The following is a 144,179-nucleotide window of genomic DNA, read 5'->3' on the forward strand; positions in this document are numbered from 1 at the left end:
ACCAATTGCCCTAAAGACACATCCTTGGCGGCTTAAGAAAATTTCATGCAATATACAAGATGTTACATAATTGATAAATACTTGTAAACTGCACTTAAACTTTTTTGGGGGAGGGGAGGGGGAAACCCTGAAAGGAATTTAAACTAAGTAAATTTTATCGAAAAATAGAAAGGGAAATTTTCCAATGGGTTTGGAGAAGGGTACGTTCTCAAAGCCTCTCCTTCTATCGTTCACATTTCTGGTAACGTGTATACAGAGAATCCCTGATTTTGGTCAAACGATAAGGAATAGCTTTAAATTCTGTCGCCAGACAATAGACAAGTCTCAGCACGTCTTTGTGTGGGCTCTAACTTGCTGGTTTCCATCATCTTCAGCCATAATTTATATCATCTTCTATATTTTAGTGGGTCAAAAACAGTAAAAAAAATACAGATAATAAAATAATTCAAACTGTTGTATCATACGGGGCGAGGCGTTAGAACCTGACTGAAGCGATTACTCTGAGACTTGCCTGTTTATTTTTATTTGTTTGGTAGTTTAATTTGTTGTGCTTTTGAAATATCTTATCAGAGGCACTTGTATACTTTGGATATTCTAAACAATTCTACTGATGCAAATGAGGTTGAACAATCAATAGAGAATAAATTTCAAAGTATTTTAAAGCAAAATACGCCCCAGAGCCTTGGGTGTATTTTGAGATGTCCCTTGTTCCAAATTCAGAAACTTTAATTTATTGGTCCTCGTGTGATTAATCTTTTTCTTGTTGATGACATTTTTCTTTCTACTGTGTCTAATTATTTAATGTTTCATCCAGCATATTAGGAATTCTAAAGCTATTTATATGGAATTATAAAGTGTAGTTTATACTTTTTTTTATCTGAAGTTGTCAGTTGGCTTATTTTGGAAGAGGGTTTATTCACTCTGACGCCCACCTAACATTGGTGTGTATACCCTGCTAATATAGATGTGAAATGTAAAAATACGATGGTTAACGCTAAAACGAGACAGCTTAAAAGAGAACATTTGATGTTTGAGAATTATTTATAAGCACACAATTGGAAAGACAGGTACCTTGAATGAGAAACACTGAATAGAAGAGTTGTAAAATTAGATAACTGAAAAGTCGGAAAACTTCAAACTGAAGTCCATGAGCTTATTCGCAATTCCGAAGAAGAGCTAAATTCTGTCAACAAAATTTTTGAAGGAAAACTTAAGGAGCTCATTAATGAAAAGGTTACAGCCTCTGCCAAAGAGTTTGGGCTTCAAACGGATGCTTCAAACACGGGGATTGGAGCAGTCCTGACGCAACGCAACGGTGAGGAGCACCCCATTGCATATAAAAGTAGGAAAATATCGCCAGCGGAATAGCGCTATTTGACAGTCGAGCGAGAGGCTTTGGCGCTAATGTGGGGGTGAAAAGTTTTCGGTGTTACCTCGAAGGTCGGAAGTTCATTGTCAAAACTGATTATAACCCGCTTCGCTGGTTGAATGTGGCTCGGAGTAACAATGATCGCTTGACCAGATGGTTCCTGCCGCTCCAAGAGTACCACTTCGATATTCATATTCGGAGAGGGCTAGAAAACGGGAATGCGTATGTATTGTTCCGTCTTTTGTAAATAAAAAAAAAGGTTTGCTTTCCATCTCTATAGATGAGTACCAAGTCTTTGTCCGTATTCCTGAAGAAGGTCCTCGAAGGAAAAATATAGACCAATCCGCTCCAAGACTTTAAGGAAAGTCAGCAGAAGGATATTGGACTCATCCGTTTTTTCAACTTGCAAGTCACTAGCCAGGCAAATGGAAAGCGAACCCATTTTGAGAAATTCGGAACGGTCTTTTATGTCGGCCTACCAAAAGATAGGATGGTTCAACTTATTTACAACTGATGGTACCAGAGGACTACCGTAGTCGGTTAACCCTGCAATCTCATTGTTCGCCTCGAACCTCCTCAAAAATGGTTCATCGAGATCGTAACGCAACAGCGAAGATTTTGCTAACTATTTTCTTCTGGTCCAACATCTACTATCAAATCAAGAGTGAGCTGGATTTGTGTTCATGACAAGGAAGCGAAGCCTTTGCAGGATATTTGGTGACACTAAAATAGAGTGCTACCTAACCTGTTTGTCTAAGGGGGGAGGAATGTAGTGGTTCGATCTAAACTAACTTGTCAACTTATTATATATTCTGTAAGTTTAATGAATAACCTTGAACTCTGAAACCAGATGTAAACCTGGGTGGTGAATTGGGCTCCATTGAATGAACTAGTGCTACCGGCGTTAAAGGTGAATCAATGTGAATTTTTATATTTTGTACCGAAGAGAGTTAATAAAGCTTGTATTTCTTTATACGGATTACGACAGAAATGATTCAATATCATACCTATAGGGAGAATTCAGAAATATTTTTCCAGAGCAAAATTTTGGCTCGAAATTTGTTCCTGAAGTTATTTTTCTTCTAGTTATAGTCCCTTTTGACGAATCATTAGAGTCTGAATATAAATTAACGCCTGTTCTTTACTAAAAGCAGCTACTATGAGATAGAATTCGTTTTTTATTATTATACATTTTTACAAAGGTAATGAAAAACCGGAAAAAGCGTTTTGCTTTTTCTTAGCTGGTATAGTAAGAGACAAACCTTAGAGAATAAGGCAGCTAAGTAAGTTAAATATGGAATAACCACTTTTCTAAAGATACTTTTCTAAAGATACTTTTCTAAAGATACAACAGAAAAGCCACTTTTCTAAAGATACTTGTATTATCTTAACTTCTAGTTACTATACGCCTTGGTTTGGTCTTTACTTAGTTCCCGCTATTCATGCATCCATGTTACTAATAAAACAGTCATAGTACCTATTTATAAGGAACTATATCTATCCTTTATGTAACAACTGTTTAAAGTTGTTTATTTTAAATTTAATTAAATTAACTTTTAGTTACTATATGTCGTTTTTTTGTTTGTTTTTTTTACTAGGTTTCAGATATATCTACAACCTTGATACTGATGTCTACATTTATACTGAACTATACCGATACTTTACATATACTATGAATTGTGTTGCATCATAATGTAATGGAAGATTTATAATAATTATTCATTCACTATGGGCTAGATTTCGTTCTTTGTTATATTATAACAATATCTAAGTGTCTTTTATAATAATACTAAAAATGAAAACCAATTTTGATGTTCGTATATAAAATGACTTTTGTAACATTCGTTACTCCAGTGTTATATGAAAATGAAGTTTAAGAAAATAATTTTATTTACAAATTATGTTTGTTAATTACAGAAAGCTTCTAAATACAGCATTTTCCAGTAAATGAGCCATTAAACACCTTTTTCTTGTTTTCCAGTGTCACACCAACTGCGGAGGAAAAAAAAGATGCAGTCGATCCAGAATATCATGGTTGTAATCGCCCCCCTCCCCCTTGGGTTGGGCAAAAGGTTCTATCATTAGATTTTCTGTGACTGTATTGTGATATCAACGCTTGAATCAAAGCATCTTTGAAACAGATTTGAAGACACTTTGTTTGTCTGCCTGAAGTCCTTAGGGAATTGTTTAGAGTTTTTGGGGTCAAAGCATTTTGTAGCTTGTCATCTCGTAAATAATTGAAGCTTCAAAAAGTGTGCGTGTCAAAACCTGTTTCTTATTCAATAACTAAGTCAAATTCTTGAAATCACTAAGATAACACATACACCTTAGTGTTAGTCGCGATTCTAGAAGGGTTTGAAAATTGTTGGATAATATTAACCAGTTATGATGTTGAAGCGAAAGAATGTAGCCCCAAGCCTAACACAAATATCAAAAAAATAAGTACTTTCTGCGAAAATGATATCAGAAGCTATATCAATAGAATTGAAAAACTGAATGATCGTACGTAGTATGAATTGCTTAAGAACCCGTGAATTCAGCCGTCTAGCTACAGCTTCCCCTACTCAGTTCACAACAGGCAGGGTAGGGACGAAAAGAGATTTTTCAATCGTAAATGTTGTGTTTTGTTTAAGGTTCGAGGGGTTGGAGCTTGGAGGTTCCAATCAATTGCAAAAGTTGGTAATGAAGCCCCTCGTGACTTTTGCTAAGCTAACTGGAAAAGACGGTGGTTTGGTGCCACATGAAAATAATCAGCATCACCGCGATTCAGTTGACATAGGCAAACATTTCCTTCTAAAATATAATAACCCTGAAACTAACATTTTAAGGCTTGTGAACGAACAACGTAGCCAGCAAATGCAGGAAAACAGAGCGAGATTGAAACCAATTGTAGAATTAGTTGTTTTCTTGGGTCGACAGAACATTGCTCTTCGTGGCCATAGAAATCATGAAGAATTCATTGGAAAAAAAGACTCATTGACAAACGAAGGGAACTTTCGAGAACTTTTAAGGTACCGTGTAACATTTTAGTGGCGATATCACTTTAAAACAACATTTGAAAATCTCAGGTGCAAATGCTACTTAAACAAGCAAAACAATATAGAATGAATTAATTGAATGTTGTGCCAAAGATATTCTTAAAGAAATTCTTGCACGAGTTCATTCTGTCAAGTTCTACAATGTGGTTTTGATGAAACAACGGACGTATCACACAAGTCACAAATGAGTATTACCCTTTGCTACAATTACAACTGCACAAGACGAGAATATTTAGTTGGATTTTTAGACCTACACGAAACATGATACTCGGACAGTATTGGAAACTTTGAACTGACCATTAAAGGGGAAATGCTTGGAAATGTTGCGTTGGAATTTCTTCAATCTCTTGAGCTAGACTTCAAAAATTGTGTGGGAATTGGCACTGATGGATGTGCTATGATGATTTCAGAACATTGTGTTTCTGTAAAAGATGTTCAAAACGTAGCAAAGAATACCCTGCGTTGCCCATTTTTCAACCATACTCAAAATCTTTCCATGTCAAAAACTTCTTCTGTTCAGAGCGTTAGAAATGCAAAGCACAATTATGTTTTAACCAGAGTAATGGAAGAACAGCTAACTGGCATGTGTGAAACGGACTGGATCGAAAGGCACGATTCCTTAATGCAGTTTGTGGTAGAACTCCCTAAGATAGTGGAAGCTCTTGAGATCATCACCTGCTGGGCAGAATGCACAACTGGAGCAAAAGCACAGTCCTTACTGACTTCTGTCACATCCTCCAACCTGATAGTAACCATTTACTCTCTTAGTAACATATCTGGACTAATTTTACCGCTCATTCGGCTATTTCAGAAGAAGAGCTTAGACCCCGCGTCTGTAGCAAGCCATGTTAAGGACCTTCTTACCTAGGTGCACGTTAATCGCTGTGAGAGTGACAGCGAGTTTAAAAACACATTTGACAAGGTAACTAAAGTGGCAACCGAGCTAGGTTTAGATATAACAGTCCCATGGATAGCGAAAAAGCAAACGAATCGGATTAAATTACCATTCAGTTGACACGAGGAATATTATAGAACGGTCAGTTTTTATTCCCCTGTTGGACAATTATTAAGTTCAGTATTTTACGGCACTTTTAAGCTAACGAACAAACAACAATTCGCTAACACGATTCATGACTTGTTAGAGCGATACTGGTCATAAATGGGTTTCCATTCCGAATCGGTTTGTAAATCTGTCCTGGCCGGAGAAGCGACAATATAGAAAACTCGGTGGCTTTGTCAGAGAGAAAGCAATGCAGGCACAGGTAGAATACATGAAACACTATAGGAAACTTTACAGAAACAGAACTGCGATGCTGATATTTTCCCGAATATTTCAGCGCTCTTGTAGATCCTCATGACCCCACCTGTCAGTGTGGCATCTGTTGAACAAAGTTTTTCTATCTTGAGAAGACTGAAACTTGGCTAATAAATAAAATGACGGAGGAAAGACTTACCGGTTTTGCCTTTCTTCATGTTCACCGTGATAATGTCATAAGTGTAGAAAGTGTTGTTGATCCATTTGCTAACAGTGGAAATAGGGGGTGAGAATTTGTTATATAATATTGATAGTAATTCTGTAAATGTAATTTTATTATTTTGTGCCTATTGAGGATATTATTTACAACATAATCAATAGCCATGAGAGATTCGAAGAAATAAGAATTGGTTAGGCGGCTGAAGGAAAGACAATGGCAAGTAAAGTGTCTGGTTCGGATAAAAGTAAGTTGCAGATTCTAGCGGCAGGTGGTAGAACAATGCGCTTTGATTCAGAAGTTAAGTTCTCTGGCAACGAAATTACGGAAGAACAATTAATCATACTGACACGCCAAATGAAAGTTAAAACAAAACAGTGGACTGACAAAATCGAAAAGGACTTGGACTTAAAAATCAGCCAAGAAGTTGAAACAGCTGTCAGCAAACTGGGTGCTGTAATTCAGAGAACAGAACCGAGTGAGTCCACCATCGAAAACATAAAAACGGAGATTTAAAATAGTCTATCGCTCGATCTTCAGAAAATAGTGAAAGACAAGTTCTGTGAACTTGACCGGCGTTTAAAATCCCTTGAGAAGTCCGTTTCTGATATCGATCTAGCTACTAATGCTGTGAAAGTATCAGTCAGTGAAATTAAAGGGATAATTGACAATCACAATGAGACCTTTGCACAAGCGTCGCTAGGTAACCAACTGATATTTTTCGGCCTCGAAGAAGATGTCACCACGAACACTGTTATCAAGGAGAACGTAGAAAATAAACTTATGGAACTATGTGCGGAGAAATTTCCAGGCATTCCTTTAGATGCCTCTGATATTGTCTCCGCCCGAAGAATAGGACGCAAAGTGTTAAATCTGCCAAGACCGACTGTAGTGACACTTCCAAACCTTAGAGTTCGGTCCCAGATTTTGAAAAAATAGGAAACAACTCAAGGGGTCTAGAATGTCTGTCACTGAATGCCTAACAAAAGCTAAACGTGAGTTATTCGCATACACAAAAACTGAATTTTGACTGAAAAATGTCTGGACCACTGATGGAAACCTTATGGTTAAAACCGGACCTACAAGCCCGTAAAGTGTCAAATAAGGACGAGATTATTATTTTGAAAAGATATCTTGACACTTCGATCAGGGGTATTCAAAACTAAGAAAGCGTATTGGTAATAATATTCATGGATGTAATTAATTTGTAACATTGCTGCTTTTCTACCTTGGTGCTATCATTTCTTTTTCTCTTTCTACTTCTTTTCTCATTTCTTTTTCTACTTCTTATCCTGCTTATGCTTTTCCTACTTTATTTCCTGCTTATGTCTCTCTTCTTGTTGTGATCGACGTTCGGATTTCTCAGACTCAAAAAGAAAAAAAGGGGGGGGAAGGAACAGGGATTTTTTCATATAAGGGCTGCCCGTTTTCGGTGGTACAAGTCGTCATTAGCACACATCATCACGAAACACCGGAACACTCCTGTTATTATTATTTTCCTCCAATATCATTATTTAGTCTAATTGATGAAAATAAAAAACACCGGTGATCTCGACGATGAATGATTTTTCATTCTTAACTGAACAGTCCCTGCTGAAAACCTCATTTCCCCATCTGCCAGGATGCGAAGACGAGTCAGCTACTGATCCTTGATAGACAGGGTGAATTCCTCGTCCTGCTCATATGCAACAGTCCAAGAATATCTTAATGAAAGACTTCCAGGAATTTCTACTAATGATAAGTTTAATATTGTCTGCCATAATGTTCAGGGAATTAAACACATAAGGGATAAAATTATTATATTTACTCCTGAAAAGAAAAATCCTTTTCGTTTAGTTGGTTTAAATGAAACTTGGCTGTCTTCTCAAGATGACATGTCACCATACTATTTGCCTGGTTTTGAAGCCATACATCTTCCATGGCACGTAACAAAGTGCTCCGGTGGCATTACATTATTTGTAAATAAATCCATCTCTTACTAGCACCGTGATGACTTTGAATCAATTTTTAATAGTGTGGTCAAACGTCGTCGATCTGTCTACTGGAAAGTCATTTTGAAATCCTTTGAAATCCATTAAAATCCTTGGAAAGTCATCTCCAGTAGATTTTGTATGCCTTTTTTATAAGCCACCGTCACTTCCAAGTGACATTTTCTGTTCGCAAGTTGAGCAGCTTATGTCGGAGATATAATGAATGTGGTCGAGGTAAAAATACTTGTCTTATGGGTGACTTTAACATCAACTTGTCAGTCGTCATGTTCAGGTTAAAGTATTTTCCCGCTGCAGGAGAATGATTATGAATTAGTAGGGGAAGTGACAAGAGAGGAGGTTAGAGAAGTAGTTAGTAAGATGAAAGGAGGTTCAGCACCAGGTTTGGATGGGATACCAGCCTGGGTAGTTAAGAAATTTGTGTCGGTGTTTTTGTCGATATTAGTTACAGCATTTAATAGTATTGTATCTACAGGTAAGTGGCCAGAATAATGGAAAACTTCAGTTGTTATACCGCTTTTTAAGAAGGGGGACCCTAGCTGGAATGATAACTATAGGCCCATAGCTCTAGCACCAGGTTTTAGTAAAGTGTTAGAAAAATTTTTAGATAGGAGGCTAGATAGGTGGTTAGATAAAAATAATATTATAAATGAAGAGCAAGGAGGATTTAGGAAAGATTTTAGTACAGCAGATAGGGCATTTGTGCTTAGAGCTTTTAGTCGATAAGTATGGAAGAGGGAATAGCCATCTATATGCAGCTTTTTTAGACCTAAGAAAAGCTTTTGATATTGTTGAGAGGGTGCTTTTGGTAGATATTCTGAGAAGTATAGGTTTACCTAGTATTTTTGTGAGGTTAGTTACTAGCATGTATTGCGGAACTAAGGCGGTAGTAAAGGTGATAGATCAGGGTTTTTCTAGAGTATATAGAAACCGTAAAGGGTTAAAACAAGGTAGTGCTCTTTCCCCCCGTTTGTTTTCTATTTTTATAAATGATTTAGTTCAGTTTTTGGAAAGAAGGTGGGCTCCGACAGTGGGTCTTGGTTCAAAATTATTTTCAGTTTTGCTTTTCGCTGATTGCGTACTTGTAGCTAAGTCTGCCCATGAATTACAGATTTTGTTAGATCTTGTTGCAGATTACTTAGATCTGAAGAAGCTCCAACTTAATGTTAAGAAGACAGAAATAGTTATTTTTGATAAAAAATAAAGGATGAAGAATGTAACGGTAAGTTTATGTATATGGAGACGAAATAAAGATAATTGAAAATTCAGAATCTTTAGGTTTTGTATTTCAAAATAACGGTAGTTGGTGTGCCCACATTAAAGAGTCAGTAAAAAGGGGGAAAGCGGCTATATCGACGGTTTTTAGGAATGGTACAGTCATGGGTATTAAAAGTCTAGGAATGCAGCAGAGAATAATTTTATCGAAGATTATGCCAGTTATTCATTATGGTGGGGAATTATGGGGGATGTAAGCGGCAGAACAGCTGGAGACCCTTCAGGTAACTTATTACAAAAGGCTTTTCGGCCTCCATAGGACTACGCATACCCAGTTTTTGAGAGGGGAGCTAGGGCTTTTTTCGCTCCGTAAACATAGGCTGGTTCAGGTAGTTAAATTTCGGATGAAGATAGTGAAGGTACCACGAGGTAAACTTATTAGAGAGGCCTATGAAGAGCTACTTGCTTCAGGGCGTAAGATGTTGTGGCCATTTAGGGTTAAATCATTATTAGACATATTAGGATTGTCATATATATAGAATGAGGGTAGAGGTCCCGCCATTAGTAAGATTGATGTAATAGGAATAGTTAAACAAAGATTATAAGATCAGGAGATACACACATGGGGGAATGCAACTGAGAGATCCGAGACGTTAAGCGTTTATAAATATGTTAAAAAGGTGTTTGGCCAGGATATTTACTTTAAATTTAATTTGTCAAGTAAATGTGTGTCAACTTGTTTTTAGCTACGGGCCAACTTTTTGCCTTTTAAGATGGAGAAGTAAAGCATTTGAGAGAGGTAAAGGGTTCCAAGCGTCGAGGTCCACGTGTCTTCCTTGTATTATCGGAGAGGAAATTCTGAATCATTTTCTGTGTCGGTGCCAGGGGCTTACTGATTTGAGGGAGGGTATTTTGGGGAAAAGTAATTTTTCACTTCGGGGCATGTTGTCTCAGACGGTACCTAGCCTCATGTGTAGATTATGTAGATTTGTTGATCAGGCACTAAAGATAAGAAAGGAACTATTGTGAAGAAGATTTGTTATGGTTTGGAATAAAAATGCTGAAGGGAGTTTTACTTTTGTTTTCCTGTTATATTTGATGTATAGTGTATATGGCCCTGTAGAAAGGCTTTTGAATACACGATTATTTATTATTATTATTATTATATATATATTATTATTATTATTATTATTATGTTTGTGACATTGTGTGTAATTATGTGAGTTAGTTTTATAGCATTATGTGTGCTTTTGTGCTACAATTGTTATGCTATTTTAATTTTATTCGGTATGGGATATGTTTAGTTATTGTTATATATGTTATTATCATGTGATTTGACTTTGTAAGCAACTGTGTTTGTTTTTGTCATGGCCAAAAGAGGCTTTTGTTTTGCGATAAATATCTGTCTACCTATCTTGCTGACGACTGATGGTGACGCCAAATCGCGTTCGTTCCTTGAAACAACCGTATCATCTGGTCTTCTCCCTACTGTATTCTTTCCCACACGGTATTGTACAGCTAGAAATACTGCAACACTGATTGACAATATATTCCTTTCCTTTAACCGTCACACATTTTTTACCTCGCATATTATAACATCTGATGTTTCCAATCCCTATCCAGTCATCACAATGGTCCCAACAAGAGCAGGCCGGTCCACTAAGTCAGCGTCTACTCGTGTTTTCACGTATCGAAGTTTTTCCCAAAAAATCATTGACTACTTCACTGAAACCCTGAAATCGAATGACTGGTCTGCTGTAACTCATGCGTCTTCGGCAGATATGGCTGAAAATGCACTCACAAGCCAGCTTACACAGTTAGCAGAACTGTGTCTTCCTCTACGAACAAGTCGGATCAAAAGTGTTCCCAAAACTCCTTGGATGACAAAAGGTTTCGTTCAGTCTACCGAACACAGAAATAGACTGTACCTGAAAGCTTGTAATTCTACAACTCCTGAAGCGAGAGAGACATACAAAAAGTACATAAATACATTAAACGGATTAGTAGGTAATGCAAAAAGGCGGTATTATGCGGAGAAAATAAATGAATGTAAGAGTAACTTGAGAAGAGCATGGGAGGTTTTTAATGAGATAATATGTCAAAAACGGAAGAAGGTGCTTATACCTAAATAAATACTAAATATGACTGATCAGACAGTAGCAAGCAAATCTTGTGCTGATGCTTTTAATCAATTTTTCGTTAATCAGACATCTCTACATGCTTCTAGCCCTTTTCTTGAACAAACCCACAGCAGAACAATATCAGGTCTTTTTCTAGCACCATGTAGGAAAGAGGAATTACTAGTTCTTATCAGTAAGCTGCTTAATGGCAAAACCCAAGACACCTTTGGGCTGTGCAACTATGTCTTGAAGAAGACCTCTGCAGGTCTTGTAGCTCCATTTACACACTTGGTCAACCTCTCACTAGCAACCGGAGTTTATCCTAACAGAGTATATGGATTCCTCAATGGCAGGCAGCTACTCTCTCCCCATCAATATGGGTTTCGGCATTATCACTCAACTTTGCATGACTTAGTTGATTCAGTTTAATACATATTAAACAGCCAGGTTGCTGGAGCAAAGGTACTAGGGATTTTTTTGGATTTCACTTAAGCTTTCGACACGGTATGCCATTCAATCCTTCCTCACAAAATTATATTCATTTCGAATATATGGTGTTGCTTACGAGTGTTTTTCATCGTACCTGACTGATCGTAAGCAGTTTGTAATTTTGGAGGGTAGTGTGTCGGCAGAATTGCCGGTAAAATCCGGCGTACTTCAAGGGTCGGTACTTGGACCGCTTTTGTATATTCTGTATATCGATGACCAAACAACATGTCTTACTACAAATGCACACCCAGTACTATTCGCAGATGACTCAAATTTCTTCATTGTTGCTGAATAATCCGAGTCTGCTGCAAAAAAAGGCCCAAAAACCTATTGGCGAAATATCTGACTGGTGTTTTCGTAACAAATTGCAGGTAAATGCTACAAAAAGCCGCATCATAGTCTTCACTTTTGCTCCTTCAAACTCCTCATTGTCTCACACTGTCAATCAAATGGAAATCCCATTCCTCAGACCAGAGTCACAAAGTTCCTCGGCGTATTTGTAGATCCCTCTCTTTCGTTCAAACATCACATATCCCAGCTGTCTTCAACAGTCTCACGGCAAACATCAACGTTACAGAGAGCTAGCCTGCTTCTAAGTGCTGAAATGATGGAAATGTTTTATATTGCTTTGTCTTCCCCTATTTAAACTACTGCTGTTTTGTCTAGGGCAATACATTCAAATCTCATCTAAAATCATTAAAGAGATCACAAAACCGTGCAGTCAAGGCCACATATTGCCTCCCCAGACTATACCCCTCAGCAGACGTATATAGAGACACTGGAACAATAGATATAACAGAGATAATAAACGTTTGTGATCTGCGTTTAGCACACTCGGCAATATCGAATAGAATTCCTCAAGGTTTTTCCAGGTACTTCGAACTTTGTATCACAATCCATCGAGGAAGAGCTCTCCACTGCAACCAGTACAATTTTGTGCTACCGAGAAGAAGGCTTACAAGGTCTTAACACTCTCCAGCTTATAGGAGTATTTCTGTATGGAACTCAATTAATGAATCTATTAAATCCATAAAATCATTTGGCACACTGCAAAAACGATAACTCTCTTGCACAGTATTTGATACCGCATGAGTTAATGTCTTATTTTTTCTTTTGTATCTTATCATCTCACTCTCCTTCTTTGACTCCACTCTTCTCAATTCTTTCCTTTATAATTTTTTATCCCTCTCTTATGTTATCAGCTTTCCTCTTTTCATTTCATAGTGTGATATAAATTTGTTTACCAACATCAGATGTGACTCGCACAAGCATTGCTTTGAGTCGAAATAATCATGTTAATTGTTTCCTTTGTTCATTTATTTAAAAATAAAAGGTTGATTGATTGATTGATTGATGGATAGCTTTACACAAACGACAGCTAATTGACGGATAGAAGCAGAGGCATGCAACTTTTAATATCCGTAAGGTACGTTTGGCTTAATTTAGAATGGTCAGAAAAGGGTTTCCCCTCCAAATCGGTTTGTAAATCTGTCCTGGCCAGAGAAGCGACATTATGGAAAACTCGGTGGCTTTGTCTGAGTGAAAGCAATGCAGGCACAGGTAGAATACCTGAAACACTATGGGAAACTTTACAGAAACAGAACTGCGATGCTGATATTTTCCCGAATATTTCAGCGCTCTTGTAGATTCTCATGACCCTACCTGTCAGTGTGGCATCTGTTGAACGAAGTTTTTCTATCTTGAGAAGACTGAAAACGTGGCTAAGATATAAAATGACGGAGGAAAGACTCACCGGACTTGCTCTTCTTCATGTTCACCGTGATATTGTCATGAGTGTAGAAAGTGTTATTGATAGATATTCTAACAGTGGGAATAAGAGGCGAGAATTTGTTATGTAATATTGATAGTGTTTCTATAAATGTAGTTTTGTAGATAGCTTTACGGAACCGACAGCTAAATGACGGATAGAGGCAGAGGCATGCAACTTGCAATATCAGTAAGATATGCCAGGCTTAATTTAGAATGGGAATTATTCGCAACGAGTTCCCCCCCCCCCTTCCTAAAATCCTGTATCCGCTACTGAAGCCATGGGACTGTAAGTCTTCCATATGGGGGCTTTGGACCAGGCATTTCTAATAGTGTACTTTGTGTTTTAATCTGACGCTAATTTTAGGAGTTATGGGCTGTTGTATCTCTTAGTAGGGGACGTGATCGCCTCTTAATAGGTTGTTAGCTACCCCTGCAACCTGGATTTCATTATAATGAGCTCGTAATAATGTTAAAAAAGAAATCCTAGTTTGATCTTCTTATGCAAGATGATGTTAATAGCATTTGGTACTCCAGTATTGTACGAAAATGAAGTTCTTTGAATATATAGATATTATAAAAAAATATTTTTGTTAATTAAAAAGGTTTCTAAATACAACAATGTCTTTTAAAATGAGCCATTAAATTAGTCTTTAGGATATTCCAGTGCCCCACTAGCTGAGGAGGAAAAAAAGAAAAAAAAGATGTTGTCGATGCTGAATATCGTGATTGCACCCATTTTTCTTGTTTCTTCAAGTAAATAGATTTTCCTTGTTGTTGAAACCAAGGGATTGTAAGTTTCCTATACAGGGGTTTCGGACAAGACGGTTCAAATAGTGTATATCGTGTTTTGATCTGAAGCATTTTTAGGAGTTAAGGGATATTGTATGCCTTAGTATAGGACGTGATTGTCTCTTACTAGGTTATTAGATACCGCTACAACCCTGATAATCTTTTAAAACATAAAAAAATCTGAAAGACATGCTTTTTAAGCCACGGCCAACGATTGACCTTCTGAACTTCCACTTCAAACAGTTAGTAAAGCCTGGAACTTACCTGGGTGCTGACGAATCCATAATTTTCTTTAGAATACGTTCCACACTCTAAGCAATATAACCCAATGAAGCCATAATTTCCTAAAGGCTATAGGGGTTTCGGACAAGACGGTTCAAATAGTGCATATCGTGTTTTGATCTGAAACTTTTTTTTAGAAGTTATGGGCTATTGTATGCCTTAGTATAGAACGTGATTGTCTCTTACTAGGTTATTAGCTACCGCTGCAACCCTGATAATCTTAAAAAAAAAAAAAATCTGAAAGATATGCTTTTTAAGCCACGGCCAATGATTGACCTGCTGAACTTCCACTTCAAGCAGTTAGTAAAGCTTAGAACCTACCTGGGTGGGGTGTTGACAAATCCATAATTATCTTAAGTATACGTTCCACACTTTAGGCTATACAACCAAATGAAGCCAATAAAGATGAGTATACAAGCTTTGGTGCTTGGCCTGAACTGGTAATTACGTCTTTAATTTTGACGTTTGTCAAAGAAAATTACAAGTTTTGAAAGTTTATTTAGGATCTGGACTTGGCGGTAGAGCTGTTTGATAATTGACTAAAGGTCTCAGTAGAAAAGAATGTAACTTTATCTTTTATAATTTTTTTTTCTTTTGTCTTCTGCTTGAGGAGCCTAGGGAAGATGGTATTTTGGCATCTTTACTATTGACTGAAATCGGAAGGGGCTTCCTATTCTTTTATCTTTTATAAATTTTTTTCTTCTGTCTTCTGCTTGAGCAGCCTAGGGAAGAGGGTATTTTGGCAACTGTACTATTGACTGAAATCAGAAGGGGCTTCCTATTCTTGCTTCCGACAGAACTTTGTATAGAGGGAGCAATTGGTGTCTAGAAATGGATGGATTCCAATACTGTTCTGTTTGCCTCCAACTACCAAAGTACAGAGGTAGCCTCTGTAAGGAGAAAGAATTATGATGGGTCTACCTCCGTTATAACAGCTCGTCAAGAAGCAAAAGATTATAATGACCATAAGGGGGTCTAAAACTTTCAGACCAGAAAAGGGTAGCATACGAAAGAGGTAGATAGTCATTGAAATAGTGGCACCAGTTTTTCTGTTATTTTGTTGATTTGACACTCTTCAATCCCAATGTTTTGCATATTCTTCTGTTTCCTGAAGAAAAAATGACGCTTCTCGAGTTTCAGCAAAGGGTTGTGAGGAGAAGAATCGTGTCTGTGCACCAGTCAAAAAGAAAAATTGAAAGCACTTTCTAGCAGGCCGTTGCAGTTAACAAAATAAGAAGAGGAAGTTGTGGTGCCTCGGTTTCAGACAATATATGTTTTAGTGGCCTAAGTGACCACTGGCCTTGCTTTTTTAAATACTTAAGATTTGAAATGTGTTATCTTAAAGCAAGTTGAGTCAAGACCGTTCTCGATTTGCTCCAAATGCGGTGTGACGTTGTACATCAATGAATGGAAGAATTGTTTCGGTGATCAATGACGGAGTTGTAATTAACCTATTTGATCGACGTTTTCTATTCTGATTAAACTATTTTTTCTTTTAGAAAAAAGTAACTTGCTCAGAGGAACCTCTTGGTCTTTTTAACTAGCATTTGATAAGGCTGATTTGTCCAGCAAGACCAAAGAGTTCCGCTTCGAACAGATATTATCTTACAATTTTATGAGTTATTTTAGCATATTCAAAATAAGCGTGTCTTTCTGGTCAGGAACCACATATTTTACGCCAAATTTGATCGAAAAATAAGGCCTTGGTCGTGAAACGGTGATTATAAAGACGAACAAAAAAAATTGATGAACGCCTCTAAAGCATATTAGAACGTATGCATATATTTATGAAAATGGAAATTCTGTAATCTCTTCATGGTTCAAAATGTGACTGAAATATAATTAATCACTACATGGATTATACGGAGACCAAATATTTCGCCAAAATTCTGTGTCATACCCTGTCTTACAAAAAATAGAACAATAATTGTCGGCAACACTGCCCAAAATAAAAATTTGAAGAAGCAGATTTACCCACTGCACCTACCAAGTCAAAAATAATCCAATTTCACCGAAAGCGAAATCATGTTAATGCAAAACTAACTCTAAATGGAACAACTATTCCAGAAGATAATCATATTAATTACCTAGGTCTCATGCTTGACCAAAAACTTAATTTCCACCTCCACCTTTCAAACACAATAAAAAAATGCTATAGAAAAACAATTATACTAAAAAGACTTCTTTCTACACGCTGGGGCTGTAAGGAGAAAACCTTACTCCAGTTTTATAAATCAGATATAAGACCCCATATTGACTATGGACTCATCGTCTATGGTGCATGTGCAAAGACCCAGATGCAAAAATTGAAACAATACAAAACGATATAATACGTCTCATATTTGGTCTTAGGAAGCCCACAAGCACCAAGTTTCGGCTTATGGAGAGTGGATAAAAACAATAAGGGAGAGACACAGCTTTCTTTTGATAAAATATCTTACAAAAATTGAATCAAATAGCTCACACACCCTACATAATTGGTTGAGAAATCCAGCCATGTATAGAGGCATTGCAGATGAGTATGCCAATATTCAGAAGAAGTTTCGTGTACTCGCAAAGTCTATTGCACCTATTTTCCCCCAATCCCCTCCATGGAATTGGTCAATCCACATAATAAATACTGATTTCTAAAAGTGGACTAAACATTTAACCCCCATTGCTTTTGTCCAGAAAAAATTTGCTGAACTTAATACAATTACTTATAAAAACCATTTCTAAATATTTGTTGATGGGTCCAAAATTAATGAGAAGGTAGCAAGTGGTGCCTTCCTTCCTCGCCTGAAAATTGCAATGAGTGAGAGATTGTATAATAATGTATCTATAATGTCTGCAGAGTTAAATGCCATAATCATGGCATTAGAACACCTTATGGAAAATAAACCCTTGATTGCTAATTCAAATAATATTATAGTTTATTCTGACTCTTTATCAAGCCTTGAGTTGCTGTCTTCAGCTCCTCAGTATAAGCTGGATATTGACGCTTATCATTGTCTTAGTATTATAGATAATCTTGCTTCAAGTGGCATAAGATCTTATCTTCAGTATATCCCTAGCCACTCTGGTATAATTGGGGATCATCAGGTTGATGAAATACCAAAAGATACTATAAACAATGTCCACCCAAGTGGGAGACCAAACCCCATCAAAGATTATAAATCAATGGAGACTATCTGATATTATGTTTAATTAGAATAACTCTATTCTTTCCTCCTTTCCCAATATGTATTTTTCTAAAATTTATCATAGAATTCGTTCTGGAACAAATGGACTAAACCTTCTTGCATTCTCGTATCAGTTTCCTAATTCAAGTGGTTCAGTTCCCCTGTCCCCTCTTTGCAGGTATTGTATTATGAAATAATGAAACAATTGACCACTGCCTATTTGAATGTAATATGCTAACGTCTGCACAGCATACCTTGCATTGTAAACTGTTAAAGTGCTTCAAACACCACAAAATCTCACTATCAGCCAAGAGCCTAGCCGACTATTCCTGCACACAGAGCACAGAAATCGATATCTATCATCTTATATTCGAACTCCTTGAGTCGAAAGATCTACTGAAAGATATTTGAGAATATCTAATAAATAAGAGACAACCAAGCCAGTAGCTCTGTAGCCCACAGAGTGAAGCAAAAGGAAAAGGGCTAAATAGTATCAACTGAAAAGCCCGCCTGCTATGAAATAGAAGAAGAAGCAGAAGTAATAAGGAGAAAATCCACTTTTATGTAAATCTAAGATGAATTATATTACGCCATTTAATGACTTTTTTTGGTATGTGTAAGGCGTATTTCGGGTATGTGTATGTGTAGAGCATAGCCTCTTCATACCTGAATATCAGTCTATAATAGGCTTCTAAAAAAATAGTTGGCCAGGGATAGGCTATTCAATTTCCCATTTGGGGGAATTATATATGCTTTATTTTCTAGGTAAAACTCTAGTTTAACTACTTTCCACTATCTTGGAAAGGGTTTAGGTTTGGAAAATGAAACCCAGTAGTGAATTCAGGACCAAAAGCATACTCTGGAAAGGTAGGCTATTGCCAAGCTTCTCTATCAGTCCTCTTTTTATTTCTAAGTCTTAGAAATTTGCCAGTAAAATTCTACTTCAGCTACTTTTGGCTATCTTGGATAGGCCTAGGAGTTAGGTTAGGAAAATGAAACTTTCAGGGATAGGTCTACAAACTAAAGTATGGGTTAAATATTTACCAAATCATATTATTGAGTAACAACTAAAGTGAATATGCCATTTGATGCCTTTTTTATGCTGATTATGAATATAATAATCATTTCTAGCCTATTGGAAATGAATTTTAGCCCCCCTCCATATAGCCTATAGCCTATGCCAATTCAGGGTATATATTTCTACATTAGGGGGGGGGTAAAGTTTAAACTTACCACCCATTTAAAACAGAAATAAAATCCCCCCCCCCCTAATGTAGAAATATATACCTTGAATTGGCATATATGGGGGGGGGTCTAAAATTCATTTCTGATAGAAATGATTATTATATTTGTAATCAGCATAAAAAAGGCATCAAATTTGAAGTACCTACCTCCACTCCTTCTCTCCTTAGAGGGTCCTGACCTTTAAAAATCCATGTGTCATAAAAGTGAAACCTTGCAAAATAGATTTTCTGCTTAAATTAAGTACAACAAAATTGTTTTCAGCTTCACAACTTTGCTCAATCACAATTTAGGCTATCAGGTTTTAAAGATATGCTAGTGTATGCAAATACATTTCCTAAATATTAAAAAATACAAAAAACATTGCTGTGGCTTAAAAATATACTCAACTATCAGGAATTGCATTTTCAGAACTAAAGCAAGAGAAGAAAAAATTGATAACTGAAAATTAAGGTAAAATGCTGTTTTGTCAAAATTTCAACAGGTAGGTTATAAACCTATCACGTAGGCAAATTTCAGGACCTTCTAGAGGTAAAAAGAGTGGAGCTAGGTACTTCAAAATACCTTCCTAGGACATACTTTAGCTTGGGGACCCATCCCTGAAAGTTTCATTTTCCTAACCTAAACCCTTTCCAAGATGGCCAAAAGTAACAAAAGTAGAATTTTACCAATTTGCCTACTTGACAGATTTGATAGAATTTTACCTATTTGCCTACTAAAATTTTGGTACTCCTCTGAAATTCAGGACACACAAAAGAAAGACCACATTGAAATCTCAAAGCCAGTATTGATAAACTTTCCACTGCATAGTGATATATTGCTCAGTCCATGACAAAGATTTAAACTTTAGATTTTTGGGGTTTAGGGGCACTAAAAGGTAGCTAGGTTAGGTTAGGTTACATATTTAATATATGTTATTTCTCTCCCCCCCCCTAATGTGCAAATATATAGCCCAAATTTTTTCATAAACTAATATATTTTCATCCTATTTTGTTTATGTCATTACCATTAACCAAACATTACTTCTTGTGTGTGTCCTGTATTTCAGAAGAATACTGAAATTTTGTATAGCCTACGCTTTTACAACTCAAAGATTTTTAAAGGTCACTGCTCTCTAGAGGGAGAAGGAGTGGAGGTAAGTACTTCAAAATACCATCCCAAGGCATAGCCTACTTTAGTCAGTGGGCATTTGGAATTTTTTTTTTTTAGTTTGTTAATGTATACCCATTGATATGATGAGGTTTCATGTGATAAACATTCCTGAAAAGTTTTCAAACAGTTTTTGGTATTGAACTGTAAGTAAGGAGCACCCCAGCTCAATGGTAACTAAAACTCTAGAAAATGGGTTTTTGATACCAATAGATACATCAAAAGAATCAGATTTCAATGCTGATTTCAAATATATAACTTTCATCAAGTTTAGTCCTACCCATCAAAAGTTATGCACCTGAGAAACTTTGGCTGATTTTCAAAAAAAAGGGGGAAAGACCCCCTATAAGCTATAGAACATTGATGAAAATCACACCATCATATTCAGCATATCAGAGAACCCTACTGTAGAGGTTCAAGCTCCTATCTACAAAAAGGTGGAATTTTGTATTTTTTGCCAGAAGAAAGATCACAGATGCATGTTTATTTGTCTTTTTTTTCAGGGGTGATTGTATCAACCCAGTGGTCCTAGAATATTGTGGGAGGACTCATTGGATCATAAAAATTAAAAGTTCTAGTGCCCTTTTTTGTGACCAGAAAAAATGGAGGGTAACTAGGCCCCCTCCCATGCTCATTTTTTCCCAAAGTCACTTGATCAAAATTTTGAGATAGCCATTTTGTTCAGCATGGTTGAAAATATGATAAATATGTCCTTCAGGATGACTTAATCCCCCAAAGTCCCCAGGGGGAGGACTAAGTTATGAACTTTGCCCAGTGTTAATATATAGTATTGGTTATTAGGAAGTATACAGACGTTTTTAGGGGGGATTTTTTCTGGTAGTAGGGGGGGGGGGGGGTTAGGGGTTATGTGGGAGAATCTTTCTGTGAAGGAAGTTTTCATAGGGGAAGGGACATTGCTATGAAGGGGGCGCTGGATTTCCCAGCATTATTTAAAAAAAGATCAGAAATTAAATATAAGAAAAACAAGTTTGACTTTCTCACAACTCTTATTTTTTTTTAAACAATAAAAAACTCTTGCATAAAGAGCAAGGCATTGAGGAGGGGATAGCCCCTTTCATATACAGAATAATTTCTGTTCGTTTTAAGTTTTAACGTTGTTCCTTACTTTCAGTTAAAAAAACCTGTTTTTTTTATTTAATTACACTAAAAAACCTAGTGCAAGTGACTGCTCAAAGCACAAGAAGTTTGAAAATATCTTGTTTTTTGTTCTATTTTGTTAAAACTCAGTTAAATTGCAGAATTAAAACAGTTGGAACATTGTACTTAGTCAGAACAATTAGGTTAGCAATACTAACATAAGTTAAAGATAACTGGGTCACATCAATTGGCCTGTGTACTACTTTCCAAGCAGTATTTATGTCAAATATAGAACACCACATCCCACAAAGCACAAGTCTTGAATTCCACAGTTTGTATACACTTTACACTACAGTAATGTTTGTAACAGTTATTATTGTCTATGTCTACAGTGCAGAGTTGCTGGTCACCTACAAGAGAATAATGCTTCTTCAGTGATTCAGCAACTGTCTGATGATGGTATTCAACAATCTGGAATATAAGCTGGTGCTGTGTTTCATCATGTGTTAAAGACTGATTGAAGTTGCTTGCTAACTTCACTGCCCTTTCTGCACAATCATTCACTTCTTGTAATGCATAAACCTTCAGTTTTGCTGTTGTATTCCTAGCACATTCATGCCATATTCCTGGATCAGTTTCAGTAAATGATGCATTGATACTGAGTGCTGTTAAAAGATTGTTAGACCTTTCAGTAGCAAAATCTGCCAGTGACAGACTTTGAAATGAGCTAATTGTTTTTGGATCAACTCAGCTCAAATCATGTTTGTTCATTGGTTTTGCCAATGCCATAGTAAGTTGTTTCTTTTCTGCATTGTTCAAATGACCTGAAAGCAATGCCATGGAGACTAAATCTTTGCTGAGGTACCAAAGGTGACCCTTCATCTTCTTTAGTGCAATTTGTGCCACCTAATAGTCAACTGCAGAGTAAGACTCCAATATCTGATGCAGACACTGATCATTAAGTGGGGCATCACAACTGATAGGAGCAGAGAACCATGATTTGGCATAAATTGTGACAATGAACAGGACAATACATTGCATAGAATCAAGTTCTTTTGGTGTTAACTTAAACTGTTTTTGAAATCAGTGTATCTTTAGCCAATGAATATCCTTAGCCATCCATCTGGCCCAATGGTAAGCACCTGGCAATGATAAGCAGGTTCTTGTTCAGGATTCTTCTCATCAAGAACCACCAAGCATAGCTTCAAGAACTCCAGGTAATCATACTGTGGAAGACTATCTATACATAACTGATGGTGCAGGAAGGTGACAATTTCTTGCTTCTTCAGATACAGCCAGTCTTTTTCAGGTTCTGTTAGACTACCTGTGTCTCTGTCAAGAGCAGCAATACTGCTTTGGTCAATGAATTTCCACTGCTCTTTAAATCTACTGAAGATACCAATCTGAGAACCAGAGGATAGAAAGAACATATTGAAAACAGCAGCAGATACTATTTCAAGGATGTGGTGCCTGAGCCAAGAAAAGGAGATGCTTGTTGAAAGCTTGTTGGATGACTGTGATGGCTCCTGAAGGGACACCAGTATTTGAACTAGTTGTGTCAAAGCAAAACCCAGCAAGCCATTCTGGGACTCCTTTCCATTCTTGCAAAGCCTCAATTACTGCTTTACAAATCAGTTCACCTGAACCTGCTGGTAGTTTAGGAATACTGAGAAGCTTCTCAATGTTTATGCCTGAAACCACTATTGGCATGCAATCAACAAAACTACCATCATTGTCTGGTAGCTATTTGCTGTCAAAGTGTGCCACTAATGTTGTTGCTGGCAGAAAGAATGCTTTCTGCTATTGTGCAGTTGACTGACAAACTTTTTTTGTTGCTCTATAGATTGAGCTAGTGCACATAACAATATTCTCAATGTCAATGCCAGAGGCTTTCAGAGCTGGAGCAACTATATGCATAGCTTCTTGTGGTGTTGTATTGGTACAATCTAAGCTTGCAGCAAACATTGAGTCATCAACCAGGCAATGCCTATTTATTACAATAGAAGGGATTTGTGGTGGAACAATTTCATTCATAACAGTTTCTTAGTTCAGCTGTGCAGATAAGCCAGATAACTGCAATAGCCCTGGTCTATAATCTTGCCCATCATTTGATGATTCATTCTTGGAGTTACAAAGCTGGCTGTATTCTTCTACTGATGTTGAACATAACATCACTAATGTATACCAATCCACTTTTGCCTTTTCTCTGCGTCTTTCTTTATCCTGGAGCCTCTTCTGTCTTTTCCTGTGATGAATTTTTTTTATCTAAATCCTGTTCACCCATAAACAGCTTTCTGTCACTTATCTGGTCTTGCAAGAAACACAAGTCTTCTGGAATTTTTATAAGTTGATTACAATCAGCATGTCCAGATATCAAATAGCTTTTCCAACTGGGCACAAAATTCTTGTTCCACTTCTGCTTGTCTGTTACTTCAGCGTGGCTTGTTCTTTGCAATCCCTGAATGTTTTCATACAGTACTTTCAATTTTGCCACAGCACTTGGCTTTTATGTTGTTGGAAGGCTGGTGTTGGCCCACAGTTCCAAAACTTCATTAATAAGTATGTGAACAGCTATCAAATAGGGTGCATTTGCTAGTTCTCAGGTCAAAAAATAATTGGCGTAACACCAGACCATTTGTTGGTAGCTGGTACATGCAAGTTGTGGCATCAAGTAGCCTACTGACAGCAACTGGCCTACCAGCCATACTTCTGTACTAGACCTCGTTGTAACCTTCTTGTTCTCATTCAGTTCAGAAACTACCAAACACTTTTCAAGTCAGTTGACAGTGCTATAAAGAAATAACAAACCAAGAAATACTAATAGACAGTGTAGTCTGAATTAAAGATGGCAGATATCATCAACATAGAGTTAAATATAAACATCATAGAGAACATGTAAACATCAAGTAAGTAATAAGACTGCATATAAGGTTGATTATGCTACAAGGATTGTCCATTAATATCATGCAAACCAGTATAGAAATGCAATAATTACTAACATTGCATATAGCAAAATAAGTTGAAAATTTGGATGCTTTAAGGGGTCACTTAATGATTTCCTATCTACTACTACTACTAACAACTCATCGCAGCACCAAGCCGCCTGTGGCCAACACAGCTACGCACGCTCCTCCTCCACCCCAATCTATTCAAAGCCTCCCTTTTTACACCCGCCCACGAAGTCCCCATTTACTTTAAATCTTTCTTTATGACTTCCTCCCACCTCAACCGCGGACAACCTGCTTTTCGTTTAGCCCTAAACGGTTGGCCGAAAAGGACAATCTTCGGCAATCTGTCATCCTTCATCCACTCAATATTCCTAAACCACCTCAACCTTTCTTTCATTATAGACCTAGAAAGCGGTATTGAACCACATTTTTCGTATAGCCTATTGTTTGAAATACGGTCAGTCAGCCGGGTACCCAGAACAATCCTTAAGCAATTTCTCTGGATAACATCTAGCAAATCTTCATCCGCTTTTCGGAGCGTCCATGCTTCAGAGCCATATTTGACCACTGTCATCACTGTAGCTTCTAATATTCCAATCTTGGTTTGTAGACTTATCTTCCTATTGTTCCAAACTTTTTTTAATTATGAAAAAACACCCTGAGCCTTGGCGATTCTATTTTTAACATCTTCACTGCTCCCACCATCTTTACTAATAATACTACCAAGGTAAGTGAAGCTGCCCACATGATCAATATTTTCATTACCCAACGTCACCTTTTCATCTTAACTTATTCCTAGCCTTAGTGACTTAGTCTTCTTAACCTTAATTTTCAAACCAATACTAGCACCCTGAACTCGCAAAACCTCTAAAACCTCATTCCTTTGCTCACACTTTCATCTAGGATGCTTAAATCATCAGCATAATCCAAGTCCAGGATTTTCCTCCCCATTTGATTCCGTGGTTTCCCATTGCCTTTCCTGTGCTCCTTAAAACAAAGTCCATCAAAATAATCCATATAAAGGGGGATAGAACACAACCCTGCTTAACTCCTGATTTAATACAAAACCAGCTGCTAACCTCATTTCCTACCTTAACCGCAGCAGTGTTTTTCTCGTACATAGCACTAATCACTTTAATGTGTTTTTCTGGTATACCAGACAAGGAAAAAACCTTTACTAAAGCTCCTATATAAACAGAATCTAACGATTGCTCATAATCTATAAAACTGAGTACCAAAGGTGTTTTAAAACTTAGGCACTTCTCAATTATTATCCTAAGAGTGAAAATTTGGTCAACACATCCTCTACCTTTTCTAAAACCGCACTGCTCTTCTCTTAAAACTTTGTCTACGGCATCTCTCAGTATAAAAAGTATCATATTACTAAGCAATTTGCTACCTACCGAAACCAGACTAATGCCTCGATAAATACCACATTCACTTTTATCACCTTTCTTATAAAGTGGCTTAATTAAGGTTTTCCTAAAATCGTTAGGCACTTCCCATTTTTCAAAAATAATATTCATAATCTTCAATAGCTTATTTCTAACCTTAGAGGAAAATTCTATCAATATGAAAATTTACACACTGCCTAAAAACACCAAACCTCACATTTTAAACACCTATGCCAGGTGATTTGTAGACAAAACTCTTTTTGAAACACCCTAATAACAGTGTTAGACATAACACTGTTAAAAACTAATGATGTTAAATAGCCTAAACTGATAGTCAATAGTAGGATCTCATGAATACACTTTAAAGCTTTAACTTAAGAGTGCTGCCAAATCATGGACATGGAATAAAAGTTAGAATAAAGCTATAGGCGGTTATCGTTTGGTATGAATAGTCACATTAAACTTCAAAATAACAGGTACTGCTAATGATAAATAGATGAAACCTAATGGAAATTAAGTCAATAATCAAGTTGAACTTAGGACAACCATAAATAAGCCTTAAACCCCAAGGGCCAGACCATACAATTTTGAGTTTGAACTAAAAAAACTTGAGAGTAGGCTTCTAAAAAAACATCTATTTTTTCATTTCTTAAACTAGTCATGACTGCTTTGTTGGTTTATGAATTTTGTCTTTATTTTTGATAATTTTTGAAAGTGTGAACACATCTTTGCCTCCTGCACACATATAAAGAAGAGAAGTAGACTTCATAGAAAACAAAACTGTTGCCAGAAAAGGAACATTTTTGTCTGTTTCCAACCCCCACCAACCAAAGAAAAATTCCTCTGTCAATTGGACCACCAATCCTTTAGTGTAACAGGTAATAAAAATAAGTCCAAGTAATCATTTTGGTTGTTTCAGAAGGATGAGCTGACAGTGCATAAAACATGGGCACTACTCTACTTCCTAGCAACCGCAGTTCCAAATATTCAGGCACTATTGCAGGCCTCTATGATTTAGAGGAGACAATTGGCAGAGGGCACTATGCAGTGGTAAAACTAGCCAGGCATGTGTTTACTGGGGAAAAAGTTGCTGTCAAGGTCATTGACAAAACCAAATTAGATGAAATCTCACGGGACCATTTATTTCAAGAGGTAAGGTGATGTTTAGCAATTGTTGTGTCTATTCTTAACTAATCTTATCAGAATAGATTTATTTGGTAGACAAAAATGTGTAAAAGAAGGCATTGGTTTGGTATTTGCTTTGATCCCCTGCATGTCTTCTTAGGGATCCAACCTTCTTTTCCTAGTAATGATTAACTAACTGGCTAATAATAGTCCTCTAATATGGGAATATATTGACAAAATGATCTAATTAGAGGATTGCAAACAAACTACTAATAGAACAGAAGGATGCATTGAATGACCTTTCCAATGATGCTGTATAGGAAAATTGACATCAATATAATGATATAATAGCATGTAAAAGTTGACATCAATATGAGATAATCTATATTAATTTTCTAAATAGTTTTTTTTTCAACATTGTTCCCCTTGCAAATGCCATCATTGATGTTCAAATATTTTGTGTAACCAAAGAGGCTTTCCTTTAACTCTCCTTTCCCTTTACTCTTTCTTTTAACTCTTTTTATTTTAGTTTCCTTAAACTCTGCTGTGAAAAAAGTGTTCCCAATTTTTTGGTTTATGTGTGTGATTTATTTTTGTTAGTTGTTTGATTTATTCCTCAAATTTATGTTGTAAAGAGTCTAATCCAGAGAGACAAATTATGTCTTTTAAAGCTTATTGGATCCTTTGTGGGGAATTTCAATCCAGTAAAAATAAAACTTACCTGATTTAGATTTGCCTAATTTGTTCTCCTGTTTGAAATTTTACTCTAAAAGCTGAAAAGTTTATAAGCACAGGATTTTTGTGCTGGTGGGTCCTCTGTTTTTCTGTGATGTAACTATTTCATATAATCTTAAATGGGATGAACACACTTTTTGTATTGCAGAGAGTTGGAACTTTTTTAAAGAAAACGCAGACTCAACTCATCCATGGGCTCAGTATTTAAATGGGAGTATTTATGTTTATTTGTTTTCAGAAACTCCTCCTTAATTCATCCAGTTTTTTTCCACTGCAAGATTTGGGGCACCTCAATAAGGATATGCCATTCTTCATTCTAATGACCCTTTGTTTCCTTGAAACCCCTCAAAAACTCTCTTGAAAGAGGATTTCAAAAGTTTCCACCTGACCGCTGAGGGTGGTAATTGAAATAAGTCAAGCTGTAATGGGTCTCTCTTAAGGTCTAAACCTTGTCCTCGCCTCAGAGTGGGTAATAGTATATCCTTGCAAAATATTGTGGCGAGGTCTAGGCTGGTTATAGTGGGGTACAAGGTATAGCATGTCTTTTGAGAGAACTAAGGGGGTTTTGAGGGACTATAAAAAATTGAGGAAGGTTTCAGAGTGTGTGCTTAGGATAACCAGTGGGTTTGGCAAGACTATGTATACCTGGGAGGATTGTAAATATATAATATTCCAGATGCACAGAGAAAATTCCTCTGGAAGAGTCTGAGTTCCCGTTTATTAGGATACCATATATTATGGATTCTTAGACTGGTACCTTTGAAGACTGGTGACCTTTCTTAGACAGGTACCTTTGATTCTTAGACTTGTTTTATCTGTTGTTGCTTGTATGATGAACAGACAGTGTGATGTTTGTCAGTACTTAGGTTTTTGTATTTTGTCTTTGACTTGTGAAAATGTCAGATAAGACCATTAGACATGGCAGTGGTAATATTGATTTCCATTCTGTCCTCAAATAAAACACAAATTGTCCCAAAAATCATACCCATTTTTATACAGCACAAAAAAAGTTTTTCTTCTGGGCATAATCTTAGGACATAGTTTCATGCTATTTTTTATCTTTATAGCTTTCTACTATCTTCATTTTATAATTCTGTGTGTTGCTATATTTAGTATTATATACTGTATTGTGTTTCAGTATGTACAGGGTTTGTCTGGAAAGTAATAGGACTAATTTTCTTTCACCACGACTGTACTTGGGAGCGTGCGCACTCCAACTGGATTTAGTAGAGGGCTTTCCTAGCTAGCAAACGAGCTGCTGTTCAGTTGTCTCCAAGCAACTGGAGAGTCAGGACAGGCATTTTTGTGTGACGTGTTTTCTGTGAGTGGTGCAAGCCGAAAATGCAGCGTTCGTTAAAACAGAGGTACGCGATTAAATTCTGCATGAAACTCGGTAAATCTGCGACAGAGACGTTTGATATGATCAAGCAGGCTTACCCAGATATTGCTTTAGCAAGAAGTGGTGTTTCGGTGGCACCAGGCCTTTTTGGAGTGCCGAGAAGAGGTTGCCCACGAAGACCGTGCTGGAAGATCTTTGAATTCGATAAAAACCAACAATGTGACTCGTGCACGCTAAGTTTTCAGCTCAGACTGTAAAGTAAGTATTCGTTCAATAGCCCAAATGTTAAATTTACCAAAACCTGTTGTTCATGACATAGTGACGGTACATTTGAACATGTGCAAGGTGTGCGCGAAGATGGTCCCGAAAATTCTTAATGACGACCTGAAATTGCGGCAAGTGGAAGTGTGCCAATAAAATTTGAACATGTGTGAAAGTAACCCCCAATTTTCACATAGTGTAATCACAGGAGACGAGTGCTGGATCTTTGAGTATGATCCCGAGACAAAGAGGGTCGACGTCTCCTCGCCTAATAAAGGCAAGAATGAGCAAATCCGCTCATTGTCTTTTTCAGAGGCAACGCTGTAGCGTTGCCTATAGTAAAGGCCATACGGCTCCGGTGTTTTATTATTTTTTTTTCCAGAGGCACTTCATATGGAAGGGGTCTTCGTAAAAAATTCAAAGGGGGCTCATTCGACTGAAAAATGAGAGGTATACTGCCCTTTTTAATAGTCGAAAGTAATTGGAGGCCAACTAGCCCCCCACAAGCCCATCGTTCCCCCAAACACATCCAATCAAAATTTTCAGATAGCCATTTTATTCAGCACAGTTGATTTCAAGATAGAAAATATGTTTTTGAAGAGTATACTCCCCGATAGCCTTTGAGGCACGTGTTGTTAGTTGCGCTTTGGGGGCACATAAAATTTTAAAAGGCGTTCCCGTAAAAACTTCATAAACTACTCATTCAATTGGAAATTCAAAGAGATATTGCCCTTTCCAATGTTTAAAGGTGACTTTTGTGCGAATCGCCCCCCCCACGCCCATCATTCCCCCGAAAACATCCAATAAAAATTTTTAGATATCCATTTTGTTCTGCGTATGTGATTTCCAGATAGAAAACATGTTTTTGAGAAAAAAACTCCCCCACAGCCTTCAGGGCAAGGATTGTAATTTATAGCCTGGGGGCATATAAGGTTTTCATAGAAGGTGGTGTTGTAGAATATTCAAAAAAGGCTCATTCGATTGGAAATTCCGAGGGCTATTGCCCTTTGTAATAGCCGAAAGTGATTTGAAGGCAACTAACCCCCCTCTCACGCCCACCTTTTCCCCAAACATCCAATCAAAATTTTAAGACGGCCATTTTATTAAACGTAGTTTTAAGTTCTGGAAATTAGGTCTTTGAGGATTACAACTCCCCCAAAACCCTCAGGGCAAGGGTTGTAATTTAAGGATTCTCCAAATCCTTCATATAATTGCTTATGGAAGGGATTCTCATATAAACTTTAGAGAGGGCTCATTTGATTGAAAATTGAAACTTCTTGTTCACTTTTTAAGAGTCAAAAGAGATTGAAGGGCAACTAGCCCCTCTCCCTCCTCCACGCCCTAAATGCATCAGATAAATATTTTGAGATAGACATTTTGTTAAAATAGTTCAAAGTTCTGATAAGAAAAAACTCCGGTGACACAGCCCACCAGGGCCCAGGGGTAGGCGTTGTAAATGGGAAGGGGTTTTGTATGGGAAGAACACATAGAAAATCTATTATAATTATCCAATTATAAGGTTAAAATACATACTCTGTGATAGATGCAAAATTGCTTTGGCACACAAATTCCTATTAAGGTCAATTCAAAACGACCGTGATCCCTTTGTGTCAGCAAGTGAAATGGTCTAAACCCCCTTATTGGAGCTATTTTTTCAATCCATTCATTGTTGTCAATCGCTGTCCACAAGTTATGCAAGCTGTCGATTGTTCATATATAAGGTTTTTATCAAAGAGGTAATCGTATAGACTTTGAAAAAAAAGCCTCATTCGATTTAAATTGAAAGTTCTGGATCCGTTTTTTAAAGTCAAGAATAATCGGACAGTAAGCAACCCCCCCCCATGCCATAAAAACTTGAAACTTTTTACAATCAAAAAAGAATAAAAATTAAATGAAAAAAAAACTTTACGAACAAAAAGTTTTTCAAAGAAAAGTAAAGGCCATTTTAAACTTAAGCTCAGCAGATACAAATACCTGTTAGAATTCAAACTCAAAACGACCAGAAATTACTATTAAAGAATAAATTAAACCCAAAATGAACAAAAATTAAATAAACAATCATAGCAAAAAACATACAACAAGTAATAATATAAATGAATAAATATATCTTAAAGCAAGTAATTATTGGATTGAAGATGAAAATAAATCTTTAAATTAAAAAAAATGTTGTGCTGTTGAATTATAAATGAAACTTATAACGAACAGAAATTAAATAAACAATCACTGCAAAAAAACGTACAATACATATTATTGTAAATGAATAAATAAATCTTAAAACGAGTGAAACTTAAATTGGATATGCAAATCAAGTTTGAATCGAATAAAAATAACTACAAACAAGAGTTTGGGTATCGTCTCACTGCAGAAGCCTAAAACCTGCTGCGTCATTGGCGCTTTACTGAAAACGAATTATATTACATATATTTTCTTTTGTACTTAATACTGAAAATAAATATTAAAATTCCAGTAAAATTTTGAACTGATGAGCTTTTAGCAATTAATATCATTATGCATCAAATATTTAGTTTAATTTATTAGTTCTTTTCAAGATTGGTCAAGACAAATATTGTTTTACTGCAAACAAAATTTGGATACTGTCCCCTTCTTTAACTGTACAAACCTAAAGCCTTCTGCGTTATTGGCACTTCACTGAAAACGAATTACTCGTATATTACAAATTTATTATTTTCTAGTTCTTACAGCATTGAAAATGAAAATAAAAATTACAGTGAAAAAAAAAATCTTGAACTGATGGATCTTTCAACAATTAATATCGTTATATATCTAATATTCAATTTGATTTTGTTTACACTTTCCAAGACTGTTCAAGACTCATAGTTTTGCCATTTTTTTAACTCTGCCATTTTTTGTAACTAATCGTGTTATTTTGTTATGAAAACATTCTTTAGCTTCTAGACATTTTTATTTGAGCAGAATATTGCACCTCAAAGTTTGCTGAACATGTATTTTGATGAATAAAACACAAAAATATAAAAAAGTGTTAAGTTTCGGAGTGTTCCACCACTTGCAAGCAAGTGCCAGTGATATTTTTGAATCTGCAAGGTCAATTTAGGGGTGGATGGTAGGCTAATTCTCGTAGCAGCCCCATTCCGTCGTGGTATGGTTCACATTTTCAACACCTGGCGTCCTGACTATCATATAATCTACCAAGCATACAACTACCCCAAATCAGTATCAATAAATAAATGAAATCCAAAACGAACAAAAATTAAAATAAATATTGGAGTCAAACTCAAAACGAGCATAAATTAATGTGAGTAGGGTTCAAAACCCCTATGCTTTCTAAAAGCCAGAATATAGTTTGTTCTTTACTGAAAAAAAATTCAAACGAGTTTACTGAAACAAATTATGCATTGTCAATTTAATATACATATGCTGATATTTATTCCCTAAAATCTTAATTAATTTTTGATTTCTTAAAGTTACAAAAGTGAAAATATTTCAAAGAATTGTTTTCAATAAAGCACCAATGACGCAGTAGCTTTTAGGCTTCTGCAGTGAGACGATACCCAAACTCTTGTTTGTAGTTATTTTTATTCGATTCAAACTTGATTTGCGTATTCAATTTAAGTTTCAATCGTTTTAAGATTTATTTATTCATTTATATTAATATCTATTGTATTTTTGTTCGCATTGATTGTTTGTTTAATTTCTGTTCGTTTTAAGTTTCGTTTATACTTTAATAACAAAATGTTTTTTTTCGTTTTAAGCTTGATTTTCATATTCAATCTAAGCATTACTCGCTTTAAGATCTATTTATTCATTTATAATATTACTTGTTGTATGCTTTTTGCTATGATTGTTTATTTAATTTCTGTTCGTTTTGGGTTTCATTTATTCTTTAATAGTAATTTCTGGTCGTTTTTATTTTTAAATTTAAAAGGTATTTTTATATCAATAGGATAATTTTAAAATTGCATTTAAATTTATTTTTAAAAAATATTTTTATGATATTTTTTTTAATTATTTGACATCAAAGGTGTCGTCCACCACGAATTTGTTCCTCCTTGACAAACCGTCAATGCCAAGTTTTATGTGGAAGTGCTCAAGAGACTCAAACGAAGGCCCAATCGGGTCCGACAAGACATTACAGCTAACTGGAAGTTGCACCACGACAACGCCCCGGCTCACACAGCTTTTCTCGCGAACAGCTACCTGACCAAGGCCAGCATCCCAACGCTTCCGCAGCCCCCTTCAGCCTAGATGTGGCCCCCGGACTTTTTTTGCTTCCTTGTCTGAAAAGACTCATGAAAGGCAAGTATTTTGAGGCGACAGATCCAAGCAGCATGCACCGCGGTTCTCAAGACTATTCCGGAGAATGCATACCGTGACGCCTTCAATGCTTGGATATCGCACTGGCAGTGCCGTATTGACGCAGAAGGAGCCTATTTTGAAAGTTTTGAAAGAATTGTAACGATTGACTAAATAAATGTTTTTAAATCGATTCAGTCCTATTACTTTCCGGACAAACTCTGTATCTTGTGTTCAGGTTGTGTATTTAGCTTTACGACTAAGAATTGTGTGTCGATCTTCCTTATTTTAATGTTATAAATTTATTTTCATGATTTATGCCGTAATTTTGTTTATACTATTACTACTACTGACAACTCACAGCAGCATCAAGCCACATGAGATTAACTGAGCTGTTGACTGTTTACATTGTTTGATATGTATGACAGCATATACAATTTTTAATACATTTATTAATTTAGATAATTTTGGAGACCACACTGCCTTTCTATGACGATAAATAAAATTTAAATAGGGATAAAATCCTTTTAATCGATAGTGTTTCACAAACAGTGATAGAAATTCACAAAAATACCAGATATTTCGGTCACATATGCAATTTTACTACTAATGACGGTCGCTGCATGTGTGACCAAAATATATGGTATTTTTGTGAATTTCTATCTCTGTTTGTGAAACACTGTCGATTAAAAGGATTTTATCCCTATTTGAATTTTTATTTATAAATAAATTTTTTTATATTACTTAATAAAATGAATAAAGAATATATTATTTTTTATAAAAAAAGTCAAAACTGCTGATTTCATTTCAATATTTTAAAAGCTGCTGTTTGTAATATATATAGTTGGATCTAATATTAAGCCTATATATAATGATGGAATAGAGGCTATTGAAATAGGATTTCTGATTTATAACAACTTCCCTTTTAAAGGCTTTAAAAAACATTTTATGTCACAGGTAGGGCCGTATCCAGGATTTTTTTTTAGGGGGGGATTATAAAACGATTTTTTTTTACAAAAAGTACTTAAAAAACGCATCAAAATTTTGTTTACGTTCATTTTAGTTACATTTTTATGAGTCAGACAAACACTTCGGGGGGGGGGGGGGGGTCAAACCCCCTGGATACGGCCTTGGCCCCAGGGAATATGATTTTTTTAAAATACAAGTCTCTTTGGCAGGTAAGATGCATGAAACTGGTTCAGCATCCTCACGTAGTCAGACTCTATGAAGTAATTGATACTCACACAAAATTATACTTGATACTTGAGCTGGCTGACGGGGGTGACCTCTATGACGTCATCATGAAGCATGAAAATGGTTTACAGGAACCAATTGCACGCAGGTATTTTAGCCAGGTAGGCAATAAAATATATTTGTTTTGTCAATTGTCAGGTACCTAATTATTGTGAAACGTATACTGCTTTCTTGGTCTAGAAGGCGTATATTTCTTTTTTAACCTTTCTCTTTATTTTAGAAATGTTAACTTAATTTATGAATTGTAAGTGTTATATCTTAATTTCAAGTAATCAAAACTAAGACTTAATCGAGGAAATATATATATATATATATATATATATATATATATATATATATATATATATATATATATATATATATATATATATATATATATATATATATATATATATATATATATATATATATATATATATATATATATATATATATATATATATATATATATATATATATATATATATATATATATATATATATATGTGTGCATTGTCACTTTAATATAATTATGCTGATATTTATTCCTTAAAATCTTAATTAAGCTTTGATTTCTTTAAGTCATAAAAATGAAAACATTTAAAAGAATTTTTTCAGTAAAGTACACATTATATTGTAGTTTTTAGAAAGCATAGGGTTTCAGAACCTGGCTCATATCAATTTCAACCCGCTTTCAAATTGACTCTTTTAGTTATTTAAACTTCTGCTTGTTTTGGGTTACACTTATTTATTGTCACTGATTTGTGGTAGGTGAGTTCGAGGTAGATCGCTTAATTCAATCTCTATTCATTTTTGGTTTAATGAAGTTCTTTAGTTTTTTTTGAAAACTTTATTTTGTGGAAAAGTTTTTTTTAATTAATTTCTGTTCTCTTTATATTGACATAGTCTTTTTCAGGGGAAAAAAACTGAGCCTCTTCTAAAGTTAAACAACCACTCCTTCCATAAAAACTTTAAATACCTCCTGGGCATAACTTATAACCCTTGACCCTAATCTCTGGGGTTTGTTTCAATCCCAAAATCCTTGTTATATGATATTTAGACCATTTTGAATAGAATGGATATCTCAAAACTTCTATTAGATGTATTTTGGGACAACATGACGCGTGTGTGTGTGGAGGGGGGGGGGTGGGGTTAACTGCCCTCCGATCACTTTAACTTTTAAGAATAGCACTAGAGCGTCTGATTACTAATCCAATGAGCCCCCTCCGAAGTTAATATGACCACGCTTTCTATAAAAACCTTATATGCCCCCAGGTCATAACTTACAACCCTTGCCCTGAGGGCTTGGGGGATTTTTCATACTCTAAGACATAATTTCCAGCCCTTTCAAATACATTGAACAAAATGGCTATCTCAAAATTGTGATTGGAATTGTTTGCGGAAATGATGGGCGTGGGGGGACATTTGCCCTCCGATACTTTCGACTAATCAAAAATTCTCTAGTCCTCTCAATTTACAATCGAATGAGCCCTTTTTGGAGTTTCTACAACAAAACTTTCTATAAAAACCTTATACGCCCCAAGGGCATAACTTCGACCCTTGTCCCGAGGCCTATGGGGGGAGGGTTGTCATCCTCAAAGACATAATTTCCAGGCCTTTCAACTACATTGAACAAAATGGCCATATCGGAATGTTGATTGGAAATGATGGGCGTGGGCGGGGGGTGATTCTCCTTCCGATTACTTTCGAAAATTAAAAAGAGCAATAGTCCTCTCAATTTCCAATCAAATTAGTCCTTTTTGAAGTTTTTACGACAACGCTTTCTATTAAAAACCTTATATGTCCTCAGGGCATAAATTACAAACTTAGCCCTTAAGGCTATGGGGGGGGGGGGCGGGTTATCATACTCAAAAACATAATGTACAGACCCTTCAACTATGTTCAACAACCTGGATATATCAGCATGTTATGTGGGGAAATGATGGGCGTGGGAGGGGGGCATTTGCCCTCCAATCGCTTTTGACTGTGGATAAGGGCACTAGCCCTCTCAATTCCCAATTGAATGAGCCCTTTTTGAAGCTTCTACGATAACGCTTTCTATAAAAAAACCTCATATATCCCCAGGTTATAACTTACAACCTTTGTCATGGGGGCTGTGGGGGGTTTGTCATCCTCAAAGACATAATTTCCGGACTTTTCAACTACGTTGAACAAAATGGCTGTCTGCAAATTTTGATTGAATGGGCTATTGGAGATGGTGGGCGTGAGGGGGGGAGGGAGGGTTAGTTGCCCTCCAGTCTTTTTCGACTATTAAAAAGGGCACTGGGTTTTCCAATTTCCAATCGAATGAGCCTTATTTGAAGTTTCTACGACAACACTCTATAAAAACTTTATATCCCCCGAGGGCATAGCTTGCAACCCTTGCCCTGTGGGTTGTGATGGGGGGGCCGTGTCATTCTCAAAGACCTAATTTCTAGAACTTTAAACTACGTTGAAAAAAATGGCTATCTCAATATTTTGATTGGATGTGTTTGGGGAAATCAGGGGAGGGGTTGCCCTTCAATCACTTTCAACTATTAATAAGGGCACTAGCTCTTTCAATTTCCAATCGAATAAGCCCTTTTTGAAGTTTCTACAACAACGCTTTCTATAAAAAAACCTTTTATGCCCCCAGGGCCTAACTTACAACCCTTAGCCTTAGGTCTATGGGGGGAGGGGGGTTATAATTCTCAAAGACATAATATCCAGAACTTTCAACTACGTTAAAAATATATGGCTATCTCAAAATTTTGATTGGATGTGCTTGGGGAAATAGTGGGCGTAAGTGGGGGTTAGTTGCCCTCCAATCACTTTCTAATATTACAAAGGGCAGTAGCCCTTTCAATTTTCAATCGAATAAGGCCTTTTTGAAGTTTCTACGACACTTCTTTCTAAAAAAAAAACTTATATGCGCCCAGTGCATAACTTACAATCCTTACCCTGAGGGCTGATGGGTTTTCATTCTCAAAGACCTAATTTCCAGAACGTTCAACTACGTTGAACAAAATGGCTGTCTAAAAATTTTGATCGGATGTGTCTGAGGAAATAATGGGCGTGAGAAGGGAGTTAGTTACTCTTCAATCACTTTCGACTATTAAAAAGGGCACTAGCCCTTTCAATTTGCAATTGAATGAGCCCTTTTTGAAGTTTCTACGTCAACGCTATCTATAAAAACTTTATACCCCCAGGGCATAACTTACAACCCTTACAAAAACATGCTGAACAAAATGGCTATCTCAAAATTTTGATTGGGTGTGTTTGGCGAAATGATGGGCGTGAGAGGGGGGTTATTTGCTCGCCAATCACTTTCGACTATTGAAAAGGGCACTAGCCCTTTCAATTTCCAATCAAATGAACCCTTTCTGAAGTTTTTTTACGACAACACTTTCTATAAAAACCTTATATGCTCCCAGGGCCAAACTTACAACCCTTGCCCTGAGGGCCGTGGGGGGAGTGTCCTCCTCAAACACATAATTTCCTGATCTTTAAACAAAATGATGTTGAACAAAATGGCTATCTCAAAATTTTGATTGGGTGTGTTTGGGAAAATGGTGGGCTTGGAAGGGGTGTTCATTGCCTTGCAATCACTTTCGGCTATAAAAGGACACAAACCCTTCCGATTTCCAATCGAATGAGCCATTTTCGAAGTTTCTAAGATAACTCCTTCGATACGAATTGCCCTGGTCTAAAACTAAAAAAAAAATAAATAATAATAATACATATTGCCAACATCGTTCTTTGCTTAGGGCAGCGCTATTGTGCTGCCTATGATAAGAGCTTGACGTTTCTAAAGCAGGGTTCTCTGATCTGCTGAATCTGATTCTGTGGTTTTCATTAAGATCGCATGACTTTTGGGAGTGTTTTCTCTCTTTTTCGTAAGTCAGGGAAATTTTTTCAGGCTCCTAGCTTTTGATGGGTAATATTAAACTTAATTAAGTTGGTATCTTTAGAATCATCATAAAAAGCGATTTGTTTGATGTATGTTTTGCTATGTAAATAGCACAACTCGGATCCCCTAAAATGAGTTAAAAAATAAATATTGATGAGGTGTTTTCCTTGGTCACCTAATCTGATATACATTTCGTAGATCATAGAGTTACGCTTAGACAAAATAGGAAAATGACCCCCTTCCCCTTCCTGTAAAAACAGCTGTTTGACATAGAGCAACGTACATTTGTTCATTTTTTGTAGTTGAAAATAAGCCTGATTAAATTTTTCAATCCTGTTTTTAAAATCACGAAGAGCTGTTATTTTGTTGAATAAAACGTCAATCTATTTTAAACCATTTATTGCTATTAGAAGAACTTATGCTTGCAGTGAAAAATTCAATGCTTCCATCGGATTTCAGATGCACTGTTGACATTCCATCAGACGTTCCATGCAGTGCCAACTCGTCATTGTTTTCCCGTGACTGTTTTGCTATAGACAAATAATAAATCTTGAAACTCAGATAATTTCTACTTGAAAAAACATCATAGTCATCTAAAATATTGTGTGAAAACGAGCTCCGAGACCGTTCATGAGCTTACGAAACTATAGTAATTCATGAGAGACTGCAATAATTTGGCTGCGATTTTTAGTGCATAGAATTCAGTGTAACAAGTGACATAGTAATTTTCAGAATCCAACTGACGGCAGTATTTTTCCCATATTTATTGTTCCAAGTAACTCCAGGAGACCCTCAAGCTAGCTATATGCCTGTTAACCTCACGAGATAAGAATTTTTCCAGTATTGAGATTAGAAGAATCTGCGTTGTCATTTTGAATCTCATTAGACAGTTCATGGTGACGAACTACAATAAAGGATCAACTCGGCTCAATAGTAACCGAACCAATAGTAACCGAATACAGAATTTATTGATAATATATATATTGATATCAATATATTTTGATAACGATATATCATATGAATAGAATCATAAGATTCTAATTATGTAAGATTCATTAAGTTTGTTGTTACCCATTAGAACATACAAGCCTGAGAAAAACACCCCCAAAAGTCAAGCGATATTAATGAAAATTACACCGTCAAATTCGGCATTTCAGAGAACTCTACTATAGAAATTTTAAGTTCTTACCTACTATCCCCATTTTTATGCAAAATAGGAATAGTCTGACTTTTGTCATAATTCTTCCAGAACAACTCTTGAAACACAAGGGCTGTTGAATTTGAATGAGATGTATTGTTAAAGAAGCTTGAGACTTTAGCATTAAGGGTGAGGGTTGAGAAAGGTGCATCCCCCCTCATATACGGAATAATATCTGTTCGTTTTAATGTTGCTTCTTACTTTCAGTTGAAAACTTTTTATATTCAATTTTAAATAGAGACGAGAGACCGTTCACGAGTTTACTGGGCCATAGTAATTCACAGCAAAACTAGCTAGTAATGTTCAGCTGCATTATTTAGTACATAATGGAAGTTTGAGTCCCATATTTACTATTCCCAGCAACTATAAGTGCCGCTCCAGCCAACTATATGAAAGTTAATATTACGAGATAAGATAAGGATTCTCCAGAGCCCTTGTGGATGCATAGGGTGTCGAATTTGCGTTTTAGTTGCTGGGTCGTTTTTGTAGGGACAAGTAGCAAGTCTATCGCCCAGCCTTGCTGTAGCTGGTATTGATCCATGGGCTTCGTATAGACGAGATAGGAGTTTTTCGGTATTGAAATTAAAAGAATTTACATTGCCATGTAAAATCTCATATGAAAACGAGACAAACCTCCATGAGCTTACGAAGCCATAGTAACTCATGAGAGGCTACAATAATTGATGGAAAAAAAGTGGTAATGTTAAACTGCATTATTTATTCCTTCAGATTTAATATTTCCTTAAATGATTTGGAAAGACACCCACTTTTTGATTGACGAGATTCTATGAAATTCGAAACTTTATATATTCTTTCGAAGTTTACAAAATAATACAATTTTTTTTGCAGCCAAATAAAATTTTCCTATGGCCCAGTGCCGAGTCATGACTCAAATATAAGCAAAAAAAAAAAAGCCAGATCAAAGTGAAAAATTTGAGAAAATTGGACAACCCTTAAGTTGTTTATAATTTTTTCAGTACGAAAAGTGTCTTCAGCCCTTAGTAAATACCTGAGACAGATTGTCTGCTTTCATATTTACGTTTTTATAATGCTCAGTAGCTGCAATAGGAACTAAAGTCGATTTTATTTTCAATAAAGCATTACAATTTAGGAATATTCTTTCCCACTTTCTGTTACTTTAATGAAAGGCAGGTCAAGGTGGGGTGGAAAGTGGTCGTTAGAAACGATTTAAAGGAAATTGGAACTTTATGGAAGAGTTTTAAGAGTGAAGCTTTAAATAGATTGGAATGGAGGAGGAGCACGGGCAATTGTGTTGACCTTAAACTGCTTGGTACTGCTATGAGTTGTTAGTACACCTAATCGTAGTCGAACTTGTCACTTTTTCCGTATTTATAATTTTCGACAGCTGCAAAAGTTGCTGTGTCTGCTATTTTCGTTTGAACATTACGAAATAAGTAGTTTCCGATATTTATATCTGCGCTTAGTCGAAGTGGCCGCTTTATATTTTTCCTTATTTAGTACTCCCAGGAACTACCAGATATAGATATACCCAATATAGACATATATCATATAGATGAATATTAAGATAAATATAGATTTACCTTATACCCGATGGTATATTTATACTGACGATGTGTAGTGGCTATCACGTCCTCGACAAAGTTTAGTGGCAATAACGTCATCGACAAAGTTTCCCAAGGCCTTGCGCTTGCGGCAAAATGAGCCAGTTGATCTCCCGTTGCGTTACGTTACGTCGATAGCGAACCCGGCCTTAATTCAGTTATTTTAATCAAAATTGTAGAGGGAGGGGGAATGTTACACTTTCTCCTTTTGGCACTGCCGCCCTCCAAATTAAGGTTCTGGATCCGTGCTTGTAAAGACTACTTCCCTATTTTGTTGATGGATTTAAACGCCAATTATTGTGCATGTTATTTACAAAATAATTCTGTATGGGACTAGTTTTTTTTTTTCAAATTTTAGAAAATTTTATAATTTTATTTGAAATAAGCACAATCAAATAACGACAAGTAATCTTATATGGTCGTCAATTACAGGATATTCATTGGGATTTAAAACCAGAAAATGTTGTCTTCTTTGAGGGAAACAAGTTCAATTTGTTTTGATGTGAAAAATGATGGTTTCTAATTCAAAATGAATTTGAGTGAATTTTCTTCACTTTCTGAAACTTAATTTTCTTTTTTAAAAATGAAATGCGAATGTTATTGGAAAATTATTATGGGATTCATAGGTAAAACCATACAAATCCTGATTTTTTCATTTTTCAAGGGTGGGGGAAGGGGGGGGGTATGGGCCCATTACCCCCTTTTTGTTCGTGCCTGTCTTCAATTACCTAACTTTTGTAGTTTTTTTTACGTGTTATTGGACCTCACTCGTCTTTAATATTTATTCTATTTGTGTTATATTCTTTTTAAGAGGAAGAAGGGTAATCCCCATTTTACTACTCAATAATAAAGGATATAATTAAGCTTGTTTTTTTGTAGGTAGTACAAGCAATCTCATACTGTCATCAATTGCATGTCGTTCATCGGGACCTGAAACCCGAGAATGTTGTCTTCTTTGAAAAGCTGGGTGTGGTCAAAGTAACTGACTTTGGATTCTCAAATAAGTATCATCCTGGCGAGAAATTGGAGACTTCATGTGGCTCTCTAGCTTACTCTGCTCCAGAAATTTTACTGGGAGACTCCTATGATGCACAAGCTATAGGTATTTCGGGAGTTTTTTTATTAGTTTTATTTAAGAATCTAAGTTAAAAAATAAGATAAAAAACTTATTTTCAAAAAAATTCTTATCGAAGGGTAGATTTCGTTTTTCAGAGCCATAAAAAGAAAATATAAGCAAAAGAGTCATAAAAAAGTACAACGACTAAAAAACTGGTAAACGATACTAAGACAATAATATCAGAATGACAAATCATTCCTGGTCAAAATTAACAAACTCCAAAATGTCAGCAAGTTAAAAAGATAAAACTGATAAAAATAAAAAAGAATGGAATAAAACATATTAAAAAAGCTTAAAAAAGAACATATAAAAAGGGGGAGGGAACAAAACAGGGGAACAAACATGAAACTTCTGTATGTGCTCTAGACGCAGTTAAATAAGTTAAGAGCAAAGAAGTTAAGAGCAACTTTTTTCTATTGATAAAAAAGTGTTTAAAGAAGTTAAATAAGAAGAAAGAAAAAGAGAAAGAAGAAAGAAGTTTTAAGAGAAAGAAGTTAAATAAGAAGAGCGACTTTTTTATTGAGATAAAAAGTGTTTAAAGAAGTTAAATAAGAAGATAGAAAAAGAGAAAGAAGAAAGAAGTTTTAAGAGAAAGAAGTTAAATAAGAAGAGCGAATTTTTTTATTTAGAAAAAAATTGTTTAAAGAATTTAAATAAGAAGAAAGAAAAAGAGAAAGAAGTTAAATAAGAAGAGCGATTTTTTTTATTGAGGAAAAAATTGTTTAAATAAGTTAAATAAGAAGAAAGAGAAAGAAGAAAGAAGTTAAATAAGAAGAGTGGTATTTTTTTTTTATTTAGGAAAAACGTGTTTAAAGAAGTTAAATAAAAAGAAAGAAAAATAGAAAGAAGAAAGAAGTTTTAAGAGAAAGAAGTTAAATAAGAAGAGCGACTTTTTTTTATTGAGAAAAAAAGTGTTTAAAGAAGTTAAATAATAAGAAAGAAAAAGAGAAATAAGAAAGAATTTTTAATATAAAGAAGTCAAATAAGACGAGCGGCTTTTTTTTATTGAGGAAAAAAGTGTTTAAAGAAGCAAAATAATAAGAAAGAAGAAACAGAAAGAAGAAAGAAGTTTTAAGAGAAAGAAGTTAAATAAGAAGAGCTACTTTTTTTAATGAGGAAAAAAGTGTTTAAAGAAGTTAAATAAGAAGAAAGAAAAAGAGAAAGAACAAAGAAGTTTTAAGAGAAAGAAGTTAAATAAGAAGTGCGCATTTTTTTATTGAGGAAAAAAGTGTTTAAAGAAGTTAAATAAGAATAAAGAAAAAAATGAAGAAAGAAGTTAAGTAAGAAGAGCGAATTTTTTTATTGAGGAAAAAAGTGTTTAAAGAAGTTAAATAAGAAGAAAGAAAAAGAGAAAGAAGAAAGAAGTTAAATAAGAAGAGCGACTTTTTTTAATGAGGAAAAAAGTGTTTAAAGAAGTTAAATAAGAAGAAAGAAAAACAGAAAGAAGAAAGAAGTTTTAAGAGAAAGAAGTTAAATAAGAAGAGCGACTTTTTTTTTATTTAGGAAAAAAGTTTTTAAATAATTTAAATATTAAAAAAAAGATTAAAGAAGTTTTAATAGAAAGAATTTAAATAAGAAGAGCGACTTTTTTTTATTGAGTAAAAAAGTGTTTAAAGAATTTAAATAAGAAGAAAGAAAAAAGAAGAAGAAAGAATTTTTAAGAGAAACAAGTTAAATAACAAGAGCTAATTTTTTTATTGAGGAAAAAAGTTTTTAATTAATTTAAATAATTATAAAGAAAAAGAGAAAGAAGCTAAATAAGAAGAGCGACTTTTTTTATTGATCAAAAAAGTGTTTAAAGAAGTTAAATAAGAAGAAAGAAAAAGAGAAAGAAGAAAGAAGTTTTAAGAGAAAGAAGTTAAGAGAAAGAAGTTAAATAAGAAGAGCGACTTTTTTTTATTGAGGAAAAAAGTTTTTAAAGAAGTTAAATAAGAAGAAAGAAAAATAGAAAGAAGAAAGAAGTTTTAAGAGAAAGAAGTTAAAAAATAAGAGCGACTTTCTTTTATTGAGGAAAAAATTTTTTAAAGAATTTAAATAAGAATAAATAAGTTTTAAGAGAAATTATTTAAATAAGAAGAAATAAAAAGATAAATAAGAAAGAAGTTGAATAAGATGAGCGACTTTTTTTATTGAGGAAAAAAGTGTTTAAAGAAGTCAAATAAGAAGAAAGAAAAAAAAGAAAGAAGAAAGAAGTTTTAAGAAAAAGAAGTCAAATAAGAATAGCGACTTTTTTTATTGAGGAAAAAGTTTTTAAAGAATTTAAATAAGAAGAAAGAAAAAGAGAAAGAAGAAAGAAGTTTTAAGATAAAGAAGTCAAATAAGAAGAGCGACTTTTTTTACTTAGGAAAAAAGTGTTTAAATAAGTTAAATATGAAAAAAAAGATGAAAGAAGTTCTAATAGAAATAATTTAAATAATAAGATATACTTTTTTTATTGAGGATAAAATTGTTTAAAGAATTTAAATATGAAGAAAGAAAAAGAGAAAGAAGAAAGAAGTTTTAAGAGAAACAAGTCAAATAAGAATAGCTATTTTTTTTATTGAGAAAAAAAGTTTTTAATTAATTTAAGTAAGAATAAAGCAAAGAGAAAGAAGCTAAATAAGAAGAGCGACTTTTTTTATTGATAAAAAAAGTGTTTAAATAAGTTAAATATGAAGAAAGAAAAAGAGAAAGAAGAAAGAAGTTTTAAGAGAAAGAATTTAAATAAGAAAAGCGACTTTTTTTTATTTAGGAAAAAAGTGTTTAAAGAATTTAAGTAAGAATAAAGAAAAATAGAAAGAAGAAAGAAGTTTTAAGAGAAAGAATTTAAAAAATAAGAGCGACTTTCTTTTATTGAGGAAAAAATTTTTTAAAGAATTTAAATAAGAAGAAATAAGTTTTAAGAGAAATTATTTAAATAAGAAGAAAGAAAAAGAGAAAGAAGAAAGAAGTTGAATAAGATGAGCGACTTTTTTTATTGAGGAAAAAAGTGTTTAAAGAAGTCAAATAAGAAGAAAGAAAAAAAAGAAAGAAGAAAGAAGTTTTAAGAAAAAGAAGTTAAATAAGAAGAGGGACTTTTTTTTATTGAGAAAAAAAGTGTTTAAAGAAGTTAAATAAGAAGAAAGAAAAAGAGAAAGAAGTTAAATAAGAAGAGCGACTTTTTTTTTATTAGGAAAAAAGTGTTTAAATAAGTTAAATAATAATAAATATAAAGAATAAATAAGTTTTAAGAGAAAGAATTTAAATAAGAAAACAGACTTTTTTTTATTGAGGAAAAAAGTGTTTAAAGAAGTTAAATATGAAGAAAGAAAAAAATAGAAAGAAGAAAGAAGTTATAAGAGAAAGAAGTTAGATAAGAAGAGCTAATTTTTTTATTGAGAATAAAAGTTTTTAAAGAATTTAAATAAGAAGAAACAGAAAGAAGAAAGAAGTTTTAAGATAAACAAGTTAAATAAGAACAGCGACTCTTTTTTATTTAGAAACAAAGTGTTTAAAGAAGTTAAATATTAAGAAAGAAAAATAGAAAGAAGAAAGAAGTTCTAAGAGAAAGAAGTTAGATAAGAAGAGCGACTTTTTTTACTGAGAAAAAAAGTGTTTAAAGAAGTTAAATAAGAAGAAAGAAAAAGAGAAAGAAGAAAGAAGTTTTAAGAGAAAGAAGTAAAATAATAAGAGCGACTTTTTTTTATTGAGAAAAAAACTGTTTAAAGAAGTTAAATAAGAAGAAAGAAATTTTAAGAGAAAGAAGTTAAATAAGAAGAGCGACTTTTTTTTTATTGAGGAAAAAGTGTTTAAAGAAGTTAAATAAGAAGAAAGAAAAAGAGAAAGGAGTTTTAAGAGAAAGAAGTTAAATAAGAAGAGTGAATTTTTTTATTTAGGAAGAAAGTGTTTAAATAAGTTAAATAAGAATAAATAAAAACAGAAAGAAGAAAGAAGTTTTAAGAGAAAGAAGTTAAATAAGAAGAGCGACTTTTTTATTGAGGAAAAAAGTGTTTAAAGAAGTTAAATAAGAAGAAAGAAAAAGAAGAAAGAAGTTTTAAGAGAAAGAAGTTAAATAAGAAGAGCGACTTTTTTTTATTGAGAAAAAAGTGTTTAAAGAAGTTAAATAAGAAGAAAGAGAAAGATGAAAGAAGTTTTAAGAGAAAGAAGTTAAATAAGAAGAGCGTATTTTTTTTATTTAGTAAAAAAGTGTTTAAATAAGTTAAGTAAGAAGAAAGAGAAAGAAAAAAGTAGTTTTAAGAGAAAGAAGTTAAATAAGAACAGCTACTTTTTTTATTGAGGAAAAGTGTTTAAAGAAGTTAAATAAGAAGAAAGAGAAAGAAGAAAGAAGTTTTAAGAGAAAGAAGTTAAATAAGAAGAGTGACTTTTTTTATTGAGGAAAAAAGTGTTTAAAGAAGTTAAATATAAAGAAAGAAAAAAACAGAAAGAAGAAAGAAGTTTTAAGAGAAAGAAGTTAAATAAGAAGAGCTAATTTTTTTAATGAGTAAAAAAGTGTTTAAATAAGTTAAATAATAATAAAGAAAAAGAGAAAGAAGAAAGAAGTTTTAAGAGAAAGAAGTTAAATAAGAAGAGCGACTTTTTTTTTATTTAGGAAAAAAGTGTTTAAAGAAGTTAAATAAGAAGAAAGAAAAAGAGAAAGAAGAAAGAAGTTTTAAGAGAAAGAAGTTAAATAAGAAGAGCTACTTTTTTTACTGAGGAAAAAAGTGTTTAAAGAAGTTAAATAAGAAGAAAGCAAAAAAAAGAAAGAAGAAAGAAGTTTTAAGAGAAAGAAGTTAAATAAGAAGAGCGACTTTTTTTTATTGAGGAAAAAAGTGTTTAAAGAAGTTAAATAAGAAGAAAGAAGTTTTAAGATAAAGAAGTTAAATAAGAAGAGCAACTTTTTTTATTGAGGAAAAAAGTGTTTAAAGAAGTTAAATATGAAGAAAGAAGAAACAGAAAGAAGAAAGAAGTTTTAAGAGAAAGAAGTTAAATAAGAAGAGCGACTTTTTTTAATGAGGAAAAAAGTGTTTAAAGAAGTTAAATAAGAAGAAAGAAAAAGAGAAAGAAGAAAGAAGTTTTAAGAGAAAGAAGTCAAATAAGAAGAGCGACTGTTTTTGTATTTAGGAAAAGTGTTTAAAGAAGTTAAATAAGAATAAAGAAAAATAGAAAGAAGAAAGAAGTTTTAAGAGAAATAAGTTAAATAAGAAGAGCGACTTTTTTTATTGAGGAAAAAAGTGTTTAAAGAAGTTAAATAAGAAGAAAGCAAAAAAAAAAGAAAGAAGAAAGAAGTTAAATAAGAAGAGCGACTTTTTTTTATTGAGGAAAAAAGTGTTTAAAGAAGTTAATTAAGAAGAAAGAAAAAGAGAAAGAAGTTTTAAGAGAAAGAAGTTAAGTAAGAAGAGCGACTTTTTTTATTAGGAAAAAAGTTTTTAAATAAGTTAAATAAGAATAAATAAAAAGAGAAAGAAGTTAAATAAGAAGAGCGACTTTTTTTTATTGAGAAAAAAAGTGTTTAAAGAAGTTAAATAAGAAGAAAGAAAAAGAGAAAGAAGTTAAATAAGAAGAGCGACTTTTTTTTATTAGTAAAAAAGTGTTTAAAGAAGTTAAATAATAAGAAAGAGAAACATGAAAGAAGTTTTAAGAGAAAGAAGTTAAATACTAAAAGCGACTTTTTTTTAATGAGGAAAAAAGTGTTTAAATAAGTTAAATAAGAAGAAAGAAAAATAGAAAGAAGAAAGAAGTTTTAAGAGAAAGAAGTCAAATAAGAAGAGCGACTGTTTTTGTATTTAGGAAAAGTGTTTAAAGAAGTTAAATAAGAAGAAATAAAAAAAAGAAAGAAGTTAAATAAGAAGAGCGGCTTTTTTTTATTGAGGAAAAAGTGTTTAAAGAAGTTAAATAAGAAGAAAGAAAAATAGAAAGAAGTTTTAAGAGAAACAAGTTAAATAAGAGGAGTGACTTTTTTTTTTATTGAGGAAAAAAGTGTTTAAATAAGTTAAATAAGAAGAAAGAAAAAGAAGTAAGAAGTTTTAAGAGAAAGAAGTTAAATAAGAAGATCAACTTATGAGGAAAAGAGAGAAAGAAAAAAAAGAGAAAGAAGAAAGAAGTTTTAAGAGAAAGAAGTTAAATAAGAAGAGCGACTTTTTTTATTGAGGAAAAAAGTGTTTAAAGAAGTTAAATAAGAAGAAAGAAAAAGAGAAAGAATAAAGAAGTTAAATAAGAAGAGCGACTTTTTTTATTGAGGAAAAAAGTGTTTAAAGAAGTTAAAAAAGAAGAAAGAGAAAGAAGAAAGAAGTTTTAAGAGAAAGAAGTTAAACAGCGACTTTTTTTATTGAGGAAAAATTTGTTTAAAGAAGTTAAATAATAAGAAAGAGAAAGAAGAAAGAAGTTTTAAGAGAAAGAAGTTAAATAAGAAGAGCAACTTTTTTGTATTGAGGAAAAAAGTGTTTAAAGAAGTTAAATATAAAGAAAGAAAAAAAAAAGAAAGAAGAAAGAAGTTTTAAGAGAAAGAAGTTAAATAAGAGGAGTGACTTTTTTTTATTGAGGAAAAAATAGTTTAAAGAAGTTAAATAACAAGAAAGAAAAAGAAGTAAGAAGTTTTAAGAGAAAGAAGTTAAATAAGAAGATCAACTTATGAGGAAAAGAGAGAAAGAAAAAAAGAGAAAGAAGAAAGAAGTTTTAAGATAAAGAAGTTAAATAAGAAAAGTGACTTTTTTTTATTGAGAAAAAAAGTGTTTAAATAAGTTAAGAAAGAAGAAAGAAAAAGAAGAAAGAAGTTTTAAGATACAGAAGTTAAATAGCGACTTTTTTTATTGAGGAAAAAATTGTTTCAAGAAGAAGAAAGAAAAAGAGAAAGAAGACAGAAGTTTTAAGAGAAAGAAGTTAAATAAGAAGAGCAAATTTTTTTTTATTGAGGAAAAAAGTGTTTAAAGAAGTTATATATGAAGAAAGAAAAAAAAAGAACGAATAAATAAGTTTTAAGAGATAGAAATTAAATAAGAAGAGCGACTTTTTTTTATTTAGGAAAAAGGTGTTTAAAGAAGTCGAAAATTTTGATACATTTTCATTCATCTTTCTGGTTGCCTAGCCAACCATTGGCTGAAAGACTAGACATATATCTCTTAAAGGAGATGCAGGCTGTCTCCCTGGTTGTGTTGTAAAATTGTCGCAAAACAAAGACTCGGTGAGTAAATTTAGTAAAATAAGTAAAAACAGAATTTGAATGTTCAAAATTTGTCTAAAAGTAAAAATGAATTCGGATCCCACTTTCCGCTGTTTATTATTATTATTTTTTTTATTCTCTTTTTGAGAATCTACCTAGAAACACTTGCATGCATATCTTCTTATTTTTTTTGTTTTTTTTTACATATGTGTCGCGATTCTAGACCATTGCACTTGTACACTGTCAAACGCAGGCGCTTATACGAGAAGCAGAGGTAGGCGTTGACTTAGAATTATATTTTACAACAAGAATAGTTAGTAAAAAATTAATAATAGTATATAGGTAATACTAAAAACAAAAAATCATCTGAAAAAGATTTAGGGCAAATTGAAATATTGTCATCGTACGTATGCGTATATTTAAATTACTGGAGATGGAAATGTGGGGAAAGTAGTGAAAGGATTTATTGGAAGAAAAATAGATTCAGAAATGGCAGCGTGGGGTCACAGCCTTGATTTCCCTTGGATTTTACCGGCAATGAAAGGAGATCTAGAGATGTGATTGAAGTAGATTTAAATAGCGAAGAAATGAAGTAGGATATGCCAGGGAGGGGTAATTTTCTAACACTTGGAGAAAGAAAGAAATATTTAATGAAGGGAAGGGTGATGGAGTGCCCTTACTCTTGCCCGATGTGCGGAAACAGTGGCAAGGATCTGCTTCACTTAATGGTCCTTTGTCCTGAGTTACAGGATTTAAATAAATAATTATGTTATAGTAGTATTTGGCCAAATGAGTGGTTCGTATAGTAATAGGATCAAAAGATTGTGGAATGGTAGAAATATATCATATTGTTAATGACACACAGAGACAGGTTTTCATAGGATAGGGGGTGTTGTTAATGACACATAGAGACAGGTTTTTATAGGGGTGGGGGTGTTTTTATAGGGGAGGGGGTGTTGTTAATGACACATAGAGACAGGTTTTCATAGGGTAGGGGGTGTTTTTAATGACAGATAGAGACAGGTTTTCATAGGGGAGGGGGTGAGTGCTGGAAATAATATTGAAGGAGTTTGTTTTTTTTTCTTTTTGTAGTGTTGACCTTTGTATATTCAAAGCGTTAAACATATATCTATCTGTATTTGCTTATGAAATGAACTCTTATTAAGTTTTAATGTTTTCAGATATCTGGTCATTGGGTGTAGTATTATATATGCTCGTGTGTGGTAGACCCCCTTTTCAAGAAGCAAATGATAGTGAAACACTGACCAAAATAATGGATGCCAAATACACTGTGCCAAATCACGTTTCACCTGAATGTAAAGGGTAATCGTTTTCTCTGATCCTTTTTCTTTATCCGTTACTTTACTTAATCCGTTTACTTTAATCCTTTAAACCAAATGAATAAGGTTAAATATTCTCCAGAGTCTTAACATAAGGTAGTCTTAACAACTTTTGAAATCTAATTCACGATGTTCAAATACCAGCTTGAAATTCAAAATAACAGATGGTGAAAACAATTTATATCTACCCTCAATGACGTAGTTGACATCTGATAACCGCTTTTTACCCTTAAGGAGTTCTCTCATTGAGAGCCAAAGAGAAGTTTTAAATTGTTTAATGTAACAAACCGGATTTTATTATGGCTTTGTCTTGGTAGGATGAACAGGTGGATGCAATTTTAAAAAAATTATTTTTGACTAAAAACGGACAAAGGTTAATTTAAAAACATAGTTTTCATCAAGGAAGTAAAGAGTGAACTTGTAACTTACAAAGAACAGAAATTATTGATTCAAAGCCTTCAGAAGTTTCAGTTACTGGGTCTTTTTTTTTGCAGGGACAAGTAACAACCTTGTCGCCCAATATTGTTGCAATGGAGATCGATTCCTTGGCCCCGTATTAGATGGATAAATAAATTTATTGCCCATTCGAAAAACGGTACAAGACCACAAATGGAGTAAATAAATAAACAAAATTGAGCAAAATCTTAGGTACTATATAAATACACACAGACACTTAAGGACGAATCACGATGGCAAGGCTACTAGACTCAACTGACTTTAAGAATTCTGTCTGACGCCTAATGAGAGCTGCAGTGAAGTCGGCAACGCCGAACTGACCCGACACCGACGCATTCCTTGTCCATGGTCGTAAATTAAGCGAAAACTTTGCTTATTTATAATAATCTGAGCGCAGCTGTCTTTTGTCACTTTCGGAAAAGATATTCCAAAATGGAGACATAGCTAGAAAATCGGATATAACCAAAGCTTTGTATAGCCGAGCTCCAATCTGCCGGTTATATTTTTTTTCCTTTGTGATAGAACGCTATACGCTTACTTTGCCTTATCTCCAATATAATTTATCTGTAGAGCACGTGTAAAAACCATACTCGACCCAATAGGGATTCCTAAATAAACAATAGAATTGGATAAAATAACATCATCATCACCAAACTTGACAACACGGTCGCATGAATTCGCTCCTCTTCTGCAAAGCCCAACAATTTTACTTTTGTAAATGTGAGTATCAAATGTGAGACCGATCTTTTTATACGCCGTGCTAAGTATATCGAAGTTTCTGATATACTTAGCATGACAACAACTCGTGTTTAAAAACAAGTCTACAAAGTCTTTAAATGATTCTAGAACGGCAACGGCTCGTGTTTTAAAATTAGTCTATAAAGTCTTTAAATGATTGTAGAAAGTCAACGGCTCGTGTTTAAAAATGAATCTCTAAAGTCTTTAAATGAATCTAGAAAGACAACGGCTCGTGTTTATAAATGACTCTAAAAAGTCTTTGAATGAGTCTAGAAAGGTAACGGCTCGAGTTAAAAAAGGAGTCTAAAAAGTCTTTAAATGAGTCTAGAAAGGCAACAGCTCGTGTTTAAAAAGGAGTCTAGAAAGTCTTTAAAGAAGTCTAGAAAGGCAACGGCTCGTGTTTAAAAATGAGTCTAGAAAGTCTTTAAATGAATCTAGAAAGGCACCCGCTCGTGTTTATAAATTAGTCTCGAAAGTCTTTAAATGAATCTAGAAAGGCAACGGCTCTTGTTTAAAAATGAGTCTAAAAAGTCTTTTAATGATTATAGAAAGGCAACGGCTCGATTTAAAAAAGGAGTCTAAAAAGTCTTTAAATGAGTCTAGAAAGGCAACCGCTCGTGTTTAAAAAGGAGTCTAGAAAGTCTTTAAAGAAGTCTAGAAAGGCAACGGCTCGTGTTTAAAATAAAGTCTAGAAAGTCTTTAAAGGAGTCTAGAAAGGCAACGGCTCGTGTTTAAAAATGAGTCTAGAAAGTCTTTAAATGAGTCTAGAAAGGCAACGGCTCGTGTTTAAAAATGAGTCTAGAAAGTCTTTAAATGAGTCTAGAAAGGCAACAGCTCGTGTTTAAAAAGGAGTCTAGAAAGTCTTTAAATGAGTCTAGAAAGGCAACAGCTCGTGTTTAAAAACAAGTCTAGAAAGTCTTTAAATGAGTCTAGAAAGGCAACAGCTCGTGTTTAAAAGGAGTCTAAAAAGTCTTTAAAGGAATCTAGAAAGGCAACGGCTCGTGTTATTAAATGAGTCTAGAAAGTCTTTAAATGAGTGTAGAAAGGCAACGGCTCGTGTTTAAAAAGGAGTCTCCAAAGTCTTTAAATGAATGTAGAAAGGCAACCGCTCGTGTTTAAAAATGAATCTATAAAGTCTTTAAATGAATCTATAAAGGCAACGGCTCGTGTTTAAAAATGACTCTATAAAGTCTTTGAATGATTCTAGAAAGGCAACGGCTCGATTTAAAAAAGGAGTCTAAAAAGTCTTTAAATGAGTCTAGAAAGGCAACAGCTCGTGTTTTAAAAGGAGTCTATAAAGTCTTTAAAGGATTCTATAAAGGCAACGGCTCGTGTTTAAAAATGAGTCTAGAAAGTCTTTAAATGAATCTATAAAGGCAACGGATCGTGTTTAAAAATTAATATAGAAATTCTTTAAATTAATCTAGAAAGTCAACGGCTCGTGTTTATAAATGACTCTAAAAAGTCTTTTAATGAGTCTAGAAAGGCAACGGCTCGAGTTAAAATAGGAGTCTAAAAAGTCTTTAAATGAGTCTAGAAAGGCAACGGCTCGTGTTTAAAAATTAGACTAAAAAGTCTTTGAATGAGTCTAGAAAGGCAACGGCTCGTGTTTTAAAATGACTCTAAAAAGTCTTTGAATGAGTCTAGAAAGGCAACGGCTCGATTTAAAAAAGGAGTCTAAAAAGTCTTTAAATGAGTCTAGAAAGGCAACAGCTCGTGTTTAAAAATGAGTCTAGAAAGTCTTTAAATGAATCTAGAAAGGCAACGGCTCGTGTTTAAAAATTACTTAAAAGTCTTTGAATGAGTCTAGAAAGGCAACGGCTCGTGTTTTAAAATGACTCTAAGAAGTCTTTGAATGAGTCTAGAAAGGCAACGGCTCGATTTAAAAAAGGAGTCTAAAAAGTCTTTAAATGAGTCTAGAAAGGCAACGGCTCGTGTTTAAAAAAGAGTCTAGAAAGTCTTTAAATGAATGTAGAAAGTCAACGGCTCGTGATTAAAAATGAGTCTAGAAAGTCTTTTAATTAATCTAGAAAGGCAACTGCTCGTGTTTAAAAATGTGTCTATAAAGTCTTTTATTGAGTCTAGAAAGGCAACGGCTCGATTTAAAAAAGGAGTCTAAAAAGTCTTTAAATGAGTCTAGAAAGGCAACAGCTCGTGTTATAAAAGGAGTCTATAAAGACTTTAAATGAGTGTAGAAAGGCAACAGCTCGTGTTTATAAATTAGTCTCTAAATTATTTAAATGAGTCTAGAAAGACAACGGCTCGTGTTTTTAAATGACTCAATAAATTCTTTGAATGAGTCTAGAAAGGCAACGGCTCGATTTAAAAAAGGAGTCTAAAAAGTCTTTAAATGAGTCTAGAAAGGCAACGGCTCGTGTTTAAAAATGAGTCTAGAAAGTCTTTAAATGAATGTAGAAAGGCAACGGCTCGTGTTTAAAAATGAGTCTATAAATTCTTTAAATGAATCTAGAAAGGCAACGGCTCGTGTTTAAAAATGACTCTAAAAAGTCTTTGAATGAGTCTAGAAAGGCAACGGCTCGATTTTAAAAAGGAGTCTATAAAGTCTTTAAATGATTCTAGAAAGGCAAAAGCTCGTGTTTTAAAAGGAGTATAGAAAGTCTTTAAATAATTCTAGAAAGGCAACGGCTCGTGTTTAAAAATGAGTCTAGAAAGTCTTTAAATGAATCTAGAAAGGCAACGGCTCGTGTTTAAAAATGAGTCTATAAAGTCTTTAAATGAATCTAGAAAGGCAACGGCTCGTGTTTATAAATGAGTCTAGAAAGTCTTTTAATGAATATAGAAAGGCAACGGCTCGTGTTTTAAAATGACTCTAAACAGTCTTTGAATGAGTCTAGAAAGGCAACCGCTCGTTTTAAAAAAGGAGTCTAAAAAGTCTTTAAATGAGTCTAGAAAGGAAACGGCTCGTGTTTAAAAAGGAGTCTAGAAAGTCTTTAAATGAATGTAGAAAGGCAACGGCTCGTGTTTAAAAATGACTTAAAAGTCTTTGAATTAGTCTAGAAAGGCAACGGCTCGTGTTTAAAAATGACTCTAGAAAGTCTTTAAATGACTCTAGAAAGGCAACGGCTCGTGTTTAAAAATGAGTCTCTAAAGTATTTAAATGAATGTAGAAAGGCAACGGCTCGTGTTTAAAAATGACTCTAAAAAGTCTTTGAATGATTCTAGAAAGGTAACGGCTCGATTTTAAAAAGGAGTCTAAAAAGTCTTTAAATGAGTCTAGAAAGGCAACAGCTCGTGTTTAAAAATGAGTCTAGAAAGTCTTTAAATGAGTCTAGAAAGGCAACGGCTCGTGTTTAAAAATGAGTCTATAAAGTCTTTAAATGATTCTAGAAAGGCAACGGCTCGTGTTTATAAATGAGTCTAGAAAGTCTTTAAATGAATCTAGAAAGGCAACGGCTCGTGTTTATAAATGACTCTAAAAAGTCTTTGAATGAGTCTAGAAAGGCAACGGCTCGATTTAAAAAAGGAGTCTAAAAAGTCTTTAAATGAGTCTAGAAAGGCAACAGCTCGTGTTTAAAAAGGAGTCTAGAAAGTCTTTAAATGAGTCTAGAAAGGCAGGCTCGTGTTTAAAATAGCATCCGCATAATTCAACAATAAGAGATCCACTCCCCGGAAAATAAAACTCATTTATGAATTAAAAGGCTCATTATGGAAATAAAACTTATTAGTATTACCAAGCACAGCATCAATCCAATTGCTGGCATAAAATTTTTTGAATTAACTCTCTGTTTTTAATACCAAAAATTGTTCTTAATAAGGTGGAGTCCTAGAGAAGTGCAGAGTTTACCCCACTCTGTATAAATATAACACAGTATGATCATTCCCTATCTCAACCATTATAAAAACCTGGATCGAGATGCAAGTGCTCCGGAGAACATTTAACAAAGAATAAACATAAGCGACATTCGATTTTTTCACGGGTAGACAAGTCAGACTTATCTTGAACGTGGAACTTTGATTCACCTTTGTAACACTAAATTTTAAAGAATCTAATTTTAAATTAGTTTATTTCAATACATATATGAAAATCGGTAATTAGTTGTGCAATGTTATTATTAGATGTTTTTAGGAATTAAAAGTAGGTTTCGAAGTCTCAAGTTGGTTTCAAAGGCATTTTGAGAAAGTTTCTGCCAAAATACACGTTCCTGGGTAATATACACTGGACCGCTGAAGGCAGATTAAATGGGAAGAGCTGTTTTACGCGCTGAGGCTTGAAATTTTACATAGGAACCAATCATTCTTAAAGAAAAACCGGCTTATTGGCTTCTCCTTTTCGTATACGCTTGGAGAATAATTTAATTGGATTAGTAAATTAGTCACAAACATGCATTAATGAAATTAGTGCATACAATTTTAACCACGGAATCATAGGAAACTATTTTCTCTTTTTCTCTTTGGGGAGAGAGTGTCACTGATATTAAAGCCACATTAACTTTCGGTATATCCAGTGACGACTGATTAATGTATCGTTATTGTTATTATTTATTTGTTTGTTAATATTTTATTATTTTATTATTATATTATATGGATGCTTATATTATTACTTAAATTTATTAATATTTTATGTTTTATATTATTATTATTATTTGTTTACGTTTTTAGTTGCAATGTCGTTATTATTATTTATTTTAGAACTCGTAAAAAATGGCGTAGCAGAGAAAGAATAAATAACGTACACAACTCAATTGCGGCCTCAGACGGTACCTAGAAAAGAATGCATACAAAGACGCTAGTAAGAACCGAGAATTTTCGTCCAAGACAATTAAAAAATTTGAAACTTACAGTAATAGTTAGTCCAAACAGTAATAACTGTCAATAAGCTGCAATAACTAATTGAGCTTAACCTAATTATGGTCAATTAACGAAAATTTAGGGGGGAAACTGTATTTTCCAAAATCTATGGGGGTACAAGTTTGGGGAACAACCACTTCAATAGAAAAGAGAAAGAAAGAAAAAGCCACTGGATCAATATTGCAGCCCATGGATTATTGCCCATGGAATATTGCTTAGCTGCAATAACCGAGCGTTTTTTACAGACACTTGTTTTACATAAAAATGGGATTAGCAATGATAAGCTTACTCATAATACGAATTGCGAATTCGTAACAAGAAACGTAGAAGATATTATTAATCCTTCGAGCTGGTTCTGACACCGATGGGTCTGAAAACTGAGCCTGCTCTTTGGCTGGTGTTTCATCCTACTTTTCTAAGAAGGGTCCATCTGGTTTTCCAGACTTGACAGAGTTGATGACAGTCCTTCTCGAGCCGAAACAGGGAAACGTAGTTCAATAAGAACTAATGTAAGAATATCATTCCAGACTTTTTTGTACTCACAATTCTGTTTCAGGCTTGCTAATGCAATAAGCAAGATAGGATTGTTAAAATTTGATATTCGAAACTTGTTTTATAACTGCATGAAATCTAAGCGTAACGGTAGTTGGGGGGGGGGGGATTTCTTGCAGATTTTAAGGCCCAGAAATTCTCAAGGAGTCCGTTTATATTTCTGGGGTGGTTTGTTACCCCCTCTCTTGTTTGTAGGTATCAGTTTAACTAAATAATTTTAAAGTGTAAAAAACTAGTTGTAATAACGACTAATCAGAGCCATCATTTAACAAAAATATTGCTTTCAGACTAATAGATAGAATGTTACAACGGGACCCTGATAAGAGATGTACTCTGGAAGAGGTAGCTACCAACCCTTGGCTTTGCATAGATTCTAATATATCAATATTTGAGAATCTCCCTTTGATATCAAGAGAACAACTTAACGAAGAAGAGCAGGCAATAATTATCAATAGAATGGTGAACGGTGGGATTTCGTCAAAAGAAGAAATTATCGAGTAAGTCACTATAAATGAAGTTCAGTTTGTCAGATGTTTGATGTTGTTTCATGCCTTTGCTAGTGTCAATTGGACTATCAGAGGACAATTTGACCAAGTTCATTAAAAAAAAGTATCGAAAATGCAAAGAGAAGGTTTGTTACTGGTTTGGCTTTAACGCACCAACAATCCAGCTTGTGTTAACTTACCCGCTACTAGCTTGTTTTAATTTATAATTTATAAAATAATTTATAAATTTATAATTTATCCGCTTAAATTGGGGAACTTTTTAAGCATATTCTAGATTAGTTTAAATCAAATTGGCGTCTAAAGCATCATGGATTGTTCTATGGTAAAAAGTTGTTTCTCGTCTTTAGTGAATTTTCAATCCGTTTATTTCGTTTTTGTGTTTTATATTTTTGTTTATTATTATATTTTACCAGATTATTTGCACAATAAATGTAAGATAAATCTTCAAATCTAAACTAGTACTTATAAGAAACAAAAATAACAGCAGTTGGTATGACCCGAAATTTTTCGTGAGCTGGTCTAAGTGAGAGACAAGAATTTCCGCCATTTGAAATACAAATAGACATATACTACATAGCTAATCATGGTTTATTAACATCAAGATCCCCCCCCTTTTATTGTGGGTGTTTCCATCCTTTTTCTAAGTGTATGCGATAATTCATAACTTCTGATAGGTAACTTATCTTAATGAATTTTAAATGTTCCGAATAAGTTACTGATCCTTTTTCTGTAGGCTACATATTGTTATCAAACTTATGATATTTTTTTATTGTTATGGTTTCTTTGCTTATCTTTTCCTTTCCAAATTCTATAATTTCCTTCTATTACTTCCAATTTTAATTCCAATAATTTACCATATTGATTAAGTGTATTTTTAGAAAAAAGAACGGAATGAGGGCGCCAGAAAAATCTTGGGGAGACGGGGTCGCCTCCCCCGGCCCCCCGGTTCTGTAAAAAGAATATGAAAAATAGACACGCGTGATGGAATCCTACATCTTTGCCTTGCCCCCTCCCCCGCCCCTCAGTAGGTTAACCTTATATCCCATAATTTATTATGCATCCAAACGGGAGGAATGCATAATTAATGTTTGGGTGAGGACGGGGTGGCAACATTGAAACTTGGGCATCCACGTCAGTACTTTTAGCCCCTCCCCCGGTATAATTAGTGCAACTTTTGACCTTCAGGGGGGGGGGGGCAGGGGGTAGTGTGCCCTAAATCTGCCCCCTTAATCCGCCCCTGTATATCCGCTAATTCACTTCTCTTTACGCTTTTCGAATTTGAAGGTCAACCAAAAACCATATGCTGCTAGACACCAAATTCCACTACTTAAGGCGATCTCCTTGCGTTTTTTCTTCGTGAAGTTTTTCTATATTTTCTTTATTCGACTTGCCATCCACCCTTAATCTAATCTACTAATGTAACGATAATAATGATAAACAATTTTATTGTCAAACGCCTTACACGGTCATGCCGATCAGCGGCAGTTCTTGTCATAATAAAAAATAAGGCACTAAACATATAAAAATCACACCCATAGCCATCGTCATATAAATTTATACTTTGATTCGAAATACCACAGAGTCAAATTAAAACCTAAGACATCGAATTATCCAACTATCTGTAAAAAAAAAAGAAAAAAGAAAAGAAAAACAACTCCAAGCTCAAATTAAAGAAAAAAACTTTAAAAAACAAAACGAATAAAAAGAATAAAGAATTAAAGCAAATGAATATGTACAATTATTGACGAGTGAGTGAAGTATTAAAAATCTTGACGAACGATGGAACAAAACTACGTGCGTAACGCATATGCCGTGCTTGTGCCGGTTGAGTTACTTGTCGTGGTAGACGTCGGTGCGAAGGGAGATGCTCAGAGCGGAGGATTTCACTAAGCCGTGGTTTTGCCAAAGTACCGACACCAAATTTAAAACACAATGCATCCGGCGTGTCGAAAGAGTTGTAAGGGAAAATTGTTTTAAAAGAGAGCAATAAGGGACTTTGGGAGATTTAGACACTACCAGAAGACTAGGTATTGGATCCTTTCCAGGCGTTCCTTCTGGTCTGAAGTCAGACCGTCATGCCCAATGGGACTAACACATTCTTCCAGCGGTCGGATAAATGGAAGGAAATAGACAATAGGTAGGGATTGGGACACCATAACGAGCAAGGAGTTTTAAAGAAATGATACCCAGGTTTGTCTTCTTGATCATCTCCTGTGTCTGTTTTTCCTACTTCAGGTCAGGTGTGACATATATTCCTAAGAGTTTGATATCCATGATCCTGCAACCTGAAACGATCTGTAAAAGGGATGAATTGTCCCTCAGAAAAAGTTAATACGAGCGATTTTTCACTATTGACGATCATTTTGCCCTCCTCAGCTTGGCGTGATAAACTCGCCATTATTCTATCCGCCTTGCTTGAAACACTCTTTTCATCCAGCTCCAGTATGGATAAATCATCAGCGAACTTTAAGCGATCATACCTTTAATATAGAATTTTCAAACATTATTTTATTTACCTTAGTTTATTTATAAACATTAGTTGAATTTTATTTACCTTTTGAAAATCTAGTAATGAATTATCGATTGCCCAACTCAAATGAAATGCATTAACAGTCAAGGAAGCCGAGACTGTGTCCAGTCCTTGAAAACAGCCGAAAGGTACTGTAACGGGGTTAACTGTTAGTAAAATGCTTGATACGACTTTCTCCTCTTTGTTCTGACTTACAGACCAAGTTAATTAAAATCTTTTAAAAACGTTTTTAATTTTATAAACAAACAATAAACTGGTTTGCAGTTTGAGTAGCAACGTTTTCGTCAGACCCGTATGAAGGGAGATAATTGACTTTGGTCAGCCCTTCATTCACCTCAAAACCAAAATATTTTCCTTGATAATTTCATATTTTCTATATAATTTGCCTGTTTTCTGTTGAATTTCCTACACCCCCTCCACCTCCAAAATGGATATTAGGAATTGTATCTGACCAGTGTGGTGGTTGAGCTTCTGTTGATACTCAACTAATATTCCATGATTCCTGATAGCATTGAGGAGTGTATTTGAAAAGAGTTAATGTGTCCCAGAACTGCCAACTATTTGACCTACTGAGGCCCATGGGGCCTTTTATGAGAAGACATATTATAATGATGGATTTAAAAACTTTGCACTTTTATTTCTATTAAGATTACAAATAAATAGTAACACACACGCACAAAAAAAATCAGATACCTACGTCGTTCAGTTAGAAATAGGTGAAGAGATTATGTAAAAAAAATCTCTCTGAAAAAAATCGTCTAAATTTAGCTGTTTATTATAATTTTTTTTTTAATTTTAAGAATTGCAAAGATTTTTCTTACTATTCATTAAATATAACATAGTTTAGCTCTGAACAAAAATTTGAAACAAGAATAAGTGAAAAAAATATCCACAGAGAAAATGTTTTAATCAGTGGGGGAAAAAAACCATAAAAAAGACTGAAAAAAGAAAAATAGATAAAAAAAAGCTTGTATAGTAAATTTCTACTAGTGTGGATGATAAAAAGTTTGACCGAATGTGGAAATGCTAATAAGCGGCTTAAAAGATTCCTCAAGATATATACGAAAATTGTATAGCTTTAGAGTTTCTAGTTTCGTTGTAAAGGTTGTAGGATTTGCAGAGTAAATGTTTGCAGTTTTATCTAAATATAATTTGTTATCAAGATGCTCATATTTTTATTTTTAATTTAATAATATAAGTTTCATTTGTTCTATTTCTTGTCACGGCCTGATGATCTTATTCCTAGGCATACAGAATTCAAAATATTTGTTTTATTCAGATTAAATTAGTAAAAGAAGCCTATTTTATTTTTCAGTGCTTTAAGCAAAGATGAGTACAGCCATATAACAGCAACTTATTACTTATTGGCAGAGCGAAAGCTTCGTTCCCAAATGAGTGAATATCAACCCCCAATTCCTTCTTACAGGTAAATATATTTTAACTTATTTATTGAAATAAAAATTAATTTGATTTAAATGGGAAATACTTGATATATTCAGTTCAGTAATTTAGGGAGTAGGTCTTATACATGCATACTTTATATAGTTTTCTAAGCCTAGTGGACTAGGGATGGGCTAACAAATAAAGTTATGTATAAAAAACTATTAAAAAGAGAAAAAAACTCAATGAAAAACGACAAATGAGACTGCAGCCAGTAGAGAGAAAAGATGAAAAACTAATACAACGCGGATATTTCGTGACCGACATTCTCGTAAGGCATTGGCTAAACTCTATTCTACGTATTGTGACCATTCCATTCTTTTTCTATCAGGTTTGCGCCCATTTTTTAATAATAATGATATGCAGGATATTAGAGTTTTGTATTTCCGCTATTGTAAATATCTTTTGTATTTGCCTCGTTGGTATAGAAACCGTAAGATTATTCGAATGTTTAATGCAACTGATATATTGACGTCATATAACAAGTTGGACTCCAAGTTAAAAGATGAGGCCTGCAAGCGGTTGGGTCCTTTTCATCCTCTTGTGCGATTGTTTTGATTTGTATTTTTTATATTGATATTGTTTTGCATGTGTTTTGTTTTTGTATGTCTTTACTTTTTATTTTCTTTTGTTACTCCACTTTTTTATAATTGTTAGTGGGTCAAAAATAAATAATAATAAAATAATAATTTCGCCTGTATCAAAACTAGGCGTCTTCGGCACAAGAGAAACAAAGGTAAAAAACCAAACTAAACTAACACTAAGTAAAACCACCACTAATAAAATACAATTGGCAATACTGATCCACGTACGGAAAAGGAGCTACTAAAGAAAGATCTGGTTCTTTCCCAGAACATTTTTTCTTTCAACCGGATCATTTTATACAATTTGATGAGGCCATAGCTCTTTCTAATAATAGGGGTTTTTCTCAATGGGCGAGGGAGGTTATAGAAATTAAAAACATGTTTGCTAATCTGTCAATAAATAGGGACGCGGGAAATTTGAATATTGACTCAATTTATGATAATCTTTTGAAAAGTGAAATAACAGCCAATAAGGGAATTAAGATTTAAATAATCACTAGGGGACTATATTACCTACCAGACCAAAACGAGTTGCTCCAGTAATAGCCAATAAGAGGATTATTTTGCAACAGAACAAATAACTTAATTTCAATTTTTTATATTTTTGCCTCAGTTGCATTGGTTTTCTAATCGAAGTGACTCTAATAGCTTCTTTTTCCTACGTGGATTAGTTGTGACAAATGTATTTTATTGGTGGTGGTTTTATTTGTTTTTAGTTCAGTTTGTTATTTTTATCTTTCTTTCTCTTGTGCTGAAGACGCCTAGTTTGGATACAGGCAAAATATCCGCGTTGTTTTAGTTTTTCATCTTTTCTCTCTACTGGCTGCAGTCTCGTTTATCATTTTTCATTGATTTTTTTCTCTCTTTGTTAGTTTTTTGTCATGGCTGGCCAGTTCGGGTAAGGATCTTTCAAAGTTGTGTATGCCAAATATTAAAATTGTAAAAAATTGATTCGAAGCTATTTTGTTTTAAAATTGGTTTTCATTATAATTTAAATTCATTTGTGTGATTGTATTTTTATTGTTACAAAATTAAATTCCATATTAATATTTAAGTATATTTATATTCTAATATTCACGCTTTAAATGACTCTAAAATTATTGCCCTTCAAGATATAGACATACATAGTTATTTTTCACTCTATTCTGACCTAGTTATTTTATCTATTTATTAAGTTATTTTTTACCGTAACTCTGACCTAGAGCTGCTTAAGTTAGCATAACTCAGGGTGTTTCTTTACAGTTAAAAAATTGTTCGCAAGAATGGGAGGATATTACTGCAAACCATATATACATACCATATATATATATATATATATATATATATATATATATATATATATATATATATATATATATATATATATATATATATATATATATATATATATATATATATATATATATATATATATATATATATATATATATATATATATATATATATATATATATATATATATATATATATATATATATATATATATATATATATATATATATATATATATATATATATATATATATATATATATATATATATATATATATATATATATATATATATATATATATATAGTATATGAAATATATATATGTTAGGAAGACTAAGTCACTAAGGCTAGGAACAAGTGAAGATGAAAAGGTGATGTTGGGTAATGAAAAGATTGATCAGTTGGACAGTTTCACTTACCTTGGTAGTATCAAACAGTTCGTGGTAACAAACTGTAAGTAAGGAGCGACCCGGCTCAATGGTAACCGAAACTCTAGAAAACGGTTTATTGATACCAATAGATACATCAAAAGAATCAGATTTCTATTCTGATTTTAGATATATAACTTTCATCAAGTTTAGTGATACCAATCAAAAGTTACGCACCTGAGAAAATTTGACTGATTTTGGAAAAAAGGGGGAAAGACCCCCTAAAAGTTATAAAACCTGAATGAAAATCACAACATCATATTCAGCGTATCAGAGAACCCTACTGTAGAGGTTTCAAGCTCCTATCTACAAAAATGTGGAATTTTCCATTTTGGCCAGAAGAAAGATCACGGATGCGTGTTTATTTGTTTGTTTGTTTTTTTGTTTTTTTGTTTTTTTTTTTCCCAGGGGTGATCGTATCGACCCAGTGGTCCTAGAATATCGTGTGAGGGCTCATTGGAACGGAAATTAAAAGTTCTAGTGCCCTTTTTAAGTGACCAAAAAAAATGGAGGGCAACTAGGCCCCCTCCCACTCTCATTTTTTTCCCAAAGTCACCCGATCAAAATTTTGAGATAGCCATTTTGTTCAGCATGGTCGAAAATATGAAAAAAATGTCTTTTAGGATGACTTGATCCCCCAGAGTCCCCAGGGGAGGGCTGAAAGTTATGAACTTTACTCAATGTTAACATATAGTATTGGTTATTGGGAAGTATACAGACTTTTTCAGAGGAGATTTTTTCAGGTAGGTGGGGGAAGGAGAGGGGCGGGGGCTATATGGAAGGATCTTTCCATGAAGGAAGTTTTCATGGGGGAAGGGAAATTGCCATGAAGGGGGCACCGGACTTGCCAGCATTATTTATTGGTTATTGGGAAGTATACAACCATTTTCAGGAAGGATTTTTTCTGGAGGGGGGGGCTAGAGTAGGGGATTACTCTGGAGAATATTTCCGTGGAAGATGTTTCTTTGGGGTAAGGGACATTTCTATGAAGGGGGCGCCGGATTTCCAAGCATTATTTAAGAAACGATCAGAAGTTAATTAAAAAAAAACAAGTTTTTTCAACTGAAATGTAAGAAGGAATATTAGAACTTAAAACCAACAGAAATTATAACGTATGTGAGGGGGTTCTCCCCCAAGTCAATACCTCGCTCTTTACGCTACAGTTTTTTTTAGTGCTTTCAAAAGAGCTATCTATTCTAATTAAACGGCCTTTGTGATTCAGGGGTTTGTTAATCAAAATTTTTTTAACTTTTAACGTAAAGAGCGTGGTATTGACTGAGGGGATAATCCCTTAATATACGTAATAAAATATACGTAATAAAAAAAAAAAAATAAAAAAACAAGCGATACGACTCAATAGTAATCGAAACTTTTAAAAACGAAATTTTGATGTCAATAAATGTATCAAAAGAATGTTTTTATAATGCTGATTCTAAATATTTAAATTTTATTAAGTTTAGTATTACTCATCAAAGGCTACGAGCCTGAGAAAATTTACTCTATTTTTTAAAGAGGGGGGAAACATCCCCTCCAAGTAAAAGAATTTTAATGAAAATCACACCGTCAGATTCAGCGTATCAGAAAACCCTATTACATAGGTTTCAAGCTCATATCTGCAAAAATCTGCAACTTTGTATTTTTTGCCAGAAGAAAAATATACGAATATAGGAGTTAGTTACGTAAGTTAATTTGTAAAGACATCCATTTAGCAAAAGAAAAATAAAATTTTTATGCAAATAAAAGCTGCGTTAACTAAAAAAAATCAGAAATTAAATAAAAAAAAGTTTTTTAAACTGAAAGTATGGACCGACATTAAAACTTAAAACGAACAGAATTATTCCGTATATGAAAGGGGCTGTCCCCTCCTCAACGCCTCGCTCTTTACGCTAAAGTTTGACTCTGTCTCACAACTTTATTTTTTAAAACAATAAAAAACTTTAGCGTAAAGAGCGAGGCGTTGAGGAGGGGACAGTCCCTGTCATATTCGGAATAATTCCTGTTCGTTTCAAGTTTTAATGTCGCTCCTTACTTTCAGTTTAAAAAACTTGTTTTTTTTTATTTAATTTTTAGTAAAGATGGTGGGAGCAGTGAAGATGTTAAAAGTAGAATAGCCAAGGCTCAGGGTTTTTTTTCACAGTTAAAAAAAAGTTTAGAAGAATAGGAAGATAAGTCTGCAAACCAAGATTAGAATATTGGAAGCTACAGTGATGACAGTGGTCAAATATGGCTCTGAAGCATGGTAGTGAAGGAAAGATACGGGAAAAAATGGTCAAACCTTGCGGAAACTGTCACAGACTTTTTTTAAAAAAAAAAAAAGAGAGAAAAATCTCAATGAAAAAAAAAACCAACAACAAACGAGACTGCGGCCAGTGGAAAAAAAAGACGAGAAAAGTAAAACAACGTGGATATTTCGCCTGTATCAAAACAAGGCGTCTTCAGCACAAGAGAAACACAAGAAGACGAAGATAAAAAACCAAACTAAAACTGAAAACAAATAAAACCACCTAAAAAAAATATACAATTCACACAAAGTAATCCACGTAGGGAGAAGCAGCTATTAGAGTTACTTCAGTGAGAATACTAAAGCAACTGAGATAAAAATAAAAATAAAATGAAATATCCGCGTTGTTTTACTTTTTTCGTCTTTTCTTTTCACTGGCCGCAGTCTCGTTTGTTGTTGTTTTTTTTTCATTGAGATTTTTCTCTCTGTTTGTTTTTTGTCATGGCTGGCCATATCGGCTCAAGATCTTACAGATTTTTTTACACCAACATTTCTAGAAAAATCAGCATAATTGCACACAAAAAATCCACACGAATCCACCTTGCATAAGTGTCCCAAATTTGGTTTTGAAGGGGGAAAATGAGTGGGAAAATCGATTTTTGGGTTTATAAATATTTTGGAGTTTAAATAGTCGTTTTCTATCAAATCAAGCATGTTGACTCCAAATCTGGATTCAGGTTTCCATTTTTCTGTTTCTTTATGCCCATTTCCACCCTAAAAGGACGGGGAGGGGGTTAAAACTCATAATTAAGAGGTTGTCATATTTTTTGATCGTTCCCTATGAATTGAATGGTGCCGAATTCAAAAATGAAATTAAAAACTTAATTTCACATAATCAAGTATCTCATCTTACATAAAAGAGTTGTGAAAATTGACTTTTATGAACTAGTTATTTTAATCATTTTTGGTCGATTCACAATTTCCTATCAAGCTAGAAATGGTGCCTTAGAATATGAGTCTCGAACAGTTTAATTTCAAACCAGTATTCTAGAGTTCCCTCCCCCCTCCAGTTTTCGGTTTTCATTCCTTAGTGCCATTCCTTAGATTATCTAATCAGTGGGGCCATCTACCATAGTATTTGCTACATGACTGGATTCAAGGCTATATAAAACGTTTGTGCCGTTTTATTTACTTTCGAAAAAAAAAAGGACAAAAAATTTAGCCAACGAGTGCGCTAGTCAATATTGGAAAAACTCTAGTTATTACCTTTGACCAACCGCTTTACTGGAAGGCAAAGTGTATCGTCGATGCAGAGCGTGCCACAAGTGCTTTAAGAAATGCTATTGTTTTCCTAGGTGGATTTCGCACTCGCTTGAGTTTCCTAGGAGCCATTACCTTCCTTATGGCTGACTCAGGTCTTCTGGAAATCATAAGTCAAGTATATGCGCTTAACACTGCGCGAAGCATGTTACAATGAAAAGCTGTCTCGTGCTCTGCGTTGTTGTGCTCTGGTCTGTTCTAGGTAGCCCTTTATGTGAACCTTTTATCAGAACTGAATAGCAGTGTTTGATGGTAATACCATGCTACCAGAACCCCTTGAAAAGGCAAAACAGGCGGACGAGTTGCTTCTTGAAGGAGATACATTGATGAAGCGCAGGTGTCGGAAGCAGCAGAGCTTATCCATGAAATCGTTTGTAGTGTAAAAGAACGATTATCCGAGTCAAGAACTGGCTGTGTTTGGTTTCAGTATCTGGACCTTCTTGGAATCTTGAGAAAGAACCTGAGATTTGAACGAAGTAGCAATTTTGAGCTTTATCTACGGTATTTGTTAAAAATGCTTCCTTACTTTGCTGCTTCCGGCCATAATCTTTATACGAAGTCTACTTGGCTGTTCGGGCAGTTGACTTTTCAGTTAAGGAAAGACAGCCAAGAGCAGTACAGAATATCACAGGAATAGGCTACCTATTCATCCGGAGAGCAGACAACTACTGGGTTGCACTCTCTCCTAAGTTAGTGATCAAACAAACGGTAATGAGAAGTATGAAAACGAGTGGTGGTCTGAAGAGAGGTAGAAGCATGACTGAATTCTAGCAGACAATTTGGACATCTGCTATGCCTACTTTGGTTCTTGCTAACGAACGTATGGAAAACCTGACTGGTCTTGCAGAGTTGATTATTTTAAATCACGCAGAAGCGATATCTTTGAGGAGAGCTAGAGATCTGGTGGACATAGAAAAGATAGTTCGATACATTGAACCCCTAGAACTCTTTAGGCAGGTTTCACAGCTGTTGAACGTGGCTACTGGTGTCAGCGCTTTATCATCTGCAAACGTAGACGATGTCAAATCTGTGGGAGAAAAGATTCTGAAGGACATGGAAAGGAAAGAAACCCACAAATACATTTTTGGAAGAAAGGATAAAGCTGTAACTATGGCTGAGAAGTCATCCGTGGTGATAGATAGCGAGAGAGAAATGATCAAACCTGCTCTAATCCTCCAACGTCTAGCCACAGTGGCTAGCACCAGTGGTTTTGACTTGAACGAGGATCTGTCGTTCGAGCTCTGTAATTTTCCACCATCGCTCTTTAATTCGTTCAAGTTGATGAGGATAGCTGACATAGCCTCTTTAAAAAATGCACTGATGAAAATTTAGGGGCTCGATGGTCCAGTGACATTGCCAACATCCCAGAGAGTTTTTGAAGGTGGCCGGCTAGTAAACAAAAAACCGTGAACTGCCAGGTTCACGTAATGTAAGGTGACAGAATCTTACGTGGATTATGTGAAAAGACGTTTCGGTCAAGCAGTGGTGTTTTTTACTCTCACTGATACACCAACAACGAAAAATTTCACACAGCTGAAGAGAACCAAAGGTTTGTCGTGTCCAATGATTGAATTCTCTCCTAATATAAGGATCGTCAAAAGTAAGGAGGAATTTTTGAGAAGTCCCAAAAATAAACAACACTTCATTGACCTACTTACTGAACGGCTATGAACTCAGGATGTAACGTTCTACGTGTTCATGACGGTGCCGATGTCTTAGTTGTACAAACTGCAGTCAGTTGTGTTGAAACTTTTTCAACCACTTTGATTTGGTATGATACCAACCTATTAGTCCTTCTGCTGTAGGCCATGCCAAGCTTGATGCTTGTGATATCTTTATGCAGACAGACACGCATGGAAATAACCGACGAGTGTATGACATAAAAAGGATTAAGAACGAACTAGGGACCGAAGCAGCAGAAAATCTACTCGTTTGCCACTGCAATGTGTGGCTGTGATTCAACATCTAGACTTTACGTTGTAGGGAAACCAGTGGTGGTTTCCTTGTCACTTAAAGATGGTATTTTTAAGGATGCTTGCAAGATCTTCATGACACCAGGATCCAACCACCAGGAGATCACCGAAGCTGGAGAGAAAGCTCTACTCCGCATATACAAATCAAAAAGTAATGAGAAGACCTAGAAGATTGTCCAAGTGTGGGCATTTACTATGCGGGTTGCAAGTTTAAATACTTTCGTTCAGGCAGAGCGTTTTCCGCCAACTTTGGCTGCCGCAATGTACCACTTTTACAGGTGCTATTTGCAAATAATTAAGTGGCAAGACATGTCCAATTCGCTTCAGCTCGAAGAATGGGGTTGGTGCCTTTCTTCGTCACGGAAGATGTATCTTACCATTATGACAGATGGTTCACCAGCACCAGAAAATCTGCTGAAGATGGCGCAGTGCCAGTGCACCAGTCACTCAGATGGAGCTGCCGTCGGAACGGTTTACCCGGCAGCTTTGCCTGTGGGGAGTGTAAAGGGGCGTTGTGTGCTAACGGTGCGGCAAGACAGGATGAGGACGATAACGAAGACGAGTAAGAAGGAGAATTAGCTTTAGGTTGTGCTTTAAAATCAAAATATTTTCGTGATTAATTTGCCTGAGCTCTAAACGTTCCTTTTTTATAACTGATTGATGCGATTAAAGTAGTGGTTTTCAAGAAGTTATGCTTAGCTACCCCTCATATTAAAGGCCCCTTAAAGGTGGAAATAAGGTAAATAATAAAAAAAAACTGCTTTTGACCTCATGTTTGGGAATACACTACTTTATTTGATATAAAATGATCCCTTAGCCGTAGGAGTTCGTCAAATAATAATCTGCGTACTTTGCCCACTCCTCCATGAAGGTGGAAATTGATACTGGGTATGGAAAAAAAGTTTTCTCACGTCGTATTCGGATTTGTTATGCTGGGTTTTATGGACACGACCATTTAAATTCCTAAATATTTATAAACTCAAATTATGATTACCACCCTTTCATTTTTCCCCTTCAAGGGCAAATTTGGGGCACTTTTGCACGGGGGATCCAGGTCGATTTTTTTTTGTAATTAAGCTGCTTTTTCTGAACATTTTGGTGTAGAAACAAATTCTTTTGCAATTTCTCCGAGGCCAAACCGTATTTTTACTCCACTTTGGGTGCTCTGAAAAACGGATAAACATTTGCTAGATGTTTTCCTGAGTAATTGCCTACGAATTGTTCTGGGTACCCGGCTGACTGCTTCAAACAGTAGGCTGTACGAAAAGTGTAGTTCAATCTCGCTTTCTAGGGCTATAATGAGAGAACGGTTGAGATGGCTAGGACACGCTCTGCGATTGAAGGATGACAGATTGTCGAAGATTGTCGTTTTCGGCCAATCGTCTAGGGCTAAACGGAAAGCAGGATGTCCGTGGCTGGAGTGGGAAGAAGTCATAAAGAAAGAATTAGGGGAAATGGGAGCTTCCTGGGAGGGTATAAAGAGGGAGGCTTTGAGTAGATTGTGATGGAGGAGGAGCGTGCGTAGCTGTATTGGTCTCAGGCCGCTTGGCGCTGTAGTGTGTTGTTTGTAGTAGTAGTAGTTGTCTTGAAATGGTCGAAACAAATTTTGATGCAAACAAGCGCATTTAAACTGTGGAAAAAAAGTACTTTGAGTTGCAAACAAAGAGAAGCGAGTTAAAACTAAATAAGCGGAGGACGTTCAACTTACAGCTATTTACTTCAAGTCGCTGACTACGCAAAACCATCTGTCACCTCACATATCGAATTCATCTATCGATATTATTGGGTGTGTAAGGTACAAGGGTCATCACTTATTGGTGCAAAAATGGCGCAAAAATGTTGCTATGCCACTTACTCGAGGGGGAGAACCCCTTGTTGGCCTAAATGTTAGTGGGATTCCCGCGCTTACCCCAACGGTTCCGTATCTATCGGGTATGCCAGTGCCCGATTTACAATATACCCTGCCTTAGGGTACGATAGCGTGATCGAATGGTCTCAGGGGCCACTTTAAGGCCAAGAGTTACAGATAATATTTCTACCTATCTCCTTGGGCTGTAACTAGGCTAAAAAGTCAAAGATTATATAGTATAAAAAATCTTACTGTATTCAGTCACGCTACAAAAGGAACTCAAACGGAAACGGAAGCCTGGCTTTTATGGCATTCGTCCTATTACCCTCCCCTCAATTTTATCAAAATTTTATGTAAGTTTTCTCGAGGACTGGCTTAAGATGAAAGTCCTCCCCCTCATTGATCTTAGACAGTTTGGTAATCTCAAATCCACGTCAACCTCTCATTACCTGATCCATCTTGTCGATACCATGGGTAAATTACTTGAAAAACCTAACAGTTGGCTTAATCTGATTTCGATTGTTCTTCAAAGAGCTTTCGATTTGATTAACCAAAAATTACTCATAGATTAACTTATAAATCAATTCCAAATTGAAACTTTCCTTGTTAAGTTCGTTGCCTCTTTTCTCTCTAATAAATCCCAAGCAGTTACATTTCAAAATTATTTCTCAGATCATCTTCTTATATTTAATGATAATCCCCAGGAGATTATTCTAGGCCCTCTCTTTTTTTGTCAAATGATTAACACCCATTCAACCTTTTGTGGCAATAAGTGGAAACTTGTTAATGAATTGACAGTTTTAGAGATATGTTACAAAAACATTTTTAGAGACCTAATGGGCATACTCCAAGATATTGCCTGTGAGGCCTCTTCCCTTGAGATGACAGTTAACCCTTCTAAATCCGCAATAGTCTCAGTAAGTTTCCTTGAATCCCCTCCCCTTTTTCTTGCTCCTATTCCTCCTGAAACCTCTGTCACATCTCTTAAACTCCTTGGTGTTACAATTTCTTCCAATTTGAAATGGGATGCCCATATAAATAATATCCTACGACAAGCAAACTCCTCGCTTTCCCTCCTTAAACTTTTAAATAAATTCAGTTGCCCCCAATCACATTTACTACAAGTATACATTTCTTTTGTGCGTCCCATATTAGAGTATGTTTGTCCTGTGTGGCACCCTGGCCTCTCAAATGAAGCAACACAAAAAATTGAAAATGTCCAAAAGAAAGCTCTAAGAATTATTTTTAAAGAGGGCCAGATACCATATTTGCATTTGTTAAATATTTCAAAACTAGAGACCCTCGAGAGACGAAGAAATAATTTGTGCCTCCGTTTTGCAAAAAAATGCCATAACAAACCCTCGGACGGCAAGTATTTTCCCCAATATTTTCCCCTCTTTTTTGTTAATTAGCTGATGGTGCTGCCCAGGTTCTTGCACTCATTTGCTTGTCCCCCCTTTTTTTCAGTTCCCCCTTTAATTTTTACATATTTTATTTTTCGTTCTTTTTTGGGGGTTTATTTATTTATTTTTGTCCCCTCCCCTCCCCCTTCTGGACCAGTTTTTATTTTTAACTCTTTTATTGACTTACTGTTGTTGAATTATTGACCCTTTCTTAGTGTCCCTTTTAATTTATATATATTTATTTCTCGCTCTTTTTTTGTGTATATTCGCTTATTCCCCCCTTCCTTTTTTTATGTCCGTTCTAATTCTTTTTCTGATTAGTATTTGTGTAAGTTTAGTTTGACCAGTTTTTATCTTTTTAACTTTTTAATTGACTTTTTACAGTTTTAATTATTGACTGTTAAATGATTGCTCATTATGATTTTCCTGTTTCGTTGTTGTTTTTTGCACTTTGGCCAGTTTTAGTGCAACCATTTATATTGTCGACTCCGAAGTCCGAATTCGGCCCTTTGTGGACTTGTGATAGTGATCTTTTTGAAATAAATATCTTATCTTATCTAACTAAAATCACGCTTCCAATTTTCCCCCAGTTCGCTCACAACGTGCCTGCGGTGGGTGTTGGGTGGATTTTTCCAGCCAATCCAAAGGCTTACTAATTACTGCTAAAACATCCCCAACGGCGCAATTGATGCCTCGTGGCTTGTTTCATAACCTACGCAATTAAAGAAGGAAAGAAAATGGCGCTACCGAAATTAAAGTAAAATTAATAATTATTACTAGGGGGAAAGAGAATAATTAAGGGACCAAAAGAAAAGAATCTGGGAAGGGCATTTATCTTAAACAAACTAGGACCAATGGTCCTAACAGATATGCCTTTGTTAGAACACACTTCAGCTACCTAGGTGCATTTTCTCGTGGGTGTTGAAATATATATGCGCACGAGGATCTATTTAAATCCTCTTACAAAAATTACAGACATCTTGAAAAGTCTTGCCGTTTTTCCGTGAAAATCCGTGTATGGGAATGTAGAATAAGACATGCCTGATGGCAAATCATGGGAGTATGATTTAAATCAGATTAAACATAACTTTCATCACGTCAATAGGCAATAGCCGACGTTTTGCCATTAGATTTGTTTTACCCTCTCAAATAGGTGGAAATGCCAAAATTCATTTGCAGCTTAAGAAATGAAAGTTTGCACTTCGCCTTACTTGCTTAGTCATCGATATAGTATTAGGAATCGCTTTCAACAAGGGTTTGATGGATTTGACCTTACATAAAAAAATGTGTTCATGGGTTTAGCTATCCCAACGTTTATGCATTTTATTATGCATTGTAAAAAAAAAAAAAATTTCGTTTCAGTTGCGCAAACCAATGCAAACAAACTGCAATAATGCTCGTAAAAACCAACAAATATAAATAACACCAAGCTCTATAAAATTTAATAAATATAAATTGAAAATTTATAAAATGAAAATAAAAATAAAATAAAATTTTTAAAATATAAAACCAGCAAATAAAAATATAAATAAAAAAAAGCTATTAGCAAACGAGAAACATCGATCTATTTTTCCACCATCTGAACAGATCAGTAGAATTATTGGGCATCACAATAAACTATGAAATGTCTGTAAATTCCTTCGTCCCATATTCTGTCAGCGTATTTTACACCTTTTTTTCTTTTCTTTTTTATTTTTTATTTCTTTTGTGATTGTAAAAGTAGCATAATTTAAGTGTTCATTTTTGAATGCTACGATAGCTGTTTAGATAAGCGAATACGAATAAAACAACAAATAGACCAGCGAATAAGTTTGGCTCTTAGAACTAAAGGACATTAATCATACCCAGTAAAGCACGAAGGACCTAACACAGATATTTTTCACATAGTATATTATATTTGACATAAAAAAAACACAGGGCCATGGCCACAAGAAAAGAATAAAAAAGAAAACATCATTCAAAAATTTAAAGAATCAGTTAAACAATTGAACAGAATGGTTCAAACAAGAAAGAACAAAATTTAAAATCATCAATGCAAACATAACTATCTGAGCACACCCATATGCTGGGTCTTCCTGCTTGGGTCGTGGTGGGCCATGCCCACAAGAATAAACCACCCCAGATTTCTAATATTAATAAAACACCCATTCCTCAACAATTTTTCCACCCACAACTCTTCCCCCTCGTCCTCTCCAAAAGCTAAATTCCTCAAATCTCAACTCTTGACGCTTCCCCAGAAAATGTAATAAATTTCCCTCCCACTCTCCACACATCGGACAACTGTAAGGACCACTCTTCATAACAGATCTTTTAGCAGCAATAAATCAGATAGAAAACTGATTTTTTTTTCTTCAGTTTTTCCCTTCTCTTTCGTTTCGAGTTTAATTTACTTTTGCATTCCTCCCTACTTTCTTTTTACTTTATGAATGAGGGTTTATCTTGTTTTACCGGTGGACAGGTTAAACGTGTGTCAGGACGCGGACATGTAATTACGGAGACCATTAAACGACACATTTGAGTCAGAAGCAGGGTTGCCAGAAAGTCAAAGAAAAAACAAGCCCGAAGCTTTGAAAAACAAGCCAAAATACGCCCGAGCCTTTTGAAAACCAAGACTGTCATCATGGTCAGTTCATAAAGTTCTAAAATTGCCCAAATTTGTGTGGTTCACAACAATTTTCGGTGCTCGAGTAAAAAAAAAAATTGAGCGTGTCTCGGCTTTCGCCGCGACACGCGCATTGCCCGATAAGTGTAGTTGGATTAGTTCTAGATCCGTTTTTTTTCGTCCGGTTATTTCAAACTTAGCACCAATCGAAACAAACTTGGCAAAAAGGTGGCCCTGGTTAAATAAAACTTCGCACAAATCTCTCAAAACAAATACGGAAAAATGCGGTCCAAACTTTTTGTTAACTCCTTGACCTTTTTCAAAGTCCTCATCATTTCGTCAATGCCAAAATTAAAAAATTGTATTACGAAAGTGCTACAAATTGAAGCACGTGCTACAGTGCTGCACATGATGAAATAGTACTAAAACAGTTCTTTCGTGCTAAAGTCAGAAAACGTTTTGCCCCTAATCTAATTCTACTTTTACCTTGCTTGCTTACCTTTTGTTCATCCTGCTCTACTTTCACGGAAGAACAACGATTTATGTGATCCGCTAAAATTTATCTGTTTTTAGCTGCAGTTTTATGCGTCATAATGGTTAAACAGCTGTGAACTCTTTTTATTAACTTTTAGATTTTAATATGACTTATTCCAATGAATACGCTAGTAACAACCACAAGCCGAAGACATACAATGTCTTTGGTTTATTATCGCATAAAAATTTTTGGTACACGTTATTTGGTACAGTTGCAACACAATATTTAAAGATAACTTTATGATTAAAGTAAGGCCTAAAAATTTTTGGTACAGGTTATTTGGTTCAGTTGCAACACAATATTTAAAGATAACTTTATGATTAAAGTCAGGCCTAAAAAAAACAAAAAAACGTGAGAACAGGGTTAATACAAAAGCTTTCGTTTTCCCAAGATGAAATAATACGTACAGATAAAAAACAAAAACAAAAAAGAAAGGCACTTAGATCCATAAGGCACTAAGAGATTTAATACTCAAAGGCGGATAGGATATTATCTAGATCGACTAGATCGGTAATTTGGTTAAGGCTTATTGTGTTCAGCCCATTTATGACCCAACTCTTGACTAGACTTAAAATAAATAATTGTTTTACAAATGAAGAGCAGAAATTCCTAATGGGCAGGGCTGAGGCAATATGGAAGACATTCTAGCCAAAATTGATCATAATTAATTATGAGAGCAGCATAGAATGCAACCACTACCTGACAGCCATTAGAAGGTTGGGATGCAATTTCTATACATGGAAATACCACTGGAAAGAATTGAATGGTACGTTTGGTAAATACATATAAGATTCCATATCAGAACTAGGGACAAGGGGAACATAAATAAATACCTTTTACTCTTTCTAATTGTAATACTTGTTTCACTCAAAGTATATATCCTTCAGCTCTCATAGTCCCATATATAGGCCTAGGACATATGTTTATACAGGACAACAAAAACACTCAAACCACATAATTATTTCTTTACAACATACAACATGTTTTTATTAATCATACCATCAAGTTCATTTTCATTATTATCTATATTCATAAATCTTTTTAAATAATGTTTGATACGCACTATTTTTGAAAGTCTTCTACAATCAGATATAGATCAAATGGTTTTGGCAGGTCAATAAACTTAAATAAAAGATGTATACAATTCAATAGTTGATACAGGGATGGGTGAACACGCTACTTGATTTGGTGTTAGCCTATAGTTGGGGCTATTGAGAAGGAAACATTTTAAGACAACAATTGTCCCTTTACAATATGAAACAAAAAAGTAGTTAAAAATTTTGAAGGTTGAAAATTTTGAAGGTCAAAATTTTGAAAATTTTGAAAAATTTTGCCACACCTCTAATGTGCAAATGTATTGTCAAAATTGTATATTTCCTATCTGTTTTTCTGTTTCTTGACTTCATCAATATTTTTTAATTTAAAGAAAACAAGGGTTTAAACAAGAGTGATGTATGGCAAAATCCATGGGATATATTAGAGTAGGGCTATATACTTGCAGATTAGGGGAAGGAGTAAGTTATACTGGAAGTGCCTTCAAAATAGCTTAACTAAAATTTTATCCATTCTTTTAAGTGAGAATTGTTTTCTTTATATGTTTCATATTCAGTAGCTATGATTTAAGACTAATAGACCTTGATTTCTGTTTTGGTAAATTTCTAGTCTAGTGGCTTTTTGCTGTCTTGGAAAATATTTGAGTCAGGTGAATGAATTTTTAAAGAATGCATCAAGATAATGAATAATAATCTCTTAGGAAATATTTTGAAATACTTACCTCCACCTCCTTCTCCCTTTAGAAGGCACTGATACTTGATGACCTTAAACAATCCTTGGGAAACCTTGCAAACTAAATAATTATAGATTACACATTTTGATTGTAATTCAACTTTACTCCCTCCCCCCACCCCCAATGTGCAAAAATATAGGCTAGCCTAGCCCAAATTCTATATTTCCAATATATTTTCTGTTTCTTGATTTTGTCATTATTGATTAAATTTTTGGGCCGACTGTTAAGACAAGAGTGAATGTAAAAATGAGCAGGAAATATTTAAGGTAAAATTCTAGACAAGCTACTTTTTGATATCTTGGAAGAGTTAGGTTAGGAAAACAAAACTTTCAGTGATGAATCCAGGGCCAAAAACATGCTCTGGGAAGGTATTGCCATTCTACTATGTTAAACCCCTTATGATTTCTAAGTCTTGGAATTTTGACAAAACAACATTCTATCTTAATTTTGAGTTTCTTTTTCTCTGGTTTTAGTTTGAAAATGCAATCCCTGTTATTAGAGTAGAATTTTAAGCCATACCAAGGGTTTTTTCCTAAATTTGGGAAATGTATTTCCAGATCTTTGAAACTTCCCAAATTTGGATTGAGCAAAATTGTAAAGCTAAAATCACTTTTTTTGTACTTTTTTTTAAGCAGAAGATCTATTCTGCCCGGTTTCACTTTTATAAAACAAAGGTTTTTAAAGGTCATCAAAGGTCAGTGCCCTCTATTTGGGAAAGGAGTAGAGATTGGTTGGCTACTTCAAAATATCTTTCAAGGACATGCTTTAGTCTGTAAACCCATCCCAGAAAGCTTATTTTTTGTAACCTAACCCCTTCCCAAGATAGTGACAAATAGCTTGTCTAGAATTTTACCATATATAATTCAGACTATATATTTACATGGACGCCCATAAGGGGGAACAAGGGGGGGGGCACCTTCATATTAGTACTCTTAGCATCATTAGTTACAGTAACTGTAGTTGTAGTACTAAAAGTATACAAATAGTGCCTTCTGGCTAGTTCAAAATCCCCCACAATGTACTCTTAAAGATCTAACTTATTAATATAAGTTGTGCTTGAGATATTGCTTTATCACCTTTTTGAAAGTCCACACGTTCATATATTGTTTTGATTTAGTTCGACGTCTGTCTAAATATTTCTTGCATTTGCTTACTGCGTATGTTTTTTTATTCTCTTGGGAATATTGCTCTGAGGGTTGTGGGGGGGGGATGGTATTCTCAAAATCATAATTTTTGGACCTTTAAACTCTGCAGAACAAACGGGCTATCTGAAAATTTTGCTTGGATGCGTGGGGGGAAGGGATTGATGTAGGGGAGGGGGAGATGGTTGCCCTCCATGATCTCTTTTTGAAGTTCCTGTGACATTTCTTTCTATAAGAAGTACCCTGGTCTAAAAAACAAAACAATATATTGTGCCCACATGGCTCTTTACTTAGGCAGCATTATTGTGCTGCCTATGATATTTTATCTTGAGATTTTAATTATACAGCACTGGAAGTGCCAATTAGACCAGGTAAGCCTCCCTATAATTCAGCTTATGGTCACCCATGTATATTTGCACATTGGGGGTGGGGGGTGGAGGTAAAGTAGGCTATAATAAACTTGCAGTTAAAAAGTGTTAATTACAACAGTCTAGAGAAGGACATGTAGAGAAGGAAACATGTTAAGAAAACAATTCATAATATACAGAATAATTGCAGATAAAACATATTGCATGTATCTCAGCTATACTTTATCCCTAACTCCTTCCCCTAATGTACAAATATATAACCCAAATTAAATATTTTCAATGCGTTCTGCCTCCCATCAGTAACTTGTTTTTCTGGTTTTTTTTTGTCATAGTTGATTAAATTTACTGGTACAATGGATGAATTTCAGCCATGTATTTGCAAATTAAGGGGGCTAATTGTATAGCAGGGCTACAAGCAAGACATTAGCAACACTAATTTTTGTATATTAATTATCAGGTATGAATTTTTTTCTTAACATGTTTCCTTCTCAAGGTATATACCATTACAAGTAGGGAGATATGCATATTACAAAATATAATCTTATCTAGACATGATTTTTTACCAACAGCCCCAATTCTAGACCAAGCCAATGCCACAAAAAGATTGGACCAGATCTGTCAAATATACATAAAAAGGGATAGATTTGCATAAAATTCGAGTCTTGCCTTAATTTGAGCAGCAGTAAAATTCCTTGTAACTTTTAAGACTCCTAACGCAGAGCCATCTCAGCCATGCTGAAATAAATTCCTAATGGAGAAGCGTTTCAGAATAGACAGCGTTCTACGCGCTAAAGGAGGGCTCTTGTCTTTTTGGTGCATAACCACGGCTGAGCCACCGTGATTTTAGAATTTTTGTCTGGTTCCAAAAATTTCAGTCAAAGTAAGCCCATTTTTGTACAAAAAAAAGCCCACTTTCCCGCCCCACGGCCCCCACGCCCATTCCAAAATTCAGCCCGCCCCTGACGGCTAAAACAAGCCCACGGGGCGGAAAACAAGCCCATCTGGCAACACAGGTCAGAAGTCTGATGGAAACAGAGAGGATATGGTATAGATGTGTACTAAAAGTAGACACACGGATCTTGAGTTTAAAAGAGGCTTAAGTGTAGTAAGGTTTCATACAGTACAAGACGTAGGACATAGTAGGGTTTTTTCTTGAATTTATTTTTGCGTTTTTCTTTTGTCACGGTACTCAAGAACTTGCTGCTTGCTAAACCTATAGAGAAAGAAGAGATTTAAAGCATAAACTTCCAACTTTCCAACTTTCGTCGTTGCGTTTTCCCACCTCCCCCCTACTAAGACAACTTGCAACTGAAAAATTGGCTTACTAACAGAAGTACTAGAAAAGTACTTTTTAGTACTAAAATTACTAAATTACTGAATTACTAAAAAGTACTTAAATTACTAAATTACTAAAATTACTAAATTACTAAAAAGTACTTAAAGTACTAAAATAACTAAAATTACTAAAAAAGTACTAAAGTTACTAGTACTAAAAAGTACTAAAAGTACTAAAAAGACAGTAGTAGAAACACTACCCGAAGTAGTAGCAGTAGGCTCTCATTTTTAAGTAAATTCCAGACAACGGAAACTGACCGTAATTTCTTAGTGCAGCATTTTATATTGTCATTTGATATGTGATTTTACTACTTGACATTTTTGTGAATCTAAGTTTCTCAATTGATGAGTTGCACTTGCTGCTTATTGTTGCTACTAGTTGCCACAGGTATTGCTGTTGTTGTTGTTTTTTTCTGTTGGTATATATACATGCTGGTATTTGGTTTTAGCTGTTAAAAAGAATAGACATATTCTGTATTGTATTTAATTGATGAGCAACATCAGTGAACTTGCTTGAACTAGAAATTCCCTCCTAGGGAACATCTTAAGAATAGCTTTTGAAAATGTACGACAATCCAAAAATATAGAAAATAAAATGTACTTTCTTGAAATCTCCTTCCTAACTTCAGCTGCCCTTCTCAGTTATTATTCTTGGTTTTTATTGAAGACTTTGTTGTAAAGAGAGTTGAAGCTTATTGAAGACTTTGTTCCTATACTAAGCAGAAACACTTGCTGAACGAAAGAAAGTTGAAGAACTTTTTTTTTTTTTTTTTTTTTTTTTTTTTTTGTACTTCTAACTTAAGCCTTTCTTCAATCCTTTATTAGATACATCAGCAAAATTATAGAACCGCTAAGGCTATGTGGGATAAGACAACCGATAATTATCTCAATTATAGGAGTAGGATGTACATATTTTTAGTTTAATATATACTCAGTTCTCACGTGTTAAAAATTTTTGGATTCATGTTTTTTTTATTATTACAATCTTCGCGACACTATCAACAATAATGACATGCCGCTAGTCCATCGAACTTCCTCATGTTATTTTCAGCTTTGATGTATTTGTCGTACCCTCACTTGAATGCTTAAAGCGAGGGATTTTCAGAGGTTACTTCTGCTGGGAGGATATGGGGGTTAGCGACGGATTGTCGGACGAACCTCATTTTTAGGTGTTCTTAACGGGGAATACCCTGCTCAAGGTAGTCCTCAGGGTGTGTTTTGGCTAATTGCCCTTAAAGGCTTTTCGGAGAAGCTAAAAAAAGAGAATATACGCATTCCGTGACCAGTCTGATGCACGACTTGAACAGAGGCAAGGTAGACTTATCAGGGAGGAGGGTTTTGCATCTTAGGATAATTTCTAACTTCCTGGAGCAGGGTGATCTCGTTTCGCTGAGATGTTCAGCCCACGTGAAATCTGTAGAAAAGTGGACTCCAAGAAGGCATAGTATATCTACCCTTTTTATTGCCACTCTTTTGAAGATAAATTCAGTTCGGATTTCGTGCCTTCAAAATGAGGAACTTTTGTTTTTTATGCATTGAAGCTGACAAGCCACGTATCTTCTATCCGCTTTGGTCCATGGTGATTGTTTGTGCTTCGCCAGGTCTGATGTTTGCCATCGTCAGAAACTCGGACATGGAGTCAGACCGTCGTTTCTTTGGTTGACCGTAATGTTGATTTTTGCAAGAAGGTGTGGAGAGATTTGAAGCAGGTGTTCGAACCAGCGTAAGGTTTGTTCGGCTATTTGGGTAAAAAACTGTCGTAGCCTAGTGTTCAGATGAAACTTTTCGTAGCTAACGAAGTCGTGCGATTGCAAATCTTCTTTCTTCCATATGCTCTGTGACTGAAATCGTTCAATGGTCTTGAGAGTTATAGATACTGCTTGCCAACTATGTACCTGATAATTGTTATTCGTAAAGTGTCTAATTTTGTTCTAAGGGTTCTCCCTTAGGGGATGTTATTTGGAGAGGGATAGGAGGAAATGTCCTCCAAGGGTGAAAGCTTCATGTGTTGTACCCCAAAAGAGAAGTAATTCTTTAAAGGGGACTAACAATTAAATTTTTCTGTATTCTTAGCCTCATTCAGGAACACCTCGCCATACCCTTTCAAATTAACTCCTGATTTTTTACTGTTCTCTTCACTATGTGTCATTGCTTTCTGTAACCTGATACCTATATACCGGAGGGATGATGCTAGTACTAATAGCTTGCTGTACACCGCCGCTTGAGGCCAACGCAGTTGCGCGTGAGCTCTCTTTAGAGCTTGACTCCTCGTCTCCTTTTATGGAATTCCTACCTCCTTAAAGTTTGCTTATGTTATTTTCCACTCCCATGAAATGACGTCCTGCTTTCAGTTTGACCCCATCTGGATTGTCTAAAAACACAATTTTCGGCAGTCTATCATCTGTAAAACGTGACCCAACCATCTTAAATTTTCTTTTATTATAGGCCTAGACTACTGAGTTGTGCCATATTTTCTGCATCATTTCATGTGTGACTTATAGCCACTCAAACTAGTGCCTGAAACCACGCTTAAGGAATTCTGTTGGAAAACACCTAGGTATTTCCCTCAATTTTTCGGAGTTCCCACGTTTCGAAATCAAACTTGACAACAATAATTACTGTGCCTTTTAATTTACTTATCCTATTTCTAAGACCCTTCTTCATATTCTACCAAGCGGTTTTCAAATCTAAAAACGCACCTCACTTACTAGATCTGTTACCTAGGTAAGTAAAGATGTCGACTTGGACAATTTTTCATTACCTAATGTAATTTCCTCACCCCCAATGTGTTCCTAATGCATGCAACATAGTGATTACGCCATTAGTCTTCTGATTTGCCCTTGAGCGTCGAAACCTATAAAGATTCCTTTATTTTACCAGCACTTGTACCTGGAACACTCAAATCATTTGGATAATATAAATCTGGGAGAATTTATCCTTGTTTATTAAATAGCATCACCCTTAGCCTTTGCTACGATCATTAAAAGAAAATTCATGAAAACTTCCATATAAATCAAATGAAATATAATCCTGCGTAAAGCCCGATTCCACAGGTCAGTAGCTAACCGACCTGAAATTTACCAAAGATATCCGGATCGTTTGCATAATATCCATCTAGGAGAGTTTTACTTCCTCCACTCAATACCATCTTTTTCCATAACCTAGGGTATGTCCTTAGAATAAAAATAGAAACAATAGATTTCTAGAAAATGAATAAAAAATAATAGAAACGATAAAAAAAGGATAGAAAAAAAAGACAAATAGAAACATAATGAATATATAAAAAATTATAGAAAAATGACAAAAAAAATGATAGAAAAATGACAAAAATGGAAACAACATATTTCTAAAGAATGAATATGGAAAACTGTAGAAATGATAGAAAAAAATGATGAAAAAACTGACAAAAATAGAAACATTAGATTTATAAAAAAAATAATATGAAAATGATAAAAAAATACATAGAAAAAATGATTAAAAGTAATAAAAATAGAAAAAAATAGAAACAGTAGATTTCTAGAAAATGAACATAAAAAAATAATGCAAATGATAGAAAAAATACCAAAAATAGAAACCATAGATTTCCAAAAAATGACTATAAAAATTTCTAGAAAAAATGACAAAAATAGAAACAATAGATTCCTAAAAAATAAAAAAAAAACACAAAAAGGGAAGTTATAGAAAAAAAGACAAATACAAACAATCCAATTTTAACTTCAAAAATTTGTGTTTCTTCAAAGGGAAAAACTTTCTAGATATTACTTGTAATATTTATTTAGAAATAAGTTTTTCATTCTCAGAGACCTCTTGACAGAAAGTAGTATTTTGACTAGTTGGACTTGGTGCTATATGTCTATAGTTAAATATATATCTAGGAGGGTTTCACTGCCTCCATTCAATACCATATTCTCCCATAACCTGTGGTATGTCCTTATAACAAAAATAGGGCTAAATGGGCTAAAATCACCCTTTATTTGGGCAGATAGCTTTGAAAAAAAATTTCAGGGTTGGTCTTCACCCTGTTTGGGATAGCGGGTATGGACCAAAAAATCTATTCAATCAACGAGTTTCAAACTACGTGGACTTGACCTAGGGAGATCGACCCTTACAGGGAAGTAAAATCAAATATTTTAAAGCAACTCTGAAAAAGTCTCGGTGGCAAGTCTTTTCTGATTTAGTTAGGGTAGTCTTGGCCTAGCTAGCTTGCCAAAGAGACAAAAGTTAAGGGTTCTCAAAAAAAAAAAAAAATGCCAATGAGTCCCAAAAGAAACAAGGAAAGGTACATGATAAAGTGGAATTTATTATGTCCACCCAAATTGCTCGCTTTGACCCCATCAAAGGTAACTTACAGGTCAATAAAAGTGACCTGACTCTAAAGTTCAGCTAACTATAGGGGTAAGAGTGCTCCAAAGGTTGGCGTTAAGGACTAGTGTAAAATTAGTGTCAACATGCCCATTCTTAGCATTTCAGTCCCCGTGTCCTGGAATTTTTTCTTGTTGTAAGTTTGAGTGGAATTTTTGCTGCTTCTAATTTCACTAAGCCTAACCCGAAGAACGTATTACAAAATTTGGTATAATAATTCTGACTTATGAAAATTTGTGTCGCTATCTTCCTAAAAATATTTTTAAAGTTTGAAAGTTTTATAAATAGAGGAAAGACCCCCGTTCTGTTGATATTTTCTTTGGTCTTTTCCCCTCTCATACTGAAATTTTTTTCAGGTGTGACTCAGGTACGAAAGAAAAAACCCCTTCTCCTGATTGCAAAATCAGTCCAGACTCATATTTCATCCCGTTAACTAAGACACTGGAATCTCCACAGGTAAACCTTTCTAAGTACATTAGATTATGTTCCGTAGTGGCTATTCTAGTTAATTTCATTTTATCATTTATTTACATTTTTCACACCAAAGATGGTTCAGTAGCCTGAATTTTTTTATTTTGCTGTCCCAAAGTCTTCATGACAATCCATATAAAAATTTATTTTTATTAGTAGATCCCCTGTGAGTCCTTATATAGATGGAACTTTTCACCACGCTGGAAGTCTCAGAGTTCGATTCCGATGATGAGATTATGTTTCCATGACAAGGCAAACGTTGTTATGGAGACACGTCTCCATAACAAGACAAACATGGATAAGAAGAAGATATTGTGCAGAAGCATCTCCATAACATATTCCCGGACAAAACCGAATGATACATATTGGCTCCCTGTCTCAGAAGCCATAGGCCTAATGGCGTGTGCTATGCCACTCCTTCCTAACATATATGCTGAAAAGAATAAACCGTCTATCCAATAAAACTAATGGCTATAAAGTATCGCATAGTTGCACAGCATTTAATAGGTTTTAGGCCAATGGATTCTCTTATGGGGAGGGATACCTAATCCTCAAAAAAAGGGTTTTTAAGCTCATATTTTCAAGCTTTCTGTTGGAAGTATTTGAGATGAATTAATATTCATATATTAAGAAATTTAGGGTGAAGCTCGGAGTATGAGTTCCCCTTTTAAAGCTCCCCTTTTAGTGTGGGGACAATGGTTTATTTTGGAAAATTTCGAAGAGCAAATACACTAAATGACCTCTTTCTATCGAAATATTGCCCAGTAGAAGTTGAATTTTTGTTTAAAGAGGGGGTTTAAAGAGACGCTAGCCCTCCTCATATTTAGAGTAACTCTTGTTACGGTATTAAAAATGAACAGAAATCAAATAAAAAACTAAACAAGTTTTTTCAGTTGAAGTAAAGATTGGCGCTAAGTTTGAAATGAACAGAAATTATCCCATATATGAAGAGTAGGGTATAGTGAAATGTCCTCTCTTGAACTCCCCAGTGTTTACGCTGGAGTTTGGCTGGCTTAAAAAAAAGTCTGTTCTCTGAAGTTTGTTTTTACTATAAAATGAAATTAATCTTTTTTCAGACTAATTTCCGAACAATGGCATTCCCTACTTTAGAAGAAGAAGCAGAAGATCAACTTTCTTCTGATGGAAGTCAAAGAGGATCTAACCAATCAATTCGAAAATCCTATTTACGTTCATCCCTAAGATCATCAAGTCATTCACTGGCCAATTCAGCACGCTCCAAAGGCCTTCTTGCACAGAAATCAATCCAACTAAGTCTTAGTGGGACTAATAGTGATCAAGAGGTCTCGGATATTATAGAGAGAGGAAGTATGATCGTGAGAAGTACCTCTCCGTCTGCTTCTCCCTTGGGTCTAAGGAGTAGAAGTAGAGGTGGATCGGGTCGTAACACCCCTATATCAATATCACCCTCATCACCCAGCACCCCGACTTCTCCATCACAGTCTCCTACTCAAGGAAAGCCACGGGTTACTACTCGAACCCTCCATTCCGTAAGGAGCTCACCTCAGCTTGTATTAAATGAAATTTATGAAGAAGAAAATGAATCTGATCACGAAAATTTAAGTGAGAATATATTTTATAGAACTGTAATTCCAAATGTTAGACAAAGAAAACTTCGTATTCACACAAGGTCGAATCCGGTCGCTTTATCCCAAAGTTTAGCAAGAAGGTATGAACATCGAAAGAAATTGAACAAAGCAAGAATTCCAAGCTGTAGCAGTTCTGAAACATCAGATGATGAAGACAGAAAGAAAAAAGCGGAAGATCTTCCTTATTTCATTCGCCGACGTGATTCTCGTGACGATTCGAGTGATAATGGATCAGACAGTGGACGGCCACTAAACCTACATGTTGCTACTTTTGAAAATGTGAAACCTGATGCAAGAGAGGAAATAGCCTCTCAAAATCAAAATAATTCCAATAAAGTTATAGGTGCTTCTCAATCAACTACAAGATCTGAAGAAACTCGTGTTTCATCAAGCCATTCTCTGAATTCTCTAACTGATCTGGACGATACTACTCCGCGTATTTTTATTCGCCAGTGTTCAAATAATGAGGAGGATAATCATCGAGTTCTTCTGCGTCGGCGCAGTTCAGCCAAATCTTCAACTATGGGAGATGTGAAATCTTTATGCAGTAAATCTACTGATTGTCTTTTAGATGAAACTAAAGAAGTGAATGAAAAAGCAAGGGATACTCAAAGTGAGTCAATGTTATCTGCTCTTAGAAATAGACTTCATAAGGCAAAGAGCTTGGGTACATTAGTCAAGGGTATGAATCATTGTCAACAAGAGATTTGGAAACGTTTCAGTGGTGTGAGTTTAAGTGTTAAAAAATCTAGTTTTTGATTCTGTTGAATGTACCTGTCTGTTGTTGTTGTTTTTTTTGCGTGCCGAATGCTTTACAGTTAGTTCAAAGCGAGCTTGTCATATTTAAATTATTTGTAGTAATATTTAATTTTAAAGTGTTTTGTTGTAATTAAAGTTTTTTTTCTGTGACAGAAGCTACTATGTATTGAACAGTAAAATTAACAAGTTCAAAGTTTGTAGCATTTATCTTTAGATTAATTCTTATGAATTAATTAGCTAAATTATTTAATTTTCTTGTAACAAAATCGAGTATATAATAAATACTACAACGAAGTAAATCAATAAAATTCAGAAGTTCAAAGTGAGCTTGTCATAATTTACATTGATTGTTTTATTCAACTTCAAATAAATTGCTGTAATTAGGGCTTGTTTATTTAATTTTTTCTGTTGCAAAAGAAGCGTATATTAATATTAAAACTAAGATTCGTAAATTCAACATGAGCTTGTCATAACTTTAATTAATTGTAATATTTTAGCTTATAATGAAAGGGCGTTTTTAGTGCTTGTTGTGATAGTGGGAGCTATTATATTTACAAAACATAGCTAATGGGTCAAAATCAGTGCTTCTTCTGCTTCAAATTGTCTGGGGTTTCTTCAAATATCTCTGAACAAAAATTGGGCTCTTTGGTATATCTTACCGAAATTTAATGTTCATAAATACACAAAATATAAATCGTTCATTTTTGCTAATGTTAATTTTCGGAGAAGTTGTGGAGAACCAATTTTTCTGTTCAGAAAATTGGCGGTTATTAGAAACAACTGATTAAAACACTTACTGGATTAAAAGCCTAATACATCAATCCATGGGGTGGTTGTGCAAATAACGTTTCTAGGGTAACATTCAGTGACTACCTCTGATGCCTCATACGGCTATGTGACGTAATTTATATAGTATGTACTTAAACATGGCCTTGACTTCTACAGATATATTTGAAACATTTTTTTTAGCAGAATTATTTTTGCTATTGAAAACATAAAATACGCCCATTGGTCTTAGTTATGACGATATACTGATGGTTATGACGATATACTGGTCTTAGTTATGACGATGACGATATACGATATACTGATCGGGATCTATTTCCAACTTTTAATTGTTGATTCCAAGTCCGAAAAGAAAATATGAATAGGAATAGAAAAGAAATAATTTAAAATGAAAAATATTTATTGAGAAGTTGCAAACTCCACGCTGCCTTTTCACTGCTGTAAAACGGTATAAAATGCAGATTTATGCGTTATGACGCTCGCTATTGTAAATATGTTTTAATTTGATTTGTGGAGGCCTTGTATTGTGTTTTAATTTTTCAGCTGTTATTTATTTATTTATTCTTTTTACTCGCTGATGACAGATATTTAAAATATGTCATGAGTGATTTATATATTGTTGTGAAGTCACGTGCTCTCAATGAAAAGATGTTGTCTGATAAATTTAAATTTTGTTGAAGAGTATTAAAAGAAATAAAAATTCTGAACTGGAAAATATGCTTAAAGACCCACTGAAGCCGTTTTGGGTCTTGTCAGTAAGATTATATTTATGCGTCTTTAAGCTTCATATCTCTTAAAAATTTTGGTAGATCTAAATAACTAAGCTATGAAATTTTTCGGCGAGACTATTCGCTCTATAAGCAGCGGAGTTTTAATTGGCCGCGTTCACTAATATAATAAGAAAATATCGAAGCTGCAGAAATGCGCATGTTTTCTAACTATAAACATTCTGATGTGATAATATTAAAAACTTAATAAACAAGCTGAAATTATGATTCTGCGGTCTCAATATACTTTTTTTTCTCCAATAGTCTACGCCAATAATTCCAAAGTACCGAAATTAATACATATAGTAGTGCGTAGCACCATAGTAGAAGCTGATGAGCCACTATTGCCCCATTGGAAGTGCTCTGTTTCCAAAAAATTATTAAGCAAAAACTTCAATATGTGTTGGAAAACAACTTGCTTCACCTATAGCTTCTCACTATGTAGGAGATAGTAATGAAAACTTTGTCGCTGCTTCTAATTTCAGTCACCGTCCAGCTACTAACTCATCGTTCTGTCCCGTGGTTGACCATGAGACAGGATATCTTGTGGGATATGCTCCTGAGATCGGATGGACTAAAGTCATAATGACCTCCAAAAGCAATTCGAGGTGGGAGAAAGAAGTTCTCTTGTTACTACCGGTTCTGAAGATGAAGTGCCGCTGATTGCTACCAACTGGTGGGGCCTTTCCCCTCCAGTGTGTCTGCTCAGGTCGGTCTGAAGCTGGCGGAAGGGGCTCATTGGCTGGGGGGAAACAATGGTGGATACCTTGACACAACCAGGGATAGATCTCCTACAAAGGGAATAAAAGATGGGGAAGTCCTGTCTCAAATTACCACGCCCGAAATAGCACCAATAGCCCAGCGACTATTTGGTTGAGAAGGCAATAGACCTTGGTGGCCTGAGCCTCGAATCAGTTTTGTTAGTTGAGCCCGTTCATAATAATGACAATAATAATTCGTACTATGCTGAGAACCAAAGAGCTTTCAGCGAGTCTTAAAGGACATGCTTACTAGGATCAAAGATAAATAAAAATGTCAATTAAGACTTGTTCTCATATACCAATTATTCAATTTAATTATTAATTTATCAACGCCAAGATTGACCGCATGTATGATTGAGCATAAATAATTTGGTATTTTGGATTATACTACTAATAATTCATCGTGAAACCAATGAATTTTTACCCCCTCTCGCGAAGTTCAAATTTCCTTTGAATCCCGTATTTTGAAAATTTTTTTCACCCCATTTAAGGTTTATTCTCTCTGAAATATCGAATCATCCTGAAAGTATAGCTTTTACCAAAAGGGAACAATACCCAGGCCTCTATTTATCTACGTTATATTGTCAATAAAATATTATTAAAATCAATCAATCTGCTTAATTTCTTAAAAGTTCACGTCTAATTCATAGGAAAATAGGCTTTTAGCTGAAATTTGAACTTTATAAATTTAAGTTCCATTTAATTCAAGTTTGTGTTAATTTTTTCTAATTCTGCTGGGTTTTATTTCGTATTATGCCAGTACTAAAACGCTTGAGTGTTCTCTTATTATCTTCTATATCTTCTTATCTATCCTATATCTATTATCTTATTATCTTCAATTCTCTATCTTCCTATACTCTTTGGTTTGTCCTCTGCCTTTAAAAGCCCCCACACTTGAGAGTTATACTGGACCTCTGACATCACTGTGGCTTCAAATGTTTTAATTTTGCTTTGAGGAATTATCTTCTTGTTCTTTCGAACATTTTCAGCTGCGAAAAAACAACGTGCTCCTTGTTTTTTTCGTTTTTTTTTTTTACATCTTCAGTGCATCCACTACCTATCAGTGAAAATATCCACTTTGTCGATCTTCTCGTATAATTGTAGCCAATTGGTGGAGATTCAATTTTATTAACAGTGTTTCTAGATAAAGATTAAATAAATAAAAACAAGTTTTTTTAATGGAAAGTAAGGAGCGACAGTAAAACTTAAAACGAACAGAAGTTATTACGTATATGAGAGGGTTCGCTTCCTCAACGCCTTGTTCTTTACGGTAAAGTTTTTTATTGTTTTAAAAGTAAAGTTGTAAGACAGAATCAAACTTTAGCGTAAAGAGCGAGGCATTGAGGAGGAGACAGCCCCTTTCATATTCGGAATAATTTCTGAACGTTTTTGAATTAATGCAGGTTTTGATTTTCGTTCACCGTACATGAATAATTAAAACAAAATTTGCATATTAATTTTACTGTTTTTTGGCTAAATGGCTTTCTCTAACGTTGTTTAATTTTATTTACAGCGTTTTTATTAGTAATAAATATACGTAACTTACGAATTAACTAACGTAACGAACTTCTGTATTCGTATATTTTTATTACGTATATTAGGGGGTTGGCCCCCTAGTCAATACCTCGCTCTTTACGCTAAGGTGCATTTTGAGTGTTAGGTACCGAAAAAATCGATCCAGTGGATAGGCCACTTACCTGTGTGGTATTACTAGCAAAGATGGTGGATGTATAATATCCAAGGCGTAGGATGTTTTTTTCGCAGTTGAAAAGGGTTTGGGAGATAAGCCTGCTAGCAAAGATTAAAATATTGGAAGTCACGGTAATGACAAGTGACAATGGCAAGTGATACGTGGGTGCTTTAAAAGGCTGAGGAGGATGCGTTAAACTCAGAGGAATTGACTAAGGGCAGTCTTAGGTACCTTGTTGGCTTATTAAAAAATAAGTTGTATCGAAAATGGGGTACGATGCCACTTCCTTGGGCTATATGAAAGAAAGCTTAAAATGGCTCATCCCTGAATCGGGGAGAAGTCAAAGAAAGAATATAGAGGAGGTTAGAAATTCGTGGGAGGGGGGCAAAGAGCGATGCTTTAAATAGATTTTAGTAGAAGGTTGGCCTCATGTGGCTTGGTGTTGCAATGAGTAGCAAAGGGTAGTAGTAACAGTATTTATCCCTTATGTTTTCTGTTCATTTTTCACCCTACCAATCGATTGAGGGAACTTCGCTCACTTACAATATGGATGGAAGTATTTTATTTTGTCAAAATGCCACACTCCACCTTTTATTGAGAGGCATGACTTTGTTCTATTTGTTTTCTGAAAATACTCGTTTATAACTTGTTTGACACTTTCAGTAAGAGTAATCATTGAGAGGCATGAGAATGTGTAACTTATATGATTGTATGGTAATATTAATCTGTGATGGGGGGAGGTTGGCTGGTTCTAAGAAGTTTGAAACAGTTTGGCAGGTTCGAGAAAAATCTCAAAATTTTTTACTTTTTGTCGTCATGGTATTCTATATTCTATATAAATCGCGTTCTTCGCGTTTACTTAAATTTTAACTTGTTTTTCTGACTTAATGGTTGAGTTTCATAGACATTCACATTTTGGCCACCATGTAAAGCAATTGAATAAAAAAGTGTATACTAACCAAATACACTAAAATTTCATACACCTTTCTAATATTTCTCATACGAATTTTATAACAACCTCTCTGGATATACTGTAGTGTTAAACCATCTAAGACCAACACACTGGCTAGTGCCACTTCTCCATCCCTCCCTGTCCGAAGATCCTTCATTTTCTGTCTCGACGAAGATTTGAAGGCATTTTTACATCGTCCAAGCCTTGTTTGAGGTCTCCTATCTTTTTTTCTCTCCCATTTTAAAACGAACATAGGTAAGTGAGAATATTGAGGGATAAGGAAATGTCAATTTCTCTTATGAGAAGCTACATTTTTCGTGAAAAACATGCTTTTACACTTTTACAATGCAAATTCCAAAGAATATATGCCGTTAGACTTGGAAGCAGGGTTGCCACCCGGTGAGAAGAAATCACTAGATTTTAGTGATTTATTGGTTGATTTAGTGATTTTCTTCAATAATCTAGTGATCTATGTGCTGATTTAGTGATTTTTTGTTTAGGCAATATAAAAAATCACTAGAAGTATTGACAAATCACTAGGGGTGGCAACCCTGCTCGGAAACTTATAAGGTACATAATTGCTTCTGGGATGTGACTGTATTCCGGACTAGAGTGTGACCATTAAAATGGGTTTTACGATTGAATTTGTATGTGATGACCATATTTCGGACAACAGTAGGAACAAATTTCAGACAAAGGATAACAACGTCTAGGCAAGTGTTGAAAAGGAACCTCTGACTGTCCACGTATATTTAGGTCAATACATGTGAAAGAGGTAATATGCTATTCAAAACTTTACTGTATAAATTTGTTCTGCTTGACAAGTTTTGTTGTACAAAGAAAATAAATTACATCATAATAAAAATAGAAATTCCTAAAATAAATAAATTATTTTGATCGTTCTGCGTCAAAGAATTTATCCTTCAGGGATTTGAAAAAGTAGGCAGTCGCAAGTGCTAGAATCTATTAGTCCGAGATTTATCTGCTGGCTCTTGGACACTGGTGTTTCTCTTTGGTATTGGATAACCCAAATCACAATCCCTTGGATTTCGTTTTGATTCTCTTACTGTATCGAAATGTTAAATTTTTCTTTACTCGTCAACGGCATGTACATAGAAAACCTTGAGTTTCCTATGTTTTTTTAATTTCCTTTTTATATAAAAAACGTATTAGATCTCAAGTCTTCCAATGCTTTATTCTAGGTTAATGTTTTTTTTTTTTTAACAAAAAAAAAACTTTCAGGCAAAGGCAAATAATATAGTTCTTTTATTGCAATAATAATGCAAAATAATTATATGAATAAGGAAAATAATTAATTATATATAACTAAAGCTGGCTTAAAGAAACCTGCTTAAATTATATTTAAACATCGAAGGTAGTAAGTGACGTCTAGAGTCATCTTATGTTATTATTCAACGGGATGCCTATTTTTCCATCCCTAAGATTGGTCCCAAAGATTCCCCATGGAAATCTACCAAATAGCAGATGGCATTTGTGACTTTTTCTTCGGTACTATCGCAAGTTGCTTTTAGAAGGAGGACTCACAAAAAGACGTGTTAGAAGATCAAACTTTAGTTATCATGGTGAAAAACTAGCACTTTACTGAAAACTAAGGTTTATAAAAGTATTGAGACCTAAAATTGTTTATTAGAGAATTCCATGGCTGGTAAGACAGTGGAAAACTTTACAAGTTTGTCCAAGTATTTATTTGTCCAAGTTTTGTCCTTCCAATGCTTTATTCTAGGCTATTGTTGCCTCTGGTTTACGCCACTAGCACAGAAAATTTGTTTTTCATAGGGGTCATTAATGATATCATCCATGCCTAGTCCAAGATTTTCTTCTTACTGTATGTTATTTTTAAAAGGATTTTAGGAATTCTATGTTTGCATATACTGAGCATGTTAGTGCCAGTACGATACTAAAAAATAATGAATCTTATTTTGCAAATGTTTGGAAAATATGTTGCATGCAACACAGGTTCTCTGAATGCGAAATTGGGTTTTAATAGATTTTTCCTAGATTTCTTGTAAAAAAAAATGATCAGAAAGTGACCAGTTCAAAGGTGAAGAACTGTCTTATCGTTGTTTACTAAGAATCAGTGAAATATTTTGTACGAGTTTTCAATTATGTGTTATATAAATATTTAAATTTTAATTCAAAACAGTTGCTCTGAATAAAGCTTCCCAAAACCATTGGTGTTCAAAGTATTCTTTTAACAAAATAAAAAGATCGCTTACGAAATGTTTGATGTTTTGTTAAAAAAAAAAAAAAAAATCTTCTCTGTAACCCACTTTCTTAAGTGATCTTCTTATGACTTCTTATGAAGTCCCTGCGTGGTTATGATTACCCTTTTCTCCTGGTTTGAATTTTGTTTTGATAGGCATATGTTACAGTCTGATGCTTAAATACTTAAGTCCAACAATTTTGTTTGAGTCAGTCCTTGACATAAAACTCGTGCTTATTCTCGCCATAAAATAGCCTTTGTTGTTGTTATTGTTGTTATTTGTATTGAGTTGCTGTCACATAATTCGGCTGATTAGTAATAAAAGCGTAAATTTTGCGTTTGTTTTTAATGAAATTTTAGTTAATTCAGGAAGTTGGTTTTGCTATTCAAAAGTTCAACCTCTTGGTTACCTGGATAAATAACTTTTATTAGGTTTAAATTTTATATTACATGTTTTTTTTCAAAATTTCAAATGTTTTAGCAACCCTGCTAAATTGTTTTGGCTAGTTTAATGTGAACGGGAAAATGTAGGATTTCCCTTTTAGATAGTAGGCCTACCACAGCAAGCATCACCTGTAGAAATCAAGAAAGCCACACCCGTCAAGAAAGGCGACCACGTCGTGGTTGCCGCTTCTGATGCAAACTGATAAAGAATTATCTCTAGCCCATAATAACAAAAAATTTGAAAACGTTTTGAAAAAAATTGTCAAGTAAGGAAGAATCGCTATTTGTAGCTGAATCAGATATGGTAACTGTTATTTCTGTTAATATTAATGAGAAACATCTAATGCGAAAACAGATTTATGGGAAAAAATACCCTGAAAACCAATAAAATGGTGTCGGATCGAAATAAAAGCACAATTAGAATCACCAACATCGAAAACTTCATATAGGAGAATTGCAGTCCCCCATTTTGTGTAAAATAAAAAATAATTTTTCCGCATCGCAAGGGAAGAAGTGGCATCTCCCTTTTTTTTTCCACTGTATTTTTTTCCGCTAGTGAAATTACAGAAACAGAGGCTCGGCTACAGCCTAAAACCTCAGAAATGACGACCCTTGCTTACCCCTTGACCAGATCCCGGAAATTTATGGCAACGCTTGTACAGCCTCCTTTCCTTAGCAGAAATGCTTTTCTGCCTAATAGTTTCAACAAGAGTACACGCTGCCTTAGACCTGAGGAGTAACATGGGTTCCGACCAAATCGGTCCTTTATGGCCCTCTTTTGATTGATTGATGGTTATGGTCTTAACTTTTCATACAATACTTGAAAAATTAAAGAAGGAATGTACACACTGTTTGTAGAGTTCGAAAAAGAACTCCGAAGACTGCCGAAATTGTGGTGGACCTATCACTTAATTTAATATTGTAATGCAACTAAGGTATAATGCCTGGAAAAGCCTTCACTCTGTTTCTTCTTCCTTCATTCTCGCGGAATAAGACCAGAATTAGCTTCGCTCTACCAGAATTAGCAAGGTTTTCCATACCCTTTAATTTTCAATTGTTAGGGAAGACTTTAGATGCCTTTGAATTTTCTGGGTAAAAGAATTACCATGCTGGCTCCCAAATTTAAACTACAAAGGATATTTAGCCGATACCGAAGATCCGATTTTAGCTGAACCGGCCTTTCAGAGAAGATACAGCTGAAATTGATGTTAATAATATCCTTTGCTGAAAGCCCTGTGGGGAAAATTATTGTCCAGACGGAGAGCTGAATAGTTACGCTTTCTTAAACTTTAAGGAAAGCATTTAAACTTTAACACAAATTCTAAGTGAGAATTGGTAATCCAATCATTCATCTCGTTACGCCAGACTGACCTATTGATTCAAAAAAGTTTGTATAGGCTATTGGATTTTCCCATATTTACGTTTTCTCATAATGTAAATACGAAGTTGGATTTATTTTATTAGTTATTTATTTTATTAGTTGTATTATTATTTTATTAGTGTAACTGAATCATCTCATCTTGAAGAACATCTTTTTGTTTAAATCTTTTTGAAACTTCTTGTTGGCAAACAGCTCAAAAAGGTAGATGAACAGAAAGTATACTTGTAACAAAGGATCATAGAGGTATCCAAAGTGCCTTAGCCTTCTAATAATCTTACTTAAAAAAAAGAAATAAAACTTGGTAAAAGTGAAGTTTCTGAAGGAGCATAAATTCATGCCACTTTGCCGCCAAGAATCATGCCTCAGGTTTGTTTTGCACTCATTTTTTATGCAAAGGGGAGGGGGGGGGGAGTCACAGGAGATTGATCCATTGCCACCCCTCCCAACTTCTTGGAAAGTCGAAAATAATGGTCTAAAGGGCGTTTTCTAATTCTGGTTCAATTCGGCTCTGGTATAATTCTGGTTCTTGCCTTTCCGGTGGCAGGACTGTCATGACTGTCCAATATACTTTGTGGGTTAAAAGTGGACGCTCACGTAAGAGTTTCTTTGGTAAAAGAAGGCTTCCTGAAAGGCCCAACAAATAGATAAATCGTCTTTGACAACTAAGAAATTACAGGAACAAATGTGAGTAAAATTGAAGGGGATGTCACATCCCTGGAGACATCTCCTGAAACAGAGCTGAGTTAACACACAAAAGAGAAACAAAACAACTTGGATGTAAAAATGATCAGTACTATACTTTGTGAAGTTTCCGTAAAAAAGGAGCTATTTCTAATAAATGTAAAGTGTTTTATGGAAAATCATAGGAATCAGACATGTCAAATAAAAGGGATGTTACCCCCAATGTTAGGAGGCATGGCAGAAAGTATCCTGTAAAAGTAAGCAGCATTTCTTTTCGATTGTTATAATCTAAGTGCAAAATAAAAGAGCAAGATTAATGTAGCATAAAAATATTCACGAAAGGTTGTACGACTAAGCTTATTTTGAAGTTTGAAGTTGGCTTATTTTTGGCTCTATGTTTGAAATGTAAGGTTTAAATGTAGTGACAAAGGGTCAGAAACTTCACCTGTGCTTATAGAACAAGCAACCTGGAATATATAAATTACGGCACTAAAGAGGCTAGTAGCAAAAGCAATGATGCTTTAAGGTATGGAAATTTGGCCCAAATCACCATCCTATTGTACTTCTTGGAGGCCAAAATTCTTTTTCTTTAATTTGAAGACCTTTTTCGAGTAAATATTTCCTTAAGCGATTCCTCAGAGAAGATAATGTTATCAAGTTGTAAATGACATCTAACAGACTATTATGCTAGACTATTTCGGTTATGACCGAAATTAAATAAAAAAACAATTTTTTCAACTGAAAGTTATGACCGAAATTAAATAAAAAAAACAATTTTTTCAACCGAAAGTAAGGAGCAACATAAAACTTAAACAAACAGAAATTATTACGCATATGAAGGGGATTGCCACCTCCTCAACACCTCGCTCTTTACGCTAAAGTTTTTTAGTACTTTAAAAAAAGCGTCTTATTGTTCTAATTAAACAGCCCTTTTGTTTCAGGAGTCATTCTTAAACAAATTAGGATAAAATTCAAACTTTAGCGTAAAGCGCGAGGTGTTGAGGAAGAGGCACCCCCCCCCCCCTCATATACGTAATAGTTTCTGCTCGTTTCGAATTTTAATGTTGCTCCTTATTTTCAGTAGAAAAAACTTTTATTTATTTAATTTCTGATCGTTTTTTAAATAATGCCAGGAAGTCAGGCTTCACTTCCACGGAGAAACCCACTCCCCATGAAAATATCCTCTAGACAATTGAAGCCTGGAGAAAATTTAACCCGGATAATTACTCTTAACCACTCCGCCTGTAAAATTGAGACAGAAAAGAGAAAGCAAGACATATAAAACGAATTTTGTATTAGAATTCTAGCAAATTCCCGCAGTGCATAATTTCCCCTGACAACCTCACTCCCTGAAAAATTCCCTCCCTATGGGAATTTCTCCCGTGGAAAAACCACCAGCGGAATATTTGTTCCCCCCCACCCGAAAATGTATGCATGTGTCCCAATAACAAATACTATGCGTATACAATGGGCAAATTTTATCACTTAAAGACCTTTCCCCTGGGGTTGTGGAGGGGGGGGGGTGGTCATGTTAAACCCAAAGGCATAGTAATTGGGCCTTTCAACTATGATGAACACAAGTGCTATCTCAAATTTTTGATCAGACGATTTTGGGGAAAAAGGGGCGGGAGAGGGGGCCTAGTTGCGCTCCAATTTTTTGATCACCTAAAAAAGGCACTAGAACTTTTAATTTCCGTTCGAATGAGCCCTCCCAAGATATTCTAGGACCACTGGGTCGATACATCACCCCTGGAAAAAAAAAATAAAGACGCATCTGTGACTTTCTTCTGGCAAAAAATACAACATTCCACATTTTTGCAGATAGGAGCTTGAAACCAATATATTAAGGGTTCTCTGATATGCTGTCTGATGGTGTGATTTTCATTAAGATCACTTGACTTTTAAGGGATGTTTCCCTCCTTTCGAAAACCTGGAACATTTCCTCAGGCTCTTAACCTTTGATGGATAAGACTCAACTTAATGAAATTTATATATTTGAAATCAGCATAAAAAGAAGATTCTTTTGATATATGTATTGGTATCAAAATTCTGTTTTTTAGGGTTTTGGTTACCATTGAGCCGGGTCGCTCCGTACTTACTGTTCATTACCACGAACTATTGGATAAATCCGAGGGTCAAGGGAAACAAGTCCATGGATCAGACAGAGAGGCAGGAATTTGTTAGTCAGAAAGTTTCAACAGCTTCAGAAAAAATCATTAAAAATATGTGAATTATGTGCAAAGTACAACAAATGTAGGGGGAATCGTTAAAATTTTCAAATTTTGAAGTGAGGGAAAGACCAAAATAGTCTTGTCTCTGCATTCCTTGTCTCTTCACCACTGAATCTGATTGTATAAGTATGATAAAAATGTACTTATTAAAGGGAGAGATGTAAGAGCATAATAAGGATGAGGAAATAAGAAAAAGTGAGATGAAGCAGCTAAAGTCGTCCATTTTTGCGTTTTCCTTAGTTAACGATTGATCAGTCGTAATAAAACAAAAAAAAAGTTTGAAGCTGTCAATTTAGCTTTAATTTACGTTGGGAGTATCCAATAATACCGATACAAATGTTAATCTAATCCTGTATCTAGTGAATTTAAAATCCTTTCACATATGTCAGGGTCTTCTTTTATTCATTACCTTTGACCATAAAATCTGACAATAATGAACTATGTAAATATTCTAAGTGAAAATTCTGGGGCGTTGCCTTCGAAGTTAGAAAATGTCACTTTTTAAGAAACCTTGAACGTTTAAGTTCCACCCATTGGGGAGAACTTAAAATATACATGCATTTTACTTCTGGAAAAGGTGACAGCCTCATTTACAATGAAATTTAGTCTGAAATGTCACAACATATATTCAGTCATTTTCTATGCTTGGGGGATATTTTGATGCCACCATTTTCGTTGGAATTTGAATATTTAAATATGCTTGAATACCTCTATGTCAGCACCCCAGGGCCCTCTCCGTCAGAATTTTTTCTTTATTCTTTTCTCCTTTATTCTTTATTCTTTCTCCGGTATTCTTTCTTCATTGACGAATAATCCTCTTAGTCTACCGTGTCTTATATTTTGTCATCCTAATTAGATTTTTAGGTCTCTGTTAAATAAAAATATTCTTCATATTAAAAAAAGCTGAATTCTTTTTTAAAAAGATACGCATGTAGAGAGTCACAATATGTTTACAATGTCCCTTGCTATTCTCATTTTTTTTTCAAGTGACTTTTTCCTATTGTCACTTTTCCTGAAGCTGTCCTCCTCACCTCCAAAAGAAGTTACTGTCTCTCTGTCTGACTTTCGCCTTGGAATTTCTTTTGGTCGTGAATGGCGTATTCTTTTGGCCTTATTCTCTTTTAAAAGGCATATTATGGAACACTTCTTTCTGGATAGTGCTGTTTTGTTCTCTCCCTTTTGTCAATGGCATCAATTCACGAAAATTAGGGGAGGGGGCCAAAATAAATTTTTAGAAATTTAGGGGGGGGGGATCCTGTTTTTTTTGTCAATTTATTCAATGAAATTAGACAAAGATGGCATTTTAGTTAAAATATCAAAAAAATATTTTTTTAAAAATCGAGGTTGGGGGGTCAGAAAATCTATCGGAGGACAAATGCCCCCACATTTCCCCTCCCCATTAAACCACTGACTCTAATGCTCTCTCTCTCTCTCTCTCTCTCTCTCTCTCTCTCTCTCTCTCTCTCTCTCTCTCTCTCTCTCTCTCTCTCTCTCTCTCTCTCTCTCTCTCTCTCTCTCTCTCTCTCTCTCTCTCTCTCTCTTTTTCTGTCGTTTAGTCTCCCTTGCTTGCTCATCCATTCTCCCTCTCTCTCTCTTTTGTGGGAATGTGCTTGGTGTGAGAAAATGTGTTTACTCCTTTTTATTGTACATTTTATAGGACCATTGAACCTTTGCATGATTCGTGAAATCAATTTGTTTTCTTTTTTAAATAGTATCAGTAAATATCACGTCTTAAAGAGAAAACTTAAAACGAACAGAAATTATTCCGTATATGAAAGGGGCTGTCCCCTCCTCAACGCCTCGCTCTTTACGCTAAAGTTTTTTATTGTTTTAAAAAATAAAGTTGTGAGACAGAGTCAAACTTTAGTGTAAAGAGCGAGGCGTTCAGGAGGGGACATTCCCTTTCATATACGGAATAATTTCTGTTCGTTTTAAGTTTTAATGTCACTCCCTACTTTCAGTTTAAAAAACTTGCTTTTTTTTTATTTAATTTCTGATTGTTTTTTAGTTAATGCAGCTTTTATTTTGGCTCACCGTCATTGAATAAGTAAACAAAATTTGCATACAAATTTTACTTTTCTTTTGCTAAATGGCTGTCTCTAAATTTGGTTCTGACGTAATTTACAAATTAACTTACGCAACGAACTTCTATATTTGTTTATTTTTCTTATGACAAAAAATACAAAGTTGCAGATTTTTGCAGATGTGAGCTTGAAACCTCTGTTATAGGGTTTTCTAATACGCTGAGCCTGACGGTGTGATTTTCATTAAAATTCTTTCACTTTTAGGGGATGTTTCCCCCCTCTTTAAAAAATCAGGTAAATTTTCTCAGGCTCGTAGCCTTTTTTGAGTAATACTAAACTTAAAAAAATTCATATATTTAGAATCAGCATTATAAGCCCATTCTTTTGATACATTTATTGACATCAAAGTTCCGTTTTTAAAAGTTTCGATTACTATTGAGCCGTATCGCTTATTTTTTTTTATGTTTTTTTTTTATTACGCATATGTTATTACGTATATGATGGGATTCTCCCCTTAGTCAATACCACGCTCTTTACGTTAAAAGTTAAAAAAAATTTCAATTCACAAACCCCTGAATCACAAAGGCCGTTTAATTAGAATAGATAGCTCTTTTGAAAGCACTAAAAAAAAAACTGTAGCGTAAAGAGCGAGGTATTGACTTGGGGGAGAACCCCCTCATATACCTAATAATTTCTGTTCATTTTAAATCCTAGTGTTGCTTCTTATTTTCAGTTGAAAAAACTTGTTTTCTTTAATTTAATTTCTGATCGTTTTTTAAATAATGCTTGGAAATCCGGCGCCCCCTTCATAGAAATGTCCCTTACCCCAAAGAAACATCCTCCACGGAAAGATTCTCCCAAGTAAAGATTCTCCCGGAGGTCTAGGCCTACGTGATTCAAGCATCAACAAAAAAGGATCAGTTTTTTTTAGTATACCTTTGCCTTTATGGTACTATATGGCTCATTTTTCCTTTTTCACTGTCATTGTCACTTAACTTGGGAAAATTGGCTCTAAATTTACCCCCCCCCCCCCAAAGTTTTGAAGAAATTATGCTACTGCAGTTGGCACCTCAGAATGCAAACCCTCTACAGTAATAAAGGTCTCCCTTGAAATATGCTTTGTTCTTGGCAATATTGTCACCTATTTATGATAAGTGTTGCCCTGTGAAGGTTGTTCGTAAGAAGTAAATGTCCCAAGGAAACCGTGGGTGACGAATAAAATTTTGGAAAAAATTAGTGAACGGAAAAGAATTTATCGGTTGTACCTTGATTCTCCAACGCAAAAAAAACCCTTGAAGAACTTAGGAACATTCGGAACAATTTGAATTCCTTCAGAAGGTCATTAATGAAACTTTATTATTCAGAGAAGTTCCGTGATAAAAACGGTGATGATAAGGGAACTGGGCAAGTGATAAATGAGGTTTAGTTCGATAATAACTCTACAGACCCGGTGGATGAACTTGTAGTTGGTGAAAAACAAGTTAAAGGTAAGAAAGACGTTTGTGATGAATTTTGTAAATATTTTTCAAATGTGGAAATTGATGTTAAAAATGATGTTGCTGACCATGGGTATAAAAATGAGCTGCTTATTGATGACCGCGGGGAAGGTCGTTCCATGAAATTCGTAAAGTGCACTCAGTCTGATTTCGAGGACGCACTGAAAACAATAAAATCGAATTCAGCAGGAATTGACGGTCTTAGCCTTAAGGCATTTAAGGCTGTCGCCGCTTACCTTTTGCCTTGTCTTCTATACTTGGTGAACCTATCTATGGAAAAAGGTCAGTTCCCAGATGCTTTAAAACAAGCAAAAATTATACCTTCACATAAAGGTGGTGACAAAAGAGAAATGTCAAACTGGAGACCTATATCGATTCTGCCGCTGTTCTAAAAAATATTTGAAAAGGTTGTTCATAAGAAACTATATTTCTACCTTAATTCTCTTGGATTTTTATGTGACACGCAATTTGGATTCCGAAAATCTCATTCTACTAGTCATGCAGTGCACCACCTTCTTGATGTCTTGAACAATGTATTTGAGAGCGGCTCTACTCCTTTAACTATTTTTATTGATTTTAAGAAAGCTTTTGATACTGTTGATTTTGAGCTGTTGTTAGATGGGATGTCACATTGAGGGATAAAAGGAGATTGGATTGATTGGTTTCGTTTGTATTTGTATGGTAGATCAATGCGTGTAGTAGTGGGGGTTTTGTCAGTTCACCTCGTCCTGTACTATGTGGAGTACCGCAAGGTTCTGTGTTAGGTCCGCTTTTATATTTAATTTATGTTGACACATTACAGTTCCACATTCCTGATGCTGCCATAACATCCTTTGCGGATGACACAGCTATAACGATTGCTGGAAAGGCTTTGAGTGAGCTTGTTTCAAAAGCAAATAAAGTGCTACTTGACCTGCTTATTTTTACTAGTCTTAGTTGGTTAGCAGTGAATGCGAGTAAAACTAATTACTTGATTTTTAGTCGTACTGGAGTTATTGATAATGTTTTCGGTTTAGTCAATTTTAATGGTACGGAGATTAAGCAGATATTTGATACAAGGTGTCTTGGTTTTCAGATTGATTGTAATTTAAATTGGAAAAAACATAGTAAAATTGTATCGGTGAAAGTTGCGCGGGGCTTAGGGCTGATTCGTAGATTTAAACATGTTTTTCCTGTTTCGGTTTTGAAAATTTCATATAATTCACTTATTCATCCCTACATTGTATGCGATTGTTCTATGTGGGCTAGTAATTTTGTTGTAAATTTTAAACGGATACAAATTGTGCAGAATAAAGCACTGCGCCTGCTCGGTGATTTTGAAAATTGTGAAAGTACAATGGGTTGTTATCACCATGTTAATATTCTAAATGTTGGGCAGTTGGACATTGGATGATAATTGTATTGGGGATAGACTGAGAGACCTAGAGTATAACCCTTTTGACTTTTCCATTTTCCAGAGCCATGATAATTTTTTTGGAAATGAGATAAATGATGGTGGGCTAATTAATTTTCCAAAATGTATATATAAATTACCTTCCGAAGTTTCTGATCTTCCCAGTACCGGGGTTGTGAGAACAGGATTTTTAAATTGTAGAGGTTTTTTTAGTTCGCAGGATGATCTTGTCGATGTAGGTCATAAGCTATCTTTTCATGTCGTTGGATTCTGTGAGACTTTTCTTATAGACCCGGCTCCTCATGTTGCTTTTCCTGGATATCAATTTACTTTCAAAAACCGACTGACAAGGCGCCAAGGTGGTTTGGCAGTATTAGTTAAAGAAGGTATCTCTTTTCGACACCTTGCAAATCTAGAAGGTTCTCATGAGGAAATGCTTTTTGAAGTAATGGTAACTGAAATTAGTCTTGGGAAAAATGATATAGTTTTTTGCATACCATAGTATACCAACCACCTTCTTCTCCAGTCAAGTCTTTCCTCTCGAAACTCCATGATATTTTGTATCAACCTCATTTTCAAAATAAAGATGTTATCCTTTCTGGAGATTTGAATATTGACCCTCTAGAAGCTTTAAATGAATCTTCTATTGATTTATTGTCTTCTTGCTTTTCTGCATATCTGCTTCCTACTTGCCTGATACCTACAAGAATTTCACCTAGTTCTGCTTCTCTCATTGATAATATTTTTACATCCTTACCAATTAAAGCAAATTTTGCTGTTTTAAGTGATATATCGGATCATATCCTGCTGGTTTCAGATTTAGCTTTTACTTATAAAATACCGCAGGTAAGTAGGGAACGTCAAGCACGGTTAATAAATAAAATAACATTAAAGCACCTGAATGAAAGCCTTGGTCTATTGGATTGGCAGGATGTAATATTCACGGAGGATACAGATGTGGCAACTGATACTTTCCTAAGAAATTTCAATTGCTGCCTTGATTCTAGTTGCCCATTTGTTACGAAGAAAATGTGCAGAGAAAAATTTCCTATAAGGCCGTGGATAACAGTAGAGTGCTAACTTATACTTTGCTTGCCCCAATAGGAATTACCATGCTATTTGCTTGCCCCTATAGGAAAAACATTTCCAGAGCATGTACTTATGGATTTGCTTGCCTTATGTTCCTTGGCGTCTTTCCAGAGCATGTACTTATGGATTTGGGTGGATTATGTTCCTTCCTATGTTATTCTAAGGGTTTATGTTCCCTCCCATGCTATTATAAGGGCTTATGTTCCCTCCTATGCTATTATAAGGGCCTATGTTCCCTCCCATGGTATTATAAGGGCTTATGTTCCCTCCCATGCTATTCTAAGGGCCTATGTTCCCTCCCATGCTGTTATAAGGGCTTATAATCCTTTCTATACTATTATAAGGGCTTGTGTTCCTTCCTATGCTATTCTAAGGGTTTATGTTCCTTCCTATGCTATTCTAAGGGCTTATGTTCCTTCCTATGCTATTCTAAGGGTTTATGTTCCCTTCCATGCCATTCTAAAAAGCTGGCAAAGATTGCATTATTGTTGTCAATTGCATATGGAATTATACACATTGCAAAAAAAGCTGGCAAGGTATAATGTGGTCAAACATGTTTTGAGAGTATGGTGACAACATTGGCATGCGTCTTATCGGGATTAAGAAAACAATTGCGTATCTGATGAAATAATTTAGGTCGTATGATCAATTTAATTTTTTTTTAATGCAGTAGTTTTTTAAGTAAGGACACTCGATATCCTAAAAGTGTTTGATTCAAACTTTTACCTTGAGCATCGATGTTTTTAGCAGAATTTCAAAATGATCGTTCATATTTGCTGGCGTATCTGATGAAATAATTTAGATTTTATGATTAATTTAATTTCTAATTATTTTTTTTGCAGTAGTTATTTAATAAGCACACTCGATATCCTAAAAGTGTTTGATTCAACTTTTACCTTGAGCATCGAAGTTTTTAGCAGAATTTCAAAAGGATCGTTTATAAGTGCTGCATGATAATTTTTTTATTTTTAATACAGTAGTTATTCAATAAGGACACTCGATATCCTAAAAGTGTTTGATTCCAACTTTTACCTTATGAATCGATGTTGTTAGCAGAATTTCAAAAGGATCATTTATGAGTGCTGGCGTATCTGATGAAATAATTTAGGTCGTATGATAAATTAAATTTTTGTTTTTAATGCAGTAGTTTTTTAGTAAGGACTCTCGATATCCTAAAAGTGTTTGATTCAAACTTTTACCTTGAGAATCGATGTTGTTAGAAGAATTTCAAAAGGATCGTTTATGAGTGCTGGCATATCTGATGAAATAATTTAGGTCGTTATGATCAATTCAATTTTTTTAATGCAGTAGTTTTTTCGTAAGGACACTCGATATCCTAAAAGTGTTTGATTCAAACTTTTACCTTGAGAATCGATGTTGTTAGAAGAATTTCAAAAGGATCGTTTATGAGTGCTGGTATATCTGATGAAATAATTTTGGTCGTTATGATCAATTTAAATTTTTTTTTAATGCAGTAGTTTTTTAGTAAGGACACTCGATATCCTAAAAGTGTCGGATTCAAACTTTTACCTTGAGCATCGATGTCGTTAGCAGAATTTCAAAAGGATCGCTTATGAGTGCTGGCGTATCTGATGAAATAATTTAGGTCGTATGATAAATATTTTTTTTTTTAATGCAGTAGTTTTTCAGTAAGGACACTCGATATCCTAAAAGTGTTTGATTCAAACTTTTACCTTGAGCATCGATGTTGTTATCAGAATTTCAAAAGGATCGTTTATGAGTGCTGGCGTATCTGATGAAATAATTTAGGTCGTATGATCAATTTAATTTTTTTTTTCTTAATGCAGTAGTTTTCAGTAAGGACACTCGATATGCTAAAAGTGTTTGATTCAAACTTTTACCTTGAGAATCGATGTTGTTAGCAGGAGTAGTTTGCTATTTCTGGCTTTTATGAGCTAGGTAACAAACTATTTCTATAAAATCTGAGATAATAACTGTTTTTAGCCATAAACTCTAGTTTTTTTTAAGAAAATTAATGAAAATACATTTCTCTGGTTGAAATCTGAAACATAAGTCTATTTTTGGATCGAAAAATAAAACAATTTCTATAAAATCTGAGTTAAAAGGGTTTGACCGTAAACTCTAGTTTTTTGTAAGAAAATTCAAGAGTTGGAATATTTCAGTAGTGTTTTATCGTGGTTTACCTTGTCACAGTTACATTCTCTTGATTTTTCAAAGTTCATTTTGGATTTTTTTTTCGTTGAAATACAAGAGTTTGAATATTTCAGTAGTGTTTTGTCAAGGTTTAGCGTGTCACAGTTACATTCTCTTGATTTTTTCAAAGTTCATTTTGGATTTTTTCGTTAAAATGTAAGAGTTGGAATATTTCAGTAGTGTTTTGTCGTGGTTTACCGTGTCACAGTTACATTCTCTTGATTTTTCAAAGTTCATTTGAATTTCTTTCATTGAAATGCAAGAGTTGGAATATTTCAGTAGTGTTTTGTCGTGGTTTACCTTGTCATAGTTACATTCTCTTGATTTTTCAAAGTTCATTTGAATTTCTTTCATTGAAAGGCAAGAGTTGGAATATTTCAGTTGTGTTTTGTTGTGGTTTACCTTGTCACAGTTACATTCTCTTGATTTTTCAAAGTTCATTTTTGGATTTTTTTCGTTGAAATGCAAGAGTTGTAATATTTCAGTAGTGTTTCGTCGTGGTCTACCTTGTCACAGTTCCATTCTCTTGATTTTTTCAAAGTTCCTTTTGAATTTCTTTCGTTGAAATGCAAGAGTTGGAATATTTCAGTAGTGTTTTGTTGTGGTTTACCTTGTCACAGTTATATTCTCTTGATTTTTCAAAGTTCACTTTGAATTTATTTCGTTGAAATGCAAGAGTTGGAACATTTCAGTAGTGTTCTTTCGTGGTTTACCTTGTCACAGTTACATTCTCTCGATTTTTCAAAGTTCACTTTGAATTTATTTCGTTGAAATGCAAGAGTTGGAATATTTCAGTAGTGTTTTGTAGTGGTTTACCTTGTCACAGTTACATTCTCTTGATTTGTTCAAAGTTCATTTTGAATTTCTTTCGTTGAAATGCAAGAGTTGGATTATTTCAGTAGTGTTTTGTTGTGGTTTACATTGTCACAGTTAAAGTCTCGTGATTTTTCAAAGTTCAGTTTAGGGTTTCTTTCATTGAAATGCAAGAGTTGAAATATTTCAGTAGTGTTTCGTCGTGGTCTACCTTGTCACAGTTACATTATCTTGATTTTTTCAAAATTCATTTTGAATTTCTTTCGTTTAAATGCAAGAGTTGGACTATTTCAGTAGTGTTTTGTTGTGGTTTACCTTGTCACAGTTATATTCTCTTGATTTTTCAAAGTTCACTTTGAATTTATTTCTTTGAAATGCAAGAGTTGGAATATTTCAGTAGTGTTCTTTCGTGGTTTACCTTGTCACAGTTACATTCTCTCGATTTTTCAAAGTTCACTTTGAATTTATTTCATTGAAATGCAAGAGTTGGAATATTTCAGTAGTGTTTTGTCGTGGTTTACCTTGTCACAGTTACATTCTTTTGATTTTTTCAAAGTTCATTTTGAATTTATTTAGTTGAAATGCAAGAGTTGGAATATTTCAGTACTGTTTTGTCGTGGTTTACCTTGTTAAAGTTACATTCTCTTGATGTTTCAAAGTTCATTTTGGATTTTTTTTTTTTCGTTGAAATGCAAGAGTTGGAATATTTCAGTAGTGTTTTTGTCGAGGTTTAACATATCACAGTTACATTCTCTTGATTTTTAAAAGTTCATTTGAATTTCTTTCATTGAAATGCAAAAGTTGGAATAATTCAGTAGTGTTCTGTCGTCGTTTACCTTGTCACAGTTACATTCTCTTGATTCTTAAAAATTCATTTTGAATTTTTTTTGTTGAAATGCAAGAGTTGGAATATTTCAGTAGTGTTTTGTAGTTGTTTACATTGTCACAGTTACATTCTCTTGATTTTTCAAAGTTCATTTTGAATTTCTTTCGTTGAAACGCAAGAGTTGGAATATTTCAGTAGTGTTTTGTCAAAGTTTACCGTGTCACAGTTACATTCTGTTGATTTTTTCAAAGTTCATTTTGAATTTCTTTCATTTAAATGCGAGAGTTTGAATATTTCAGTCGTGTTTTCTGGTGGTTTACCTTGTCACAGTTACATTCTCTCGATTTTTCAAAGTTCATTTGAATTTCTTTAGTTGAAATGCAAGAGTTGGACCATTTCAGTAATGTTTTTTCGTGGTTAACCTTGTAAAAGTTATAATCTCTGGATTTTTCAAAGTTCACTTTGAATTTATTTCGGTGAAATGCAAGAGTTGGAATATTTCAGTAGTGTTTTGTCGTGGTTTAACGTGTCACTGTTACATTCTCTTGATTTTTTCAAATTTCATTTTGAATTTCTTTCGTTGAAATGCAAGAGTTGGAATGTTTCAGTAGTGTTTTGTTGTGGTTTACCTTGTCACAGTTACAGTCTCTTGATTTTTCAAAGTTCATTTTTGGATTTCTTTCGTTGAAATGCAAGAGTTTGAATATTTAATTAGTGTTTCGTCGTGGTCTAACTTGTCAGTTACATTATCTTGATTTTTTCAAAATTAATTTTGAATTTCTTTAGTTGAAATGCAAGAGTTGGAATATTTCAGTAGTGTTTTGTTGTGGTTTACCTTGTCACAGTTATATTCTCTTGATTTTTCAAAGTTCACTTTGAATTTATTTCGTTGAAATGCAAGAGCTGGAATATTTCAGTAGTGTTCTTTCGTGGTTTACCTTGTCACAGTTACATTCTCTCGATTTTTCAAAGTTCACTTTGAATTTATTTCATTGAAATGCAAGAGTTGGAATATTTCAGTAGTGTTTTGTCAAGGTTTACCTTGTCACAGTTACATTCTTTTGATTTTTTCAAAGTTCATTTTAAATTTCTTTCGCTGAAATGCAAGAGTTGGTATATTTCAGTAGTGTTTTGTCGTGGTTTACCATGTCACAGTTACATTCTCTTGATGTTCCAAAGTTAATTTTGGATTTTTTTTTCGTTGAAATGCAAGAGTTGGAATATTTCAGTAGTGTTTTGTCGAGGTTTACCGTGTCACAGTTACATTCTCTTGATTTTCAAAGTTCATTTGAATTTCTTTCATTGAAATGCAAGAGTTGGAATATTTCCGTAGTGTTCTGTCGTGGTTTACCTTGTCACAGTTACATTCTTTTGATTTTTCAAAGTTCATTTTGAATTTTTTTCGTTGAAATGCAAGAGTTGGAATATTTCAGTTGTGCTTTGTAGTGGTTTACCTTGTCACAGTTACATTCTCTTGCTTTTTCAAAGTTCATTTTGAATTTCTTTCGTTGAAATGCAAGAGTTGGAATATTTCAGTAGTGTTTTGTCAAAGTTTACCGTGTCACAGTTACATTCTCTTGATTTTTTCAAAGTTCCTTTTGAATTTCTGTCGTTGAAATGCAAGAGTTGGAATATTTCAGTAGTGTTTTCTTGTGGTTTACCTTGTCACAGTTATATTCTCTTGATTTTTCAAAGTTCACTTTGAATTTATTTAGTTGAAATGCAAGAGCTGGAACATTTCATTAATTTTCTGTAGTGGTTTACCGTGTCACAGTTACAATCTCTCGATTTTTCAAAGTTCACTTTGAATTTATTTCATTGAAATGCAAGAGTTGGAATATTTCAGTAGTGTTTTGACGTGGTTTAACGTGTAACTGTTACATTCTCTCGATTTTTTCAAATTTCATTTTGAATTTCTTTCGTTGAAATGCAAGAGTTGGAATGTTTCAGTAGTGTTTTGTTGTGGTTTACCTTGTTACAGTTACATTCTCTTGATTTTTCAAAGTTAATTTTTGGATTTCTTTCGTTGAAATGCAAGAGTTGGAATATTTCAGTAGTGTTTCGTCGTGGTCTACCTTGTCAGTTACATTCTCTTGATTTTTTCAAAGTTTATTTTGAATTTCTTTCGTTGAAATGCAAGAGTTGGAATATTTCAGTAGTGTTTTGTTGTGGTTTACCTTGTCACAGTTATATCCCTTGATTTTTCAAAGTTCACTTTGAATTTATTTCGTTGAAATGCAAGAGCTGGAATATTTCAGTAGTGTTCTTTCGTGGTTTAACTTGTAACAGTTACATTCTCTCGATTTTTCAAAGTTCACTTTGAATTTATTTCATTGAAATGCAAGAGTTGGAATATTTCAGTAGTGTTTTGTCGTGGTTTACCTTGTCACAGTTACATTCTTTTGATTTTTTCAAAGTTCATTTTGCATTTCTTTCGTTGAAATGCAAGAGTTGGAATATTTCAGTAGTGTTTTGTCGTGGTTTACCTTGTCAAAGTTACATTCTCTTGATGTTTCAAAGTTCATTTTGGATTTTTTTTTCGTTGAAATGCAAGAGTTGGAATATTTCAGTAGTGTTTTGTCGAGGTTTACCGTGTCACAGTTACATTCTCTTGATTTTCAAAGTTCATTTGAATTTCTTTCATTGAAATGCAAGAGTTGGAATAATTCAGTAGTGTTCTGTCGTCGTTTACCTTGTCACAGTTACATTCTTTTGATTTTTCAAAGTTCTTTTTGAATTTTTTTCGTTGAAATGCAAGAGTTGGAATATTTCAGTAGTGTTTTGTAGTGGTTTACCTTGTCACAGTTACATTCTCTTGATTTTTCAAAGTTCATTTTGAATTTCTTTCGTTGAAATGCAAGAGTTGGAATATTTCAGTAGTGTTTTGTCAAAGTTTACCGTGTCACAGTTACATTCTGTTGATTCTTTCAAAGTTCATTTTGGATTTTTTCGTTGAAATGTAAGAGTTGGAATATTTCCGTAGTGTTTTGTCGTGGTTTACCGTGTCACAGTTACATTCTCTTGATTTTTCAAAAGTTCATTTGAATTTCTTTCATTGAAATGCAAGAGTTGGAATATTTCAGTTGTGTTTTGTCGTGGTTTACCCTGTCATAGTTACATTCTCTTGATTTTTCAAAGTTCATTTGAATTTCTTTCATTGAAAGGCAAGAGTTGGAATATTTCAGTTGTGTTTTGTTGTGGTTTACCTTGTCACAGTTACATTCTCTCGAATTTTTCAAAGTTCATTTTGGATTTTTTTCGCCGAAATGCAAAAATTGGATTGTTTCAGTAGTGTTTTGTCGGGCTCCGACTTGTTACAGTTACTTACTCTTGATTTTTCAAAGTTCATTTTCGATTTCTTACATTGAAAAGCAAGAATTGGAATATTTCAGAAGTGCTTCGTCGTGGTCTACCTTGTCACAGTTACATTATCTTGATTTTTTCAATGTTAATTTTTAATTTCTTAAGTTGAAATGCAAGAGTTGGAATATTTCAATAGTGTTTTGTTGTGGTTTACCTTGTCACAGCTAGATTCTCTTGATTTTTCAAAGTTCACTTTGAATTTATTTCGTTGAAATGCAAGAGTTGGACTATTTCAGTAGTGTTCTTTCGTGGTTTACCTTGTCACAGTTACATTCTCTCGATTTTTCAAAGTTCAATTTGAATTTATTTCCTTGAAATGCAAGAGTTGGAATATTTCAGTAGTGTTTTGTCGTGGTTTACCCTGTCACAGTTATATTCTTTTGATTTTTTCAAAGTTCATTTTTCATTTATTTCTTTGAAATGCAAGAGTTGGAATATTTCAGTAGTGTTATGTCGTGGTTTACCTTGTCAAAGTTACATTCTCTTGATGTTTAAATGTTCATTTTGGATTTTTTTTTTTCGTTGAAATGCAGGAGTTGGAATATTTCAGTAGTGTTTTGTCGAGGTATACCGTGTCACAGTTACATTCTCTTGATTTTCAAAGTTCATTTCGAATTTCTTTCATTGAAATGCAAGAGTTGGAATATTTCAGTAGTGTTCTGTCGTGGTTTACCTTGTCACAGTTACATTCTCTTGATCTTATTCTCTTGATTCTTCAAAGTTCATTTTGAATTTTTTTCGTTGAAATGCAAGAGTTGGAATATTTCAGTAGTGTTTTGTTGCGGTTTACCTTGTCACAGTTACATTCTCTTGATTTTTCAAAGTTCATTTTGAATTTCTTTCGTTGAAATGCAAGAGTTGGAATATTTCAGTAGTGTTTTGTCAAGGTTTACCGTGTCACACTTACATTCTCTTGATTTTTTCAAAGTTCATTTTGGATTTTTTAGTTGAAATGCAAGAGTTGGAATATTTCAGTAGTGTTTTGTTGTGGTTTACCTTGTCACAGTTACATTCTCTTGATTTTTCAACGTTCATTTTTGGATTTCTTTCGTTGAAATGCAAGAGTCGGAATATTTCAGTAGTGTTTCGTCGTGGTCTACCTTGTCACAGTTCCATTCTCTTGATTTTTTCAAAGTTCATTTTGAATTTCTGTCGTTGAAATGCAAGAGTTGGAATATTTCAGTAGTGTTTTTTTTTGTGGTTTACCTTGTCACAGTTATATTCTCTTGATTTTTCAAAGTTCACTTTGAATTTATTTCGTTGAAATGCGAGAGTTTGAATATTTCAGTAGTGTTCTTTTGTGGTTTACCTTGTCACAGTTACATTCTCTCGATTTTTCAAAGTTCATTTTGAATTTATTTCATTGAAATGCAAGAGTTGGAATATTTCAGTAGTGTTCTGTCTTGGTTTACCTTGTCACAGTTACATTCTCTTGATTTTTTCAAAGTTCATTTTGAATTTCTTTCGTTGAAATGCAAGAGTTGGAATGTTTCAGTAGTGTTTTGCTGTGGTTTACCTTGTCACAGTTACATTCTCTTGATTTTTCAAAGTTCATTTTTGGATTTATTTCATTGAAATGCAAGAGTTGGAATATTTCTTTAGTGTTTTGTCGTGGTTTACCTTGTCACAGTTACATTCTCTTGATTTTTTCAAAGTTCATTTTGAATTTCTTTCGTTGAAATGCAAGAGTTGGAATATTTCAGTAGTGTTTTGTTGTGGTTTACCCTGTCACAGTTATATTCTTTTGATTTTTCAAAGTTCATTTTGGATTTCAGTCGTTGAAACTCAAAAGTTGGACTAGTTCAGTGGTGTTTTGTTATGGTTTATAATATCATAGTTACAATCCATTGGTGTTTCATACTTCAGTTTTGATTTTTTTTCGTTGAAATGCAACAGTTGGAATATTGCATTAGTTTTTTGTTGAGGTTTACCGTGTCACAGTTACATTCTCTTGATTTTCAAAGTTCATTTTAATTTATTTCATTGAAATGCAAGTGTTGGAATATTTCAGTAGTGTTCTGTCGTGGTTTACCTTGTCACAGTTACATTCTCTTGATTTTTCAAAGTTCATTTTGAATTTCTTTCGTTGTGTGACAAGGTAAACCACGACAAAACACTACTGAAACATTCCAACTCTTGCATTTCAATGAAATAAATTCAAATAAACTTTGAAAAAACAAAAGAATGTAACTGTGACACGGTAAACCTTGACAAAACACTACTGAAACATTCTAACTCTTACATTTCAATGAAAGAAATTCAAATGAACTTTGAAAAATCAAGAGAATGTAACTGTGACAAGGTAAACCTTGACAAAACACTACTGAAATATTCCAACCCTTGCATTTCAACGAAAAAAATCCAAGATGAACTTTGAAAAATCAAGAGAATGTAACTGTGACAAGGTAAACCACGACAAAACACTACTGAAATATTCCAACTCTTGCATTTCAACGAAAGAAATTCAAAATGAACTTTGAAAAAATCAAGAGAATGTAACTGTGACAAGGTAAACCAGAACAAAACACTACTGAAATATTCCAACTCTTGCATTTAAACGAAAGAAATCCAAAATGAACTTTGAAAAATCTAGAGAATGTAACTGTGACAAGGTAAACCACGACAGAACACTACTGAAATATTCCAACTCTTGCATTTCAATGAAATAAATTTAAATGAACTTTGAAAATCAAGAGAATGTAACTGTGACACGGTAAACCTCGACAAAACACTACTGAAATATTCCAACTCTTGCATTTCAACGAAAAAAATTCAAAATCAACTTTGAAAAAATCAAAAGAATATAACTTTGATAGGGTAAACCACAACAAAACACTACTGAAATATTCCAACTCTTGCATTTCAACGAAAGAATTTCAAATTTAACTTTGAAAAAATCAAGAGAATCAAACTGTGACAAGGTAAACCACGACGAAACACTACTGAAATATTCCAACTCTTGCATTTCAACGAAATAAATCCAAAAATGAACTTTGAAAAATCAAGAGAATGTAACTGTGACAAGGTAAACCACAACAAAACACTACTGAAATATTCCAACTCTTGCATTTCAACGCAAGAAATTCAAAATGAACTTTGAAAATAAGAGAATGTAATTGTGACAAGAGAATGTAACTGTGACAAGGTAAACCACGACAAAACACTACTGAAATATTCCAACTCTTGCATTTCAACGATATAAATTCAAAGTGAACTTTGAAAAATCGAGAGAATGTAACTGTGACAAGGTAAACCACGAAAGAACACTAATGAAATATTCCATCTCTTGCATTTCAATGAAATAAATTCAAAGTGAACTTTGAAAAATCAAGAGAATATAACTGTGACAAGGTAAACCACAAAAAAACACTACTGAAATATTCCAACTCTTGCATTTCAACGAAAGAATTTCAAAATGAACTTTGAAAAAATCAAGAGAATGGAACTCTGACAAGGTAGACCACGACGAAACACTACTGAAATATTCCAAATCTTGCATTTCAACGAAAGAAATCCAAAAATGAACTTTGAAAAATCAAGGGAATGTAACTGTGACAAGGTAAACCACAACAAAACACAACTGAAATAATCCAAATCTTGCATTTCAATGAAAGAAATTCAAATGAACTTTGAAAAATCAAGAGAATGTACCTGTGACACAGTAAACCATGACAAAACACTACTGAAATATTCCAACTCTTGCATTTCAACGAAAAAATCCAAAATGAACTTTGAAAAAATCAAGAGAATGTAAGTGTGACACGGTAAACCTTGACAAAACACTACTGAAATATTCCAACTCTTGCATTTCAACGAAAGAAATTCAAAATGAACTTTGAAAAATATAGAGAATGTAACTGTGACAAGGTAAACCACTACAAAACACTACTGAAATATTCCAACTCTTGCATTTCAACGAAAAAAATTCAAAATGAACTTTGAAAAATCAAGAGAATGTAACTGTGACAAGGTAAATCACGAAAGAACACTACTGAAATATTCCAACTCTTGCATTTCAACGAAAGAAATTAAAATGAACTTTGAAAATCAAGAGAATGTAACTGTGACACAGTAAACAACGACAAAACACTACTGAAATATTCTAACTGTTGCATTTCAACGAAAAAAAAATCCGAAATGAACTTTGGAACATCAAGAAAATGTAACTGTGACAAGGCAAACCACGACAAAACACTACTGAAATATTACAACTCTTGCATTTCAACAAAAGAAATTCGAAATGAACTTGGAAAAAATCAAAAGAATGTAACTTTGACAAGGTAAAACACGACAAAAACTACTGAAATATTCCAACTCTTGCATTTCAATGAAATAAATTCAAAGTGAACTTTGAAAAATCGAGAGAATATAACTGTGACAAGGTAAACCACGAAAGAACACTACTGAAATAGTCCAACTCTTGCATTTCAACGAAATAAATTCAAAGTGAACTTTGAAAAATCAAGAGAATATAACTGTGACAAGGTAAACCACAACAAAACACTACTGAAATATTCCAACTCTTGCATTTAAACGAAAGAAATTCAAAATGAACTTTGAAAAAATCAAGAGAATGTAACTGTGACAAGGTAAACCACGACAAAACACTACTGAAATATTCCAACTCTTGCATTTCAACGAAATAAATTCAAAGTGAACTTTGAAAAATCAAGAGAATATAACTGTGACAAGGTAAAACACAAAAAAACACTACTGAAATATTCCAACTCTTGTATTTCAACGAAAGAAATTCAAATGGAACTTTGAAAAAATCAAGAGAATGGAACTGTGACAAGATAGACCACGACGAAACACTACTGAAATATTACAACTCTTGCATTTCAACGAAAAAAATCCAAAAATGAACTTTGAAAAATCAAGAGAATATAACTGTGACAAGGTAAACCACAACAAAACACAACTGAAATATTCCAACTCTTGCCTTTCAATGAAAGAAATTCAAATGAACTTTGAAAAATCAAGAGAATGTAACTGTGACATGGTAAACCACGACAAAACACAACTGAAATATTCCAACTCTTGCATTTCAATGAAAGAAATTCAAATGAACTTTTGAAAAATCAAGAGAATGTAACTGTGACACGGTAAACCACGACAAAACACAACTGAAATATTCCAACTCTTGCATTTCAATGAAAAAATTCAAAATGAACTTTGAAAGAATCAACATAATGTAAGTGTGACACGGTAAACCTTGACAAAACACTACTGAAATATTCCAACTCTTGAGTTTCAACGAAAGAAATTCAAAATTAACTTTGAAAAATCAAGAGAATGTAACTGTGACAAGGTAAACCACTACAAAACACTACTGAAATATTCCAACTCTTACATTTCAACGAAAGAAATTCCAAATAAACTTTGAAAAATCAAGAGAATGTAACTGTGACAAGGTAAACCACGACAGAACACTACTGAAATATTCCAACTCTTGCATTTCAATGAAAGAAATTCAAATGAACTTTGAAAATCAAGAGAATGTAACTGTGACATGGTAAACCTCGACAAAACACTACTGAAATATTCCAACTCTTGCATTTCAACGAAAACAAAAATCCAAAATGAACTTTGAAAAATCAAGAGAATATAACTTTGACAAGGTTAACCACGAAAGAACACTACTGAAATATTCCAACTCTTGCATTTCAACGAAATAAATTCAAAATGAACTTTGAAAAATAAAGAGAATATAACTGTGACAAGGTAAACCACAACAAAACACTACCGAAATATTCTAAGTCTTGCATTTCAACGAAAGAAATTCAAAATGAACTTTTATACATCAAGAGAATGTAACTGTGACAAGGTAAACCACGACAAAACACTACTGAAATATTCCAAATCTTGCATTTCAACGAAAGAAATTCAAAATGAAATTTGAACAAATCAAGAGAATGTAACTGTGACACGGAAAACCACGACAAAACACTACTGAAATATTCCAACTCTTGCATTTCAACGAAATAAATTCAAAGTGAACTTTGAAAAATCAAGAGAATGTAACTGTGACAAGGTAAACCACAACAAAACACTACTGAAATATTCCAACTCTTGCATTTCAACGAAAGAAATTCAAAATGAACTTTGAAAAAATCAAGAGAATGGAACTGTGACAAGGTAGACCACGACGAAACACTACTGAAATATTCCAACTCTTACATTTCAACGAATGAAATCCAAAAATGAACTTTGAAAAATCAAGAGAATTTAACTGTGACAAGTTAAACCACAACAAAACACAACTGAAATATTCCAACTCTTGCATTTCAATGAAAGTAATTCAAATAAAATTTGAAAAATCAAGAGAATGTAACTATGACAGGGTAAACTACGACAAAACACAACTGAAATATTCCATCTCTTGCATTTCAATGAAAGAAATTCAAATGAACTTTGAAAAATCAAGAGAATGTAACTGTGACACGGTAAACCTTGACAAATCACTACTGAAATATTCCAACTCTTGCATTTCAACGAAAAAAAAATTCAAAATGAACTTTGAAAAATCAAGAGAATGTAACTGTGACAAGGTAAACCACGATAAAACACTACTGAAATATTCCAACTCTTGAATTTTCTTACAAAAAACTAGAGTTCACGGTCAAAAACCCTTATTAGCTCAGATTTTATAGAAATAGTTTTATTTTCGATCCAAAAATAGACTAATGTTTCAGATTTAAACCAGAGAATTGTATTTTCCATAATTTTCTTACAAAAAAAATAGAGTTTACGGCCAAAAACCCTTATTAGCTCAGATTTTACAGAAATAGTTTATTACCTAGCTCCTAAAAGCCAGAAATAGCAAACTACTCCTGCTAGCAACATCGATTCTCAAGGTAAAAGTTTGAATCAAACACTTTTAGCATATCGAGTGTCCTTACTGAAAAACTACTGCATTAAAAAAAATTAATTAAATTTATCATAAGACCTAAATTATTTCATCAGATACGTCAACACTCATAAACGATCCTTTTGAAATTCTGCTAACAACATCGATTCTCAAGGTAAAAGTTTGAATCAAACACTTTTAGGATATCGAGTGTCCTTACTGAAAAACTTCTGCATTAAAAAAAAAAATAATTATCATACGACCTAAATTATTTCATCAGATACGCCAGCACTCATAAGCGATCCTTTTGAAATTCTGCTAACAACATCGATGCTCAAGGTAAAAGTTTGAATCCGACACTTTTAGGATATAGAGTGTCCTTACTAAAAAACTGCTGCATTAAAAAAAAATTAAATTGATCATAACGACCTAAATTATTTCATCAGATATGCCAGCACTCATAAATGATCCTTTTGAAATTCTTCTAAAAACATCGATTCTCAAGGTAAAAGTTTGAATCAGACGCTCTTAGGATATCGAGTGTCCTTACTGAAAAAAACTACTGCATTAAAAAAAATAAATTAAATTGATCATACGAACTAAATTATTTCATCAGATACGCCAGCACTCATAAACGATCCTTTTGATATTCTGCTATCAACATCGATTCTCAAGGTAAAAGTTTGAATCCGACACTTTCAGGATATAGAGTGTCCTTACTAAAAAACTGCTGCATTAAAAAAAAATTAAATTGATCATAACGACCTAAATTATTTCATCAGATATGCCAGCACTCATAAACGATCCTTTTGAAATTCTTCTAACAACGCCGATTCTCAAGGTAAAAGTTTTAATCAAACACTTTTAGGATATCGAGTGTCCTTACTAAAAAACTACTGCATTAAAAAAAAATAAATTAAAATTATCATACAACCTAAATTATTTCATCAGATACGCCAGCACTCATATTCTTTTGAAATTCTTCTAACAACATCGATTCTCAAGGTAAAAGTTGGAATCAAAAACTTTTAGGATATCGAGTGTCCTTACTGAAAAACTACTGCATTAAAAAAAAATAAATTAAATTTATCATACGACCTAAATTATTTCATCAGATACGCCAGCACTCATAAACGATCCTTTTAAAATTCTGCTAACAACATCGATGCTCAAGGTAAAAGTTTGAATCCGACACTTTTAGGATATAGAGTGTCCTTACTAAAAAACTGCTGCATTAAAAAAAAATTAAATTGATCATAACGACCTAAATTATTTCATCAGATATGCCAGCACTCATAAACGATCCTTTTGAAATTCTTCTAACAACACCGATTCTCAAGGTAAAAATTTGAATCAAAAACGTTTAGGATATCGAGTGCCCTTACTAAAAAACTTCTGCATTAAAAAAATAAATTAAATTTATCATACGACCTAAATTATTTCATCAGATACGCCAGCACTCATAAACGATCCTTTTGAAATTCTGCTAACAACATCGATTCTCAGGGTAAAAGTTGAAATCAAACACTTTTAGGATATCGAGTGTCCTTATTGAATAACTACTGTATTAAAAATAAAAAAAATTATCATGCGACATGAATTAGTTCATCAAAGACAGGTCAGCACTTATGAAAGATCTTTTTGAAATTCTACTCAAAACTTCGATGCTCAAGGTAAAAATTGAATCAAACATTTTTAGGATATCAAGTGTGCTTATTAAATAACTAGTGCAAAAAAAAAATTAAAAATTAAATTAATGTTACAATCTAAATTATTTCATCAGATACGCCAGCACATATGAACGATCCTTTTGAAATTCTGCTAAAAACATCGATGCTCAAGGTAAAAGTTTGAATCAAACACTTTTAGGATATCGAGGGTCCTTACTAAAAAACTACTGCATTAAAAAAAAATTAAATTGATCGTACGACCTAAATTATTTCATCAGATACGCAATTGTTTTCTTAATCCCGATAAGACGCATGCCAATGTTGTCACCATACTCTCAAAACATGTTTGACCACATTATACCTTGCCAGCTTTTTTTGCAATGTGTATAATTCCATATGCAATTGACAACAATAATGCAATCTTAACCAGCTTTTTAGAATGGCATGGAAGGGAACATAAACCCTTAGAATAGCATAGGAAGGAACATAAGCCCTTAGAATAGCATAGGAAGGAACATAAACCCTTAGAATAGCATAGGAAGGAACATAAGCCCTTATAATAGCATAGAAAGGAACATAAGCCTTTATAATAGCATGGGAGGGACCATAGGCCCTTAGAATAGCATGGGAGGGAACATAAGCCCTTATAATAGCATGGGAGGGAACATAGGCCCTTATAATAGCATGGGAGGAAACATAAGCCCTTATAATAGCATGGGAGGGAACATAACCCCTTAGAATAACATAGGAAGGAACATGATCCACCCAAATCCATAGGTACATGCTCTAAAAAGACGCCAAGGAACATAAGGCAAGCAAATCCATAATTACATGCTCTGGAAATGTTTTTCCTATAGGGGCAAGCAAATAGCATGGTAATTCCTATTGGGGCAAGCAAAGTATAACTTAGCACTCTACTGATAACGTCTGGAATTTTGATATCAGTTAATAAAAAAAAACAGTTATTTAAAAAGCAGTTAAAGAATCCAACTGATTATAATATTAAAAATTTTAAAATCTTCAAAAATAAATTAACCGCACTGATACGATTGTCGAAACATAGGTACTTTAAAGAGTCTTTTGAAGAAGCTCAAAATTCTCCTCGCAAAACATGGTCTTTAATTAATTCTATTATAAGAAAGCAAAGGAATTTTAAGCTTTCTGAAGTTAGTAGTTTAGAAAATGGATCGACTACTAATAAATTGGAGAAAGTGGCTGATGTTTTGAATACTAATTTCGCTAGTATAGGAGAGAAAATTGTTTCATCGGTAATGAACCAGTTTATTCACGTAGTAATAAACATTTTTCTTCATACCTTCCATCTCCTCAAAGTAATTCAATTTTTCTTGCGCCTATTTCTCGGTCTGAAATAACAAAAATAGTGTGTGATCTAAATCCAGGTAATTCAGCGGGAATTGACGGGTCTAGTTCTATAATTGTTAAAGAAATATTGTCTGCAGTAATTTTACCATTACAGCATATAATTAATCTTTCATTTAAAACTGGAGTTTTCCCGTCTGCTTTTAAAGAAGCGAGGATAATTCCGCTTCACAAAGGTGATTCTACTAAAAACCCATCCAAATACCACCCTATTTCAACTTTGTCGGCTTTTTCTCAAATATTTGAGAAGGCAATTTATAAGAGGATCTATGATTTTCTTAAATCGTTTAATTTTTTCACAAATTCCCAGTTTGGTTTTAGGTCTGGACACAATATTGAGCACGCTATCATTGCTCTCATCCAATATATTCATGAATGCTTAGATAGAGGTGAAATTCCAGCAACAATATACTTGGATTTTAAAAAAGCATTCGATACAATATCCCATTGTATTCTTTTTTGTAAATTGGATAATTATGGTGTGCGCGGACCGGCGTTGGATCTAGTTAAATCTTATCTTGATAAGAGAAAGCAACGAATAGATGGAGGTAAGTTTCTCTCTTCGCCTGTTCCTCAGTCCTCGATGGTTGGGGTGCCTCAGGGCTCTGTCCTAGGTCCTCTGCTTTTTCTAGTTTATATAAATGATTTTCACCGCGCTTTGGCAATCCCATGTCTCAGCACACATTTTGCTGATGATACGGCAGTTTCAATTTCTGAGAGGAATGATGAGGAGTTGGAGACAAAACTTGATACTGCATTCTCTAATGTTCTTGAATGGTGTTCTGCAAAGTTTATTACTTTGAATTTATCAAAAACTAATTTCATAATTTACGGCAGGAAGTCAAATATATGCCCTCGTATTACCCGAGTTACTTCTTCAAAGTATCTATTATCAATATCTCGGGTGAATGTGATAAAGTACCTTGGACTTATGATTGATTAAATAAAAAAAAACAAGCTTTTTTAACTGAAAGTAAGGAGTGACATTAAAACTTAAAACGAACACAAAATATTCCTTATATGAAAGGGGCTGTCCCCTCCTCAATGCCTCGCTCTTTGCTGTAAATTTGTTTATTGTTTTAAAAAATAAATTTGTTATAAAGAGTCAAACTTTAGTGTAAAGAGCGAGGCGTTGAGGAGGGGACTGCCCCTTTCATATTCGGAATAATTTCTGTTCGTTTTAAGTTTTAATGTCGCTCCTTACTTTCAGTTTAAAAAACTTGTTTTTTTTATTTAATTTCTGGTCGTTTTTTAGTTAATGCAGCTTTTATTTGCATAAAAATTTTACTTTTCTTTTGCTAAATGGATATCTTTACAAATTAACTGACGTAACTAACTTCTATATTCGTATATTTTTCTTCTGTCGAAAAATACAAAGTTGCAAATTTTTGCAGATATGAGCTTGGAACCTATGTAATAGGGTTTTCTGATACGCTGATTCTGACGGTGTGATTTTTATTAAAATTCTTTCACTTGTAGGGGATGTTTCCCCCCTCTTTCAAAAATCGAGTAAATTTTCTCAGGCTCTTAGCCTTTGATGAGTAATACTAAACTTAATAAAATTTATATATTTAGAATCAGCATTACAAACACATTCTTTTGATACATTTATTGACATCAAAATTCCGTTTTTAAAAGTTTCGATTACTATTGAGCCGTATCGCTTGTTTTTTTATTGTTTTTTTTACTACGTATATGTTATTACGTATATGAGGGGGTTCTCCTCTTAGTAAATACCACGCCCTTGACGTTAAAAGTTAAAACAAATTTTGATTCACAAACCCCTGAATCACAAAGGCCGTTTAATTAGAATAGATAGATCTTTTGAAAGCAATAAAAAAAACTGTAGCGTCAAGAGCGAGGTATTTACTTGGGGGAGAACCCCCTCACATACGTTATAATTTATGTTCGTTTTAAGTTATAATATTCCTTCTTACATTTCAGTTTAAATTTAATTATTCCGTATATGAAAGGGGCTGTCCCCTCCTCAACGCCTCGCTATTTACTATAATTTTTTTTTTTTTTTTAAAAAATAAATTTGTTAGAAAGATTAAAACTTTAGCTTAAAGAGCGAGGCGTTGAGGAGGGGACAGCCCCAAACCCCTGAATCACAAAGGCCGTTTAATTAGAATAGATAGCTCTTTTGAAACCACTAAAATAAACTGTAGCGTAAAGAGCGAGGTATTGACTTGGGGGAGAACACCCCTCACATACGTTATAATTTCTGTTTGTTTTAAGTTCTAATAGTCCTTCTTACGTTTCAGTTGAAATGTAATTATTCCGTATATGAACGGGGCTGTTCCCACCTCACCGCATCTCTATTTACTCTAAATTTTTTTTTTTTATAAAAAATAATATTTTTGACAAAGAGTCAACCTTCCCAGTACCGAGCTCGGCATTGCGGCGGGCAAAGTCCCTTTCATATACAGAATAATTTCTGTTCGTTTTAAGTTTTAATGTCGCTCCTTACTTTCAGTTTAAAAAACTTGTTTTTTTTATTTAATTTCTGATCGTTTTTTAGTTAATGCAGCTTTTATTTGCATAAAAATTTTACTTTTCTTTTGCTAAGTGGATGTCTAACAAATTAACTTACAAATTAACAAATTTACTATTGAGCCGTATCGCTTGTTTTTTTATTGTTTTTTTTTTATTACGTATATGTTATTACGTATATGAGGGGGTTCTCCCCTTAGTCAATACCACTCTATTTAAGTTAAAAGTTAAAAAATTTTTATTAACAAAACCCATAAACAAAAATGCCGTTTAATTATAATATATAGCTATTTTGAAATAACTAAAAAAAACTGTAGCTTAAAGAGCGAGGTATTGACTTGGGGGAGAACCCCCTCACATACGTTATAATTTCTGTTCGTTTTAAGTTATAATATTCCTTCTTACATTTCAGTTGAAAAAACTTGTTTTTTTTTATTTAATTTCTGATCGTTTTTTAAATAATGCTTGAAAATCCGGCGCCCCCTTCATAGAAATGTCCCTTACCCCAAAGAAACATATTCCACGTAAATATTCTCCAGATTAACCCCCTCCTCTAGCCCCCCCCCTCCAGAAAAAATCCTTCCTGAAAATGGTTGTATACTTCCCAATAACCAATAAATAATGCTGGCAAGTCCGGCGCCCCCTTCATGGCAATTTCCCTTCCCCCATGAAAACTTCCTTGATGAACAGATCCTCCAACATAACCACCGACCCACCCTTCCCTCCCACTACCAGAAAAACAAAACCTCCTGAAAACTTCTGTATACTTCCCAATAACAAATACTATATGTTAACATTGGGTAAAGTTCATAACTTTTAGCCCTCCCTCTGGGAACTTCGGGGGATTAAATCATCCTAAAAGACATATTTATTATATTATCAACCATGCTGAACAAAATGGCAATATCAAAATTGATCGGGCGACTTTAGGAAAAAAATAAGCGGAGTAGGGGGCCTTGTTGCCCTCCATTTTTTGGGTCACTTAATAAGGGCACTAGAACTTTTAATTTACGTTCCATTGAGCCCTCTCAAGATATTTTAGGACCACTGGGTCGATACGATCACCCCTGGGGAAAAAAAACAACAAAAAACAAATAAACACGCGTCCGTGATCTTTCTTCTGGCAAAAAATGTAAAATTCCACATTTTTGTAGATAAGAGCTTGAAACCTCTACAGTAGCGTTCTCTGATACGCTGAATATGATGGTGTGATTTTCAATACGGTTCTATAACTTTTAGGGGGTCTTTCCCCCTTTTCTTGAAAATCAGTCAAATTTTCTCAGGCGCGTAACTTTGGATGGATAGCACTAAACTTGATAAAAGTTATATATTTGAAATCAGCATTGAAATCTGATTCTTTTTATATATCTATTGGTATCAAAAACCCGTTTTCTAGAGTTTCGGTTACCATTGAGCCGCGTCACTCCTTACTTACAGTTCGTTACCACGAACTGTTTGATGAAAGATTATCTTTTAAAACACACATTCAAAATATACGCTTAAAGATTTCAAGGTATGTTGGTCTAATGAGAAGGCTGAAACATTATTTGCCCTACTCTGCTTTACGAAGTATTTATTTTGCTCTGATTCAGCCTAATATTAATTATTGTTCTCTAGTATACTTATCTACATTTAAAAGCCTTAATAAACCAATACAGATTTTACAAAATAAAGCAGTAAGAATCCTCAAACTTTTTATTTCATCGCCTATTTCACTTCCAAATAAGTCTTCTACTGCATCTTTATATACTTATTTAGATATACTTCCAGTTTCTCAATAAGTTACTTTTGGAGCAATTATTTTCAAATTTAATTATGACATTAAGAAATTACCGCCATATTACCTCAATCAAAGTTTGTTCTCCCGATCACAAGATTTACATCGTTATAACACGCGACAAAAAAGAGTATCTACATTGATAAGTATAGTACTGAGAGATCTAAATTCGCCCGGTTTGTGTCAATAGCCCGGTGCTGGGATGCTCACAAGGATTTTATTGATAAATTTTCTTCTATCCATTTAATAAAAAGGAATCTTAAATTTCATTTAGTTCAGGATTACTTTTAATTAAGCGTCTTTTTATTATGACTAAGTTATTTGTTTGGATTGTTGTTCTAAGTGAATGTGGGCCTCTCGGCTATCTTTAAGTATGAATTTATATTTAATAATATTGATCTTTTTTTTTATATATATTTATATTTATATTTGGATCCTGGGCTAGCTGCTACTTTCATATTAGTGTTGTATTATTGTATCTTTGCCGTCGTAATTGCCTTTGTAGTGTAGTGTAATTTTTTATTGTATGTTTTTCTAGGCATAGTGTTTTGAGCTTGTCTCTTCCCATGGGCCTATGTTAATTATAAACATGTATATTTTAATAATAAAATTATTGAATTTGAACTTGAGGGATTATCAGACCGGTATTTTTGTTTATCAGTATTTAAATAAATTAGCACCTAATTATTTTTGTGATGTTTTATCATTGAATTCTGCGTACCATTTTTATGATACAGGGAATTCTGTGGACCTAGTACATGAGAGGCGACACACTGCTAGGTCTAGTTTTGTATTTAGGCATGTGGGTGTTTCGGTATGGAACAGTCTTCCGGAAAGCACTAAGATGGCTGAGAGTGTGTCCTCTTTTAAAAATAGGTTAAAGAATTTCTTAATGAATAAGGATGGGTGAGGGGGGGGGGCTGTATTTTGTCTTCTGTCTTGTGTAAGCATTGGTTCGCGGTTCCCATGAGGTTTATTTCTTATTTATTTATATGATTGTATTTTTTTTCCAACATATATGTAATAAGTGAGTAAAATAGTGAGTCCTGCCTCAAAACAAATATGTATAGATTTTCACGTGTTAGGTCGGTCTGATATGATTTGTTTGTGAATATTGGTCTTTAATAGAAATGAATTTTTTCCCTCTTGTAGTTTTACTACGGCGTTGGACAGCTATCAGCGGGAATAGAAATATTGACAATTGATAGCAATGTTATCGTTTCTAATGACATGTAAGCAATGGGAGTGCTGGAAACAAACCAATATTCTGACAATAGCCGAGCCAATTCTTCCACGAATGGCTTAATCTTCTAATTTCTTTTTTGGACCTTTGCTTTTATCTAAGAGAGAAAAGTTTGATATTCTTATGTCGTTCTAATGTAATAACAACTATGTCTGTGACTAGATGATCAAATTACCTGGCCCAGAAATCAATCTGTAAAAAGGAAATAAAGCATTGTTATCTCTAACACATATGGGTGTTTCCGAAACTTTTTCCCAAGAAGAAGCGATGGACTCCAAGGAAAAGGCCCTATCCAGGGCGAGGGGGTTAGGAGGAGGGTTTGAACCCCCCCCCCTGAATTTTTTTTCAACTCTTAAAACGTAACAAAAATGAACATAAGCAAAATTTTGATGTGTTTTTTTATTTTTTTGTAAACCCCCTCCCACTCGGAAAAAATAATGGATACGACCCTCTACAAGGAGTCTAAATCTTTAGAGAAGAACCGAAAGAGAAGACTCTTAATAGACTCTAAAGACTAACAAACTCCAAAGAGAGGAATTCAAGGAGTCTTCTGGCTGGCTTGTGCTCGCTGGGAGTATTTACAGAGAGGAGTCTACTTCAATTACGGAGCAAAATAGATGTAGACAATTTAAAATAATCATGTTTAAGCCCTCAACTCCTTCAAAGTGGAAAACATAAATCCCTATTGCTTGATTTGCTAAAATAGGTCCCATTGTAATGTCTATTAAAACGCTGAAATTTTTTTTATTATATTTCGAAAAAAAATTCAATTCTTTCAGATTAATAAATAAAAGCTTTTTTTCAACTGAAAGTAAGGAGCAACGATAAAACTTAAAACAAACATAAATTATTACGTATATGAGGGGATTTTCCCGTCCTCAATACCTCGCTCTTTACGCTAAAGTTTGACTTTTTGATCCAATTATTTATGAATGACTCATTATACATAAGCACCGTTTGATTAGAATAATAAGTTTTTTACAAATTCAATAACGCTTTAGTGTAAAGAGCGAGGTACTGAGGAAGGGGTGACCCCCTCATATACGTAATAATTTCTTTTCGATTTAAGTTTTAATGTTGCTCCTTACTTTCAGTTGAAAAAACTTTTTTTTTTACTTAATTTCTGATAGTTTTTTTAATTAATACTGGGACATCCAGCTCCCCCTCCCAGGGAAAATTTCCTTCCCTCACGAAAGCTCCTCCAAGGAAAGATCCTTACACGAAAATCACCCTCAACAGAAATCCCCCCCCCAAAAATGTCTTTATACTTCCCAATGGCCAATCATAGGCAGTGCAAAAGAATGATGTTAGTACAATGTACTATTTTTTTTTTGTTTTCCATACCAGGGCACTTCGTATCGAAGAAATTTTCGTAGAAACTTCGTAAAGGGCTCATTCGATTGGAAAGCGGAGTGGCTTGTGCCCTTTTTAATAGTCAAAAGTGATTGGAAGGCATCTAACACCCCTTCCGCGCCCACCATTTCCCCAATCACATCCAATCAAAATTTTGAGATAGCCATTTTGTTCAGCGTAGTTTCATAATTTCCAGAAAGAAATTATGTTTTGAAGAGGGCACTCCCCCACAGCCCTCAGGGCAAGGGTTGTAAGTTATGCCCTGGGGGCATATAAAGGTTTTATAGAAAGCGTTGTCGTAGAAACTTCAAAAATGGCTCATTCGATTGGAAATTCAAAGGGATAGTGCCATTTTCTAATAGTCGAAAGTGATTAGAGGGCAACTAACCCCCCTCTCATACCCAACTTTCCTTAAACACTTCCGATCAAAATTTTGAGATAGCTATTTTGTTCAACGTAGTTCAAAGTTGAAGAAATTAGGTCTTTGAGGATGACAACCCCCCCGCCCCATAGCCCTCAGGAAAAGGGTTGTAAGTCATGCCCGGGGGGGCATATAAGGTTTTTTATAGAAAGTGTTGTCGTAAAAACTTGAAAAAAGGCTATTTTGATTGAAAATTGAGAGGCCTATTGCCCTTTTACTAGTCGAAAGTGATTGGAAGGCAACTAACACCCCTTCCACGCCCACCATTTATCCAAACACATCCAATCAAAATTTTGAGATAGCCATTTTGTTCAAAATGGTTTAAAGGTTCGGAAATTGTATCTTTGAGAATGACACCCGCCCCACAGCCCTCAGGGTAAGGGTTGTAATTTATACCCTGGGGGTATATAAGGTTCTTATTTTGTTGTAGAAACTTGAAAAAGGGCTCATTCGATTGGAAAATCAAAGGGCTAGTGCCCTTTTTAATAGTCGAAAGTCATTTGAGAGCAACTAACCCCCCTTTCAGGCCCATTTTTGCCCCAAACACATCCAAGCAAAATCTTTAGATAGCCGTTTTGTTCAACGTAGTTAAAAGTTTTAGAAATTAGGTCTTTGAGAATGATAACCCCCTCAGAGCCCTCAGGGAAAGGGTTGTAAATTATGCCCTGAGGGCATAATTTACAAGTAGATACTTCTTGTGTTTCAAAAGGGATAGATGTTTCATTGATGACGTATGCTGACGACTTGCTTAATTGGAACATGTCCGCTGATCGACTATCTAAGAATTTTGATGTGTTGAATCGGGAATACAATAAAGTAGGTTTGTCGTTTAGTTAACAGAATCATACTGTGTCGCCAGTTTTATGCAAGCTTCTAGAAATGCTTATATTGTCATATGTTAGACACTGTTGCCAAATGCCAAACCACCAGTTTGGTTTTACGATCGGGCTCTTTGTGCTGATGCTCTGTTCACCCTTGCTGCTATTTTGTCTGATTCTGAGGCAAAGGGTGATCCACTAGTTATTGGCTCTTTTGATGTGAGCCGGGCTTTTGATTCGTCAGTGCACGTGAAGATCCTTCTAGAAGCGTATAAACAAGGGCTAAATTTGTGCATTGTCAGAGTATTATATTATATGTACAAAAACCTTCGCGCGCAAATCAAAATACCCTCAATTTCGGTCGAATCCGTTGTTGTACCAGTCCGTAAAGGAGTCAGACAAGGTTCGGTTGTATCGCCGAGTTTGTACAACAATAGTGTTCTGCCGGCGCAAGCCCAAGTAGCTACTTCTTGTGTTTCAAAAGGGATAGATGTTTCATTGATGACGTAATAAAGTAGGTTTGTCGTTTAATCTGTCAAAATCTGCCATCTTGTCAATGCGGAGCAGTGCGAAGAAGAAATCCATTTGGGCGATTCAGTTTGAAAACATCTGAGAGAATTACTTACCTTGGTTTACCAATCGGTCGAAGCCTCCACGTCACCGGGACGCTGCTTATACGCCACGTAGAAGCGAGAATCCAGATTGTGTACGGGTCAATTATTAGTAATAGACATTGGTTCTGCCGTAAATATCTTGCGTCGCTGTATAATGCCATTGCCCTTCCTCATGTACTGTATATAAAACCTTTTTAGAAATACCTGTTATCTGCTCAGTGTGCAAAAGTAAGAGTTTGTTTTTTCGATTCGCAAAGTTCCTTCTGAGACTTCTACCAAGGACGAGTAACTCCTATATTATGCGTAATTATGGTGCATCCGATCCAACAGTCTGTGTTAACCGTGTCGCCGAGAAGTTCTTAGAAAAACGCTAAGGGAAGAGCAAACCCGTTGCTAGCCATCATGTACCAGTAGTTTTGCTAATGTACATCAAATATGTTTGGCGGTGTTTCCTAGTATGACTTTTCTTTTCTTTTTCCTTTGTTATACTCCGTTTTAATTCCATGTGAATTTTCGGGCAATAAATTTACTTACTTACTTACTTACTTAGTATAAAAGGTTTTTATAGAAAATGATGTTGTAGAAACTTCAAAAAGGGCTCATTCGATTGGAAATTAGAAGGGCTTGTACCCTTTTTAGTTGTCGAAAGTGATTGGAGGATAACTAACTCCCCTCTATCACCCACTATTTCCCCAAACACATCCAGTCACAATTTTGAGATAGCCATTTTGTTTGACATAGTTAAAAAGTCCGGAAATTATGTTTTTGAGGATGACACTCCTCCCACAGCCCTCAAGGCAAGGGTTGTAATTATGCCCTGGGGGCACATACGTTTTTTTTTATAGCAAATTTTGTCGTAAAAAAGACAAAAGCGAATCATTCGGATGTAAACTGAGAGGGATAGCACTCATTCCAATGTCCGAAGGTATGCCCAGGGCAAGTAAGCCTCCTCTCAAGTCCATCCTTTTTCCGATTATATTTGGCCAAAATTTTGGGATAACAAGTTTGTTCAACGTAGTTAAAAAGTTCTGAAATTCTGTTTCTGAGGACAACACTCCCCCAAAGCCCTCAGAGCAAGGGTTTTAATTTATGCCCTGGGGCATATAAGGTTTTTATAGAAAGCTTTGTCGTAGAAATTTCAAAAAGGGCTCATTCGATTGGAAATTGAAAGGGCTAGCGCCCTTTTTAATAGTCGGAAGTGACTGGACGGCAACTAACCCCCCTCTCACGCCCACCATTTCCCCAAACACATCCAATTAAATTTTTGAAATAGCCGTTTTGTTTAACGTAGTTGAAAGTTCTGGAAATTAGGTCTTTGAGGATAACAACCCCCTTACAGCCCTCAAGGCAAGGGTTGTAATTTATGAACTGTGGCATATAAGGTGTTTATAGAAAGCGTTATCGTAAAAACTCAAAAACGGCTCATTCAATTGGAAATTAAAAGGGCTAGTGCCCTTTTTAATAGTCGAAAGTGATTGGAAGGCTTGAAATTTTTATAGTACAGATCGATGTGGGCACAATGTTTTTTTTTTTTTTTTTTTTTTTAGACCAGGGCCCTTCGTATCGAAGGAGTTGTCGTAGGAACTTCAAAAAGGGCACAACCGATTTAAAATATAAAGGGCTAATGCCCTGTTTACTAGTAGAAAGTGATTGGAGGGCAACTAGTCCCTCTTCCACGCCCACCCTCCCATTTGCCCATTATGTTTAAAAACTAAATATTGCTTAAGATTAAATCAAAATGCAGCGTGTTAATGCTAATTCCCAAAAAGGCATCTCAGCAGTATCCCAAGATCGATTGAGGGTATTATGTTCAAACTTTTGGGGCTACTTCTGCTCTTAAAATTTAACCAAATCAAAATAGCGTAAGTGTATCCAATTTTTTTGCGAATGGTATCAAGTTTTCTATTTCAGGTCAACTAGATGAGGTATGAAACTAAATTAAACACTACTATTTGTGTCCAGATTTTTAAAAGGGTGTATGTTGTTAAAAATTGCTGAAAAATTTTCTTCAGCATACAAATAGCAGGTCAAACTATAACGTCCTAAAAAAACGAAAAGATTTAAAGCATTATTTTTTCCGGGAAAAGACTATGTCAATATGAAACGAACAGAAATTAATTAAAAAAAACGAACAGAAATTATAATAAATAACCGAGTAAAACTCAAATCGAGCAGAAATTAACATGAGTAGGGCTCAAAACCCCTCTGCCTTCCCACAGCCAGAACATAATTTGCACTTTACTGAAAAAAAAAGTACAAATGAATGTGCATTGTCAGTTTAATTTACATATACTGATATTGAGCAATCAAAATGTTAATATTATTTGATTTACTAAAGTTATGAAAGTAAAAACATTTATATATTTTCAGTAAAGTGCAAATTATGTTCTGGCTTTGGGAAGGCATAGGGGTTTTGTGCCCTACTCATCTTAATTTCTGCTCGTTTTCAGTTTGACTTGGTTATTTATTGTAATTTCTCTGTGTCTTGGGTTTCATTTATTTATCGATGGTAGTTTCACGCTTGGTAAATTATTTGATTTTATTTTTGCTCATTTTTGTTTAAATGGAGTTCTTTACTTTTCTTTGCAAAATGTATTTTGTGGAAAAAGTTTTTTAATTAATACTATATAATGTTTCAGAGGTAATTACTTGGCTAAAAAAAAAAAAAAAAAAAAAAAAAAAAAAAAAAAAAAAAAAGGAGAGAGAGAGAGAGAAGAAGAAAAGGACGGTCATCCTACCCCAGCAATTGAGATAAATGTGCACTTGAACGAGGTTTTAACCTTATTCATCTATCTAATTATCTAGGACAAAACAATAACCGAACCGTCAACTAAATCGAAATGTCTAAATTCATGCAAAGTCGTCATCAATAAATGTAACTCGTTGTAAATTTACAAGCAAAAGCACCTTAAATCTAGTGAAATATTTCCAAGTAGTAACCTTTCATTAGGGCTCATCAGAAGAATACCTCCTGTCTAAATGGGTTTCGAGGCTTTACTTTCTTTATCCTGAACGCTGGAGTCTTTACTAGAAGTTCTTTATGGTATCCCTATATTAGGTAAAACTCGGGAAATACATGCATGCTATTACCAATATTAAAAAAATACATACAAAATAATATTATTTCTATCCATAATAAAATCCCATTGGCTAGTGAAATGCGAAAACACTTCTGGAACACTGAAAGACTAGTCCGGACGTGAGATATAAAAAAAAGTGTTTTATTGGTATCTGGAACCAATTATAGATTTAAATTCCCTTAAGCTGGTTTGGAAACAATGTACAAATACAAAACTCCAAAAAAGAAAAGTGAAAGAGAAATTATATAAAAATATCTTTCAGTATTTCTTTATAATTTTTTGTATATCTACCTAAAAGTTCATGATACAGAAAACTAAACTTTTTAAATTGCCAACTAATTTTATTGGCAGAAAAACCTCTTAAGACTAGTATTTGGCTAAGCGTTTTACATCTATTTTTAAAATCTGTAAAATTACTGCGAATTCTTGCATACCTAAATAATTGGGAATAATAACTTTTGATTTCTGATCTAACAAGCCCTCTTTCGATCTTTTAAAATCACTGGTTACATACGATCACCCCTGAAAAAAATAAAAAATAAACACGCATCCGGATCTGTTTGATAGGTTTGACTCTCTTGTACTTATATCCAACTTTTATATTATTAATTTTCAATGCTTCAAATTGTCCTCAGAACTGAAATTTGTCTAATAAATCAAAAGAGAAATTTGTCAAGAAGTTAAATTGGTAACTTATATGAATTATCAGCTTGACGGAATCAGTGCCCAGATGAAAAATCTGACCTACCCTTCCACCAATCTACTTTTTGTTACATGGATCTATGGTAAAGATTAAAAAACAAAAAACAAAAAAAAACAAGTTTTTTTAACTGAAAATAAGGAGCGACATTAAAACTTAAAACGAACAGAAATTATTCCGTATATGGAAGGGGCTGTCCCCTCCTCAACGCCTGGCTCTTTACGCTAAAGTTTGACTCTTTCTCACAAATCTATTTGTTAAAATAATTAAAAACTTTAGCGTAAAGAGCAAGGCGTCGAGGAGGGGATAGATCGTTCCATATACGGAATAATTTCTGTTCGTTTTAATTTTGATGTCGCTCCTTACTTTCAGTTAAAAAAAAAACTTGTTGCTGGGAAATCCAGTGGCCCCCGTCAAAGAAATATCCCTTCCCCCATGAAAATATCCTGCATGGAAAGATCTTACCATGTAGCCTCCTTCTCTGACCCCCCTCTCCACCAGAAGAAATCCCTCCTGAAAACGTCTGCATACTTCTAAGTAACAAATACTATATGGAAACAATGCGTAAAGTTCATAACTTGGAGCCCTTCCCCGGGGACTGTGGGGGATTAAGTCATCCTCAAAGACATATTTATTAGGTTTTCAACTATGCTGAACAGAATGGCTATCTCAAAATTTTGATCGGGCGATTTTGGGAAAAAATGAGCGTGGGAGAGGGCCTAGTTACCCTCCAATTTTCTTGGTCACTTAGAAATGGCACTAGAACTTTTAATTTCCGTTCGAAAAGCCCTCTCGCGATATGTTATGACCATTGGATCGATACGATCACCCCTGAGGAAAAAACAAACAAAAAACAAACGCATCCGTGATCTTTCTTCTGGCAAAATATGCAAAATTCCGCATTTTTGCAGGTAGAAGTTTGAAACCTCTACAGTAGGGTTTTCTGATACGCTGAATATGATGGTTTGATTTTCCTTAAGATTTTCATAAGATGGAATATGATGGTCATGATTTTCATTTTATCCCTTTTAGGGGGAGTTTCCCCCTTTTTTTTCAAAAATAAGGCAAATTTTTTAAGGCTCGTAACTTTTGATGAAACTTTGATATTTGACATCAGTATAAAAATTCGATTCTTTTGATGTATCTACTGGTATTTTAGAGTTTTGGTTACTATTGAGCCGGGTCGCTCCTTACTTACAGTTCGTTACCACGAATTGTTTGATATTGCAAAACATCTTCTTTTCAATTGTAGAATAGATTAGTAACAGAATATATCAGGCAAAACACTGAAGCTTCCTTCAGGGAGGGAAAAAACTTGAGGAAACGAGAACAATTTGGGAATTACGTAACAAACGCAAAAAATCAGAGGCAACAAAATAGTGTTCCCGTTGCTTCAGAAAAGAGGCATGTGCCTCTCGTTCATTTTTATTCTCGACTACTTCATATGAAACTTCATGTGCCTGTAGAAACCTGAGAGAGGCCTTAATCGATTGGCAATTAAGAGAATTAGTTCCCTTTTTGTGACTAAAAGGGGTTGGAGTGCGTTTAGCCCCTCTCCCTTTCTCTTCTTTGTTCCTTCAGCGCCCAAATAACTACCCATTGTAGGCTATTGGATCAACGTTTTGAGACAGTTATTTCTTCAAAATATGGAAGGTCTAGTAAATAGCATTTCAGGGTCAAAATGAACCTCGCAGCCCCAAGGGCGATGACTGTATTATATAAATTACCCTTGGCTCCCCGATAAATTTAAAAAGAAAAGGCGAGCAGGTTTGGTCTTGGTTATCCAATTAGTTTAGAGCTCTTAGGGATTGTTACCTGGGTCAAGATATCCTAGATTTTCTCGAGAGTGAACTCCTGAAATAACACGAGTGGCTTAAATCAAAAGACATTGTATGCGCCCAAGTTTTCAAAAAAAAAAAAAAAAAAATTCAAGGAGTGTCGTGGGGGGGGGGCAAATAGACCTTGAATTTTTACTTGGAGGAAGAATGCACAGATATAAGGATAGATACTATATGCATCCTAGGTATAAAAACAATATATCTGAAATATGTTGAAAACAAATTTGGTGATGAGTTGAAACTTTCAGAGTGGTTGGAGGGGAGAACAAGAGGACTTAAATTTTGGGTTTAAGGGGAGGGGATAAGTGGACCTAAGTTTGTTTAGTTTCAATGGCCCTTGAACTTTTTTTCATTAAAAGCCCCTGTGGGATATAAAATTAATTCACATTGAAGGAGCAAGGTAACCAAGAAGACAATATGTCCACCAAGGTCATAAAAGAGCTTATCTCAACTTCCTAGGAATGAGGTTGATCAAAACTCTCAGTGAGTGTTGGGATGGGGAAAAAGAATTCCAATGCTGTTTTTTTTTAGAAATGATGATGGGACTCAGAATAATTTTCTTCTCCCTTCATTTTTGTTCTAAAAAGATTGGGTCAAATCTCGGGTCAAGAAAACCCATATACCCAGAAAAAAGGATACAATTTGGTTTCACCTGAAAATAGACAAACCAATTTTTTCCCGAATTTCCAGTGCTCACAGTATTTTTCTCCAACCCAGACCAACTGTAGCTGACGGATTTCAAATGTTTTTGATCATTTCATACTAAAGTCTAAAGGATTTGTGGCATCAAAAAAGGAAGCCATAGCTTTCGTGTCTCTAATCGGCTCCAAAAATACATTCAGAGGCTACAAATACATACAAAATACATACAAAATACATTCAGAGACCCAAAATTTGTTCTACCTCTTTTAGTCTTAAAACTCACAAAGTATGTCGACAGGACCAGGTTGACTTCAGTGAAGACAATAAAAATTCATAGTTAGCAGTATCGATATGTGAAACATGAAATTGGATAACACCTGTTTTCTCAAATGCGCTCAAACTTACATGGCATATAGACTGGACTAAGAAAGACTCGTTTCTTTCAGCTTATTAAATAAAAAAACAAGTTTTTTTTAACTGAAAGTAAGGAGCGACGTTAAAACTTAAAACGAATAGAAATTATTCCGTATATGAAAGGGGCTGTCCCCTCTTCAACGCCTCGCTCTTTACGCTAAAGTTTTTTATTGTTTAAAAAAAATACAGTTGTGAGAAAGTCAAACTTTAGCGTAAAGAGCAAGACGTTGAGGAGGGGACAGCCCCTTTCATATACGGAATAATTTCTGTTTGTTTTAAGTTTTAAGGTTGCTCCTTACTTTCAGTTTAAAAAAACTTTTTTTTTATTTAATTTTTGAACGTTTTTGAATAAATGTAGGTTTTGATCTTGGCTCACCGTACATGAATAATTAAAACAAAATTTTCATATTAATTTACTTTTATTTGGTTAAATGGCTTTCTCGAAAGTTGTTTCATTTTATTTAAGAACGTTTTCATTAGCAATAAATATACGTAAGTTACGAATTAACTTGCGTAACGAACATCTATATTCATATATTTTTAATGCGTACATTACGGGGTTCGCCCCCTAGTCAATACCTTGCTCTTTACGTTAAATTTCGAATTTCGTTCCAATTCTTTAAAAATGACCGCTTAATCACAAACGCTGTTAATTAGAATAAATAGCTCTTATGAAAGTACTAAAAAATCTTTGGCTTAAAGAGTGAGGTATTGACTAGGGGGTGAACCCAATCATATATGTAATATTTTCTGTTCGTTTAAAGTTTTGATGTTGCTGCTGTTGCAGTGGAAAAACTTGTTTTTTTATATTTAATTTCTGATCTTTTCTTTAAATAATGCTGGGAAGTCCGGCGTCCCCTTCATAGCAATGTCCCTTTCCCCATGAAAACTTTCTTCATGGAAAGATCCTCCTACATAACCCCCGACCCCAGGCACGTACACAGGAATTTGTTTCGGGGGGGGGGGGTAATTTGTTTCGGGGGGGGGGCAAATCCTTCAAACCCATTATTCGGTGAGAAAATCAGAAAATTATGGGAAAATGAAAAAAATCGTGAGATTTCGGGGGGCCCGGGCCCGGAGGCCCCCCCTGCGTCCGTCTCTGCCCAACCCCCCCCCCACTACCAGGAAAAATCTCCCCTGAAAACGTCTGTACTGTATACTTCCCAATAACCAATACTATATGTTAACATTGGGTAAAATTCATAACTTTCAGCCCTCCTCCCGGGAACTTCGGGGGATTAAGTCATCCTAAAGGATATACTTATAATATTTTCGAATATGCTGAACAAAATGGCTATCTTAAAATTTTGATCAGGTGACTTTGGGAAAACAATAAGCGTGGGAGGGGGCCTACTTGCCCTCCATTTTTTTTGGTCACTTAAAAAGGGCACTAGAACTTTTAATTTCCATTCCAATGAGCCCTCCCACGATATCCTAGGAGCACTGGGTCGATACGATCACCCCTGGGAAAAAAAATAAAATAAAAATAAACCCGCGCCCGTGACCTTTCTTCTGGCAAAAAATGCAAAATTCCACATTTTTATAGATAGGAGCTTGAAACCTCTACAGTAGGGTTCTCTGATACGCGGAATATGATGGTGTGATTTTCATTAAGGTTCTATAATGTTTAGGGGGTCTTTCCCCCTTTTTTCGAAAATCAGCCTTTTTTCGCGTAACTTTTGATAAGTATTTTTAAACTTGATGAAACTTATATATTTGAAATCAGCATTAAAATCCAATTCTTTTGATGTACCTATTTGTATCAAAATACCGTTTTCTAGAGTTTTGGTTACCATTGAGCCGGGTCCCAATAACCAATACAATATGTTAACATTGGGTAAAGTTAATAACTTTCAGCCCTCCTCCTGGGGACATCGAGGGATTAAGTCATCCTAAAAGACATAGTTATAATATTTTCGACCATGATGAACAAAATGGCTTTCTCAAAATTTTGATCGGGTGACTTTGGGAAAAAATGAGCGTGGGAGGGGGTCTAGTTGCCCTCCATTTTTTTTTACTTGAAAAGGGAACTAGAACTTTTAATTTCCGTTCCAATGAGCCCTCCTACGATATTCTAGGACCACTGAGTCGATACGATCACCGCTGGGGAAAAAAAAACAAAACAACAACAAAAAAACAAATAAACATGCATCCGTGATCTTTCTTCTGGCCAAAAATGGAAAATTTCACATTTTTGTAGATAGAAGCTTGAAACCTCGGCAGAAGGGTTCTCTAATACGCTGAATCTGATGGTGTGATTTTCATTAAGGTTCTATAACTTTTAGGGGGTCTTTCCTCCTTTTTTCGAAAATCAGCCAAATTTTCTCAGGCGCGTAACTTTTGATAGATAAAATTAAACTTGATGAAACTTATATATTTGAAACCAGAATCAAAATCTGATTCTTTTGATGCATCTATTAGTATCAAAATTCCGTTTTTTAGAGTTTCGGTTACCATTGAGCCGGGTCGATCCTTACTTACAGTTCGTTACCCGCAGGAACTGTTTGATATGAAGACAAAAAGGTACAAAAAAACAACAAAAAAGCAGTTGCACCAATTTATTATGTAAGAATACCTTCCAGAAATAAAAGATCAATCTTATTGAACATGTTGTTGCAAACCGAAGACTAGCAGGATCGATGCAAGATACTAGGGTAAACCGAAGATACTAGGTGGGGAGAGTTGTTATTGATTTTTCAGAGGCAACGCTATAGCGTTGCCTACACTAAAGGCCATATGGCTCCAATGTTTTATTATTTTTTTTTCCCCAGAGGCACTTCATATGGAAGAAGCCGTCGTAGAAACATCAAAGGGGGCTTATCCGATAGGAAATCGAGAGCTGTAGGGCCCTTTTCAAGGGCCAAAAGTGATTGGAAGGCAACTAACACCCCTTCCACGCACACAAGTTCCCCAAACGCATCCAATCAAAATTTTGATATAGCTGTTTTGTTCAGCGTAGTTGATTTCCAGATAGAAATTATGTTGTTGAGGAGGACACTCCCCCACAGCCCTCAGGGCAAGGGTTGTAAGTTATGCCCTGGGGAAATATAAGGTTTTTATAGAAAGCTTTGTCGTAGAAACCTGAAAAAGGGCTCATTTGATTGGAAATTCAAAGGGCTAATGCCTTTTTTAATAGTCGAGCGTGATTGGATTGGAGGGCAACTAACCCCCGTCTCACGCCCACCTTTTCCCCAAACACATCCAATCAAAATTTTGAGATAGTTATTTTGCTCAACGTAATTGAAAGTTCTGGAAATTAGGTCTTTGAGGATAACTCCCCCCCCCCACAGCCCTGACGACAAGGGTTTTAATTTATGCCCTGGCAGCATATAGGGTTTTTATTGAATGCATTGTCGTAGAAACTCCAGAAAGGGCTCATTCGATTGAAAATTTAAATGGTTAGTTCCCTTTTTAATAGTTGAAAGTGATGGGAAGGCAACTAACACCCCTTCCACGCCCACCATTTCCCTTAAAACATCCTATCAAAATTTTGATATAGCCATTTTGTTCAACGTAGTTGAAAGTTCTGGAATATATATGTTTAAACAGGACACTCCCCCCACAGTCTTCAGGGCAAGGGCTATAGGTTATGCCCGATGGGCATATATCGTTCTTATGGAAGGAATGCTCGTATAAACTTCAGAGAGGGATCATTTGATTAGAAATTGAAAGTTCTAGTTCACTTTTTAAGCGTCAAAAGATATCGGTGGGTAACCAGCCACCCCCTCCCCGAAACTCTTTTTTTCAAATGCATCCGATAATAATTTTGAGATATCTTTTTTTGTTAAAAATAGTTCAAAGATCATATAACAAAAATTCCGGTGTCAACACTTCCCCCCCCCCCCCAGGGCCCGAGGACAGGCGTTGTAAGTTGTGCCCTGGGGGCATATATGGGTCTTATGGAAGGGATGCTCGTATTAACTTCAAAGAGGGCTTAATTGATTAGAAAATGAAAGTTCTATTTCACTTTTTAAGAGTAAAAAGAGATTGGGGGCACCTAGCCTCCCCCTTCCTCTACGCCCTATTTTCCTCAAACGAATCCGATAAGAACTTGAGATAGCCTTTTTTAAATAGTTCAAAGACCATATAACGAAAACTCCGGGGTCGACACAGCCCCCCAGGGTCCGAGGGCAGCCGTTGTAAGTTATGCCCTTGGGGAATATATGGTTCCTATTGAAGGGATGCTCGTAAAAACTTGAGAGAGGGCTCATTTTATTGGAAATTGAAAGTTCTAATTCATTTTTGCACAGTCAAAAGACATTGGAATGCAACTAACCCTCCCTCCCACGCCCCTATTTCTCCAAATGAATCCAATAAAAGTTTTGAGATAGCCATTAAATTAAAAATTGCTCAAAATTCAGATAACAAAATCTCAGGTGTCGTCACAACACCCTCCTCTCCCAAGGCCCGGGGGGCAGGCATTGTAAGTTATGTCCTGGGGTCGTATGTGGTACTTATGAAAGGGATGTTCGTATAAGCCTCAGAGAGGGTTAATTTGAATGAAAATTAAAAGTTGTAGTTGATTTTTTCAGAGTGAAAAAAGATTGGAGGGCAACTAGCCCTTCCTGCCCTCCACGCCTTTGGGTATATCGGAGGGATAAACCCATTCGATAAAAATTTGAGGTGACCGTTTTGTTAAAAATAGATCAACCACCAAACAGTAAAACTCTGGGGTCGACACAACCCCCAGGGCCCAGGGACCGGCGTTTTAAGTTATACTCTGGGGACATATATGGTTCGTACAGAAGGGATGCACATATAAACTTCAGAGAAGGCTCATTTGATTGAAAATTAGAAAGTTCCGGCTCACTTATAAAGAGTCATAAGAGACCGAAGGTTAATTAGCTCCCCCCCCCCCCCCACACCCTATTTCTCCAAATCCGACAAAAGTTTTGAGATAGCCATTTCGTTAAAAATAGTTCAAACATCAGATAATTAAAACTCCGAGGTTGACACAAACCCATTTTTTCACTTTGATATTGTTACTTTGATACCAGTTCTGATGCTTTGATGAACTTTTTTTTTTTAAATAGTTTGATTTTGAAATAAGGAATTTTTATGAACGATAAACTTTTTGAAATCAAAAACGAACAAAAATTGATTTAAAAAAAAACTTTCCGAAAAATTATTTTTTAAAAGAAAGTTAAAGGCCATTTTAAACTTAAGCTCAGCAGATACAAATACCTGTTAAAATTCAAACTCAAAACGACCAGAAATTACTATTAAAGAATAAATGAAACGCATATCTAAGCATTACTCGCTTTAAGATCTATTTATTCATTTATATTATTACTTGTTGTATGTTTTTTGCTATGATTGTTTATTTAATTTCTGTTCGTTTTGGGTTTCATTTATTCTTTAATAGTAATTTCTGGTCGTTTTAGTTTGAATTTTTACATGTATTTGTATCTGCTGAGCTTAAGTTTAAAATGGCCTTCCCTTTTCTATAAAAAACTTATTTTTCGGAAAGTTTTTTAATTAATTAAAAGTAAAGACCATCATCTAGTAGTGTTTAGATTTAATCTTAATTTGAAATTCAGTGTAGAGTAACTACGGCATTTTCTAGGAGGTTATGACGCTTGTAGCATCCAGGATGCGAATTTCAGAGAAACTTTGCAGTAACAGTTGTATATTAAACTGGAGAATCCAGAATTTGACGATGTAGAAGAAGGATTAAATAATTTTACGAAAATGGTAGGTGAAGTAGCAGATGAAGTCTTAGGGAGGAAAGTTAGAAACGAAGGTAAGAATATCATGGAAAACAGCTTAAGTTTTGTAGAAAAGATGGGGGAGGGGATGTACAAGGAGCATTTGATTGATAGATCATATTGAAATAATTGAAACATAAGGAAATTAGAGAAAGCATTAAAATTGTATTAGGAAAGTGTGATGTAGAGTCCATGGAAAAAAATGCTGAGTATCTGGAAGATACAGCCAGATGGCATAGTATTAATTTATTCAATTGGCATGTTAAAAAACTGAGAGGGAATAGTCAACCTGGACTTGCCCCA

General features: G+C 34.5%; 1 protein-coding gene across 4 annotated transcripts; it reads left to right on the forward strand.

Moving 5' to 3' along the window:
- The first annotated feature begins 18,240 nt into the window (after positions 1-18,240).
- On the forward strand, positions 18,241-93,216 carry Snrk (SNF related kinase). 4 transcript variants are annotated; one of them, XM_089096258.1, is made up of 9 exons: positions 18,241-18,303; positions 26,444-26,676; positions 34,435-34,611; positions 42,039-42,261; positions 50,572-50,713; positions 57,573-57,782; positions 61,637-61,747; positions 85,299-85,398; positions 86,490-93,216. In XM_089096258.1, exons 2-9 carry the CDS (start codon positions 26,470-26,472, stop codon positions 87,777-87,779), a joined length of 2,460 nt encoding a protein of 819 aa, XP_088952384.1. In that variant the 5' UTR covers positions 18,241-18,303; positions 26,444-26,469; the 3' UTR covers positions 87,780-93,216. The 4 variants fall into 4 exon arrangements, with proteins under 4 accessions (XP_088952384.1, XP_088952387.1, XP_088952385.1 ...); XM_089096261.1 differs by having other exon boundaries at positions 18,241-18,257; XM_089096259.1 differs by having other exon boundaries at positions 18,251-18,325; positions 26,447-26,676.
- Positions 93,217-144,179: the final 50,963 nt, after the last annotated feature.

The sequence above is a fragment of the Artemia sp. Qi Xiang Cuo genome, chromosome 11 (assembly GCF_049724085.1).
Source record: "Artemia sp. Qi Xiang Cuo chromosome 11, ASM4972408v1, whole genome shotgun sequence".
Lineage (NCBI taxonomy): Eukaryota > Metazoa > Arthropoda > Branchiopoda > Anostraca > Artemiidae > Artemia > Artemia sp. Qi Xiang Cuo.

Bases quoted from the DNA above. Each gene is read 5' to 3' on its own strand.
- Snrk (XM_089096258.1), top strand. From the start codon at position 26,470: ATGGGCACTACTCTACTTCCTAGCAACCGCAGTTCCAAATATTCAGGC. The intron at 26,677-34,434 runs GTAAGGTGATGT...TCTCTTTGGCAG, and splicing joins GGGACCATTTATTTCAAGAG to GTAAGATGCATGAAACTGGT. The intron at 42,262-50,571 runs GTATTTCGGGAG...TAATGTTTTCAG, and splicing joins CTATGATGCACAAGCTATAG to ATATCTGGTCATTGGGTGTA.